Genomic DNA, 144,179 nt, shown 5'->3' with positions numbered 1-144,179 from the left:
TGGTGCGTCTTATTATGTTATATTCATTGACGATGCAACACGACATGTTTGGGTTTATGCCATGAAGTCTAAAGATGAGACTTTTTCTTGTTTCAAAAAGTTCTTATCTAGTATGGAAACTCAATCTGAACATAAGTTGAAATCTTTATGCTCATACAATGGTGGAGAATACGTCTCCAAAGAATTTGCAGACTTCTGTTCAAGTAGGGGAATTAAGCGCGAGTTTACAGGTCCTTATACCCCTGCACAAAATGGTGTTGCCAAACGAATGAATAGGACCATCCAAGAGAGGATTATGTCTATGCTATCACAAGCTAATTTACCGCAAGCGTTTTGGGCTGAAGCATTATACACTGCTGTTTATTTGATCAATAGATCACCACATGCTTCATTATAGTTTCGTGTACCTTTGGAGTTATGGTCAGGACATAAGTTGTCTTATGAAAAACTCCGTACATTTGGCTGCGAAGCTTATGCACATGTACCCAAGGAGTTGCGTGCTAAGCTTGACCCTAAGTCCAAGAAATGCATCTTTATTGGCTATGGTGTAGATGGTCAATTTGGCTATCGTTTATGGGATCCGAAAAGTCGATCAGTAATCCGTAGCAGTGATGTTGTCTTCAATGAGACCAAGATGCATAGGCAGCCAACGAAAGAGGTTGAATTCCGGAAAGTGATGTTTTTCGATGTATCACCTCCTGTACAGATAGCTCCAGAGCCAATTACTACACAGGCTAGTACAAGCTCTCATCAACCAAGGAGATCTCAAAGAGTCTCACATCCGCCAGAACGGTTTGTTCCAGGCGTGGACTTTGTGTTGCTGACAGATAGTGGTGAGCCTTCTTGTTACAAAGAGGCTATACTAGCCAATGATAAAGTTCAGTGGAAACATGCCATGAAGAGGGAGCTATCCAGTATTGCAAAGAACAAAACATGGGAACTTTTTCCATTGCCAAAAGGTAGGAAAGCTTTGCCTTGTAAATGGGTTTACAAGAAGAAGATTGCATCCAATGTTGAGAATTACAAAGCTCGTTTAGTGGCCAAAGGTTTCAAGCAAGAATATGGTGTAGATTTCCAGGAAAATCTTTTCTCCAGTGGTCAAGATGACGACACTAAAAATGTTGCTTGCTTTGGTTGCCACTGAAGATATGGAGCTTGATCAAATGGATGTCATTACAACTTTCTTACATGGTGATCTTAAGGAAGAGATTTATATGTAGCAACCTGAAGGGTTTGTGCTCAAGGGCAAGGAACATTTGGTCTATAAGCTTCTGAAAAGTCTCTATGGCTTGAAGCAATCGTCCAGACAATGGTATCAAAATTTTGATGCATTTATGCGTTCCCTAGGCTATAAGCGCAGTAATGAGGATCCATGTCTTTACATGAAAAGACAACCAAATGGACAGCTTATTATGCTTATCCTTTATGTAGATGACATGCTTATTGCTGGTCATTCTAAGAAGGACATTGCTGACTTGAAAACCAAGCTGAAAAGTCAATTTGACATGAAAGATTTGGGTGAAGCCAATCACATTTTGGGTATGCGCATTACTCGTGATCGTAAGAAGAGGTTGTTGTACCTTTCTCAAAAAGAGTATGTGCACAAGGTTCTTGATCGTTTCAACATGTAGAAGGGGAAGGCCTTGAGTACTCCATTGCCTGCATATTTGAAACTTAGCAAGAACGATTGTCCCAAATCTGCTGAGGAAAAAGCTGCGATGGCTAAAATTCCTTATGCTTCAGCTTGTGGTAGTCTCATGTATGCCATGGTGGCTACAAGACCTGACATTGCACATATAGTGGGAGTTGTCAGCAGATTTATGTCGAACCCTGGTAAAAAGCATTGGGATACTGTCAAGTCGATTCTCAGATACTTGAGTGGCACTGCAGATAGACAGTTATGCTATGGTCGTGGAGAGTCATCCATTCAAGGATTTGTAGACAGTGACTATGCAGGCTGTGTTGACAGTCGTAAATCAACAAACAGGTTGGATTTACACATTTGCTGGTTCTGCTATTTCTTGGAGATCTGTTCTTCAAGATTGTACATCCATTCCTACACCACAGAGGCGGAGTATGTTGCATTGAGTGAAGCATGCAAAGAAGCTATTTGTCTTGCTCGCCTAGTGAAAGATCTTGGATTGGAGCAGTGTACACCAGTTCTTCATTGTGATAGTCAAAGTGCTATTGCCTTGGCTAACAATCCAGTGTTTCATTCCAGAACGAAACACATTGATGTGCGCTATCACTTCAGTCGTGAATGCCTAGCAAACAAGAGCCTTGATTTAGTGAAGATTCCTACGTCAGAGAACACAGCAGATGCACTCACTAAGAGTCTCTCCGGCCATCAGTTTTAACACTGTCGTGAGTTGATGGGTATTGGGTGAAGAGTGGTGCTCTTCCATTTTTATAGTCTCCCACATTGGCCATCAAGTGGGAGAATGTTAGGTTTAATGGCCATGTGGCCGACCGCCCATCACTAACTGCCGCTAGCCCTAAGTGTACAGCTATACACTTGTGTGAGCCACTAACACTAAGTACAATGTGTATTGTGCCTTAGTGCATAAGATAAGAGAAGAAAGAAAGGGGGCATACAGTACGTTGGCTCTCCCCCTTCAACCTGTGTGTGGCTATGGTGGTGTGTGTGTGTGAGTGTGTGTGTGCGTATTCTTCTTCCATTGTGCTCCCAGCTCCTCCCCATCAGCACCTTCCCACATATTTAAAATTTTCTTTCTTCTTTCTCTCCTCTCCCGCCCTCTCTTTCTCCTCCACGTGTTACCGCCTTCTTTTTTTTCCTCAAATCCATAAGAGAATCTGCTTGGGGTACCCTTTAATGCAACCCAAAACAAAACTTGGTTGGACCCATTGGCTCTCAGGGGTTTTCTCCACCTTCTTTTTATAATACCATGGAGGCATTAAGGAAAGTTTGAGGTTAATTTTTTGTGATGTAAGAAATGGGCTTGGTAATGTGTCCCTTTCTAAAAATTCTCCCTCCCAAGTATCGGTTTTTTCCTTTTGGCCCAAATTCCAAATCTCTTCCTGCTCTGTCTTGTCAAGCACCTTTTTTTTAACCATATCCAACCCCATCATCTTCTTCCCCATATCCAAGTTGTGGCCTTGGTATTGTAGTCAAGAATATTGATGGAAGAGGTATCTAACATTTTTGTATTGATCTGGAAGATGTATAATCCCTCCTTTGAAAAAGAAATAGAGTTTATGAAACTCCTCCTTCTACCATTGAAAGAATGATATTAGAGGGAAAGAAGCACATTGACTTATGGACAGATCGTAGATGGTATCCCATAGACCCCATCACCAAAAGCACCCCACCATTTCTCAATTTCTCTTTACTGATGAGATTTGTAGGAGATGGCATAAAAGGGTCATTAGGCTATATGCAATACCTTGCAGGCAGAGAGGGACATTCTTAAGCTAGAGAACCATTTGCTACAATAGTTCAAGAATTATCTTAACCATCAACTTCAAAAAACCAAGGAGAAGGTAAAGAACCTACAATCATTATTAAGTACAACCACAAGAAAGAGGACAAAGCTTGGGCTTAAACAAAGACAAAGGAAGTTGAAGAATATTGAGAGTTTCAAGCGAGGAGGTGGAGGTTACATCAAAAGAATCAAAGCAATGAGGTAAATATCATTTTTTTTAAAAATTGATGTCTTTGTTTTGCAAGTTGGTATCTTTGGTGCTATAGTCTTTGTTTGTGATTACTTCAGGTCCTTAGTTTAGCTAAATTGTTAACAAGGAAGCGTGCGAGGTGCATCACAATCATTTTTGTGAAGTGATTCCACTTGTTCTTGATAGAAACCTATTGGATGAGAGAAGGTTCAAGAGGGCTAAGAAGAAATGCATTTGATGGGTTTTTGTAGAGTTCTACCTTAAACAAAGATGATGTTCAAGGGACTATGGACAAAGTTGAAATCAGTAGGATAGGTTACAGACAACTATTCAAGATCACACAAAAAAATGTGAAGTAGTGAAGAGTAAAGGGCTCCTTACTACCAAAGCAATCATTGTAGGCAAGGTTTAGAATTAATCGGAGGGTCATGGAGATGCTCGGGGAGCCTTTTCACATCAATGCCATATATCTTGGTAAGAAGAAAGGCCTCAGGCTTAACTGTTTCTAGAATATTTTTTTTGACTTGAGAACTTTGCAAAGGGCAATGATAAAATTCTATGATCTTCAGCATATTGAGGTGAATGGGTGGGCCATTTTTATGATTAAATTAGATTAAAGTGAGATTGTGAAGGGAAAAAAATTTGAGAGAATGTCAATAATTCTCATGAATAGAACTCTTGGTACTAGAGATGGGAAAAAGAATTCTATAAATTTCAATGTGCAATTAGAGAAGGACATTTGGTGATTGGGAACTTGTGAGGTTGATAGTGAGGATTTTAATGTGCTAAATTGGATGTTCAACCACACTAGCAACCCTAAAGTAATCAAGGTTTAATAGGCTAGGGAGGAGCTAGATGTTGAGGGTTTTGGTGAGTATAAGGTGGAATTGTGCATGGGTGGAGACCTAAAGACACTAAAGTGTATGTACAATGTGTGAAAGGGCACCAATGCCCAAAGCCCTTACATCTACTGTATGGGTGGAGTAAAGGATTTGAATCCTGCTTATTGAAACAAAGCTCTAGATAGACACTCTAAATATCCAAAATTTCAAGCTCTTTTAAATATTCCCTTCTCAAATATCCACATGTGCGCATTGCATGCACTATGTAGAATAATTGAGAAGATTGTGTACCTTTACATAGGGTTTACATGGAAATCACAACCTTTGTCAGCCGGAGAAAGTTCCATAAAAAGTATTGAAAGGGTATTGTATGATATTGGACTTCATGGGGGGGAATGTGGTGATTGAGACAAAGCCCAAGAGATCATCTAGTGGAAAAAATGTTCCCGGGAAATCTTCTGTTAGTGGGGTGAAAGCAAAGACCTTCTTAGGATTCCATGAAAAATTGGATAGGGGTGCATCTAAAATCCACTACAACCAATGGAAGGCCCTACACAATGCTATGAAAGACCATGGAATTGATGGCACAACAAGAAATTAGAAGGCAAAAGTGTGGAAAGCCTCAAATGCATTCTTTTATTACTGTAATAAATTTATCGGAAAAAGAATGACCTGTCCAAATTCAAGAAATATCTTAACATATTTAAGAAAGCTATGACAAATTCTCATTGCTTGAAGTTCAGAGCACTTTACACACTACATGGTAATAGTTGTGAATTATGATTCCGTTAATTTGCTTGAAACTTTCATAAGTGGTTAAATGAGTTTTCTTTTTTGTGTAGTATATTATTTACAATCAAACTCCTTTGTGTATAAAGAAATACGAAAAATTAGTCAATCTGGTCTAAAGGTATGGAGAAGTCTGACTACAAAGCAAGAATCGAGTTTTTCCAGCACACTAGACATGGTGGAGGATCTCAAAAAGCTAATATCTTGACAAGACCAGAACAAGAAAAAAAAATTAGACAATTTTGATGTTTCCATAGATATTCAAAGGAGTATACAAAAAAAGGAAAGATGCATACAATAGGTCATCTGCAATTGAAAGGGTTTTACAATGGCGTTCCACTAGAGGAAGCAAATGGGAAAAAATACAAGGATCAGTTGTGTGCTGCTTGAGTCAACATCCTGCTTTTTATTTTTGTAATCCACAAAGCCTTTACTATGTTCCATCCACTTTGCCAGAATAGCAAGGTAGTAATCCTCTCTTAGATCAGAATGAGTTTGTATATCATGGAGCAACTCATACTCCTTGTTATTGTTTATCTTACAGGTGGGCAGGGTTATTGTGTATAGCAAGGGATCAAGCTCTTACCCTTGGATATGAGTGAACTCTTCTACCTTTGTGACGTTCTCTACCTTGAACTCTATCACATCCAAAATCTCTTTGCTTTGGATCTTCTCCATTTCTTCATTGAAATCTTCAGGTGCAACATCTATGTCATTCACAGCTACTCTTATTTGCATGGGCTTGGACTCTCCTTCCTCTTCTAGAATAAGACTTAAAAATAACAATAATGCAATGTCTTTCACCACAACTTTACAACCCACTGTTGTCCATGCCACTCACAAGGGTTATGAACCATCTTTTTTGTTTCCAAACTCACAAATCATGAGTGATAAATGTATTAAATACCAAAAAAGTTACAAAGAAATACATACTCTTCCTGAGCCATGGCATGTGCCAACATCCTAAACACGCACCCCCAAATACATTAGCTGATAAAGGGACCACCCTGTGATTGAAAGTAGCAAAAGGGAACTAAGTCTGAGTTGGGATTGTCGCCACTAAGGAACATAATGCCAAGAGGGCGGAGAGCCAAAATCACTTTTTCTTTTTCTTTCATTTAAGCAAACTAACAGTACTAGTCTTAGTACGTGAAATATGAGCTACATGGTTGTTGAGATCAAGCTTAAGCTTCTGAGTTCCACCTGTATTCCAATTAGGCTAAAAAGTATCATTCGGCATCTCTAAAGTGGGATTAACAGGTGACTCTGGTTTATCATGTACCTTAGTTGATGAGCCCACAATGTCTTTTCTTATCTCAGCACTAGAGGGTCCAATTGGCATGACTTGTTTTTCTTGCATCTCCATTGATGGGCCACCTGTCTCTTCAGCCGCCTCTTCTCCAGCTATATCGTGTTCAATGGCCTCATCATTGGGTCTAGGGTCACATTTAGAGAGACTGACCTCTCTGGTAATGGGTATCTAGGTTGTCTTGATCAACAAATTGCAGGCAATTTCCACCTCTTGATAGTCCTACCATAGTGCCCAATTCTACGGCATTTGTAGCAGGCATTTGGAAATGAGGAAAATGCTAACTCTTACCAGAAAGTGCCAAAATTATCCATAGTCAAACCCAAATATTTGGGAATTGGCTCACTTATATTCCAAAAAATGCACACCTTTATATCGAGGCCTGCTCAGACCCACTAGAGTTTCTGACTAAAAAGCACGTGCCTAGCATAGCAGGCACGATCACTTGCATCATGAAGACTCAATTTCAAACCTGTTTCCATGGGAGTGGCAATAGGTTTGCAATCTTCAAGTCCAAACTTACATAGCAATGTCTCTATGTAACTTGTTTGGCATAAGGCAATGCCACCATCACACTGCTTAAACTATATACCCAAGTAATGATGCAACAGCCCCAAATCTTTCATCTTGAAAGTAGCGTTCAAATCAGCCTTAAATTCAACAATATATCTCTCCAGTGATCAACAAATCATCAACATAGAGAACCACAATGAGAAGTACATCACCCTCACACTTTACATATAATGTGCTTTCTGTTGGAGTGTTACAAAAGCTTCATTTTACCAAATGAGTGTTAGCCTTCTCATACCAAGCACGAGGAGATTGCTTCAACCCATATAAAGCTTTCTTACATTTGCACACTTTATCCTCTTGTCCTTTCTTGACAAAACTGCGAGGCTACATTACATAAACTTCCTCAAATATGTCACCATTCATGAAAGTAGTAACAATGTCTGACTAATGTACATCCCAACCAAATGAGCTGCCAATGCACATAGAAAATGCATAGTAGTCATACAACAAGTGGGAGCAAAAGTGTCTTCATAATCTTTGTCTTTTTGTTGTGCATAACCCTTTGCAACAACTTGAGATAGCAATCAATCTCACCATCCGGCTTTTGTTTCAACTTGTAAACCCACTTTGTACCAATGACCTTTTTGCCAGGTTCATGTGTCATTTCTATAAGTGCATCATATTTTGCCATCCAATTTATTGAAATTTTGTGCTTCCTCAAAAGACAAAGGTTCCCCAACATCACATACACTAGACAGAGCCAAAGCATTATAATTTGATGCATAAGATGCATGGCGAGAACCTAAACAAGTACGACAAGACAAAGGTGCATCCAATTTACTATCACGCAAAGTATGCACCAACCATTTTGGCATACCTCTAGCGTGCTCATTCTTAGCCCTTTCCTCGTCAAGTACATCATGTACATCTCCATTGGTAATAGGCTGATCTTTCACATTTTCAGAAACCCCCATAGGCTGTACATTTGCCTCATTGGAATTTACATTCAAATTTTCACCACTAAAAAGAGGCACAAAGTGCCATGAATTTCATGTGATCTTACATTATTGTCTCTAGTACATGACAGCAAGGACTGAACAGAATCTTCCACAAATACAACATTCGTGAAACCAAGATACACTTTTTTTGTGGATGATACAACCTGTAACCTTTGTTTTCAACACTATAACCGACAAAAATACATTTGATAGTCTGATCATCCAATTTTTTGCGTTGCGTTTGTGGCACCAAAGCATATGCCAAACAACCACAAACACGCATGTGCTCAATAGAAGGCTTTCTATCATGCCATGCTTCATATGGAGTCATAGACTGCAAAGCTTTTGTAGGACACCTAGTACATAAGCGGCACACACAATAGCCTCAAGCCAAAACGAATGTGGTAAAGCTTGACTTTTGACCATACATTGTGTCATTTCCAAAAGAGACCTATTTTTCCTCTCAGCAACACCATTTTGATGAGGTGTATACGGCACTGTACATTGGTGTTTTATCCCACGACTTGCCAGAAATGCATTAAATTCATGAGACATATACTTTCCCCCTTGATCTAAACGGAGAGTGCCCCATAGTACGTTTTGAGACATTTTTAGCAATAGCCAAAAATTGATTGAAGCACAAACACACTTCAGACTTCACCTTAAGCAGATACACCCATGTATTCCTGAAGTAATCATCAATGAAATTCATGAAGTAAAGGTAATTGCTCAAGGAAGGAGTTTGCATGGGCCCACAAACATCACTATACACAAGCTGCAACCTGCATGTGGCCCTAACTGAACCATCCTTTGGAAACTTTGAATGCAACATCTTACCCAAAATACAGCCTCCACAAACAAGTTTTACAGGTGCTTCAAGAGGCAACAAAGAAGCAACCATATCAGATTTCTACAAACGCAGCAAGCTGGCAAAATTTAGATGCCCAAAAAGTGCATGCCAAATTTTGCATCTAAAATAGCCTTAGAATCCACAACTGCATTTACAAAATTTTGCCACACTTGTCATACAAAATGAGCTTATACAGTCCACGACATAAAATGCCAGATGTAACAATTTCATCACCAAAACTGAGATTATGGTACTATACATTTTCCATCAAAAAATTTGACTACAAGACCAAGTGTAGCAAGTGCAGATACATACAAAAGATTCTTCTTGATCCCAGGTACATACAATGCATCAATAAATGTGAAAGAACTTCCATTTGCAATAGTAAGCACAACCTTTTCAACTCCCTAAATCGAATAAGAGGCATTGTTGGCACAAGTGATTGAATTCCCATGAGGGACATCCTCGAGAGAGGTAAACAAGACACGATGAGAGGTAATGTGCTTCGTAGCACCACTGTCAAAGTACCACACATGAGCATCTACAACAACTGACAAACGTGAATCAAGGACAGAAGGATCATAAGTGTACTCTGCATCAAAATCCCATTCTGCATCAGCATCAGCATTACAATCTCGTGTCACAAAAGACTCAACAATAGTTGCATTTGTAGTGGAACCAGCCTCTTTCTTCTTAGTATGATCTTTTGCCTTCAACTTAGGTCACTGCTTGATCAAGTGATCATTAGATGTACAATAATGGCAACACATCTTCTTTTTCCCTTTTCACCAGAATTCTCGTACAAATTGTTGTCAGCAGAAGCATTAGGAACGAGTGATTTACCACTCGCAGAAGAACCATGAGAAGTGGCTACATTGCTGTTACCACCTCTTCTTTGAGCAGCAACAAAGGCCTATTCAATTGCATGCTATCTAGTCCTTATTTTTAGTGAGAGTGACTGTTGCAACACTAATGTGCATAATGCATCAAACTTGACAACTTTTGGATTTTCTTGGGTCATAAGTCTCCAAGTACTAGCAAAAGTCTGGTAAGAATCTAGCAAAGCATAAAGAATTGTCTACACAAGGGAACTGTCAGAAATGACTTTGCCTATAGAAATAAGTTTCTCATTTATATCCTTGACATTAGTAAGGAAGTTTCCATGTCATCTTCTTCATGCATAATCTTCGACTCCAGATCTTTACGCTGCAATGTAATTTTAACCTCATTACTGACTTGCATAAAGTCCAGCCAGAATATCCCAAGCGTGTTTTGCAGATTTTACTAAACAAATGTGAGAAGTAATATTGCGCTTCATAGACAATGCAATCAATGTATGAGTCTGTGCATCTTTTACATCCCAACAAGCTTGCTCAACCATAGGCAAAACAGCTATGGCATCAGCAATCCTACCACCAAAACCTCCAACATCCTCAATGTCGCCTACATCCTCAAAACCAGGACATACATCAATGCCCTGCACAATGTTCCAAAGTTCCTTTGTTGACACAAGGACATGTTGTATCATGTAAGCCCACATAAGGTAATTATCCCCATCCAATCTGTCCTCAATAGCAAACATCTTGAACACATCTGTGTTTTTGTCAGCCATGGCGAATGTCTGCCCCTGATGTGAAAACTTTCCACAAAGAGGAGGAATGAAACGGGAACAACACGTGCTATATAACACAAACAATAGAAGACTGTAAGGGACCTATTATGCAGAAAATGACATTGACAAAAACTTTGCACAAAATGACAAAATAGCCTATGCAGTACTGCCTCCAGTGGAAACGGAGGGCGAAATGAGCCCGAATAAAAAATCTGAGCAGACTAAGCTCTATGAGTTCTCCCAAAGTATTTGTTGACCTGCTGATGCTCGTCAAAGCTCAAAAAAATTGGAGAAAGTGACCGGGCATGTGCTGGAGCTGTTGGTGTCTAAGCCCGAGAGGATGCAACTTGCTCTGATACCAGTTGTTGGAATCAGGGTTGCAGGAAAACACACACAACTTGGAAAAGATGAAGGAAGCTCAAGGCACACAACAGAGAGTGTATTGCTTAGTGTGCAATGGAAAGATAAGATAGCCCTAGAGTGATGGGCGTATATACAATGCACGGGGGGGAAAACCTCCTAGTGAGGGAAAAATTGCCTCGGTGGTCCTGAGTGTGTTCACACACATCACTACCATGTGTATATGGTAACAAGAACCATGTATATTTTTGGGGATATTCCTAGCCAATGCATTGCCTTGTAGCCCTAAAGCAAGCCCTTGAAGAAAAACCACTTTGCCATCAGTGGAAGAAGGATGATGACCACTGGAAAAGATACAATGCGGTTAATTAGGCCCTGACATCACTCAAACCAAAGCTTACACCTTTAGAACCCACAAAAATTATATAGAAGATACAATCTCAAATGTAGCAACTAGCCAAAGAGCTCAATAGCCAAGAGTTAAATCTCTATTGGCAAGTTAGATGACTTGGGATGCACAACAATGTTTTGGAATAGTTCATGGATTGTGAAGAAGGGAAATGTTATAGCTCTCAAATGTCAAAAACATGGTACTTTGTAGTGCATGCGTGTGTCTTTTGTAAAATACTATTTTATTTCTATAGCCGATCTACCATCTATTGAGTTGTGGCATAGCTGGCTAGGCCATATGAGCCAGAAGGAAATAAAAACTCTAGTATGTTTTGGTTATTTCTAGTGTTTGATTTATAGTGAATTTTCAAGTTGTGAACATTGTATTTATTGCAAATAAAGTAGGACTACTCATATGCCATTGAATAGAAGGCATGTTGACCCACTAGAGCTTGCACATAGTGACATATGTGGCTCTATGCCGATGAAGTCTCTAGGGGGGCTAGTAAGTTTGTAAATTTTATCGATGACTCTACTCTAAAGGTGCGGGTTTACCCTTTGAAACTATTAGGACGAGGTATTCTCTACATTTCAAAAGTTCCTTGCACTTGTTGAGAATCAGCACAAGCAAAAAGCTTAAGGACTTGAGAATTGATAATGGTGGGGAATATGTCTCAAAATACATGATAGACTTTTGGGCAAAGAGAGGGATTCAATGAAAATTTAGTGCACCATACACATCTACCCAAATTGGAGTAGCTGTGGGTATGAATCACACGATTCAAAAGCGTATTACAGCTATGCTTTCCATTGAAAATTCAACACAAGACTTTGGCCTGAAGCTGTTTTGATATAGGTTCGCATCATTAGCAAATCACCTAGTACACCATTGAACTACAAGATTCCATAGGATTTGTGGTAAAGAAAATAACCACAGTATGATCATCTACGTGTCATTGGTTGCAAGGAATATGCTCATGTGCCAAAGGAGCTTAGAAAGAAGCTTGATCCAAAGTCACACAAGTGCATCTTTGTTGGATATGGTGCATATGGGCTATCATCTCTGACACCAAGAACCTACTAATATTATTCACACTTCACACATGATCTTCAATAAATCAAAGATGCATAAAAATCTTATAATAGAGTTTGAGTACAAAAGAGTCACATTTGTGCCTCAAATTCGATAACAACTTAGAAGTCTTTTAGGGAGCCTTCCACTAGCAATGCTCTAGAGAGAGCAAAGAGCAGTAGTCAAGGTTTGAAATGCTCTAGCAGAGCCTGACATCCACTTGAGCGATTTCAATCTGCTTTGGATTATGTCATGCTGGCTAATTGTAGAGAATTGTTTTGCTCCTACAAAGCCATGTAGTGGATGATAAGCTTCAATGGTAGCAACTATGAAATTAGAATTGAGTTTCAAGACTGAGACTTACACATTACTCAAATTTCATGAGGGAAAGAAAGATTTACCTTGCAAATGGGTTTATAAGTAGAAGTTTATATCGAGAGATCGAGAGCCTAAGTACAAGGCGAGATTAGTTGCTAGAAGTTTCAAGCAATATAAAGGTATAGATTTTGACAAAATCTTCTCACCTATGTTCAAGTTGACTACTTTGTGTATGATGCTTGGATTAGTAGTGACTGAGTATTTTTAGTCTTAATGGATGTGAAGATGACTTTCCTTCATGATGATCTCTGAGAGGATGTATACATGCAACAACTTGAAGGGTTTTTTAAGCCGAGTAGAGAAGAGTGCACTTATAAACTTCACAAAAGTGTTATTATACAACTTGAGGCAAGGATCCAAGCAATGATATTGAAAATTTAATACATATATGCAGTCACATGGATATAAGAGGAGTCAAGAGGATCACTATTTGTACAAAAAGAAACTGAGTGATGGTTCGCTCATTCTTCTTATGTTATATGTTGATGACATGATAATCGTTGAAGAGAACTCTCACAACATTGACCAATTGAATCAAATATTGAGTTACACTTTTGCTATGAAGAATTTGGGAGAATCTAGTCACTTTCTTGGTATTCATATCAAATGTGAGGGAGGCAGTACAAGCTAGTCACTTTCTTGGTATGCATATCAAATGTGAAGGAGGTAGTACAAGTTGCACTTTGTCTTCAAGATTGCATGGCATCTACTTTGTGCACATGTACACAATCTGCAAGTACCTCATGCTACCAATGTAGAAGACATATACAGAGATTAGACGGCTATTATGGTCATGCCCTCTCATTTATGAATGGTGGAAATGGTGCCAAAAGTGTGGTATGACACTTTGAGTATTAAGGTTATTAAGTTTAATATTACTTTTTGCATTGTAGTTAGTGAGGATACATGAATGATTTTGGCTTGACATCATTTAGGATGTGGTTTATTTGGTTAGATAAGAACTATGTTGTCTTTGATCATTAGATTCACTTCCACTCCTCATTTCTCTATCACTTGATTAAAGCAAAGATGGAAGATATCTATGTTATTCCTTACGCTAGACCCAAGGGATCCATCATGGAAAACTTACCAACCCACTTTTTTTTTTCAAAGTCACAAGGGCTCACCTCTTTAAAGATCCTCTCCTTAATCTCTTGGGCATATACTTTTCTATCTTATGGGAGCTAGGATCACCTAGAACCCAAGGGCTTCTTTTTCTTCTAGTTCCAGTAGGTCCATGTCAACAAGCAAGGGATTGAAAACACTATTTGTTTGTCCAATTTCAAAGGAAATTTCAAATTTATTTGTTTGTCCAATTTCAAAGGAAAGAATGGGTAAATTATTGATAAAGTAAATTTTGTTCACAATGGTGGTTTGGGTAGAGAGTAAGATAAAAGTCCAAATCGGTTGAATCTTGATCATTAATAAACTTAAGAGATGGTAGAAAAAGACTCTAAAGCTTGGATGAACAAAGTGGGGTCCTTCCTTGCTAAAGCTAAAAGCTTGGGGGAGCAAAGTGGGGCTGAAGCTAAAGCTTGAGCCAATAATTAAAAGATGCTACATTCAAAGTAGTCTTGCTAATGATAAAATCTTGAGCCAATCATTAACAAATGCTATGGTATTTTATGATTTCTTTTTTGTGGTCAAGGAGTCTCTTATGGAAATACATCCCCTTGAAGCAGGATAATAAGCTATGGGTGTCTATAGGTGGAACATGGATATCTCTTTCCGTAGCATATCTCAGGAAATTCAAGGAGACAATCCACTCGCATTGCAGCCATTCATCAAATCAAAATAAAATTTAAAAAGCTACAGAAGTACTACATATCAATATTCAGAATACGGTGATTGTCCCCTGATAAAAAACAATTAGAAAAAAAATGTGCGTGTTTATGTTTACTATCCCTTCAATAACAAACCATATATTGATTATTGATATTGATAGTAAGACAAAGAGACATTATTTTGACAAGGTAGACAAGTGAAAAGACAATAGATTCTTATTCAACTTTTAGTACAATCGATCTTTGTAGGAGACTGAACGAGCTCCTAGACCATAAGACAATAGACCTATACCTGCCACCATCCAACAGAGATATCAATTTAGAACTTGGGCTACCTCTGTGTTAGGAAATAAGACGTAGCTAAATAGATAATTGAGTAGATTACTTAATGGAGAGAGACAAATTTATATACACGAGATTATAGTGTAGAGAGAGAGAGAGAGAGAGAGAGAGAGTACACACGATATACGTGCTTCACCCAATGTGGGCTACGTCCACGGGAAAGCAGCCACTCAATGGCTTTGGTACTTCAAAACAAGAAGTAGTTTACAAAGGGATTATACCCTTAATGGAGCTCCCGCCTTGCTTCACTCTCACCACCTCACACTCACCTTGTTGCATCAACTTCACACTATGAAATGTGTGTAGAAATGGCCTCCTTTTATAGGCCAAAAGGGCTGCCCTCTCTTATGAGAGACAGCCATGTGTAGCCGCCCTTGTGCGAATAAGTCCAAATCGGACCCTCCAATCCGCCCATGTGTGGCCGCCCTTGAGAAGACAAGTCCGCTTTTGAATTCAGCCACCGGCCATTGACTTCCGACCACCGGCCATTGGCCATTGACTACCGGCCACCGGCCAACCGACCGGTTGTTTTTCGACCACTTTCCGACCGCCGTCCGGCCATAATATTCCGGCGAAAAAAAGTCTCGGGGGCCTCCGCCCCCGAGGCCTTTAAAGTTGCCCCTGATTCTTGTCCGTGAAAATTTTGGTTTCCGGTGAGTGATTTTCCTTCACGCACGATGGCTTCTCCTCATAATGGGGGCCTTACAAATGTGCGCTTTTACCACAGAAAATTACAAGGGTAAATCAGGCTCCATACTTAACAATCTCCCACTTGGAGACTGATCTCCAAACCAAACCTGTGACTCCTTTCCATTCTGGCTTTTTATCCTTGAATGCCGATTGAAGATGAGCAAAAGCTCAACTTCTCCTTGTTGACTACCTTTGTAAACATGTCTGCAGGATTTTCACTTGTATGCACCTTTCCTAGCTTTAGTTGTCCCTCTTCCAAAAGAGTGCGTATGAAGTGATATCTCACCTCAATGTGCTTTGTCCTTGAATGAAAGGCTGAGTTCTTCGCAACATGGATAGCGCTTTGGCTATCACTGTACAAGACACAATTGTCTTGTTTGAATCCAAGCTCTTCTAAGAATCTGTGAAGCCACAGAATTTCTTTGCTTGCCTCCGTCATTGCTACATACTCTGCTTCCGTGGTAGAAAGTGAAACCACTTTCTGCAGCTTTGAAGCCCAGCTTACTGCTGTGCCTCCAACCGTGAACACATAGCCAGTAGTGCTCCTTCGAGTATCTTTGTCACCTGCCATATCTGCATCAGCATACCCTTCTAGAAAAATATCAGTTCCTCCAAAATACAAAGCATTTGTTGTTGTCCCTTTTAGATACCTAAGTATCCACTTCACAGCTTGCCAATGCTCTTTACCTGGGTTGTCCATGAACCTACTCACAACTCCCACTGCATGTGCAATGTGTGGCCTTGTCCAGACCATAGCATACATTAGAGAACCTACCGCTGCAGCATATGGAACTTTAGACATATAGGCTATCTCCTCTTGTGTCTTTGGACACATATCCTTTGTTAGTTTAAAATGACCAGCCAAAGGTGTAGAAACTGGTTTTGCATTTTGCATTGCAAACCTTTCTAGTACCTTCTTGATGTAATCTTCTTGAGATAGCTTTATTGTCTTCTTCGTCCTGTCCCTTGATATTTTCATACCAAGTATCCTCTTTGCAGCACCTAAATCTTTCATTGAAAAAGATTTGGACAGCTCCTCTTTTAGGTCTTTGATGTCCTGCATGTTAGCACTTGCAATCAACATGTCATCAACATACAACATTAGGATGATGAATTTCCCATCTCCCAAATTCTTCGTGTAGACGCAGTGATCCGAGTTGCATCTTGTGAATCCATGATCCAACATCCATCGATCAAACTTCAAGTACCATTGTCTTGATGCTTGCTTTAAACCATACAAGCTCTTCTTTAATCTGCAAACCATTTTCTCCTTACCTTTTACTTCATACCCCTTTGGTTGAAGCATGTAGATTTCCTCCTCTAAGTCACCGTGAGGGAATGCCGTATTTACATCCATTTGCTCGAGATTTAGATCATGAGCAGCCACAAGGCTTAAGACAAGCCTAATTGAGTTCATTTTTACAACAGGAGAAAATATTTCATTGAAGTCAATACCTTTCTTTTGAGAAAAACCTTTTACCACAAGCCTAGATTTGTACCTTTTCTTCCCACCTTCTTCTTCCTTTATCTTGTACACCCATTTGTTTTGAAGTGCCCGCTTACCTTTAGGCAACTCAACCAACTCCCATGTTTGGTTCTGATGTAGTGAGTCCATCTCCACTTGCATGCTCTTCGTCCATTCTTCTTTGGATTCATGTTGCATAGCTTCTTCATATGATTCCGGCTCTCCAGAATCTGAGATCAAGAGATGGTTGAAGGAAGGAACAAACCTTTCTGGAGGTCTACTTGCTCTCGTAGATCTTCGGGGAATAGGTTGAGGCTCCTCATTTGGTTGATGTTGTTGCACATTGTCACCGTTTGCAGTCCTTGAGTCTTCACCGTCCTCAAGCTCCATGTACTCATCACCTGTTTCTTTTGTTTGTTTTCTTTCCAAGTAATCTTTGTAGATATTTTGTTCATTAAAAATTACATCCCTACTCCTTAAGATTTTACCATCTTCAGGATTCCATAGGCGATACCCAAAGTCTCCTTCTCCATAGCCAATGAAGAAACACTTTTTGGACTTTGCATCTAACTTTGATCTTAGGCTTCTATCTATGTGCATGAAAGCCTCACACCCAAACACTTTGAGAAATGCATAATTCACCGGTTTACCTGTCCATGCCTCTTCTGGAACTCCCCCATCCAATGCCGTTGAGGGTGACCGATTGATTAAGTACACAGACGTACTTACAGCTTCCGCCCAAAGTTCAAGCGGTAGGCCTGCATGTAGCCGCATGCTTCGTGCTCGTTCCATAATTGTCCTGTTCATCCTTTCCGAAATCCCATTTTGTTGAGGTGTCCTTGGGGTTGTCCTTTGCCTCCGAATTCCATTGCTAGCACAAAAGCTTTCAAAAGCTTGGCTGCAATATTCACCTCCATTGTCGGATCTGAGGCATTTAACCTTGGTACCTGTTTCATTCTCCACAAAGGCTTTCCACCTTTGAAATATGGAAAATACATCGGATTTATTCTTCATGACATAAACCCATGTTTTTCTAGTCGCATCGTCTATGAATGTTACATAGTACAATGAGCCACCAAGTGATGGTGTACTTGCAGGACCCCAAACATCAGAATGAACCAACTCAAGTTTTTTATTTTTTCTTTCATTTCCTGATTTTTGAAATTTTACCCTCTTTTGTTTACCATAAACACAATCTTCACAGAACTCTAAGTCCACTTCTTTCAAACCTGGTAGAAGCTTCTTTGTTTGAAGGATTTGCATTCCTTTGGCACTCATATGCCCAACTCGGTAGTGCCACACCGCACTGTCAACTTCTGTAGTTGCTGCACAAGCTGAAGGTTGCGTGCTAACAGCACACAAGTAAAGTGTACTGACTTTTTCACCCTTGGCAACCACCAAAGATCCCTTTGAGATCTTCCACCGTTTGTTTCCGAATGCAATGTTGTGACCTTCATCGTCCAATTGTCCTATAGAGATCAAATTTTTGCGAAGAGAAGGAACATGCCTAACATCTTTCAGCTTCCATTCATTTCCGTTAGCAGTTTTGATAGAAACTGTACCTTTGCCGACAATCTCACAAGCTTCATCATCTCCCAAGTATACATACCCAAAATTACCTTTGGTGTAGTCTTGGAAATGTTGCTTGTGTGGTGTCGCATGGAATGAAGCCCCGGAATCTACTATCCAGGAATTAGACACATTGTCTAATGAGAGAATTAGAGCATCTTGCTCTACTTTACCTGCCACATTGGCCTCCGATGTTGGCTTGTTGTCTTGAGACTCTGTCTCCTTCTTCTTCTTGGACCAGCAATCCTTCTTGACGTGGCCCTTCTTGCCGCAGTTCCAACATTCAAGAACTGACTTTGTTCGTGATTTGCTCCGTCTTGAGCGATCACGACCCTTTTGGTTTTTGAACCTCTCCTTAGGCCTTCCTCTTGTTTCCACTGATAGTGCAGCACTTGATGATTCTCCTGTGCTTCTCCTTCGCATTTCCTCGCTTAGAAGAACACCCACAACATCATCAAACTTAAGAGTATTTGTGCCAGAGATAGAATTACTTACAGCCATCACAAGGCTGTCCCAACTATCCGGTAGAGATGATAGTATAAGGAGAGCTCGCACTTCGTCATCGAAATTGATTTTCACTGATCGAAGTTGACTTATGTTTGTGTTAAAGTCATTTAGGTGTTCTGCAACTGAACCATTCTCTGCCATCTTTAGATTGAACAAGCGCTTCATAAGAAATACCTTATTGGATGCCGATGGTTTCTCGTAGAAGTCGTCAAGTGACTTCATCAAGTCCTCCGTGGTCTTCATTTCCGAAACATTGAAGGCCACCGTTGACGCCAAGCTTAAGCGGATTGTTCCCAGTGCCTTTCGATCAAGGACAATCCATGCTTCATCTGCCATTGTTGCGGGCTTCTTCGCAAGACCGCCTAGTGGCAAATAGAGGTCCTTCTGGTAGAGATAGTCTTCAATCTGCATCTTCCAATGTTGGTAGTTTTTGCCGTTGAACTTCTCAATCTTGAGCTTCCCCTCCTCCGCCATAACTCCCACTCAATTCAAGGAATCCTTTCCTTGAGATAATTTAGCTACGAGCAAACCTTGCTCTGATACCAGTTGTTAGGAAATAAGACGTAGCTAAATAGATAATTGAGTAGATTACTTAATGGAGAGAGACAAATTTATATACACGAGATTATAGTGTAGAGAGAGAGAGAGAGAGAGAGTACACACGATATACGTGGTTCACCCAATGTGGGCTACGTCCACGGGAAAGCAGCCACTCAATGGCTTTGGTACTTCAAAACAAGAAGTAGTTTACAAAGGGATTATACCCTTTATGGAGCTCCCGCCTTGCTTCACTCTCACCACCTCACACTCACCTTGTTGCATCAACTTCACACTATGAAATGTGTGTAGAAATGGCCTCCTTTTATAGGCCAAAAGGGCTGCCCTCTCTTATGAGAGACAGCCATGTGTAGCCGCCCTTGTGCGAATAAGTCCAAATCGGACCCTCCAATCCGCCCATGTGTGGCCGCCCTTGAGAAGACAAGTCCGCTTTTGAATTCGGCCACTGGCCATTGACTTCCGACCACCGGCCACCGGCCATTGACTTCCGACCACCGGCCATTGGCCATTGACTACCGGCCACCGGCCAACCGACCGGTTGTTTTCCGACCACTTTCCGACCGCCGTCCGGCCATAATATTCCGACGAAAAGGAATATTCCGGCGAAAAAAAGTCTCGGGGGCCTCCGCCCCCGAGGCCTTTAAAGTTGCCCCTGATTCTTGTCCGTGAAAATTTTGGTTTCCGGTGAGTGATTTTCCTTCACGCACGATGGCTTCTCCTCATAATGGGGGCCTTACAAATGTGCGCTTTTACCACAGAAAATTACAAGGGTAAATCAGGCTCCATACTTAACACTCTGATGGGAAGATATGTATCCAAACATCCTATTTAGCTTGTTAATATTGTCACAACCCCATAACCCCCTCCCTCTCCTTGTACACATTAGGGGACAAGTTTTTGTTTTGAAATGGGGCAACGCGCTCTTAGCAACAACTTTGGCAGGTTTGTACATATATTCTGATTAACATCCTTCTGGAAAATCACGTACAATTGGAGGACAAAGTTTCCTTGAGGGTAGATACTTGAAATGGCTTATTGATTTGAGTTGGTTATTGATATCTCGCATCTTCGAGCAGTAACTAGAGTTTCCTGAAGTATATTTGAACACGCTTAGTTGAGTAGGTCTTATGCAGGTACTAGTGATCATATGCAATTAAATTTGAGAGAGAGAAAGGGAAAGTGATAAAAAAAGATGTACAGAATGGGGGATTTTTTTAATAAAAAGAACACATGATAGAGATATAGATAGAAAGGGGGATATAAAGTAAATGAGAGAGAGAGAGAGAGAGAGAGAGAGAGAGAGAGAGAGAGAGAGAGAGAGAGAGAGAGAGAGAGAGAGAAGTATAGAGAAGAGAGATCCAAAAAGAGAAAGAGAATGCAATATTAAGATCACAATAAAGAGAAAGAGGGAGAGAGAGAAGGAGCGAGAAAAAGATATGGTGAGGGGGAGATGATAGCAACCTGGCCTTGGTGAATTAGTGCTAACAGACTAGATTCATGTGAAGCCGCAATTGTTGTTTCTTTGTTCTACAAGATGGATACAGCGTAACATCATTTGTTTATGTATAAAAACCAAGTGTAGGCATGGCCATATCAATGAAATTAACAACTTATATACTATAACTTGTTATCTAGAATATAGTTTATTGGAATGCATTCATTGCCTATTCCATCCCCTTGTTAGGAAATGCTATGATCATGAGGTTCTAGTCTCATCAATGATGATATGCCATAGTCAATGAATATCTAAATTGTTAGGAAGTATTTTTTATGATTTTTTTATCCAATAAGCTGCATGTAACCTTACAACAAGTTTTTCTAATACTTATCCTACATCAACTATGTAGGAATCACAAAATGTTGAAAAAGTGAGATTAGAATGCTCCTCAAAGGCATCAAATAACCAATGATAGGTTGACACATGGGAAACTCCTCCTATGTCTATCAATAATAATTATCAAGAAGAATGTTTACAAAGATTTTACAATATACAAATTGAGGGCATGTCTATCAAAAGGGGAAACTATGCTTGCTTTTTATTGCATGTGTCATTATGCATGGCCTTGACATGGATAAATGAATCCATGATGACATTATCTATCAAGGGTTATCATGACATTAAGTGTATGTAGAAGACATTGTGTACAAACATTCAGTCCCCTTGTGATCTACAAATATATAAGCCATGGGGCCAACTAATCATTATGTTGATATGGAAGAAAGTGCTTAGAAGCAACAAAAATACCTAAAATTATGATAATTTAGACAATCATTATACGTAACTTCTATTTATTGAATACTCCTTGATAAAGGCAATTAGTTTTAGGTGTCAAAAACCATTTTTAAATTATCAGATCAATATTACACATCTTGCACCTCACTAGGATGAATTGTCTCTATCTGATTGTTTGAAGAGGATGCCATGATCTCCTGCCGGGTTGGTGAGGATGTTGTTGTTTGTGTATATGAAAGGTTGTGCCAAATGCTTCTTAGAGAAACCTCTTTGAGATGGTGTGCCCTTTGAGTAGTGATCCATGGGCTAAGGTGTGTGTGTGAGTTGATGCATAGATGTGTATGTATGTGTCCCTTACTGTGCAAGTGCCATGTGGGCTAGAAGGTAACAAGTTGTGTGTAGATGTATTGGGTTAGAAGGTAATAAGTTGTGTGCAGATGTACTATGCTTTGAAGGCACACAAAGTTGTCAATGTAGGTAGCCATGAGACGGTGATTGTGGAAGAAAGATGGGTGCATGCATAAGGGAAGCGAGATGTGGGCTATTTTTTGCATGCAAAGGGCGAACGTAAGCGTGCAAGATGAGAAAAATTAGTGTGCAAGAGGTTGCAGGCTTGTGAGTGGAAGGCTAATGCAAGTTGTGCAAGCATGGCTGTGGAGAAAGGCTTTTTGTGTGTGTTGCATAAGGAGTAGAATCTGCAATAGACTAAGGTGTTGTAATTAGGGTTGCAGAGAAACGCACATAGCTTGGAGAAGATGAAGGAAGCTCAAGGCACACAATAGAGAGTGTGTTTCTTAGTATGCAATGGAAAGATAGATAGCCCTAGAGTGATGGGCGTATATACAATGCTCGGGGGAAAAAACCTCCTAAAGAGGGAAAAATGCCCCAGCGGTCCTAGTGTTCACACACATCACTACCATATGTATATGGTAACAAATCCCCCTTGGAGTGATGCGGTGAACGAGAGCTGGCACATGAGTAAAGGGAAGTGCCATGCCCTGAGGACATGATCAGTCCACAAAGGGGAGTAAGCCCAAAGCTTTGCGGAAAGCCTCAAGCTTCTCACGAGACAATGCCTTTGTGAAAAGATCTGCAAGGTTGTCTTGTGTTGGCACATAAGCCAAGCTGTCTCTTCTGCTGAGAGCCTCTCCCTGACATAGTGGTAATGCACCTCAGTGTGCTTTGTGCAAGCATGAAAAATAGGGTTCCTCGCAATTGCCAATGCGCTCGGACTGTGAGTGTAGATAGTGTTGGCAGTGTCTTGTCCAACACCCAAATCATCCATAAGGCGTCTGAGCCATACACACTCAACCGTAGTTTTGAAGACTGCCCTGTACTCAGCCTCACAACTTGAAGTCGCCATAGTAGGTTGCTTCTTGCTCAACCATGATATACATGAACTACCAAGCATGAAACAAAAACCACTTGTGGACACTCGTGTGTCAAAACAACTGGCCCAATCTGAGTCTGAAAAAGCATGTAAGTCTGGCGGCAATGAGCCCCCCTTGGGATAAAACAAGCCAAGATGTAAAGTTCCACTAAGGTAGCGGAAAATCCTCTTGACAGCCTGTCAATGCTTAGACCCTGGGCTATGCATAAATCTGCTCTGACCTGTGAGACTGCAAACTGAATATCTGGCCTCGTGTTGCATACATAAATGAGGCAGCCAACAACAGTTTGGTATAGAGTGACATTGGCAGGATCACCAGCATCATGTAGACTCAACTTCAAACCTGTTTCCATGGGAGTGGCAATAGGTTTACAATCCTCAAGTCCAAACTTACATAGTAATGTCTCTATGTAACTTTTCTGACACAAGGCAATACCACCATCACACTGCTTAAACTGTATACCCAAGTAATGATGCAACAGCCCCAAATCTTTCATCTTGAAACTAGAATTCAAATCAGCCTTAAATTCAGCAATATGTCTCTCATTTGGTCCTGTGATCAGCAAATCATCCACATAAAGAACCACGATGAGAAGTACATCACCCTCACGCTTTACATACAATGTGCTTTCTGTTGGAATGTTACAAAAGCCTCGTTTGACCAAATGAGTGTAAGCTTTCTCATACCAAGCACGAGGAGATTGCTTCAACCCATACAAAGCCTTCTTACACCTGCACACTTTGTCCTCTTGTCCTTTTATGACAAAACCGCGAGGTTGCGTTACATAAACTTCCTCCAATGTGTCACCATTCAAGAAAGCAGTAACAATATCTGATTGTGTGTACATCCCAACCAAAATGAGCTGCCAATGCACATAGAAAACACACAGTAGTCATACGATAAGTGGGAGCAAAAGTCTCTTCATAATCTATGCCTTTTTGCTGTGCATAACCCTTTGCAACAAGTCGAGCCTTATGGCGATCAATTTCACCATCCGGCTTGCGTTTCAACTTGTGAACCCACTTCGTACCAATGGCCTTTTTGCCAGGAGGCAAATCACATAAAGTCCATGTGTCATTTTAAATAAGTGCATCATATTCTGATTGCATGGCAGCCATCCAATTTTCTGAATTTTGTGCTTCATCAAAAGACAGAGGCTCCTCAACATCATGTAAGCTAGACACAGCCAAAGCATATTAATCTGAGTCATAAGATGCATGGCAAGAGTCTGAACGAGTACAACTAGACAAAGGTGCATCCAATTTACTGTCACACAAAGTGTGCACTAGCCATTTCGGCATACCTCTAGCCTGCTCATTTTCAGCCCTTTCCTCATCAAGTACATCATGTAGATCTGCATCAGTAATAGGCTGATCTAAAACATTTTTAGAAACCCCCATAGGCTGTACATTTGCCTCATTGGAAATTACATTCGTATTTCCACCACTGAAAAGAGGCAACAAAGTGTCATAAATGTCCTATGAGCTTACATTACTGTCTCTAGTACATGATAGCAAGGGTTGAACAGAATCTTCCACAAACACTACATCCCGTGAAACTAGAATACATTTTTTTTGCGGATGATACAACCTGTAACCTTTGCTTTCAGCACTATAACCAACAAAAATACATTTGATAGCCTTATCATCCAATTTTTTGGGTTGTGTTTGTGGCACCAAAGCATATGCCAAACAACCAAAAACACGCATGTGCTCAATAGAAGGCTTTCTATCATGCCATGCTTCATATGGAGTAATAGACTGCAAAGCTTTAGTGGGACATCTGTTAAGTACATAAGTGGCACACATGATGGCCTCAAGCCAAAAAGAATGCGGCAAAGCTTGACTTTTGACCATACATCGTGCCATTTCCGTTAGTGACCTGTTTTTCCTCTCAACAACACCATTTTGCTGAGGTGTATAAGGCACTGTACATTGGCGTTTTATTCCACGACTAGCCAGAAATGCATTGAATTCATGAGACATATACTCCCCCCCTCGATCGGAATGGAGAGTGCCCATAGTACATTTCGAGACATTTTCAACCATAGCCAGAAATTGTTTGAAGCACATAAAAACTTTGGACTTCGCTTTAAGCGGAAATACCCATGCATGCTTGGAGTAATTATCAATGAAAGTCACGAAGTAAAGGTAATTGCCCAAGGATGGAGTTTGCAGGGGCCACTATCATCACTATGCACAAGCTGCAACCTGCATGTGGCCCGAACTGAACCATCCTTTGGAAACTTAGAACGTTGCATCTTACCCAAAATACAGCCTTCACAAACATGTTTGACAGGTGCTTCAAGAGGCGGCAAAGAAGCAACCATATCAGATTTTTGCAAACGCAGCAAACCGGCAAAATTCAGATGACTAAAACGTGCATGCCAAAGTTTTGCATCTGAAATAGCCCTTGAATCTGCAACAGCATTTGCAAAATTTTGTCCACACTTGTCATACAAAGTGAGCTTATACAGCCCACAACACAAAAGGCTAGATGCAACAATTTCATCACCAAAACTGAGATCATGAACTGTACATCTGTCATCCACAAATTTGACTACAAGTCCAAGTCTAGCAAGTGCGGATACAGACAAGAGATTCTTCTTGATCCCAGGTACATAAAGTGCATCAACAAGTGTGAAGGAACTGCCATCTGCAACAGTAAGCAGAATCTTTCCAACACCTTGAACTGGATAAGAGGCATTGTTGGCACAAGTGACTAAATTCCCATGAGGGACAGACTCGAGAGAGGTAAACAATTCACGATGTGAGGTAATATGCTTTGTAGCACCACTGTCGAAATACCACACATGTGAATTTGCAGCAACTGACAAGCATGCATCATGGACATTAGGATTGTAAGTGCACTCTGCGCTAAAAGCCCATTCTGCATCAACATCAGCATTACAGTCTCCTTTCACAGAAGAATCAACAATGGCGCATTTGTAGTGGAACCAACATTTGCAGTGGAACCACCCTCTTTCTTCTTAGCCTCTTTGGCCTTCGACTTAGGACACGACTTGATCAAGTGATCATTAGCTTTACAATAATGGCAATGCTTCTTCTTTTTGCCCTTATCACCAGAATTGCCAGACGAAGTGCTACCAGTAGAAGCATTAGGAACAGAAGTTTTGCCACTCGCAGCAAAACCATAAGAAGTGGCTGCATTACTGTTACCACCCTTTCTTTGAGAAGCAATAAAAGCCTGTTCAACTGCACGCTGCCTAGTCCTGTTTTTTCTGGAAAGTGACTCTTGCAACAGCAATGTGCATAATGCATCAACCTTGACAACTTCAGGATTTCCTTGGGTCATCAGTCTCCAAGTACTAGCAAAAGTCTGGTAGGAATCTATTAAGGCATCAAGAACAGTCTGCACAAGGGAACTGTCTAAAATGACTTCACCTGCAGAAATAAGTTGCTCATTGATATCCTTGACACTAGCAAGGAAAGTGTCCATATCATCTTCCTCATGCGTAATCTTCGACTCTAGCTCTTTACGCAGCAAAGCAATTTTAGCCTCATTGCGACTTGCATAAAGACCACCAACCAAAATATCCCAAGCTTGTTTTGCAGATTTTGCTGAACGGATGTGAGGAACAATGGTGTGCTTCACAGACAACGCAATCAATGCATGAGCCTACACATCCTTAACATCCCAACGAGATTGTTATGCCATAGGCAAAACAACTCTAACAGCAGCAATCCTTACAGCAAGACCTGCAACACCCTCAACATCGCCTACATCCTCAGAACCAGGACGTACATGAATGCCCTGCACAATATTCCAGACGCCCTTTGACACAAGATCGTGTTGCATCATATAAGCCCACATAGGGTAATTGTCCCCATCCAACCTGTCCTCAGCAGCAAACATCTTGAACACATCTGTGTTGTTGTTGTCAGCCATGGTAAATGGTGCACCTAATGTGAAAACTGCCCGAAAATAGGAGAAACGAAGCGGGAACAACACATGCTATATAGCACAAACCGTAGAAGACTGTAAGGCACCTGTTGTGCAGAAATAGGCACTGACAGAAACTCTGCACAAAATGACGAAATAGCGTGTGCAATACTGCCTGTAGTGGAAACAGAGGCCGAAATGAGCAGGAATCAGAAATTTGAGGAGACTTCCGCGAAATATTTGTCAACCTGCGAACGCTCGCCAAAGCTCACTGAAATCAGAGAAAGTGAGCAGGCGTGTGCTGGAGCAGCTGGCGACTAAGTCCGGGAGGACGCAACCTGCTCTGATACGAATTGTTGGAATTAGGGTTGCAGAGAAACGCACACAGCTTGGAGAAGATGAAGGAAGCTCAAGGCACATAATAGAGAGTGTGTTTCTTAGTATGCAATGGAAAGATAGATAGCCCTAGAGTGATGGGCGTATATACAATGCTCGGGGGAAAAAACCTCGTAAAGAGGGAAAAAATGCCCCGACGGTCCTAGTGTGTTCACACACATCACTACCACATGTATATGGTAACATAAGGAAGAGGCTTGCTTGTCTAAAAAAGAAAGTTATGCTCTAAGTTAGGCAATCAATGGTTGGCACCTCCCTGGGATTTTTAATGCTCGCCATATATTGCTAGCCCTTCACATTACTTAGCTATAGTCTTATCATCAATTATGGCTTGAGATTAAATTTTAGAGATACACACACACATACACACACAGAAATATATATATATATATATATATATATATATATATATATATATATATATATATATATATATATGTATGTATGTATATTAAAACTAAAGAGCACAAAGGGCTAACATGATCCATTACAAGTTTACCAAAACAACACAGTTTATTGCATTAATGTTGCTTGCTTGTTGCAAAACAAAATTTTCTATTGGTGTAGGCCATCTAACTTTTCTCCAAGCTTACATAATTGGTGTCATTGATGAGTGCTTTATTCACTTGCATCATCGTCAAGATGTGTGATTTGAAAAAGACAGTAGGAATTGAGCTTCAGACTTATTATTATGTTGTAGCCATATTGCATGGGTTTCCTTAGCAAAAATTGTAGTGGGAGCTTCAGTTTATGTTTCCATGCGAGATGTGTATGTGAGTGTGTACCAATGTTTCCATGTCAAGATGTGTGTGTGTTTGTGGCCCACCCCCATCCTTGGGGATAAGAACACTTAGTGGAGGAAAATCTACCAAGTGGACTCGTCTCGTACCAATTGCATTTAATCGCGATATAATATTGAATCGTACCCTTGAAAAACTTTCCTTTTGTAAAAACTTAACCACCGATTCTATTTTTGTTCCTATAAACCCATTCAAAGCGAACATATGGACAAGTCTTTTCAAGTCACAGTATGCCATTACTGTGTTTTGGATGCATTATAAATGAGAGGGAGTACTTGAGATACACATACTTTATATGCCATATTTTTATATCAATTAATGGCCACTTGGATAAAGGATACTTGATGGCCAGGTAATACATCCTATTTCCATGTCGTTGAGGTTGTGTAACGCTCGATAATGGTCTGTGAAGTATCAATTTTGTATTAAGGTAAGTAGTACAAAGGTTATCATGGGTGACCCTGACCAAAATGATTTCATGTGAATATATAGTAAAGGGGTCCTCGAGGGACAAGGGTTTTTCATGATCCATGCATGAGGGGGTAAATTTGTTGTTTACAAATAGGAAATCATCCATGTATCTCCATGAGTGTAACAAAGTTTTAAGCATCAATTTTTCTTTAAAACATGACAATTTACGAGTGTATTCCAATTCAAACCATGCTAAATATACATTATAACACAAAGGGGAACAAGAGTATCACATTGGTATACCCATGGTTTGCCTATAAACATGTATCCAAGTTTAGAGAAGTAGTGATCTATTACAAACATATTAATAGATATAAAGTATTCAAAGGTCCATTTTATTCTGGCTTTTTTTTTGCTGAGGAGGATTTTGTTTTGAGAAGGTTTGAATCCATTATATTCCAATCCTATTATAACTTTGATTATGTGTCGAAGAGAATTTATAAGGATATGGTTCCCATGATGGGGGATAGCTTCAAAACATGCTTTTATATTGTAAGTGTGGAGAGTGTTAATGTGTTCACGAAGATTGACTAAAACCTCGTATTGGTTGTTGATGATCCAATACACATTAGTGTGAACATTGAAAAAAGTTTTTGAGTTTCTTATAGAACTGTTTTGTGTATTGCTCAAACCCATGGGTTAACCTAGTAAGCATTTTTGTAATTACATTAGTTGAGCAAGCATGGCTATGTAGAAAGGGGTTCTTTGTGTGTTGCGTAAAGAGTGGAATGTGCAATAGACTAAGGAAGAAACTTGCTTGTTTCAAAAGGAAAGTTATGCTCTAATTTAGGCAATCAATGGTTTTCACCTTCCCATGTGGGGATTTTAATTGCTCACCATATGCTAGCCGGTCACATTACTTAGGTGGAGAAGAGGAAGAGAGAGAGAGAGAGAGAGAGAGAGAGAGAGAGAGAGAGAGAAACTAATGAAAACTTTTACAATCTGCCTTTGAAAAAATACATGTTACAATTGCATAAAAGGTTAACATGATCCATTACGAGTGTCACCATAATGACAGAATTTCTTACATTAATTTTATTTGCATGAAGCAAAAAAAAATTTTCTAATGTTGTAGGCAATCTGATTTTTCTATGAGTTTACGTCGTTGGTGTTGTTGATAATTGCTTCATACGCTTGCATCATTCGCTAGATGCACGACCTGAAAAAGATAGTAGAAATTGAGGTGAAATCTTATTATTATGCTTTAGCCATATGTAATTTCTTAAAAAATTATGGGTTCTGTTAGTAGAAATTGTAGTGGGAACTTTGTGTGTGTGTGGGTGTATGTTTTGTTTTTTTAAAGCTAAAAGAGTGAGCTCTTGATTAGGTAGTTCTTGCCCTGTTGATGTGTTTGGCAATCTATTGGCTTGCCCTAAGACACCTCCAACCGACATTGATATCCCTAAGCACAACGTACCACCAAATCGACATGTAGGAAGAATATGTGGTTATACAAGGCCCATAAAACCTTTTGCCAACAATAGAGTAAAAAGTGTTTGTGCATAGGGAAGCGACTCACATCAAAAGTACTCGAGAGACACGTAGGTGTAACAACCCTCCCTGAGTGAAGAGGGAGATGAAATATCATCCCCTACAAGGTAATAAGCCTAAAGCTTTGAAAAAAGCTTTAGTGAACAGGTTTGCCACATTGTTATGTGTTGGCACGTTCACCAAATCGATATCTCGTGCATGTAGTCTCTCGCTGACATAATGATAATGCACCTTAATATGCTTTGGGCAAGCATGGAGTACTATATTTTTTGCTTTTGCCATGCACTTTGACTGTCAGTGAAAATGGTCGTACACTCATCAATCTTCACGCATAGATTTATCAATAGGCATTTGAGCCACACACACACACACACACACTCACTCAATTGTAGTTGTGAATGCTACCCTTTACTCAGCTTGACAACTTGATGTGGCCATTATTGCGTGCCCAATGGTCATACACTCATCAAGCTTCACGCATAGATTTATCAATAGCCATTTGAGCCACACTCTCTCTCTCTCTCTCTCTCTCACACACACACACACACACACACACACACACACACACACACACACACACACACACACACACACACACTCACTCACTCAATTGTAGCTGTGAATGCTACCCTATACTCAACTTGACAACTTGATGTGGCCATTATTGCGTGCGTCTTACGCAACCATGATATGCATGATCCACCAAGAAGAAAACACTTATTGCTAGTACACTCACGTGTCGTAACAACTAGCCTGATCAAAAGAAAATTCAAGCACAATTGAGCATCTCTACCATAAAAGAGACCCAAAATCACAATTGTGAAATATCTAAAGACAAGATTCACTTCTTGCCAATGATTAGTTCTAGTGTTATGCATACATATGGTAAATTGGAAAATAACATATTATATGTCTAGCCGAGTGTTGCATACATAAATGAAGCATCCCACAAGTTTCATATAAGGAGTAAGTATCAAATGCATCACCAGAATCCTTAATTGAGAACCTAAAGCATGTCTCCACGAGGGTTGAAATAGGCGCATGACAATAACCCCCTCAAGATAACAACCTTTATGTGAAGGTTATAAATCTAGTGTGGCCAATATCAAAAACTCGGTGCAAATTAACCTTTAGTGCCTTAGTTTTCAACTCACAAGACCCAGTCAAGAGCATATCATCAACATAAAGAACAAACGATCAAACCATCTCCATCTTTGCATACATAAAGTGTGCTCTCAATGGGATTACATTGAAAACCAAAAACAATCAAGTGCTTATGAATCTTCTTCAACTCACAAGACCCAATCAAGAGCATATCATTAACATAAAGAACAAGAACAATCAAATCATCTCCATCTTTGCATATGTAAAGTGTCCTCTCAATGGGACTACATTGAAAACCAATAGCAATGAGGTGCTTATGAATCTTCTTCGACTCACAAGACCCAATCAAGAGCATATCATCAACATAAAGAGCAAGAACAATCAAATGATCTCCATCTTTGCATACATAACGTGTCCTCTCAATGGGATTACATTGAAAACTAAGAGCAATAGGTTGCTTATCAATCTTCTTCAACTCACAAGACCCAGTCAAGAGCATATCGTCAACATAAAGAATAAGAACAATCAAATCATGTCCATCTGCATACATAAAGTGTTCTCTCAATGGGATTACATTGAAAACCAAGAGCAATCAGGTGCTTATGAATCTTCTCATACCATGCACAAGGTGCTTGCTTAGTTATATAAAAGAAATTTGCAAGCAACATACCTTATGCTAATCACCTTTAATGGTAAAACGAAGAGGTTGTTTGACATAAACCTCTTCATGTGTTAAAAAAAAAAAAGACATAAACCTCTTCATGTAAGCCACCATTCAAAAAGGCAATTTTCGCAGCCAATTAATCTCTTCATTTACGATATCTCTTTTAGCTCTCATACAGAGTAAACATAGACAACATGGGTTTGCTTCCACCTCCTAGTGTGAACATTGTATCGAAAAGTGTAAACATGAAGAAGTTCTACTACCCATGCTTGTTTAAACCTGGAACCATTTAGGTCCCAACGGAGTTCTTAGGTGCCATTTGTGAGAAAAAAAGTCATCCTCGTGTTCGGCTAAGGGCTAGGTCGCATGACACCCAGTCGGCAACCTCCCATCAAATCATGTTTTTAATGAGCAGCATCCCATGAAAAGTCGCAAACTCCTCTTAGCAGCTTGGAGGCTCTATAGCCGGTTAAAAGACGGCCCCCTCCAAGTAATAATGTTTTTAAAGACACCCGGTCCGCGCTGTCGTTTTTGCTGCACTGCGTCGCTCTTTCATTTGCGCGAAACGGTCCAGCAGAGATCTCCCAATTTCGTGCGCAGTTTCGGTGCCTCTAAACTGGCTCCTCTACCCTAGCGAGCTTTATTTGCTGAAGGCTCGGACAGGGGCTATGGAGATCGGAGACAGAAGCGTGGGCTTCTTGATGCTTTTGTTTAGCGTATCGCTTTTTTCTTACTACACATTCTGGGTCATAATTCTGGTTAGCTCTCTCTCTCTCTCTCTCTCTCTCTCTCTCTCTCTCTCTCGCGCGCGCGCACACACACACACTTTTTTTTAAAAACTGTGCTTTGATTAATTTACAAGTGGAAACCTCAAAGCGAGGAAAACCCACGAAAAGAAAGGGATACAAAACACGGAGCACTATGAGCCTCCGAAGGCTAGAAACAGTCAAAATAAATCCATTAGGTTTCAAGAGTGATGTCTCCAGCGTCATAGGCAAAATGCAATCCTGTAGGTTTCAAGAGTGATGTCTCCAGCGTCATAGGCAAAATGCAGTGCTTGACCAAGAGATAATTTGAAATAGGGAAAGGGGTCAACAAGAGTGCCCTGAAACATTAAGGAGTTCCTCTGATGTGAGATGGCCCACATAGTCCAAAATCTGACCCAGGTGAAGAAAAACCGCAAACTGAGATTGCTATGACCGAAGCACTCCAAAAGCCAAAATCGTTGTGAAAAGAGCCAAAAGGAAAACGCAGCCGAAGAGCAGTCGACACTTGCCGAATGAAGGCTCTGGAGTGATGACAACACCATAGTAAGTGTGGCACGGTCTCGTCAGCTTCAAGGCATCTGGGGCAGCGGGAAGGCGCAATATGCCGAGCATGCAACACACTGCCAATAGGTAGAGCTCCCACCAAGCACCGCCACAAAAAAACACGTTCCTTCAAAGGTAGATGACTCTGCCAAATACGCGACAATGTGTTGCCACCACAAGGATGACTCGGAAAGCGACCATAGCTGATTACCCCGATGCACAATCCATACCTCAGACTGAAGAATGGCATAGACACTGGCAACTGAGATGCAGTCCAATCTAATAGTAGCCAGATTCCAATCAGAGAAGCGAGAGTCTTCATCCGGAGGAGGAATGGGCGAATGAGCAGCAAGCATGTTTTGAATCTCCCGCCAGAGAGGAGAATAGTGAAGACCCAACCGAAAGCGGGAGACGGCATCAGCGAAAGAAAGAACATAACCCTAGTTATCAACCACCTGATGCATGTTAGGTGCAGCGGAATGAATGTTTGCGCTTTGCTCAAGATGAGTGCTCCGAACTGTGCTCAAGGGTTCCTTTTTGTTCTTATGGAAGGTAGAGCCTTCCGTTCTTAGTGAGAAAGTGCTATGATCACGGTTCCATATGAAGCATGTGAGAATGGCCAGTAGTATTATCCGCAAGGTTTGGTGCATTATTAAAATCCCCGCAGAGAAAGGCATTGGAACGCCAACAATAAGAAGAGATAGCACTCCACAACCGTGCTCTATCTGCAGAAGCTGTGTATGCATATAATCCTCCAAATTCGAAAACTTCTCCATTAACAATACATTGGATGACCATCCATCTCCCAGCCGGGTCATTAAAGACCAAGGTTGGGAAGAGTTCATGTCGAACAAGCATAAGCACACCAGAATGGCCAGCTGATCCTGCATAAGCTATCCAGTAGCCCGCAAAGTAAGAAGTCTGTCCTGCAAATTGGTGCTGGTTATGCTCTTGAAGAACCACAATGTTTGCTTTACATGTATGTACATAGTGCCAGGTAAGCCGCCACTTGTCGTGATTGCATAACCCACGCTGTCACGTGACACATCCAACCCTATGTGTCCGTGGACAAGCTACAACATGATCAGGGTTCAGTCAATCTAGATTAGAAGTGATCTGGCACTTTTGTGAGTCTATTCGTAGATCGTGCATGCCCAGTCACTTAGTGTAGCTGCATATCCTCTGGTTGCACACAGCATGATCATCAGTATTCCCTTTAGAATCCATCAGATTCAGTCAAGGGAATTTTCCAGTGCATTTAGCCTATTTTCCCTATTTTTGGTATTTTTCACTTATTATTTTTAAGTGACTTCCCAACAAAAGTAGGTAGGGCAATTTTGCTAAGTTAATATATAAGCAAACCCAAGTTAGCACTTTTTGGCAGAAGAGGCAGTAGGAGCTCCCCGCTCAACAGGCATCTTCTCACCAAGAACCCGTAGTACCCCCCCAACCTTGGCGTTTCCCTCTCCTTGCACCTAGTGTTTTTGGTCTCCATCAGCACCTCCCTCAGGCTTTGGCGTTTTTCAGCTTTGCAGACTTGCTTCATCGCCGCACCTTCTATAGCTCCTAGCGTTTTCAGCTTGCAGGGTCGCCGTCACCCCCAGGAAGGCCAGCGTTTTACTAACGCTACAACAGCCCTCAGCGTTTTTGGTTTTCAGCCCTTGTTGCAACAGATGCAGCAGCATTTTCAGCTTTGAAGATGATAGCAGATTCAGCCCTAGCCACATGCAGAAGACCCCCATTTTCAGCCCTCGAAAACGCATCCAAAACAGTCATTTTCAGCCACCCAAAACAGCCCAAAGATTAGCAGATTCTCAGCGATAAGAAGACCACAGATTTCAGCCCTAAAGTCGTCGTCGTCATCCTCGTCGTCGTCACCGGCATAGTCCCAGGTTGCATTAGTCCATTGCATCGTCATTGTACCACTTTGTGCAATCAATAAGTAGACCACTCTCGCCGACGAGAGTGGGGCCTTCGGAGAAGAGTTTTACAACGTCTCTGGTGTCGAATCTCTCTTCTCTCTCTTTCTCTCAGTCTCATACACTTGCACGCACAGTGTCCATTCACTTTGTTGTGATCATAGCACTTTCCATTAAGAACGGAAGGCTCTCCCTTCCATGAGAACAAAAGAAACCTTGAGCACATTTTGGAGCACTCATCTTGAGCAAAGCGCAAACAATCATTCCGTTGCACCTAACATTGGTATCAGAGCTTTGGCAGTGTTCTGTATCACTCAAGGAAAGAACCACAAGAATCACAAGATTTTTTTTGCTTGTTGAGGTCGCACGAACCAAAGTTCGCTTAGGCGTGTCGATTCCTAATCGTGTTTTTGAAGAGTGACAGGAATCCCAAGAAAGAAGGGCTTGTCCAGCCTTCCCTTGTGTCTCTTTTCACTCATTGAGAGCGGACTGTGCACTTAGCGGCCGGCCAATCGACGTGAGGTGGGAAAAAGCAACCTTGGTGTGAGCGCAAGGCCGCCAAGGGGTGCGCCCGCGGAAAAAAGCAGAACTCGGGTGACGAGAAGATCCTTCTTTAACACAGATTGCAAGCGAAAGAAGAATCTCAAGAACCTCAAGAACCTCAAGACCCACAAGAACCTCAAGAACTCAAGAACCGCAAGAACCAAGACCCCCAAGAATCCAAGTTCCTCGTGAACTTAAGAACCCAAGACCACAAGAACCCACAAGAATTCACGACTTCAGTGGATGGTCATCACTCGAAGCGGAATGGATACTTCGCTTGGAGGTGGTGAGCATGAGAGAGGCGAAGAAGAATTTTCCCCACCAGGAGGTTTTTCTGACCCTCCCCCTTCCCCATCTACGTCAAGGATTGCACTAACTCCTATGGAGGAGTTGGAGTTGATGTTTATGGAACGGAAGTTAGAACGCGAAGCAAGAAATGCAGCAAGAAAAGCTGAAATGGACCGCAAACACAAAGAAAGAATGACAGCCATAGCGTGTGAGTGTGAGCAAGCACGCTTGGAAGCCAAAGAACGAGAAGCCAAATTGGATCGTGAGCGTGCAAAAAGACAAGCAGAGAACAAAGCAAGACAAGCAGAATTTGATCGCGAGAACAAAGCCCTCAAAGACAAGAGCGACCAACACAACAAAGAGTTCTGGCGACTCTTTTCTCAAGTTCAGGCACAGATGCAAGAGATTTGGGGAAAGGAGACTCTCTCAGTCTCTTCTTCTCCAAAGCATGACACACAGGATTTGCATGATTGTCTGAAGCATGATGATGATTTGAACGACAATGATAAGCACAATGATTTGCATGATGATAAGCACAATGATTTGTATGACAAGCATCATGATTTGGATGACACAGATCAGCATGATGATTTGAATGACAATGATAAGCATGATGATTTGGATGATAATGACAAGCATGATGATTTGCATGATCAAGATGTGATTTCTCACAAGCATGATGAGTTGCATGAAGATGATGTGATTGTTCACAAGGATGATGGTGGATGCTTTTTCTAGCGAAACTAACCTCGTTGTAGATTCGATCAATCACGACGAACCGATCTTGGCTTTTGAGTCGAGGTCCAAAGAACCCCCACATGACGATTCGATCATTCAGGAAGAAGCAATCTTGGCTCTCGAGCCTATGTCCAAAGAACCCTCACAGGAAGTATTATGTGTTCGCATGATTGATACGCACACATTGTTCGAATGTTTCATTCGTGATCGTTTCTTGTATTTTAGTTAGCATCCTTATGTGGTCCCTTTTCCTAGGCATAACATATTGTATGTTGAGCACGTTTCTCTCATGGATGAGCACGAATGTATGCGGATTTCTCATGAAAAGCTGAAAAGTATGTATGTAAGGAAGTCACATTCCATGTCTCTTCCTTGGCATGACACAGTTGTAGAAAGAGCACATGAAAGTATGAGCACCAAACATGGGCATTTCCGTTGTGAATTGCCACAGTTGATTGCTCTAGATCAAAAGAGAAAGATTCGGTCTCATTGTTTGCATGTGTTTGATGAACGGGTTGTCACTCCGTCTATTTGTTCATCTACATTGCATGCACAGTCTTTGAGGAAGACTATTTTTTCCATTCACTTTACATGGAATGGGTGTGTTCATGGTTTTGTGTTGGAAATGGTTTCTGGAATTTTCAGCCATGGAGATTCTTGAAGAAGAAAGAAGCATGACTAAAGACGAAGTTGAAGCATCGAAGGAGCCACAAAAGACTTTGTGTCGCTTTCGACGCGGCCCAAAGAAGCAAGCGTTGCGGACCTTTATGAAGTTCAAGTACCGCACGACCCACACATCAGAGTGAGCCGGAGAAGAGTCCCTTTCAGGATTCCGGATGCTGTTGGCGATCTCCCTCGACGCCATACAGTTCGGTACCAGTACCTCACTTTGAAAAGGAGGGGATGTCACGTGACACATCCAACCCTATGTGTCCGTGGACAAGCTACAACATGATCAGGGTTCAGTAAGTCAAGTCAGTCTAGATTAGAAGTGATCTGGTACTTTTGTGAGTCTATTCGTAGATCGTGCATGTCGAGTCACTTAGTGTAGATACATATCCTCTAGTTGCACACAACATGATCATCAATATTCCCTTTAGAATCCATCAGATTCAGTCAGGGGAATTTTCTAGTGCATTTAGCCTATTTTCCCTATTTTTGGTATTTTTCACTTATTATTTTTAAGTGACTTCCCAACAAAAGTAGGTAGGGCAATTTTGCTAAGTTAATATATAAGCAAACCCAAGTTAGCACTTTTTGGCAGAAGAGGCAGTAGGAGCTCCCCGCTCAACAGGCATCTTCTCACCAAGAACCCGTAGTACCTCCCCAACCTTGGTGTTTCCCTCTCCTTGCACCTAGCGTGTTTGGTCTCCATCAGCACCTCCCTGAGGCTTTGGTGTTTTTCAGCTTTGCAGACTTGCTTCATCGCCACACCATCCACGTTTGAAGTGCCACTTCATCAATGGCGATCCTTCTTCCCTCCTATTTTGCTGAGGCTGCTACGTCATCACATTTGTGACATACCCCCCTTTAAAAGAAGAGTAATCGCTTGCAATTATCCCTTCAAAAAGTAAATCCGATTCTTGAGCAGAGTCTAGACATTGTGTCACGTGCGCACTTCACTTGCGCTACGTGGACATGCTTCTGCTACAGTCTAGCATGAGTCATAGTTAGCTTAGGACCTCTAGCTTGGCAAGGACGTGCATGTCCAGGCCGGTCATAGTTGCATACCCTCTCTTGCACAGGACAACATTGCAGCATGTAGGTGTTTTGTCGCATGTGAACCACCTCTTATTATGGCATTTGTTAAATCATTTTCTGCATTTTCTTAGCATGGTCGTGGGGGCTGATTTGACCCTGCTCGACCCAGCCCTTAGTACCTATATAAGGAGCCCTATGGGCGCTTGTAGAAGGCAGAAGACCAAGGGAATGCAGGCCACCAAGCCGTGCCGCAAGAACCAGCAGAAGCCCAACGTTTTCTCAGCATGACCAGCCCTTGATCATCAGTGTTTTCCAGCCTTGCATGATCAACCTTTTTACCAGGACAACTAGCGTTTTCAGCTTTGGCAGACTTCAGCCCTAGCCTCGCCATGGTTGCAGATTCTAGACATTGACATCGCTAGCAGTTCGGCATTTAGCCGTAGCCTCATCGTCGTCGACACAATACCCAAGCACCTAGTACCCCTTGTGTTCGGCTTGGCCCTTGCCTAGCTGAGCATAAGGATCCACAAGACCCATCAGTACCTCGTCGTCGTCGTCATCGTCGTTGACATAGAGCCCATCAGTACCTCGTTGTCGTCGTCATCGTCATTGTCATCGACATAGACCCCTCAGTACCTTGTCATCGACACAGAACCCAACAGTACCTCGTCATTGACATCATTGTCGTCTCGAGATAGAACCCATCAGTACCTGACAATACCGCATCACCCCGCACTACCTCAGTACCCTGCAATACCCAGTAGTACCCATCGTCAGTAGCATCAATAGTAATACCCAGCATCAGTAGCATCAGTACCCATTAGCATCAGCATCTCAACATTTAGTCATTGTATCAGCATTGTGCAAGAATAAAGAAAGTACTTACTTTGGCAACAAAGCAAGGGGGCCCTTGAGGGTTTGGGACCCGACATACCATGTCTCTCTCTCTCTCTCTCTCTCTCTCTCTCTCTCTCTCTCGTGTCTCCCTCTTTCTTTCAATTCAATTCAGTTCTTTCAAGTGAAGTAAAGTGTCCCTTGTGTTTGTGCGGAGTACTAAATCCGAGCTAAATCTTTAAACACTTCCTTTGCACCTGACACAGTGCTATCACACGTGCGAATGACCATTAATAGAAGAGAGTACATGTCACAGAAGCGAAAGTGAGCACCTCAACACTTTCGAAACTATTCAATGTATTGTTTCAGAATTGTTTAAGAATCCACATAGAATAAAACTTAAAAGTGATTTAGTGTTAGGTGCAGCGGAATGAATGTTTGAACTTTGCTCAAGATGAGTGCTCCGAACTGTTCTCAAGGTTCCTTTTATTCTTATGGAAGGGAGAGCCTTCTGTTCTTAATGAGAGAGTGCAATGATCACAAACAAAGTGAAGGGACACTGTGCGTGAAAGTGTATGAGATTGAGAGATAGAGAAGAGAATACGACACTAGAGACGTGTCACAAAGTGATGACGTGGCTACGGACAGCAGAAACCCTAAAATTCCTGCAAACCCTAATTCTGCCAAAAACCCTAATTTTTGAAAATCGTAGAGGCTTAAAAATAAAATAAAAAGATTATATATATATATATATATATATATATATATATATATATATATATATATATATATATATATATATATATATATGTTTTAATTTATAATGATGAGCGACGCGAATCTTGTTTTTTCTCTACGCAATGAGAAAGAGTGAGAGAATGCTTTTGCTTTCAAGTTTTGACTCTCTGTGAGAGAGAGAGAGAGAGCAGTTGCTTTTGATTTGAAGCTTTTGGGGCTCTGCTTTTGGGCATCCCTTGTAACCTTTAAATTAGTGGTGAGGGTCTCACTTCTCAGAGCATCTGGACGCAGAGTCTGAGAGTGAATCCCGACCCACTCTCTTGTACTTTGAATTGATTAATACAAAAAGAAATACCGCAAGGGGCGCCAGTCTTTGGGGCCAATATCTCTAGGCACGGAACTCCGCCGGGCCAGTGCAAATCTATTGTGATCTGTGAGTTGTTTGAAGTGGTTATTTGGTGCTGTCGTGATTGATTCTTGACTTGGAGTGTCCAAGTCTGTTACACGTTGTAAAACCCTCCTCCGAAGGCCCCACTCTCTATGGCGATTCCGGTCTACTTATGATTGCACAAATCTCTACAATGCTTGGACTCTCCGACGATGTCGATGGCGATGAGAACGACGACGAGACGGGCTGAAATCTGAAAATGCTAAGGGCTGAAATGTGCAAATCTTTATCTGCTGAATTCTGACTCTATGTCGATGATGATGGCGATGACGACGATGCAACGACGACGTGCTGAAAATGCAGATGCTGAAATCTGCGTTTTTCGGGCTGAAACTATAAACCTTGCAGAAACTGACCGTGCGGCGAGAAACTACTGCGGGAAGGTGAGATCTGCGAGGTTCGGGGGTTCTTCTGCGATGTCTAAAGGCTGAAAATTGAAAATGCTGATGGTTCTTTGTTAGGTGCAGCGGAATGAATGTTGTATTTTCTCAAGATTAGTGATCTTTATTGCTCAAGGTTCCTTTTAGTTCTTAGGGAAAGAGAGAGCTTTCCGTCTTATGGAGTGCTATGATCACGAAGAAAGTGAGTGGATATTGTGCGTGCAAGTGAATGAGACTAAGAGAAGGAGAGAGAAGAGATACGACACCCGAGAGGTTGTAAAACCCTCCTCCAAAGGCCCCACTCTCGTCGGTGAGAGTGGTCTACTTTGATTGCACAAAGGTGTACAATGCGAATGCAATGGGACTATGCCGATGACGACGACGACGACTCGATGGCTGAATCTGTGATCTTCTTTGGCTGAATTTGTGGACTGTTTTTGGGGTTGAAAATGATTGGTTTCTTGCTGTGGTTATGGCTGAAAATGATGGATCTTGCGGGGGTTCCTGCTGATGGTAAAACGCTGAAGTGCTGCGTCTGGCCAGGCTGCGTTTTTAGGGCTGAAAGCACCTGTTGGAAACGATGCAAAAAACGCTGAGAACACTTGCTAAAAACGCTGAAGAACGCTGATAGGCTGATCTGTTGCTGGGGTTTTTGCTGAGGGTTGAGATCCCAAAACGCTAGGCCTTTGGGGCTGATCTGCCTGGTAACTATCGCTAGAAGGGGGAACTCCAAGACGATGGCTGATGCTGTGGAAAGAAAACGCCAGGTATGGGGAGATGGTGGCGATGCTTACTGCTGGGGGTGCTGAGGGGGTAGTACTGCTGAGAAGTTGCCTGTTGAGCGGGGGGCTCTTGCTGCCTCTTCTGCCAGAAAGTGCTAACTTGGGTTTGCTTATATACTAACTTAGCAAAATTGCCCTACCTACTTTTGTTGGAAAGTCACTTAAAAATAATAAGTGAAAATACCAATAAATAGGAAAATAAGCTAAATGCACTGGAAAATTCCCCTAATTGATGCTAATGGATTCTGATGGGAATTCCGATGATCATGCTGTGTGCAACCGGAGGATATGCATCTATGCTGAGTGACTGGGCATGCACGGTCTACGAGTAGACTCACAAAAGTGCCAGATCACTGCTAACCTAGACTGACTGAACTGACTGAACCCTGCTGTGGTGTAGCTTGTCCACTGACACATAGGGTTGGGATGTGTCACGTGACATCCCCTCCTTTTCAAAGTGAGGTACTCGTACTGAACTGTATGGCGTCGAGGGAAATCGCCAATAGCATCCGGAATCCTGGAAGGGACTCTTCGTCGGCCCACTCTGATGTGTGGGTCGCGCGGTACTTGAACTTCATAAAGGTCTGCATCGCTTGCTTCTTTGGGCCGCGCCCAAAGCGACACAAAGTCTTCTGTGGCTTCGTCCTTGCTTCAACTTCCTCTAGAGTCCTACTTCTTTCGTCTTCAAGAATCTCCATGGCTGAAAATTCCTAAAACCATCTCCAACACAAAACCATGAACATACCCATTCCATGTAAAGTGAAGGAAAAATATATTGTCTTCTCTAAAGACTGTGTATGCAATGTAGATGAACATAGAGACGGAGTGACAACCCGTTCATGAAACGCATGCAAACAATGCGTTCGAATCTTTTCAGGTTGATCGAAATCAATCAATTGTGGCAAATCACAATGGAAATGCCCATCCTTGGTGCTCATACTGTCATGTGCTCTTTCGGAAACTGTGTCATGCCAAGGAAGAGACATGGAATGCGACTTCCTTACATACAAACTTTTCAGCTTTTTATGAACAATCCGCATACCTTCGTGCTCATCCATGATAGAAACATGCCCAACATACAATATGTCATGCCTAAGAAAAGGGATCACTTAACGATGTTGACTAAAATACAGGAAACCTTCACGAATGAAACACTCGAACAATGCGTGTGTATCAATCATGCGAACACATAGTACTTCCTGTGAGGGTTCTTTGGACCAAGGCTCGAGAGCCAAGATCGCTTCTTCGGGATCTATCGAATCTTCTTGTGGGGGATCTGTGGACCTCGACTCGAAAGCCAAGATCGATTCTTGGTGATTGATCGAATCTACAACGAGGTTAGCTTTGCTAGAAAAAGCATCAACTAACACATCATCCTTGTGACCAATCACATCTTCTTCATGCAACTCATCATGCTTGTGAAAAATCACAGCTTGATCATGCAAATCATCATGCTTGTCATTGTCATCCAAATCATCATGCAAATCATTATCCTTCAAATCATCATGCTTCTCATAATCATGCAAATCATGTGTGTCATGCTGTGGAGAAAAAGAGACTGAGAGAGTCTCCTTCTCCTGAATCCTTTCAACCTTGTCTTGCATATTAGCAATGAGAGATGGAGAAGGAACAATGTCCACTCCATGAAAGACAGTAGGAGAATCACTTTTGGCATTGAGAGTTAAAGTGTTAGCCTCCCAATCAACGAGAGGGTTTATTTCACGAAACCATTTCATGCCTAAAATCATATCACATCCTGAGAGAGGAGAAACAACAAATCTTCTAGTGAAGGCAGTCTGTTGAATTGCAAACAACACATCAAGGCACTCCTTCGTGATGAGAGCGTCCATACTAGGACGAAAGCTAGAGACCTTGATAGGAGATCTCGGACTAACTTCGAGGCGGGCTCTCTCAACAAGAGGGGCTGATCACATCATGCATACTACCTGGGTCAAACAATATGACAAAATGGTGCCCTGTGGTACGACCATAACATTTAATGAGAGAATCATCAATGGGAGGGTCCTGAGAAACTTTGGGCACAATCGTGTTATCATTCATTACATTGACAGATGTAGTGGGTGCTGTGGGTTCTTTAGATTCATTCGATTCAAGCTTAGGACATGTTCGTTTTATGTGACCCTTAATGTGACAATGAAAACAACGACCTTCTTTAGAATACGTGCTTTGTTCTTCCGACGTGATGTATCCTCCTACAATTCCTTGTGCTACCTTTTCATATGGAGTAAGCTTAGGTTTAGCAGTTGTGTTAGCCTTACCCTTAGATTCATTGGAAGAATTCTTTGATGAGATACTGTTGGAAGATTGGTTAGAAGAGTTATCATTCTTACCATTCTTACCGTTCTTAGTGTTTTGAGGGTTCTGAGAAGTCTGCGAGGTACTTGTGGAAGTCTTGTTCTCCTTAGGCTTTCCCTTGTTGTGCTTCATCTCCTGTGCGAGAGCAATCGCTACCGCCTTGTTGAGATCGATTGGATCGAATACCTCGACATCGTACTTGATATACTCGTCCAATCCAAAGAGAAAAGCCTCTTTGCACTCATCATCCGACATGCGTAATTGGGTACCTAGCTGCAAAACACGATTAGAAAAAGACATAACCGGCATACCATTTTGCTTGAGAGCTCGCCAATCGTCCTTTAATCGTGCAAGGTACTGAGGTAGCATAAACCGAGCCTTGAGCTTGTCTTGGAAGTCAGCCCAACTAAAAGAGAGGGGGGTGAAATCGTCGGCTGCCTCTAGGTGCGTGGCTAGCTGTGCCTCTTGCCATGCGTGGTACCAATTAATGGCATCACCGGCAAGGTACATAGCTATCGTCAAAACTTTGCTATTTCTTGTCTTCTTAGTTGTCGCAAAATAAGCATTAAATTGATGCAACCAAGAATGAATAATTGTAGCATCCATCTTACCGTCATACTTACTGAAAGTCAACTTTTCTGTAACTGGATGGTTGGAATCCGCTTCGTGGCTTGCGCCACTTGACGAATTTCCACTATCTTTGGGTGGTTCGGTTTTCGAAGCTAGGATGTGGGAAATAAATTCTTGATGACGAATCTCCCTTTGAGCTTCACGTTCATCGCGCTCGTGTTCCAAAGCAAGTCGATTTTCTTCTTGTTTTGCGGCAAGAGCAATGCGCTCACGTTCCTGAGCAAGTCGATTTTCTTCTTATCTATCCATCATGGTCATCATCTGCTTGACCATTTCCTCCATAGGGTTTGGTGCACTTGGTGGCGTAGATGGCGAAGGGGGAGGGTTGAAGAAATCATCTCCGGGTGGGGACGAGTCTTCGTCGCCTCTCTCATGCTCATCACCTGTATGCGAAGTATCCATTCTGCTTCGGGTGACGACCATGCACTATGATCTTGGGTTCTTAAGCTCCCGAGGAACTTGGGTTCTTGAGGGTCTTGAGGTTCTTGAGGTCCTTGATTCATGAGAATCGTGGGTTCTTGAGGTTCTTGAGGTTCTTGCGTCGTGAGGGTCTTGGGTTCTTGAGGTTTTCTTTCGCTTGCAAATCGCGTTGAGAAGGATCTTTAATTCACCCGAGGTCTATCCTTTTCTGCGGGCAAACCCCTTGGCGGCCTTGCGCTCACACTAAGGTTGCTTTTTCCCACCTCACGTCGATTGGCCGGCCGCTAAGTGCACGGTCCGCTCTCCATGAGTGAAAAGAGACACAAGGGGAGGCTGGACAAGCCCTTCTTTCTTGGGATTCCTGTCACTCTTCAACAAAACACGATTAGGAATCGCCACGCCCAAGTAAACTTGGGTTCGTGCGATTGCAACAAGCAAAAAAAATCTTGTGGTTCTTTCCTTGAGTAATGCAAAATACTTCCAAAGCTCTGATACCAATGTTAGGTGCAGCGGAATGAATGTTGTATTTTCTCAAGATTAGTGATCTTTATTGCTCAAGGTTCCTTTTAGTTCTTAGGGAAAGAGAGAGCTTTCCGTCTTATGGAGTGCTATGATCACGAAGAAAGTGAGTGGATATTGTGCGTGCAAGTGAATGAGACTGAGAGAAGGAGAGAGAAGAGATACGACACCCGAGAGGTTGTAAAACCCTCCTCCAAAGGCCCCACTCTCGTCGGTGAGAGTGGTCTACTTTGATTGCACGAAGGTGTACAATGCGAATGCAATGGACTGATGCAATGGGACTATGCCGATGACGACGACGACGACGACGACGACTCGATGGCTGAATCTGTGATCTTCTTTGGCTGAATTTGTGGACTGTTTTCGGGGTTGAAAATGACTGGTTTCTTGCTGTGGTTATGGCTGAAAATGATGGATCTTGCGGGGGTTCCTGCTGATGGTAAAACGTTGAAGTGATGTGTCTGGCCAGGCTGCGTTTTTTGGGCTGAAAGCACCTGCTGGAAACGCTGCAAAAAACGCTGAGAACACCTGCTAAAAACGCTGAAAAACGCTGATAGGCTGATTTGTTGCTGGCGATTTTGCTGAGGGCTGAGATCCCAAAACGCTAGGCCTTTGGGGCTGATCTGCAAGGTAACTATCGCCAAAAGGGGGAACTCCAAGGCGATGGCTGATGCTGTGGAAAGAAAACGACAGGTATGGGGAGATGGTGGCGATGCTTACTGCTGGGGGTGCTGAGGAGGGGTACTGCTGAGAAGTCGCCTGTTGAGCGGGAAGCTCCTGCTGCCTCTTCTGCCAGAAAGTGCTATAACTTGGGTTTGCTTATATATTAACTTACAAAATTGCCCTATCTTCTTTTGTTGGAAAGTCACTTAAAAATAATAAGTGAAAATACCAATAAATAGGAAAATAGGCTAAATGCACTGGAAAATTCTCCTAACTGATGCTAATGGATTCTGATGGGAATTCCGATGATCATGCTGTGTGCAACCGGAGGATATGCATCTATGCTAAGTGACTGGGCATGCACGGTCTACGAGTAGACTCACAAAAGTGCCAGATCACTGCTAACCTAGACTGACTGAATTGATTGAACCTTGCTGTGGTGTCTCTTATCCACGGACACATAGGGTTGGGATGTGTCACGTGACATTCTTGAGGTTCCGTCGCGGAGAATCTGCAAAAGGCTAGGGTGTGATGCAGATGCAAAAACGCTAGGGCTGAAAATCTCTTGCTGTGGCGGTTGTTTTGCAAATGCAAAACGCTAGGCTGATCTGCTGTGTCTTGACGATGCCGGGGCTGATCTGCTGTGCACAAATCGCCAAGGCTGATCTGATGCAAAAATGCTAGGTCTTCTATGGAGAAAACGCCAGAGTAGTCGCGGGGGTTGTTCTTGCTGAGAAGTTGTCTGTTGAGCAAGGTGCTCCTGTTGCCTCTTCTACCAATTAGTGCTACTCTAGGTTTGCTTATATACAAACTTACTCAACCTACTTTCCAACAAAAGTCACTTAAAAATAATAAGTGAAAAATGTCAAAAATAGGTAAAATAGGCTAAACTCACTGTAAAATTCCCTTGCAGGATTTTGATGGGAATGCTTATGATCATGCTCTGTGCAACCAGAGGATATGCATCTAATCTAAGTGACTGGGCATGCATGGTTTGCGAACAGACTCACAAAAGTGCCAGATCACTTCTAATTCTATCCTTGGCGTAGATGGGGAAGGGGAAAGGTCGGAAAAACCTCCTAGTGGGGAAAATTCTTCTTCGCCTCTCTCATGCTCATCACCTCCAAGCGAAGTATCCATTCCGCTTCGAGGGATGACCATCCATTGAAGTCGTGGGTTCTTGTGGTCTTGGGTTCTTAAGTTCACGAGGAACTTGGGTTCTTGTGGTCTTGGGTTCTTAAGTTTACGAGGAACTTGGGTTCTTGTGGTTCTTGGTTCTTGGGGTTCTTGAGTTCTTGCGGGTCTTGAGGTTCTTGAGGTTTTTCTTTGGTTTGCAATCTGTGTTAGAGAAGGATCTTCTCTTCACCCGAGTTCTGCTCTTTTCCGCGGACGCACCCCTTGGCGGCCTTGTGCTCACACCAAGGTTGCTTTTTCCCACCTCACTGCGATTGGCCGGCCGCTAAGTGCACGGTCCGCTCTCAATGAGTGAAAAGAGGCACAAGGGGAGGCTGGACAAGCCCTTCTTTCTTGGGTTTCCTGTCACTCTTCAAAAACACGATTAGGAATCGACACGCCCAAGCGAACTTGGGGTCATGCGACCTCAACAAGCAAAAAAAATTTCTTGTGATTCTTGTGGTTCTTTCCTTGAGTGATACAGAACACTGCCAAAGCTCTGATACCAATGTAAGGTGCAGCGGAATGAATGTTTGAACTTTGCTCAAGATGAGTGCTCCAAACTGTTCTCAAGGTTCTTTTTGTTCTTATGGAAGGGAGAGCCTTCCATTCTTAATGAGAGAGTGCAATGATCACAAACAAAGTGAAGGGACACTGTGCGTGAAAGTGTATGAGACTGAGAGATAGAGAAGAGAATACGACACCAGAGACGACGTAAAACCCTCCTTCGAAGGCCCCACTCTCTATGGCGAGAGCGGTCTACTTATGATTGCACAAGTCTCTACAATGCTTGGACTTGCCGACGATGTCGACGGCGATGAGGACGACGACGAGACGGGCTGAAATCTGAAAATGCTAAGGGCTGAAATCTGCAAATCTTTATTTGCTGAATTCTGACTCTATGTCGATGACGACGGCGATGACGACGATTCAACGACGACGTGCTGAAAACGCAGATGCTGAAATCTACGTTTTATGGGCTGAAATTGTAAACCTTGCGGAAATTGACCGTGTGGCGAGGAACTGCTGCGGGAAGGTGAGATCTGCGAGGTTCGCGGGTTCTTCTGTGATGTCTAAAGGCTGAAAACTGAAAACGCTGATGGTTCTTGAGGTTCCGTCGCGGAGAATCTGCAAAACGCTAGGGTGTGATGCAAATGCAAAAACGCTAGGGTTGAATATCTGCTGCTGTCGCCGGTTGTTCTGCAAATGCAAAACGCTAGGCTGATCTGCTGTGTCTTGACAATGCCGGGGCTGATCTGCTGTGCACAAATTGCCAAGGCTGATCTGATGCAAAAACGCTAGGTCTTCTGTGGAGAAAACGCCAGAGTAGTCGCGGGGGTTGATCTTGCTGAGAAGTTGCCTGTTGAGCAAGGTGCTCCTTCTGCCTCTTCTGCCAATTAGTGCTACTCTAGGTTTGCTTATATACAACTTACTCAATTTGCCCTACCTACTTTCCAACAAAAGTCACTTAAAAATAATAAGTGAAAAATGTCAAAAATAGGTAAAATAGGCTAAATGCACTGGAAAATTCCCTTGCAGGATTTTGATGGGAATGCTTATGATCATGCTGTGTGCAACTAGAGGATATGCATCTAATCTAAGTGACTGGGTATGCACGGTCTGCGAACAGACTCACAAAAGTGCCAGATCACTTCTAAATCTAGACTGGCTGGACTGATTGAACCCTGGTCGTGCTGTAGCTTGTCCACGGACACAAAGGGTTGGATGTGTCACGTGACATTTAGAGGGACACGACACTAGGACCAGAAGAAGGCTGAGAATTGAGAGCTGAGAGAGGAACTGTGTGTGTGTGTGTGTGTGTTCTGTAGGCAGCCCCCCAGATAGGTAAGGCTACCACTCTTATGGCCAAGCGTGTGAGGTTTTTGCTAGATGGCGCGCTAGATGGCGCTACATGTGGGAGAGAGCTCGTAAAAAATTAAAATTTCAAGGTTGGCTTCTTCTCAAAAACTCACGCTACATTTTGTTTTGAGTCTTATTTTTATTTTAGGATTCCTATGTAAAATTGAATAATCTCAAAAGTTTTCAAGTGCACGCTTCCGTTTCTGTGACAATCGAGGTCCTAGGCCATGAGAAATTCAGAGGCCACACTTCGCCCGTGAATACTCCCCCCAAAAACCGAAGTTTGGGCCATGATATTCAGAGGCTATATACAACCAGACACTCCCAAGATCGCAGTCTGCGTCATTCGTGTTAGAGTTCAGCTATCTCTCTAGATTTGTCCATGTAACAGGCTTGGACACTCCAAGTCAAAAATCAATCGCGACAGCACCAAATAACCACTTCAAAACAATTCACAGATCACAATAGATTTGCATTGGCCCGGTGGAGTTCCGTGCCTAGAGATATTGGCCCTAAAGACTGGCGTCCCTTTCGGTATTTCTTTTTGTATTAATCAATCATCAATGTACAAGAGAGCGGTTAGGGTTTCACTCTCAGACTCTGCGTCCAGATGCTCTGAGAAGTGAGGCCCTCACCACTAATTTAAAGATTACAAGGGATGCCCAAAAGCAGAGCCCCAAAAGCTTTTAAAATAAAAAGCATGAGTTCTCTCTCTCTCTCTCTCTTAGAGAGTCTTTTCTCTCTTTTTTTTAAAAAAAAAAGCATAATTCGCGTCGCTCATCATTTTCCAAAATTTTTTTTTTTGTTTTTTTTTAGCCTCCGCAATTTCCGGAAATTAGGGTTTGCAGGAATTTTAGGGTTTCTGGCAGAAATTAGGGTTTCTGCTGTCCACCACGTCATCACTTTGAGACATACCCCCCTCCCGAAAGCATTGTAATCGACCGCGATTATGCTTGCAAAACCGACAAAAGCCATAAACCGTCTTAGCAGACACTGACTGTTAGTACCTACGCACTAGGAACACACATCTAGCACATGTACAAAATCGACAGTCACATCACACATCACAGGACATCACCAGACATCACAGGACATCACATGACATTCAACATTCATTCGGATCTTAGACCATGATTTATCGGCAATGTAGCTAGCAATCACATCTAGGTCCAATCGGAACCTCATCGATGTCCGATTGACTAACCCCTATTGCAACCATGTCTATTCGAGATCAATCAGACCAAAATGCTGCAGTCATTTCGGCTATCAGTTCCTGCACTCACAAGAAGTCAAGAACAAATCAGTATCATTATCAGGAATTCCATTTCATAAAGTCATCCAGCAGAATACTGTCAGCTCTCAGTATCCCTGAAGCTCAGAGAGACATCAGTGACTTTAGTATCAAAATCAAGGCATTTGTTGACAAAGGAGTGGAGTGACTCCCCTCTTATGCATCCCACTGCACCAGATCTCCGGCCAAGCTGAATTCTGGGTTCCGTTTGGAGTAGACTATGCTAAACCAAAACATCGAGGTAAAGTTTCACAATCCGAGGAGTATTTGCTAGGTCCTCCTCCATCCACTTCGCATCAAATGCAGGAAAGTTCTTGAACTTAACCAAGAAGCGCCTTCGGACTTTACCTTTCTTCGTATCATTATGTGCCAAAATCTGTTCAGGAACAAGGATCTCCTCGTTTTCTTCCACTTCGGGTCGCTCATCAAGCTCCCCATCATCAGGCACATCACCCTTAACAGGGTTCAAGAGACTCACATGCAATGCATTATGAATCCTCCAAGTATCTGGCAGTTTCAATCGGAAGGAGACATTATTTATCTTTTCAGTAATCTGGAAAGGTCCGTAGTATCAGATACTAAGCTTTGGAAAAAGCCTCTCCTTTCCCTTTTTCTTTCTTAGGCATGCCTTCTCAAAAGTAAGAGCACCCAATCATTCTCCTTCAGTTTCAAGTCGCGACGATGGCGATCCGTTGCCTTTTTCTGTCGTTCTTGAGACTCCTGTAAAGTCTCGCGAACCTTGGCAAAAGCCGTATCCAAATCTCGCGAATATTCATCTGCTTCCAATATCTAATCTTTCGTGCTCAGGAAGGATGGAACCTTCGCAACACTTTCAACAATCTCACATGGCGTCTTCGCTGTTGAAGAGTGTATCGTGTTACTGTAGGCAAATTCCACCAAAGATAGGTTCTTTTCCCATTGAGTCTTCTGATCCGAGATACAAGACTTCAATAAATCTAAAATCACTGAATTGGCAATCTCAAATTGCCCGTCAGTCTGCAAGTGGAACGATGACGAGAATTGCAACCGCGTGCCAATGTTCTCCCAAATTGCCTTCCAAAACAAACTCATAAATCTGCGGTATCTGTCGGAGACAATCGTCTCAGATGTGCCATGTAATCGGAAAATCATCGTGATCATTCTGTTTTCTTGGGAGATCAAAAATGAAATCCATTTCAATACTTTTCCAAGGGTGGGTGGGTATGGGTAAAGGTTGTAACAATCCCTGTGCCTTATGCCTGTCAAACTTGACCTTCTGGCATACCAAGCAACTGCGCACAAACTCTTCCACATCCTTTTTGAGTCTCGGCACAAAGAAGTATCTCTCTACCCCCTTCATGGTGATAGCAATGCCGCGGTGACTCGTAAAAGGTGGACAGTGGCATTCAGTCATAACCTTTTCCCTCAACGGTTGTGTAACGCACAACATAGTCTTTCTCATCAAGTAGCCTTCCCGAAGGGAGTATCCCGCTACTGTCTCCCCATCCCGTATCCGTGTGAAAATATCTGCAAAATCTGTATCTGTGGCATACTGATCGACCATATCCTCGAAGCTCCTATGATATATCGCGGAAATAGCCAGAACCAACGGTTTCCGAGACAAAGCATCTGCCACCACATTCTTCTGTCCCTGCACATGGACAATGTGGAAGTGGAATTGTAACAAGATGTTCGCCCACCGCATCTGCTTTTTCGAAAGCTGCTTCTATGACAAGAAGTAGCGCAAACTCTGATGGTCTGTAAAGACAATAAAATCCGCTCCGAGTAGGTAATGCCGCCACTGAGTAAGAGCATGGATAACCGCCAAAAGCTCTTTCCCATAGATCTGTGCTGTCATCTCCGGCCTAGAGAACAAACGTCTCTCGTAAGCTATGACATGGCCTTCTTGCATCAAGACCGCACCCAGACTACGACCACAAGCATCACAATATACTTCAAATGACTTCTGCAAGTCCGGCAAAGTCAAAATAGGTCCCGTAGTCAATTTCTCTTCCAATGTCCGAAAGGCAGTCACCTCTGTGGGTCCGCACGAAAAAGGTACTCCTTTCTGTGTCAAGGTATGCAAAGGGGAAGCAACCTCTGCAAACTTTCGTATGAACCGCCTGTAGTACGAACACAGTCCCAAGAAGCTTCTAACTTCATGGACATTCCTCAAATCGGGCCAATCACGGATAGTCTCTATCTTTGGCCGGGTCCATTTGCACTCCTGCTGCTGACACACAGTGTCCCAAAAAGTGTATCTCTGGTAGGAAAAATTCACTTTTCTTTGCATTAATCACTAACATGTGATCTCGTAATGCCTGAAAGACTTGAAGCAGATGATCTCTGTGTTCTGCCTCATTCTTGGAGAAAACAATGATGTCGTCAAAGAAAGTGCCAACAAATAGCCTGTACTCATGTCCATCATCCGGTAAAATGTCGCAGGAGCATTGGTTAAGCCAAAAGGCATCACCAAAAACTCAAATAACCCAAAAGTAGTCCGAAAGGCTGTCTTGTAGACGTCTCCCGGCGCGATTCAGATCTGATGATATCCACTCTTCAAGTCAATCCTGCTAAAGCACGAGGATCCCTGTAACCTGTCGAGTATATCATCGATCCTAGGAATCGGAAATCTGTTCTTGATGGTGATTTTGCTGAGAGCTCTATAATCGATGCACATCCTCCAAGATCCGTCTTTCTTCAAAACCAACAACACTAGAGAGCAATATGGTGAAGTACTAGGCTGCACAAGACCCTTTTCCAAGAGGTCTTTCACTTGGTTCATAATCTCATCATTCTGTGCTCGGCTCACATAGTAAGGTGGCCGGTTCAGTGGTGTGCTTCCAGGTATCAGATCAATGGTATAATCTTCAGGCCCTCTGAAAAGCAATCGGCATGAGTGTGGAGAAAAATCTTGGCGTTCTTTATCAAGTCAAAACATATTCAACCTTTATCCATCGTTCAGTTCTCTCCCAAAAGAATGAGTAAATAAACTGAAGTTCATCAAGTACATTCTCTAAGCCCTTCATTTATCAAAGTCGCTTTCTCGGCCGAGTAGTCAACCACGGCGTAGTTCTTGTGGTACCAAGGGATCCTGAGTAGAACGTCACTCGCGTGCCCTGAACACCCCTGTCATTGCAAACGAAGTTTGCCAATGCTTGGTGTAATGGCAACATCCCATCCGGGTGCCAGTCGAACTACCTCCGCCTGTGGCGTCAGTCTATCGGGTGTAATTCCCAAATCGAGCCGCCAATTCCAAGTGAAAAGAAGTTGGCCTTGGCTCCTTCAAAAGAGCTTCCGATCCTTCATTTTGCCCCAAAAGCGGCAAAGTTTGTACTTTCATTCATTAGATTCGGTGCAGGTTCCACGCCATGTGGTACCAGTTCTGTTTTTCTATCTGCCTTTTCTGCCACGTTCCTCAGTTGCTCTCGAACTCTCAGGCCTGTCGTCGTCTTTATCATTCTGTTCTTTCTAGGGCACTTCGCGGAGATATGTCCATGTTCCCCGCATCCAAAGCACTTCCCCTCTCTGATGAAGCGAGCTCTCTCCTCAGGAGTAAGCTTGGGTCGTGCATCATTTTTCTCTGGGTTGCTCTTTTTCTTTCTACTTTCATTCCCAGAAGTCTGTTCGGCTCGTTGTGTCATGGCCTCATCTGTGGGGTAGGTCAAACTGCCAGAGTGAATGGCAAAGCCCCACTTTGCATGACTCATCAACTCCTAAATAGAAGCTGACTTCTATTCCAAGCAGTGATCTCGGATCTCTGTAGGTAGACCCAAGGTAAACCGCTCAATCTGTTCTCTGAACGAGATCTTCTTGAATGAAGAGGCGGGTAGAAAAGAGTTCTAGAATCTTTCACAGTAAGAATTCACTGTATCGCTCTTGGTCATCCGGAGATGGTTCCAAGCAGCTCGTATATCTCGCTCAAACTCTTGAGTCAACCAAGAAGAAATAAAAAGCCTCTTGAATTTCAGCCATGTAACTGGCACAGTCTTGCTTAATAGAAGCGTGGACCACCAAGTGCAAGCATTCCCCTTAAAATAAGAGGCAGCTCTCCGAATCTTGGAGTGCTCTGAATAGCGTCCTCCCGCGAAAGCGATGTCAAACTGCTGTATAAAAGACAAAGCCTTCGAAGCATCTGAGTATCCTGAAAAAGTATCAAACTTGATCGAGTGGCCACCTTCCTTAAACTCTCGGACTTTCTAGCTTTTATCTTCGAGAAAGTCATACTGGTTGGCTTTGTAAAAATTCTTCTTGTTCGCATAAAACTTTCCGTCATCGGAATCTGAGCTGTCTGTAGACAAGTCCTCAGTAAAACTGTCAATCTTTGGGCGAGATGTAGCCTTCTTTGCCTTTTTCTTGCCCTTTCCGAAGCTTTGTTTCTTGCTTTGCTTTTTACCTTTTCTGTCTTCTTCGCTCGAATCCGAGGAGCTAGAAGAACTATCAGAAGAAGAAGAAGAAGAAGAATTGGGTACTCCTTCAAATGGAACATGCTTCTTCTGTTTCTTTGCCTTGTCAAAAGTCGACTGACGACCCAAATAACCTGGAAAGTCAGTGCTTTTCTTCTGCTTTTTGCCGTGCTTTTTGGCTTTCTTTTGCGCGTCAAAAAGCTGAGCAATCCGTTCATCAACCACGTTCTCCAGTTCCTTCTTCTTGGAGGCAGAAGGTTTCTTGGGAGCGGGGTTCGGGAGTGGTGTTGTGGTTCTTTGCCACTCCATCTGTACCTCTTCCAAAGAGGTCTGGTTCATATATTTTGCCATCTTCAGGTCCTTGGCAAAATTGAGCATCATCTTTGTTGCATCGCCAATCAATTGACGACGCTCCATCTCTTGCCACTCCGCCTAAGTAGGCCAAGGCTGGCCATACTCTCTGCCGAAATCTTCGTTGTGATCCCTGTCCGCATCTCTAGATGCAGAGGGAGTCGACTGATCATTGCCTGAAGCCATAGGTGCCGCGGAAAAAAATTTTCGGGTTCCCCGTAGAAGAGAAATCGGCCGTGCTTTGATACCACTGTAACAGACTTGGACACTCCAAGTCAAAAATCAATCGCGACAGCACCAAATAACCACTTCAAAACAATTCACAGATCACAATAGATTTGCATTGGCCCGGCGGAGTTCCGTGCCTAGAGATATTGGCCCCAAAGACTGGCCCCCCTTTCGGTATTTCTTTTTGTATTAATCAATCATCAAAGTACAAGAGAGCGGTTAGGGTTTCACTCTTAGACTCTGCGTCCAGATGCTCTGAGAAGTGAGGCCCTCACCACTAATTTAAAGATTACAAGGGATGCCCAAAAGCAGAGCCCCAAAAGCTTTTAAAATAAAAAGCATCAGTTCTCTCTCTCTCTTAGAGAGTCTTTTCTCTTTTTTTATTAAAAAAACAAAATTCGCGTCGCTCATCATTTTCCAAAAAAAAAAAAAAGTTTTTTTTTTTAGCCTCCGCGATTTTCGGAAATTAGGGTTTGCAGGAATTTTAGGGTTTTTGGCAGAAATTAGGGTTTTTGCTGTCCGCCACGTCATCACTTTGTGACAGTCCAGTAGGATCAGGGTTTTGACTTTGTTCCATGGCCATTAGGCTACTGCAAGCTGGGGGTAAGTTTTCCATAGCCGTTTTGGGCATCTGATACCTATTTCCTTCTTTCGTGGGGGTTGGTGGACAGTTGGCCGACCTAGACCTCTGGGTATATATATATGTGGGGGCAAGGGCACCTTGGGAGAGTAGTATGTGCGTAGAGCCCTTGGGTGCAGGGCACCCCCAGGGGGCAGCCCTAGGAGGGGTGATGGGCAGAGGATGCATATCAACCTAGCGTTTTGCTACAGATCAGCTCCAATGTTTTCTCATTCAGCTCTAGTGGTTTTCATCCCGAGCAGTAGGACAACACCTCCAGGCTGGCAGGTAGATGATGGGCAGTAGGGGGGATTTCTCCTTGCATTTTTCTTCTCATAGCACCCAGATGGTACTGCATTGTTTACATAAGCTAGTTGTGTGGTCAATGGTCATGCTTTTGATGTCACGTGACACATCCAACCCTATGTTTTCGTGGACAAGCTACCATAGTAACAGGGAATGGCCGTTTTCAGGTCTCCGTTCCCTGTTCCCATTCAAGGTTCCCATTCTGAATCCCCGTTCCGTGTTTCAAACGTGAGTACCCGCAACAGGGAATGGCATTTTGTTCCGCGTTCCCGTTCTGCGTTCCCGTTCCGGTTTCCCGTTCCTGGTAACTATGCAAGCTACAACATGATTAGGGTTCTGTCAGTCCAGTCAGTCTAGATTTAGAAGTGATCTGGCACTTTTGTGAGTCTATTCGTAGACCGTGCATGCCCAATCACTTGGTATAGATGCATATCCTCTGGTTGCACACAGCATGATCATCAGTATTCCCTTCACGATCCATCAGATTCAGTCAGGGGAATTTTCCAGTGCATTTAGCCTATTTTCCCTATTTTTGGTAATTTTCACTTATTATTTTTAAGTAACTTTCCAACAAAAGTAGGTAGGGCAATTTTCTAGTGCATTTAGCCTATTTTCCCTATTTTTGATAATTTTCACTTATTATTTTTAAGTGACTTTCCAACAAAAGTAGGTAGGGCAATTTTGCTAAGTTAATATATAAGCAAACCCAAGTTAGCACAATTGGGCAGATGAGCAAGGAGCATAGCAGGGTTCCAAGCAACAGGTGTTCCCTCCCTCTCTCAGCAAGAACCTCGTCAAGCTCGCTTGGTGAGGCCCCTCACATCAGCCCTAGCGTTTTCTGGATCGCCACCCTCTAGCCATCCTTGGCGTTTTTCCCAACAGCCCATCGCCATCAAGCACCCCTTTCCTGGCGTTTTTACCTAGGACCGGCAACCCGACACCCCTCACAAGCCCTAGCGTTTTCTAGCGCTAGGCCAATTTCCCCTTTCTTGGCGATTTCACCCATTGCATGATCGCCCCCATCATCAGGCAGCCCTAGCATTTTCCAATTTCAGGCATTAGCGTTTTTGGAGTTCCATCAGCAACCCCAGATCAGCACTAGCGTTTTTGCTAGCATCAGCAAGCATCAGCGTTTTTGGTCTTTTAGCCTCAACGACATCAGAACCACAGCATTTTCAGCCTATAGCAGAGCAGCAGATTCATCCCCCATTGGTTGCAGCAGTTCCCCCAAATTCAGCCCATAAAAACGCAGCCAAAACAGTCATTTTCAGCCACCAAAACAGTCCCGAAAATCAGCAGATAGAAAACCACAGATTTCAGCCATCAAGTGGTCGTCGTCGTCATCGGCATAGTCCAAGTTGCATCAGTCCATTGCATACGCATTGTACCACTTTGTGCAATCAAAAAGTAGACCACTCTCGCCGACGAGAGTGGGGCCTTCGGAGGAGGGTTTTACAACCTCTCGGGTGTCGTATCTCTTTTCTCTCCTTCTCTCAGTCTCATTCACTTGCACGCACAATATCCACTCACTTTGTTCGTAATCATAGCACCTTCCATAAGAACAAAAGGAACCTTGAGCACAGTTCGGAGCACTCATCTTGAGCAAAGCGCAAACAATCATTCCGCTGCACCTAACATTTGAGGCAATTGACCAAGCTTGCAATATCTTCCTTATGCTCCATTTGTAATTTGTATAGATCCTTCTTTAAGCTCACTTTGCTCTTCTTTTTCCTAGCTCCAAAGTTTTTTTCTAGTGCTTCCCATGTAGCTGATGAGGTTTCACAATCATCAATAAAGTGTACATAATTGTCATGTAGTGCAGTGATTATGATTCCTAAATGCTTGCTCGTCCTTGGCTTGATTTTGTGCACTCATAGCTGGTGTCAGTACTTGTGCACCAACAATAGATGTCGGATCAGTGAGCGTTGGCTTGACTACTCCCCACAACTGCTTTTTCATTAAGTAGCCTCTCTACTTGGTTTGCCAAGTGTGAAAGCCCTCGTCGTCAAATTTCCTAAGCCCTTTCTCTTCCATTGCGCTAATAGAGGGTCTTAGCTTAGGAGACTCTCCTTGCCAATGTCTACCTCTTACAAGTGCACAACTAAGAGACGATATTTATTTGCAGAAAGCGATTGTGCCTCGTTGCAAAATTTCAGGCTTTATTGCGAGAGAGAGAGAGAGAGAGAGAGAGAGAGAGAGAGAGAGAGAGAGAGAGAGAGAGAGAGAGAGAGAGAAATTTCTCTGATTTTGTGAAGCTCCTCTTCACTTGGAGTGAAGCTCCTCTTCACAAAGTGTCCTCTGCTTTGGATGCTTGAATTGAAAGCTTTCTTTGAATGCTTGTTGAAGCCCTTGAAGTTTTGATTGTGCTTGAAGGCTTTGGAGGGCCTTGGAAAACTCCTATGTAGTTTTGAGGTTTTGTTTTGAATTTTGTTGCTGGTTCGATTGTGGGAGCAAGACCTTCGTAAGCTTTGATACACCTCACTGTGGTGGGAATGCCCCTTTACTGCTTAGGTTCTGCCTTGGTGCAATGGGGCCGTGGGAAAGCAGGTTTAGTATGGATGCCTCTTAAGCTGAGATAGGGCCAGGCCTTCGGGAGGCGAGTAGGTGGTTTGGGGGGTAGCAGCACAGCAGGGCATTGGAAGGGGGGCTCCGTAGGGGCGGATCCGAAATGAGACTCAACTGTGGTTGACCGCCAAGTGATCAAATGGCCGGAGCACTTGGGGGCGAGCACGAGGCGGTCGGGAGCAGAATAGGCGCGGGAGGTCACTGGACGGTGTTGGTAGGGCTTAGGCGGCCGACCACGGTCTACTCGTGAAACCGGCCTGTACTCTCAAAAAGGGCGGTAGACCTTAGACTTAAACCTTATTTGCTTTCACCCATTTAATTTGTCGCCCACTTTACCTGTACTCTCAAGACACAACAAACGGGAAAGGGATACAGGCTGCTAGATTGCACCTGTATGAGAAGACCGACACCAGATTGGCCCCTAACGTAGGCGCCCCTTTCGATATTTCTTTATTGTTTAAAAGAGGGAATAAACGCTGTGGTTCCCTACAAGCTGCCCCGCACAAGCTTGGCTGAATTTCAACTGTTCCGGCCCGATTTTGGCAGCATAACTGTACTAGGACCCTTCACAGTCAGTATTCCCACGCATTGAATGACTTTCCCGACGCATACGGGCACTTTGCAAAACCTGGCGAGAATCTGCAGCACGCTGAATTCTCTGTTTTCAGCCCCGAAAATGCGCCAGATCACCTGTACAGCGGTCCCCTCGCGTCCCCGAACCTCCTGGGGGTATTAAGGTCTGCTTAGGGCCAAAACCCTAAACCTGCAAAAATACACAGCAGGCTGTAATTTACTGTTTCGGGCTCCGTTTCGCATGCCGGCCGCATCCGTAGCAAGTCCTCGATCTCCCGCACCTGTAGGGCTACTTGCCCTTTGAATCGGACGAGATTTTTGGCGTGAAACCTCTCCGAATTCACCTGTATCTGCGGGGGATTAGCCGCTAGCTAATCCAGTACCTGTGCAAGAGGCTCTTGCCTCGGCAATCGTGCATGAACCCACACAACTGTACATTGGTCAATTGAAAAGCCCACTAGAGGGGCATAACATACTGCCATAGGGGAGAGAGAGGGCAGTGCGTAGCGTGCAAGGCATCACTCCTGGCACCGCACTGTACATAAGAGGGAAAGGAAACACTCCATAGCTCTTAACCTGTGGACAGGCACTTGCAAAATGAGCCTCCCAGCTATAAATTCAGCGCTACTTCTTGTTGCATGAGGAAAGTGCACAAAAATGTGCCACTTGGCACATTTACAAGCTATTTCCTGTTTCGGGGTTGTCGCCTAAAATCTCCCGACCGGTTGCCTGGTTGACTTCACTGCAGAGTAATAAAATGTTCCCCTTGTCATTCCGGAGGTAATGAAGCGGACACATTTTCAGGTCCCAAAATAGCAGTTCCCTAAATTTTAGGAGATACTGCCATTGTATCTTTCTAGGTCATCTGACCCCCTTTGTACACTGCAGCCACACCCAGAATTGAAATGTAGCCTCTGTAGCAAAGGATTCCACTTTGGCTAGTCAATGACCCCACTTTGGCTAACCATAGTCCTTGTCAAACCTTAGTGCTCTCTTGCCCTCAGGCCTGGACTCCCTTTGAATAGTTCCACACTAGCTATGCAATGCAGGGCAATTAGATTTCCCGAGGGGTGTTTCCAAAAAGTGAAAGTAAATAAATAATAAGAAAGAAATCAACAAGAAGGATAGATAGTAGTCACATGCTGGTGACATACCCCCCTCTTGAAATCTCAAACATCCTCGTTTGCATCTATGTCGTACATGCTCACAGTCAACACTGATGTATTCAACACCTGTCGACACATGTACGACACATACATGCTCATTGTCAACCCTCGTCTATTCAACACCTTGTCGACACATGTATTGTCTGCGTGTGAACCCTGTCCCAATGACATAGTGGTAGCTTCGCACTCTGCCATTGCTTTGAGTCACTAACTTTCCAATGACAAAATGGTAGCCACACATTTTGCCACTGTCTTATAGTACACGTTGGGCCCAGTAACACTTTCCAGCATACCCAAACCAACAGTTTAAGAATGCAGTTATACATGTACCCTTTAATAGAAGCAATTAATGTATCCTTGACAAACTGACAAGAAATACTCACTTCTATAGCACTAACCAAACTTTTGGACATTCCATAAGAGCAATTGCCAAAGTGACAATCTGTACAGCTCTAACATTCATGTAACATGTACTTGATTTGAGCTCACTTTAAATACCATGTACATGATTTGTTTCAGAAGGCATTGTCACACTGACAATCCATGTAGCTTTGAAACTCAAGGGGTCAAGGTAGGTTGCAAGTCGAAGGCTTCAAGGTAAAGTGATAACACAGTTGGTGACTTTGCAAGTTCACCTTCTTCCATCCACTTAGCATCCATTGGTGGATAGTTTCTGAACTTTACCAAGTAACGCCTAGCAACCTTGCCTTGCACTTTTCTTTCTTTATGTGCCAAAATCTGTTCCGGGACCAAGATCTAGTCAAGTTTCTCGACTTCCGGCTGATCTTCAATTGGCATATCTTCTGGCACATCACCCACATAGGGTCTGAGAAGACTCACATGAACCGCATTGTGAATCTTCCAACTGTCAGGCAATTTCAGCCTATATGCAACATCACTGATTATGTCGCCCACTTGAAAAGGCCCATAGTAACGCATGTTGAGCTTTGGAAACAGTCTTTCCTTGCCCTTCATCTTCTTTAACCTTGCCTTTTCAAAGCGTAGAAGCACCCAATCACCAAGTGAAAATACCACTTCACGACGGTGACGATCAACTGCTTTCTTTTGCTTTGCCTGAGTCTTTTCTAAGGCCACTTTGACCTTCTTGTACATTTTATCCATGTCCTGAACATACTTATCTGCTTCAAATATCTTGTCCTTTGTATGCAGTATGGGAGGAACTTTCTTGCCACCTTCAACTATCTCAAAAGGTGCCTTGCCAGTTGATGAATGCACTGTATTATTGTATGCATACTCCACCAATGGCAAATACTGCTCCCACTTTCCTTTATGCTCTGACACATAGCACTTCAGCAGATCTAGGACAGTAGAATTTGCCTCTTCGGACTGCCCATCTGTTTGAGGATGAAATGACGAAGAGAATTTGAGCGTTGTGCCCATATTCTCAAATAAGCCTCTCCAGAACAAACTTGTCATGCGTGGATCACGGTCGCTAACAATCGACTGTGGCATGCCATGATACTTAAAAATATTGCTCATAAACAAGCGTGCCATCTAATCTGGCTTTATCTTCTTCCTGACAGGAATAAAATGAGCCTGCTTGCTAAATCTGCAAATGATGGTCCAAATACCATCGTTTCCTCTCTGCGTTCTCGGAAGATCAAAGATAAAATCCATAGCAATACTTTCCCATGGTTTATCTGGAATAGGTAGCGGTTGCAATAACCCTGGTGCCTTTTGCTTGTCAAACTTGACCTTCTGGCAAATTAGGCATTCTCGCACAAAGGCATCCACATCTCTTCTCAATGTAGGCCAGTAGAAGAATGTCTCAACCGCTTTAACTGTAGCATTGATACCACGATGCCCTGCATACGGTGGGACATGACTCTCTTCCATAACTTTGCGTCGCAATGGCTTTGTGACACAATCTGCCATGCATCATCATGAACCCATCTTTGAGAAGATAGTGTTCATGACGTTGTCCATCCATTAGCTGCTCGAAGACCCTTGCAAAATCTTCATCATTTGCATACTGTTCCCTCATATCATCAAGTTCATGATGATAAGGAATTGACACAGCTGAAATTAGTGACTTCCTTGACAAGGCATCAGCCACAACGTTCTTCTTGCCTTCCACATGCACAATCTGAAAGTGGAACATGGACAAGATATTTGCCCATTGCATATGCTTCTCAGATAACTTTGCCTGTGTCAAGAAGTATCGCAAGGTCTGATGGTCCGTTTGGACAACAAAGTCTGCACCTAGCAGGTAGTGTTTCCAACTTAAGAGCGCATGAATCATGGCCTGCAGTTCTTTTTCATAGACTTGCATAGTCTTTTCTGGCCCTTGCAAGATTCTACTCTCATAGGCTACTACCCTGCCATCTTGCATTAGCACTGCACCAATGCTACTACCGCAGGCGTCACATTGGACCACAAATGACTTCCTAAGATCTGGCAACACAATGACTGGATCTGAAGTCATCTTTTTCTTTAAGAGATTAAAAGCTGAAATCTCTTTCTGTGTCCATCTAAAGGTGACTGCCTTCTTTTGAAGAGCATGTAAAGGTGAAGCAATTTCAGCGAAATTTCGGATAAACCTTCTGTAATAGGAGCATAGTCCCAAGAAACTTCGGACATCGTGCACCGTCTTCAAACCTGGCCATGACTTGATCGCTTCAACTTTAGCAGGATCCATTTTGACACCATCCTTTGAGAGAATGTGTCCGAGAAAATGAATCTCTTCCAGAAAAAATTCACTTTTCTTTGCATTGATGAGCAACCTATGACTGCATAACTCTTTGAACACAATGGCCAAGTGATGCCTATGCTCCTCTTCATTCTTTGAGTAGACTATCATGTCATCAAAGAATGTACCAACAAACTGTTGGTGTGGACGGAAAATTCTGTCTATTGAACGTAGCAGGAGCATTTGTGAGACCGAAGGGCATCACTAAAAATTCGTAAAGGCCAAACGTTGTTCTAAAAGCAGTCTTGTGCACATCCTCTGATCTAATGCGGATCTGATGGTACCCACTCTTTAGATCTATCCTTCTAAACATAGCTGCTCCTTCTAATTTGTCCAGAATATCATCAATTCTAGGTATAGGGAACCTATTCTTGATGGTATTCTTGTTCAGTGCACGGTAGTCGATGCACATACGCCATGAGCCATCCTTTTTCTGCACCAACAACACTGGAGAACAGAATGGGGATTAACTGGGCTGAACAGCCCCTTTTCTAACAGCTCCTGTACTTGGCCCATTATCTCTTTTTGCCGAGTCGCACTAACCCTGTACGGAGGCTTATTTGGTGGGCTACTGCCTGGCACCAAATCTATCGCATGGTCCTCGGGTTTCTCTGGCGGTAATTGAGACGGTAATGAATCGGAAAAACAGTCACTATACTGTTGTAAAAACATTGACCTTTCTTTATCTAGCACAGATAAATTTGATTCATCACAATCTGACACTTCACGTGCAAAAACCAAGTACGTAGAAAGATGCTTTTTCATTACAGAAGTAATAGCAAAAGCTGATACAGTGGGAATAGACTCCCCTTTAAGCTTTACATCCAGAATGTGAGTCTTTCCTTTGCTCTGTACAGTGATCTTTTTGCTGTAGGCATCCATGATTCCCTGTACACGAAATAACCAAGGAATACGTAACAACACATCACATCCGTCCAGTGGCATGATGTAAAATTCTTCAGCATCTACATAGGACTGGATATGTAGGCGCAACTTTCCGATGATGGGTGTCACAGCCTCTGTATGGCCAGGACATGCCAAACCTGCCTCTGCTGTATACCCCATCTCTGCAGGTCTGATTCCCAACTTTGAAGCCAATTATGGGGAAATGAAGTTGGCTTTGGCACCTGGATCAAAGAAGATAAGCACTGTTTGATCCCTGACCTTTCCCCATGCTTTGCAAAGCTCACTTGCATTTGAATTTGGCTTGTCGCCCACCATATCTGGCACTAGACCAGCCATGGGCTTCTTTCCTTTTTTGTCCTCCTTGTCTTCAGAATCAGCTGGCCTTTTCTTTGTAGGACAATTGTAAGCAATGTGGCCAGGTTTCTCACAGATGAAGCATTTGTTCTCTGACCTCACGACCTTCTTTTGCTCTTCCGACTTGCGAGGAAAACGTCTTTTCCATTTCTTTGCTGGTCCCTTTTCCGATTCAGCCGTAGCTGTGCCTTTCCCTGTGTTGGTTGGCTCCTGAGTCCCTTTAGGAACCTCATTGGGAACGTGCTTCTTCGCTGAATTTTTCTTGGATGATCCTTCCTTGACGCCAGTATTGAATTCACAATCTTCTCCCTTGAGTAAACCATTGCTAGTGTTTGCTACCTCGATGAGCTGCGTCAAAGTAGTGACTTTGGTCTTCGTGCAGTACTTTCTCAATCCTTTGGGTAGGCCACAACAGTATTTTTCAATCTGTTCTGTCAATGGCACAAACCTATAGGAAGTTACTGGAAGTAGAGCTTTCCAAAACTTCCGATTGTAGTCATCGAGATTCTTGCAAGTCGCAGCATTAAGCTGGTGCCATTCTGTCATGACATCTGCTTCAAAGTCATCAGATAACCATGCTGCTACAAAAATCTGCTTGAAGTAAATCCATGTGGACGGAGCTTGCCCTTGCAGCAATAAAGTTGTCCACCATTGTCCCGCATTCCCTGTCAAGAAAGTGGCTGCCTTGCGGACCTTTGAAGACTTTGTAAAGTTTCCCCCTGCATAGGCCTTGTCAAACTGTTGGAGGAATGAGAGAGCCTTCTTCCTGTCATCAAACCCTGTAAAGGTCGTGAATGTCACACCTTTGCCACCTTCTTTGTACGGAGTTGGCCTCTCCAGCGGCGTTAAGTTGTCATATGGAAGTGACTGAAACATGGGAACACTGTTAGGGTTCATTTGTGTTCCCTGACCGCAATTCAGTTGACCTGGAAATGCCATATTTTGCTGCTGATTTGTAATTCCAGCCATACCAAAATTTGCCTGTGGCATCCCAAATTGGCCCCGAGTGCTTTGAAACCCTGGTAGCATGCCCGTGACACCATACATGGGGTTAGGCATCATCGTTTGAGCACCCCCGAACACTGTTCCTGGCGTGTAAAACTTGATTTCCAGGTGCATGACCAGCCATGCTCCCGAATACCGATCCACCTCCAAAATAGCCAGGGTGTACTGAAGGTGGTGGGAAGACTTGTTGCATAGCTTGTAGGTTGCTTCCCTGCCCATTAGAACCAGCTATAGGCTGCTGAAAAGTGGCTGGCTGAACTGGTACAACTTGAAAGACTGGCATCTCAGCCACCTGTTCTTGCACCTTAGGCACAGGTTGTGGAGACTGCATGTTCTTCGTCAAGTGTACAGGTGTTTCCATTGACTCTGCAGTATGAATCACCTGTGTTCGAGCCTTAACAGGCTATTGAATATGATCCAGTGACCCAACTTGCTGAGACGGAAGAGAAGGTTGCAGAAAGGCTAAAAACCTCGGGTTCTGCATTACTTGTGTGAACATAGCCACAGCAGTAGCCAACTGGGTCCTGAATATATCATCATCCGTCTGTGGTGGTCTTGAAGACTCACCCACTTCATGTGTCTGTTGACGCTGCGAAGAGGAAACCTCTTCAGTCACATCATCTGGTCTGTCAGCCATAATTGCAATTTCCTGTGTCTGGTCTATGATCCCCTGTGTCTTCAAGCCCAAACTAACCAAGGCTCACTTCTATGGGAAAAAGTGATTTAATCCCGGCGATGGAACCATGAAACCGGCCTGTACTCTCAAAAAGAGCGGTAGACCTTAGACTTAAACCTTATTTGCTTTCACCCATTTAATTTGTCGCCCACTTTACCTGTACTTTCAAGACACAACAAAGGGGAAAGGGATACAAGCTGCTAGATTGCACCTGTATGAGAAGACTGACACCAGATTGGCCCCTAACGTAGGCGCCCCTTTCGGTATTTCTTTATTGTTTAAAAGAGGGAATAAACGTTGTGGTTCCCTACAAGCTGCCCCGCACAAGCTTGGCTGAATTTCAACTGTTACGGCCCGATTTTGGCAGCATAACTGTACTAGGACCTTTCACAGTCAGTATTCCCACGCATTGAATGACTTTCCCGACGCATACGGGCACTTTGCAAAACCTGGCGAGAATTTGCAGCACTCTGAATTCTCTGTTTTCAGCCCCGAAAATGCGCCAGATCACCTGTACAGCGGTCCCCTCGCGTCCCCGAACTTCCTCGGGGTATTAGGGTCCGTTTAGGGCCAAAACCCTAAACCTGCAAAAATACACAACAGGCTGTAATTTACTGTTTCGGGCTCTGTTTCGCGTGCCGGTCGCATCCGTAGCAAGTCCTTGAGCTCCCGCACGTGTAGGGCTACTTGCCCTTTGAATCGGACGAGATTTTTGGCGTGAAACCTCTCCGAATTCACCTGTACCTGCGGGGGATTAGCCGCTAGCTAATCCAGTACCTGTGCAAGAGGCTCTTGCCTTGGCAATCGCGCATGAACCCACACAACTGTACATTGGTCAATTAAAAAGCCCACTAGAGGGGCATAACATAGTGCCATAGAGGAGAGAGAGGGCAGTGCGTAGCGTACAGGGCATCACTCCTGGCACCGCACTGTACATCAGAGGGAAAGGAAGCACTCCATAGCTCTTAATCTGTGTGACAGGCACTTGCAAAATGAGCCTCCCAGCTATAAATTCAGCGCCACTTCTTGTTGCATGAGGAAAGTGCACAAAAATGTGCCACTTGGCGCATTTACAAGCTATTTCCCGTTTCGGGGTTGCTGCCTAAAAATCTCCCGACCGGTTGCTTGGTTGACTTCACTGCAGAGTAATAAAATGTTCCCCTTGTCATTCCGGAGGTAATGACGCGGACACATTTTCAGGTCCCAAAATAGCAGTTCCCTAAATTTTAGGAGATGCTGCCATTGTATCTTTCTAGTCATCTGACCCCCTTTGTACACTGCAGCCACACCCAGAATTGAAATGTAGCCTCTGTAGCAAAGGATTCCTCTTTGGCTAGTCAATGACCCCACTTTGGCTAACCATAGTCCTTGTCCAACCTTAGTGCTCTCTTGCCCTCAGGTCTGGACTCCCTCTGAACAGTTCCACACTAGCTATGCAATGCAGGGCAGTTAGATTTCCCGAGGGGTGTTTCCAAAAAGTGAAAGTAAATAAATAATAAGAAAGAAATCAACAAAAAGGATAGATAGTAGTCACATGTTGGTGACAACTCCGACCTGAAAGTCCTATGAAATGCGCTTCACCGCGTTGTTGAGGAGAGAAGACTTTGGAAAGGGGGACACCTTCCCACGTGGGCTTTAAGAGAAAAGAAAATAGTCCCAAAAGAGATTCAAACGTCCTCTGAGCATTAAATGCACAAGGTTTCATACACACACACACACACACACACACACACACACACACACACACACACACACAAACTTCTTCAGCTGCAGGTCTGCAGAAAACCAGAATTTAAGCAACGAGGTTGCCAAGCTAATTGAACATGCCAATGTACACCGATTTTAATAATTTTTTGTTCTACAGAATGCTGTTGAGAAATGTGTAGCACAGACATAAATTGCACTATGCAATGATGCTTGCAATGAGAGTAATCATGTCATCAAGAAAGCTGAAATAGAACACAAAATATGCAACTAATTGAAAAATTACGTACTCACATAATTTTTTGACGATTACTAATTACCAGTCACTTAGTTAAGGAGGGTAGTGGTTCATTGGTATTGCCAAGAACATGCCCAAGCTTAATTAGTGACGCTAGTGATTAAGGGGAGAGAAACCTAATAGAAATGCTAATCGTACTAACACACAAATGCATAACAACAATCCTAGCTTAGCATGCCATGGCTGTGATACCACCTGGTAGGAATGGGATCATGCTAGCTAGGGTAGATGCGAGAGAAACATCGTGCACACAAGTGAGTGTGTGTTTGTAAGGTGCAACGGAATGAATGTTTGCGCTTTGCTCAAGATGAGTGCTCCGAATTGTGCTCAAGGTTCCTTTTGTTCTTATGGAAGGGAGAGCTTTCTGTTCTTAATGAGAGAGTGCAATGATCACAAACAAAGTGAGTGGACACTGTGCGTGCAAGTGTATGAGACTGAGAGATAGAGAGAGAAGAGAGATACAACACCAGAGACGTAAAACCCTCCTCCGAAGGGCCCACTCGTCGGCGAGAGTGGTCTACTTATGATTGCACAATCTGGTACAAACGGTATGCATGAGACTGATGCAAGTCTAGGCTATGTCGGCGATGATGACACCGACCTAAGGGCTGAAATCTGCAATCTTTTATCTGCTATCCAAAAACGCTATGGGCTGAAATCTGCGACTAGTCCAAAAACGCTGATTCTGGGGCTGTTTCTGTAGGTCTTTGAGGCTGAAAATCTGCAGGTTTTAGGGCTGAAAACTGAGGTTCTTCAAGGCTGAAAACTGCTGGTCTTTCCGGGCTGAATTTGCTACTCTTTAAGGCTGAATTTGCAGCTTCTTCATTGCTGAAAACGCTGCATTGCTGTGGCTGAAAACGTTGCAAATCTGCAAAAACGCTAGGTTGATGTGTCTGTCAAAAACGCTAGGTTGCTAGGTCTCCAAAACGCTAGGGCAAGGGTTTCCAAAAACGCTAGTTGATGGGGGTCTGTTGGCGATGATGCTGATGCAAAACGCTAGGCCTGAGCTTGCTTCTGGCGATGATCTCCTTGATGAGAAAATGCTAGGGGGAGAGATGGTCTTGCTTGGAGGGAAAGTCCACCAAGGTCTTGCTTGAGAAGTTGCCTGCTGAGCTTGGCTCCTGTTGCCTCTTCTGCCAAATAGTGCTAGTCTTATATACAAACTTACTCAATTTGCCCTACCTACTTCCAACAAAAGTCACTTAAAAATAATAAGTGAAAAATGTCAAAAATAGGTAAAATAGGCTAAAATCACTGGAAAATTCCCCTGACTGATTCTGATGGATTCTGATGGGAATGCTTATGATCATGCTGTGTGCAACCAGAGGATATGCATCTACACTAAGTGATTGGGCATGCACGGTCTACGAATAGACTCACAAAAGAGCTAGATCACTTCTAAATCTAGACTGACTGGACTGACTGAACCCTGATCATGCTGTAGCTTGTCCACGGACACATAGGGTTGGATGTGTCACGTGATAGTGTTGGCTAGATTATCACTGAAGCGAATTAGGTTCCAAGATCAATTAACTTGGACTCATAAACACGATTGTTAGATGCAGCAGAATGAATGTTTGAACTTTGCTCAAGATGAGTGCTCCGAACTGTGCTCAAGGGTTCCTTTTACTTACGGAAGGGAGAGCCTTCCGTTCCTTTAGTGAGAGAGTGCAATGGACACAAACAAAGTGGATGAACATTGTGAATGAAGGTGCATGAGATTGAGAGATAGAGAGAGAAAAGAATGCGACACCATAGATGTTGTCAAACCCTCCTCCAAAGGCCCCACTCTCTATGGCGAGAGCGGTGTACTTATGATTGCACAAACCTCTACAATGCTTGGACTTGCCAACGATGTCGACAACGATGAGGACGATGACGAGATGGGCTGAAATCTGGAAACTCTAAGGGCTGAAATCTGCAAATCTTCTATCTGTTGAATTTTGACTCTATGTCGGTGACGATGTCGATGGCGATGATGCGACGACGGCGCGCTGAAAACGTAGATGCTGAAATCTACGTTTTCCGGGTTGAAACTGCAAACTTTGATGGATCCCACCGTGTAGCGAGGAACTACTGCGGGAAGGTGAGATCTGCGAGGTTCGGGACTTCTTCTGCGAGTGCTAAAGGCTGAAAACTGAAAACGTTGGTCCTATGGCGGATTCTGTCGCGATGATCTGCAAAAACGCTAGGGCTGAAAATTGACCTTGCGGGGAAATCTGCTAACGCTAGAAAATCTGCTATGTTGCTGTGGGAATCTACTAACGCTAGGGCTGATCTCCTGTCTAATGTCACTGGGAATTTGCAAGTGCAAAAACGTTGGCTGATCTGGTGCAAAAACGCTAGGCTTTCTGTTGAGAGAGAACGCCAGAGTTGTCGCGGGGGTTGGTCTTGCTGAGAAGTTACCTGTTGAGCAAGTTGATCCTGTTGCCTCTTCTGCCAGAAAGTGCTAGTGCTAGGTTTGCTTATATACAAACTTAGCAAAATTGCCCTACCTACTTTCCAACAAAGTCACTTAAAAATAATAAGTGAAAAATGTCAAAAAATAGGGAAAAATAGGCTAAATGCACTGGAAAATTCCCTTGAAGGATTCTGATGGATTCTCATGGGAATGCTTATGATCATGCTGTGTGCAACTAGAGGATATGCATCTACACTAAGCGCTTGGGCATGCACGGTCTGCGAGCAGACTCACAAAAGTGCCAGAACACTTCTAAATCTAGACTGACTAGATTGAACTGAACCCTGGTCATGCTGTAGCTTGTCCACGGACACATAGGGTTGGATGTGTCACGTGACATCCCCTCCTTTTCAAAGTGAGGTACTGGTACCGGACTGTATGGCGTCGAAGGAGATCGCCAATAGCGTCCGGAATCTTGGAAGGGACTCTTCGCCAGCCCACTCTGATGTGTGGGTCGTGCGGTACTTGAACTTCATAAGGTCTGCAACGCTTGCTTCTTTGGGCCGCGCCGAAAGCGACAAAAAGTCTTCTGTGGCTCCTTCAATGCTTCAACTTTTTCGAGAGTCATGCTTCTTTCTTCTTCAAGAATCTCCACGGCTGAAAATTCCTGAAACCATTTCCAACACAAAACCATGAACATACTAAAGTCTTCTGTGGCTCCTTCAATGCTTCAACTTTTTCGAGAGTCATGCTTCTTTCTTCTTCAAGAATCTCCACGGCTGAAAATTCCTGAAACCATTTCCAACACAAAACCATGAACATACTTATTCCATGTAAAGTGAGTGGAAAAAATCTAGTCTTCCTCAAAGACTGTGCATGCAATGTAGATGAACAAAGAGACAGAGTGCCAAAGCGTTCACCACACACACGCAAACAATGAGATCGAATCTTGTCGTGCGGATCTAAATCAATCAACTGTGGCAATTCACAACAGAAATGCCCATGCTTGGTGCTCATACTTTCATGTGCTCTTTCTACAACTGTGTCGTGCCAAGGAAGAGACATGGAATGTGACTTCCTTACATGCATACTTTCAGCTTTTCATGAATAATCCGCATACATCTGTGCTTATTCATGAGTGAAACGTGCTCAACGTACAATATGTCATGCTTAGGAAAAGGGATCACATAAAGATGTTGACTAAAATACAGGAAACGATTACGAATGAAACACTCGAACAATGCGTGCTGACGAATCATTTGAACACATAGTACTTCCTGTGAGGGTTCTTTGGACCTAGGCTCAAAAGCCAAGATCGGTTCTTCCTGTTTGATCGAATCTGCAATGAGGTTAGCTTCACTAGAGAAAGTATCAACTAACACATCATTCTTGTGAACAATCGCATCATCTTCATGCAAATCATCATGCTCGTGAGAAATCACATCTTGATCGTCATGCAAATCATCATGCTTGTGAGAAATCACATCGTGATCATCATGCAAATCATTGTCATTCAAATCATCATGCTTATCATCATGCAAATCCTGTGTGTCATGCTTGGGAGAAGAAGAGACTAAGAGAGTCTCCTTTTCCCGAATCTCTTCAATCTTCGCCTGCACATTAGAAATCAGAGAGGAAGAATGAACAACGTTCTTGCGACCCAAATCTGTTTTCCTTTCTGCGTACTTGCGATCAAATTCTTTGGCCTCCAAGCGTAGTTGCTCGCGCTCACGCTCCATGGTTGCCATTCTTGCTTTGTGCCACGTTGTCATCATATCTATCATCGTCTTGCACCAAGCCTCCATAGGATCTGGTGCAATCCTTGGCGTAGATGGGAAAGGGTGAGGGTCGGAAAAACCTCCCGGTGGGGAAAATTCTTCTTCGCCTCTCTCATGCTCATCACCTCCAAGCGAAGTATCCATTCCGCTTCTAGTGATGACCATCCATTGAAGTCTTGGGTTCTTGTGGGTCTTGGTTCTTGGGTTCTTGAGGGTCTTGAGGTTCTTGAGAGTCTTGAGGTCTTGAGGTTCTTGAGGGTCTTCTTTTGCTTGCAATCTGTGTTAGAGAAGGATCTTCTCTTCACCCGAGTTCTGCTCTTTTCTTGAGTGCTACAAAACACTCCAAAGCTTTGATACCAATATAAGGTGCAACGGAATGAATGTTTGAACTTTGCTCAAGATGAGTGCTCCGAACTGTGCTCAAGGTTCCTTTTACTTTCGGAAGGGAGAGCCTTCCGTTCCTTTAGTGAGAGAGTGCAATGGACACAAACAAAGTGGATGAACATTGTGAATGAAGGTGCATGAGACTGAGAGATAGAGAGAGAAAAGAATACGGCACCAGAGATGTTGTCAAACCCTCCTCCGAAGGCCCCACTCTCTATGGCGAGAGCGGTCTAGTTATGATTGCACAAATCTCTACAATGCTTGGACTTGCCGACGATGTCGACGACGATGAGGACGATGACGAGACGGGCTGAAATCTGGAAACTCTAAGGGCTGAAATCTGCAAATCTTCTATCTGCTGAATTTTGACTCTCTGTCGGTGACGATGTCGATGGCGACGATGTGACGACGATGCGCTGAAAACGCAGATGCTGAAATCTGCATTTTCCGGGCTGAAACTGCAAACTTCGATGGATCCCACCGTGCGGCGAGGAACTGCTACGGAAGGTGAGATCTGCGAGGTTCGGGACTTCTTCTGCGAGTGCTTCAAACAAGGGGTTGTCTCAGGCGCTCCTCCGTGCAAGTAGACTAATGTTGCTCCAAGCCTCTCCGCAGTTGCTCCCAGGAACGGAGCAGACTCATAACAAAACGGTTCTCCAGTCTCCTGCTCAGGCCAACTCTACGCATCTCTGTGAAAATCCATCTGATCGAAGGTCACCAAGGGCCTCCATCGTGAAGTACTCTAGCACTAAGCCGCTGAAGCAAAAGATCCTTCCAGGACTCCTCCCATGGAAGTGATCCTCTGACAACAAACTTCCCAAGAAGGGCTCTACTCTGATGTACTAGGTCTATGATCCCCAACCCTCCCTGAGAACAAGGAAGAATGATGACCTGCCAGGCCACTTTGGCCCGGGTTATTTGAGCTATTTGAGTGTCATGCCCAGACGAAAGGAAGTTTCTGATCAGCCTCTCTACCTGGCTGATGCAGGAACTCGAAAAGGTCCAACAAGAAGTGATGTACCACATAGTAGCCAACAACGCCTGGTTGGCCACTACCACTTTGTCTGCCAGAGAGAGTCGTGCGGAACTCCAATGTAACAACTTCCTCTTGATGGACAAGAGAAGGGGATCAATCTGCTGCTTAGGAGACAAGTCTAAGCCAACCTGACAGCCCAAGTACCGAATTGCAGTACCTGGGGGAATCCATCTGAAACCCTCACTTGGCAGCCAATCAGGCATAGGAGCACTACCAACCGAGAAAGCCACTGTCTTTCTCGAGTTGGTCAGTGCGCCTGATGCACAAGAAAAGGTCTCAAGAGCCTGCTCACACCTGTGAAGGTTGGCCTCATGGCCCTCCAAGTACAAGCCTGAGTCGTCTGCAAACTCAGCATCCAATAGCTCATCTTCCCGAATAGGGAGCGCTAAGCCACGTAGACCAACCTGCCGTGAAACCAAAAACCTGCTCATCGCCTCGGCATAGAACAAAAAGAGGAAGGGGGCTAGAGGGCAGCCCTGATTGACTGAACGTGTGAGCATAAAGTGATCTCCTCTACCACCTGACAAAAGCACCTGATTGTGTGCCCGTCTGTAAAGAGCTGACACACCTCTGATCCATGCATCTGAGAAGCCCACCGTGCGTAGAGTGCCCTCCAAAAAGTCCCAGTCAACTCTATCGTAGGCCTTCTCAAAATCGAGAAGAAGTATCACCCGATCCTCACCACGGAGGCGCGCGAGGGCAGATGCCTCCCAGAAAGTGAAGATGTTGTCAAGGATACTACACTCCTTGACAAAACCTGTCTGTGTCCCATGTATGATGCTCTCTAGAAGTGGCTAAATCCTCAAACTCAGAGCCTTGGTGAGAATTTTGTAGGTTGAGTTGAGCATGGTGATGGGCCGTCACTGTCGAATGTCATCCAAGGAGCCACCCTCCTTGGGGATGAGGTAAATCTGGCTCTCACTCATACTGTCAGGCATCTCTCCTGTGTGTAGGATGTACTGAAAAGCGCTGCAGAGATTTGAGCCACCCAGTACTCTAAGAAAAAGCTGGGAGTCAAACCATCCTCACCTGGATAGCTACCACGGGGAAGTGCTCTGAGGGTTGCGTGGAGCTCCTCTAGCTGAAGAGGCCGCTCGAGCCTCTGGTGCATCTCCTCAATCACAAGACAAGGCATCTGTGCCCACACCTGCTCTGTGCATGCATCCTCACGCTCTGACTGAGGCTCTGCAGATAGCAGGTCACGGTAAAAGTCGGTGGCAACTGCACGCATGTCCTTTGGCTCTGAAGAAACTGACCCGTCAAGCCTCCTCAACTGGCTGACCCTAGCATGCGCATGTCAAGGCCCCACTGTCTCAAAGAAAGCCCCTGTCACTCTGTCACCCACATGGGTCCACTGAGATGCCTGTCGATGAAAAGAAAACTCCTGGTGTCTCTCCTTTGTGCTAGGAAGCTCCTGGCAAGCCTGCTGCAAATCCTCCTCCAACCAAGGGCTGTCTTGATGCTGGTCCTGCATCCTCTGCAAGGAAGCAACGCCCCGACGGAGACGTTGCTCCTCCTCTCTTGCTGTAGCCAGGCGGGTTGGAGAAATAGTCGACTAAGCTAAGCAAGTCCAAAGGCCACTCTGTCAACAGGAGAGTCCTGCAAGTCTAAGCCCTCTGTCCAAAGAGCCACCACTTGCTCTCTGAGCGCAGAGTCCAGCAAGACTCTCTTAGGGATGCGAAGCATCGTGCTCCCCCTCCTCTGTCTATTTGTCACTGTGAGGATCACTGGTGCATGGTCCGAAAAAGAAGTCCTAGCCATAATGCCAACTGACCCACCCAAGTCACAGAAATGGTCACTAGTGTAGAAGCGATCGATCCGAGATAAATTCACTCCTCCCACTCTGCAATCCGAACGAGAAAAGGCCAGGCTGTCTGGAGGCCTCACAAAGCTAGAATGCTGCCACACATCTGAAACTCGCAGAGTCATACATAGCCTCTCAAAAGTTGCCAACTCAACTCCATGCACAGTAGTATGGCTATCGCCAATCCTGTCAAGAGGGGTCCTCCAACATGTTGAAGTCACCCTCAATGCACCATTGCTCTGCCTGCGGCAGAGTATGCGACCAATACTGTGCATGTGCACTCGCCACATTGCGCGCGTAGATAGCAAAAACACTACCAAGAGATCGCCTCGCGCGGCAGATGCGTGTCCAGTCCCTTGCGTCTAAAGAGGAGTGGTGGAGGGGTCGAGAGATGAGGCTGTGGGCCCCACCGGGGAGAGAGGAGGGATGGGAGGCGAAGGTGGAGGTGTGGGAGGGGGGGGAGGCGGAGCGGCAACGTCTGAGGGAGGAGGGGTTGGAGGTGAAGAAACTGAAGTAGACGGGGCTTCCTGAGGCGGGTCCTGCTGAAGGGGGTCAAAACGGTTCCCAGTCAGAACCCAGTGCTACTAAGCTGCAGAAGGTCTGCCACCAGGGGGAGCGGTGGGGCGAGCTCGCCCTTGTCGGCTATGGCCAAGCACCTGTTGCCAACCGTCAGCTGTCTGATCGCTGGTCTCAATCGAGGTACCAGCCTGTGTGTCCTGTGTGTCTAGCTGCTAGGCTTGCTTAGCCTTGGGAGGTTGCGCATGCGTTGTGGGTCGAGGTCTCCTGCGAGGACAAGCCTTTGCCAAATGGTCCATCTGTCTGCAAATGAAACACTGATTCGGGAGGCCCAAATAGTCCACGCTTTGACGGAACCAACCCCCACTCACCCGAGGTAGTAGGATGACCTTTGGGAGAGTCGGTGTGTCCCGAACTAAAACACGTACTGAGGGGATGCTGGCCACCTTGGGAGCTGCGGAGGTTGTCGTGCGAGGTGTCTCCTGGATAGTCCCAATCTCTGAGCCTATCCTGGACAAGAGTGGCTGGTACTCCCTCTTCAAACTAGGAAAGAAGACGGAGATGGGAAGGTCTGCCTCCTCTATCAAAACATTTGTAGCTGAATCAAAACTATTCCGCCACTGTCGAAAGTGGCTCGAACTGCTCATATGGCCAAGGGGCTCATCGCGATGACCTTGGACGCCATCTTGGAAGTCTCGAACTCTATCTGATAGTAGCTGCGTCCGAGGAGCTGAACATCCAAGATCTTGCCCACCTCTACGAGAAGGCGGGCCTGGAGAAGATCACGCACCTCTCCTCTGTTGGGTCTGGTGCCGAGAATCTTGCAGATGATGGAAGTTGCTTGAAGGCGTTCCACCTCTGCGGCTAGGCTCGCTTGCTCTCTTGGTGTGAGAGCAAGTCGAATGGTGGGCTCAGCGGGGTTGGGCGAGGGGACTTCATCGGAGACCCTCTGTGGCGGAGCTGAGCCTCCATCTGTGTCTGTTGCTACGGTCGAAGAAGGGGGGGGGGGGGGGGGGGAAGGGGGGGGGGGACGATGTCGAGGCAGGTACCCGAAGACGAAGAGAAACCCTCAGCTTGCAGAGGGGGATGGGGTGCGATTGAGACAGCCTGAATGAGGCAATGTGTGAATGTGAGTGTGTGTGTGTGTTTGTGCGGGGGGGAAGGGGATAGGCGTTAAAATTTAGGGGTTTTTTAAATGTGCTCGGTGATGGCGGGTTGCAACAACAACGGTGTGAGAGTGGGAGTGCTGGCGAAAGAGGTGCAAAGGCGGGTAGCGCGAAGGGAGAGGGATGCCGGGGGGGGGGGGGGGGCAGGGCAGCGCGGGGGGTTGGGAGGCGAGCAGTGCGAGGGGGCAATGCTGCGCGGGGGAGGGCTATACGGCAACGTGTAGGGGTGGGGCGAAGAGAGGGCAGCGCGTGCAAGCAAGAGGGGAAGGGAGTGGAAGCTAGGCGATGGCAAAGGAGGCGAGGGGGATGCGCAGCAACAGCGAGACCTTCACCTTAACATGTTCGAGAAGTTCGTGTTCGAAAGCGAATAATACCTCCAGCTTGCGAGCGTGTTGGTCAAAACCTTGAGCTAACCATGGCTAAACACAGACTGACATGAGAAAACATCTCACACTTGCCGCACACAACCACAAAATAGCCCTCACTCCCTAACAGTTGTCCCTGGGAGGAACTGGGATTGATTGGACGAATCCACAGAGATGCCTGAACTCTAATACCCCCTCTCAGCTCCTGGAAAGGAAGACGGACCAGGAAGTTGGAGCGAGCAATGTGCAACTCTAAAGAGAGGGTTTCGTGGACGGGGATATCTGCAAGAAACTCCGTAGTAGAAAGGTATCCTGCTGTACACAATCTAACTGCTACCCACAAAAGACATCCAAGAAGTAAAATGTTGTCTGCTGAAAGTAAATCCAACTCTAACAAGAATCCCCTCAACTCAACTAACTCGCAAGTCGCACAACCATCATTTGCAGAAGATACTGTTGCGGATCGCCCCAAGAGAATGCATCAAAAATGAGGGTAAAGGCATTAAATTACTGGTATTCGAATCATTAAAAATGAGGGTAAAGGCATTAAATTACTGGTATTCGAATCATTTCCCCTAAAGTGCTCCACCCTTGAGAAAAGAGTCAGAAACCTGCACCTCCGGCCATATACCACATACACGGGAAGTCCAAAGAATGGGACAACCATAGCTACTGAGAAATCAATTGTCCAATGACGAAGAACCAAGGAACTGTACCAACCACTTATACAATGATGAGCTACAAACTATAGGTGAAGGAACTTCATCGGAACTGAGAGTGAAAAACGCTATTGATCTTCATCTATCTGGAATACACCCCAAGGAATGTCACCCCACTCTCATAGTGAATCGGAAACAAACATCCAACAGAAAGGAACACACATCAATACTGGGACTGCGATCAATATGGCAAGATCAAGAGACCTTGCACCCACGCTTTGCAAGAGAAGAACAAGGTGCTATAGAAAGCCACCAATAGACTCTTGATCTTGTCTGTCCGGTGCACATCTAATCACTAGAAATGTCAGGAAGTAGTCTACGCAAACTGACTCCTAAAATGGCTCCACATCCCCCTCTTAAGGGAGAGCACCCAAACCATGGATAACTGCCACAACTCTCCAATAGTCTCTACTTGTGTAACTAGGTAAATCCGAAATAAAATAGACTTGTAGAGCCTAAACTGGCTCCACATCCCCCTCTTAAGGGAGAACCCAAACCATGGATAACTGCCACAACTCTCCAGTAGTCTCTTTTTGTGTAACTAGGTGAATCTGAAATAAAATAGACTTGTAGAGCCTGGAACCAAATCTGGGAGAATCGAGAAGAGCATCTCCCCACTATGAAGCCACATGGATGTTGCTAAATGGACTATTTTCTTGGACTTCAAAAGATTATTCGATTGATGCTGGCTCTTGTTGAATAGCACCCGCCCCCTTCCCGTGCGTTGCCCTTGCTCCCTCCCTACGCGCTGACCCTCCAGCTCACCCCGCCGCTGTCCTTTGAAGTTTCCCCGCCCTCTCGCCTCTCCCTCCTCGTTATGGTGTCTTCAGCAGCGGACACAAATGGAAGATTGCTCCATCCCAAAGGGACTTGCCTGAAGTCCCCTCGCTGTCACAAGATGGACACCACGTGCCAATAGAAAAGAACAGACTGAACAGACTTTTAGCACTTCAATAACAAATGATCTGAGAGAGAGAGACGACACGCGACACGGAGTGGCGGATTTCCACCCCAGAGAGTATCGGTCCCAAACCTTGGCACCCCTTTCGGTATTTCTTTATATTGCATCAACATAGTACAAGCCGGTACTCCAAACTCTGTACCATCTCCAAGAAGCATGCTAGAGAATGAGCCCTAACCTCATATTTAAAGGCCCTTGGCCTAAAAAGCAGTTACAGTGAAAAGCTTCAAAACTCAAAAGCTTCTGGTCTGAAAGCAATGCCAAAAAGCTGCAAGCGTAAATCACAGAAATCCGTAGAGTCTGTGGAATCAGGGCTCATTTTCAACAATGGCGCCATGGTTTCGATCCAACTACCAATGTTCTTGTCGAGGAGGCAAACGTGCCCATTTCGGTCTGCTTCCCGGGCTTGAGAAGAGAATACTCCCACTACTTTCCAGGATAGGTTTCGAGATTAGGATCGGTTTGGAGACACCACGCACAATAGCTTCGATCGCTACCAAGGCAGCAGGCATACCTATGGATCATGGTACTTGTTCTAGTTTGAGACAAGCACACCCTCCCGAAGGTAGTCCCTCGGCGGTTGGCTTTTGCCAAGAGTGGAGTTTCATCGTTCAAAGCTCCTGAATCAATGTTTCATTTGCAGGCTGATGGGCCATCTTGTGAAGGCCTGGCCACAGAGGAGGACCCAACCCTCGACATAGACCCAATGTCACAAATTGCTGACGTGTCAAGCAATTGAAGAACGGAGCCGACTTGCAAATCTCGGCCGAGGGGCCTAAACCCTAAGAGAAGCAACAAAAGCAGCAGAAGAAGATCCAACCAACTTAAGGTTCCCGTTCGATGGGGCCTAAAGTAAAGCAACCCACTCACCCCCCCCCAAAAAAAGCGTAGAAGCTGATGACGTGGCATCTTGTATGGAATTCCGGATTTTACGTTGGCTAGTGACACGGCAGATTGTACAGAATTCCGGATTTTACCATTCCGGATTTTACGATGGCTGGTGACGTGGCAGATTGTACGGATTTCCGCGTTCTACACTGGCTGTTGACATGGCAGAGCTGTACGGATTGTCTCGCTTTTGCGCTAGCAGAAGTTGGATTGCTTTTCATGTAACTGCTTTTGAGAGCCAAGGGCCTTTAAATATGTGCAAAGGGCTCAGTCTTTGGCACTCTTTTAGGTGAAAGTGCAGAGCGTGAGCACCGACATTGTACTAAGTTCAAGAAATATAAAGAAATATCGAAAGGGGCGCCAAGGTTTGGGGCCAGTACTCTCTGGGGTGGAATTCCGCCACTCCGTGTCGCGTGTGCTCTCTCTTTCAATTCAGTTGCTATTGAAGTGCTAAAAGTTTGTTCAGATTGTTCTTTTCTATTGGCACGTGGATTTCGTTATGTGACACCCAACCTACCAACATGTGTATAGCTCTTCTGAGATAGGTGCCTAGGCAAATGAGGGCTTACAGTAAGTTCGTGGCCGTCGTCGTCACGGACAAGCGCGCTAGATTGGTGCCCCTGGTGCTCGGCTTGCGCCAGGCTAGGCTCCAGTATTAGTGGGTTCCCACAGGGAATCGTTTTGACCCTCTACAGCAGGATGGGCCGGCGGCTACCCCTGTCATCTCAGCTTCGTCACCGATAGCCCTTCCCCACACCCCTGACTTCTCCGCCTCCACCTTCATCTCCTCCATCCGCCCCCTCCACCTCTACCATCCCTCCCGCTAGGCCTTCCGCCCCATCTCCTGACCTCTCCTATGCCTCACGGCCGGTGCAAGGAACTCCACTCTTCGACAACTCGAAGGTCTCTTGGCACTTCATTTGCAACGAGCCGCCCGGCGCGAGAGCAGTCCTACCTGCGGACGGCCCTCTTGGTGCGGGCATCGCCCTTTGCGGCAGTCCCTAGCGAGTTGGCGAGTTTTGACATCCGCCGCCGCTACTTTGACTACGACTTTACACGTTTTCTCGACGACTCTTCTCCTGTCTCGAGGCGGCTTGTTTCAGAGTACATGTTTTGTTTCTGGCAGCCAAAGCGGTAGAGGCCCTAGACATAACGGTTGGTTTTTCCTTCCCATTGTGTGGCAGGGATCAGACAGAGTGGACCATGCACACAGTGGTGGATTGGCTCCATGTTTAGGCTCTCGAGTTCTATCACCATATGGGAGGCTTGGGGGTGACAGACTTGATACAGACTCAATGGCCGTTGGCCAAGTTCTCTGTGACACCACCAGATGCAGCAGGATGTAGACACATTGTGGTATACTTCTTTGCAGACATTCAGAGCGCACCCTATTATGTATATGTTCACGAGGACTCTTGGACAGAAGATATAGCTTTACACACTGCATGCCCCGCTTGGGTATGGGTCACACAAACACTCCAAACACGGCTATCTCGAGGTCGCTCGAATGCAGATTACTCCCCATCCAAGCCTGCCTCGAGATTGGTTGTTGTGGCAGTATCGGTTTTCTCTCATTGACTCCATGAGGATTGTCTCATGGAATGTGCGAGGGCTAGGTGGACCTCAATTTCTACGTCCAAGGGGTCCACTTAGACAGGAGCTCTAGAGATGCCTTGTGGGTGGAGCAATAAATATGCTTATGCTCCAGGAGCATCATTTGTGTGAGAGCCGTATCAGGCGATGTGGACAGTGAGACCTTTTGGTCAGCTTCTTTTGGGCTTGGTGGCATTCAAGGACGTGTATGTATGACTATTGCGGATTCATGGCAACAGGCCATTGTGGGCCGCATCAGTGTGCCATGCAAGGCCCAATGGGTCACTATGTAGGTCCATGGTTGCCTTGTGGGTTTTCTGAACATTTATGGCGCCCCACCATGAGTGTACATGCTAAGTTTTGGTCACATTTTGTAAAGTCCTTACCTCATGCAAAGTATTGGTGCATTGGGGTCTTTTCAACATGCTTGAGGACCCTTCCGACAGGATTGGGGGCCAGCCATTCTACTGTACATGGGGCTGAGTGTTGCTAAATGAACTATTTTTCGAGTAATATCTATTTCTTGAAATTAAGATATTTAAATGTGTACACTTGAAGTGTAAAGGGGTAGGAACTATAGAACTACTGGAATTGATAAAAGCCATCAGGAATAGACAGCTCTTATGCGTCATTTTATGGGTGACAGAAGTTGTACCGGTAGTTCGGTGGGAGAGTCCGGGAAGTGCGTATTCCTGATGCGTCACATGATGGGTGACGGGAGCATCTGAAAGAGAATATTCCATTGGTTTCGGAGGAAATCCACACTGGAAAAAGGAATATGCTTAAAGACGCGGACAAAAGTATAAAGATGGGTTCTAAGAAGCTTTTTCTAAAAAGCGGAATATTTTTAAGTGCTTTGCAGAGGAATCTGTGTCTACATTGCATCTATGCCTGAGAATCGCATCAAAGGATGCCTGGGAAGTGTTGTGTAGCATTGGTTTTCAGATCACTGAGTTTTTATTGAGTTCTCAACAGGTTTCACATATGTTATTAAGTGGCCGGTCGCCCACTTAATAAGTGGGCAGACACTTAGTTAAATTAGAGGCCAAACTTATAAAAAAAGACCAGCAAGCAATCTCTTTCTCTCTCCTCTCTCTAAATCAACGCCAGCTCTCTCTCTATCGCCCTCATCATTGGTCAGATGCATGATTTTTCGGTTCTTAGTTGAGCTCCGATGTGTGAATTTGTGGTTGTCAGTGATCTTTCTGCAAGTTGAATGAATTTACACATTGTCACATGGAATGTCAATGGTTTGCAGTAGTAAGATGTATGAGTTTGTGGTTCTCAATTGAGTTTCGATGTATGAATTTGTGGTTGTCAGTAATCTTTCTACATAAATTTACACATTGTCATGTGGAATGTCAATGGTTTGCATCATACCACTGTTTAGTGGCCTGAGACTGCCTGGGGCCAAGCGACGACCTCATTGGTTAAATGTATGACTTTGTGGCTCTCAATTGAGTTCCGATGTATGAATTTGCGGTTGTCATTGATCTTTCTGCAAGCTGACATGAATTTACATATTGGTCAGATGGAGTGTCAATGGTTTACATCACGCCAATGTTAGTGGCTCGAGACTGCCTAGGGCCAAGCAACCTCGTCATTGGTCAGACATATGACTGTGGTTCTCAGTTGAGCTCTGATATATGAATTTGTTGACTTGAATTTACATATTGATCAGATGAAATATCAATGGTGTGCATCACAGCAGTGTTAGTGGCCCAAGGCAGTTTGCTTAGACCGGCTTTGTGCACTCCATACAGAGAGATGCTTCTTGTGCTGGAGCACAAGCTGTGCGCTGATAACTATGCTGATGTGGCAAGCTCTTACTTGGTGCCTCTCATACATTCTGGGTGACTACAGTTCGTGATAGTCAGTCCAGTGGTAGCATATGTATACCTGTGGGATTGCTATGGCGACATTGTTTGTGTGATGGTTGCAGGCACAGCTATGTGGATGTCTTTGCATGTTGAGAATGCTTAGTGGGAATTATGTGTGTATGCTCCTGCTACGGCTCGTGCTAGGGCTTGGTTTTGGCAGTAGAATGTGGATGTATTGCCTGTTGTGGACTCTTGGATTGTTGGGTGATTTCAACAATGTAGAGACTGCAGGGGCATTTGTGTCTCTTGCACTACTCGCTTGAGAAATGCTTGGGACAGATTTCTCGTTGCGCTTTGTGGTGCATGGATGCATGGCATGTATCTTCCTTGCTTCGTACTCTGCAGTGAGTGCAGTTTTCATGGGGGTTCGGAGACAGTCGAGATGGCTATTGGGGGCTATTTCAACAATGTAGAGGCTGCAGAGAATTGGCGGGCAATTGTGTTTCCTGCCCTGCCTTAAACGTCTCGCTTGAGAGATGCTTGGGACAGATTTCTCTTTGCAGTTTCTGGTGTATGGATGCATGGCGTCTATCTTCCTTTCCTCGTACTCTGCAGTCACTGCAGTTTTCATGGGGTTTTCGGAGAGAGTCAGGACGGTTATTAGAGTGATTAGATATATTCTATGTTGTCCCCAGGCATCCCTTATGGGGGGACCGTTACGATCTGGCCTGCGACAGTGCTGTCTGACCATGCACCAGTTTCTCTGCAATTGAGGTTCCATGTATCCTCTGGGCCTAGCTGAGGATCACACATTCCTGATTCAGTGCTGCAGGATGCCTCATTGTGTTAGACTCTACAGGAGATTGGTCGCATATCAGTCCCTCTTCCATGGATCCAGCTCTTTGCCACGCCACCTGTATTGTAGTGTCATCTGAGGCATGCAGACATGTATCTGAGATGAGACGACGCAATCTGTTTTGTAGAGAGAGGGAGTTACAGGGCATATTAGGATGTATTTACAGACGCCTTGAGGATTTTCCAGGTGATGCTTTTTTGGGTGAGCGCGAGGCTAACACTAAAGGGAGACTCTTAGTCATATACAGTTGGGAGAAATCTGAATTTCCTCACACTTGCGGTATTGACGTTCATTGCAACCTTAAGCATTGGGCCCCTCCTTTGCGATGGACACAGATCGCCCTCCATTGCGGGTCATCACTCCCCTGTGCCCACTCTGGCTGTGCCTCCACTTCCTAGACCCGCACCTACTCGATGTGATCCTGGCCTTTTACCTCTGCTAATCCCTCCCCGCTGCCACTCATACCTGCCGCTGCTCCGCTTTTCTTGACCCCCTCCTCCATGCCAATATCATGCCTGTTTATGAATTGCAACCCTTTGACCTGAGACTTCCATCACCCAGAGATGAGTGGTGATGGTCTTGCCTCACTCGAGGCGATGGTCTCGCCTCTCCCTTCTTGCAGTCATAGACGGAATACACCATGCTTTGTTGCTTCAACACATAAATTCCCTAACTGATGGCAAATGAATTGATTTTTCCTAACAAATGGTAGTTTCCATTAATGGTCTCGTCCTTGCCGTCATAGACCATTTAGAACATACACATGCTTTGTTGCGTCAACACGTGTTCCTTCAGTGTGTAGGATGAATTTCAAAGTCTGCAATTCGCTTTGCTTTTTTCAAAGGGCCATTTTTAAACGGATGGATTGCTGTTCCTACGATTGTGTACACGTCCTTTAAATAAAAAGGTAATTCTATTTTTGAGAGTTACTAGCTTATTAAATTCAAATATATAAGGTCAAAGTTGTGGAAGGTATGCATTTCATCAAACTCATTCAAGGATGTTGACAAAGAGAGAAAGGATCACTTTGGAAAAAAACCAAGTTCAATTTAGGTACCACAAATGTGGGCAGGCATGCACAGACATGGTGTGTGTTACACAGGGTTTGATTAAAATGCATTAAGCCAAGATGCATAGTTGATTAACCCTATATATTCTGTAACTTGCAGCCTTTTGTTGCTGAGGACCATTTTGTAATGCACATAGCCGTGCATATGCATAGTTAGGCCATGTATATGCATCGTTGTTTAACCCTTCGATTGTTTGACTTGCAGCCTTTTGTCGATGAGGACCATTTTGTTCACAAGTACTTTCTTCCTCAACAATATGCCATCATTGTGCCGACCTTTGCTGGTGTCACTCTTTTATGTTTCTTGACAGTCTTTGTGGGGATAGTTATGTTGAAAGGAAGAAATCGAAAGACGCACATGAACTGAGATGAGCATAGACAGTTCAACTTTTGTTCAAGAGGTCTCTCTTGCTACTGGCTGTGCTGAGTTGGAAGTGCAATTTTTGGCCCTCAAGTTCATTTACCATCTTTCAATGTTCTAGTCTCAAAGACAATCTAGATCGATTTCTGGTTCTCGTATGAAGTCACCAAATGTCGTGGTTGTTTTAACTTCATATGAAGTATTTTTAATGCAGACAAATTAGGCGTCTCACTTGAAAGTTAAATTTTTCTGCTTTTTAAAAACTACCTTGGATTTAAATTCAATGATTTGTTGGATATTATTGAACCATTTTTATGCTCATCTCACATACACGTCCTCCACACTATCTTACATGGACATATTTCAAATGGTATCTACAATGGGAGCATGCGGCTGTCCAATGCGCATGTGTAATTTCGGGTATAAAAGCGAATTTGGGGGTTGGTAAATTCATGATATTTCGCACCCCACCATTTTGAAGCCACGATCTCCCCCTAGCAAGCCGTGTGCTCTAACCACTACGCCTGCATGCGATCATTGAAATGTAGGGGATATGGGTGTGACAGCGGGCGGATTTGTAAATCCAGGGCAATTTTGTAAATTAAGGTCTCTGGATCGGACGGCCAGGATCTATGCACACCATGATTTTCAACCCTTGATCCCATTTGAACATGCTCGTGTGATATAGTGTTGAGGCATACACGAGGTACTCTAAAATGTTGGAAGATAGCTTCGGTAGGAAAATGGTGAGGTCACTTGATTGCTACAAAGTGATGCTTTTATTATATTTGCATTTCGAATGTCATTTAAACAAATAGAGAAATACTACACACCTAGGCTACAGCTATGAAGAATGAAAGAGTTGAAGAAAAAGCTTGATAGTGAATCGTACACCTAAGCCATATATCAATGAGGGGCCCACCATCTCTCATATCAAATGGTGCAATCGGCAAGGGTCTCTTGGGTTGTCCCGCATCTTCAATGAGATGATTCCTTTGTAAAGGAGGAATATTGGATGCCAATTCTTGAGGAATGACTTACCTAAGCTTTTGCCCCTTATCAAAAGTCCATGTCATATTTGTCTATTTGGTATGGGGGACAGAAAATAAGCAAATGACGTGTTTGCATCACATAGTTTTTGCCCTCAAAACGTTCATGCCCTCGAGATGTAGGACAAAACTAGATTTCTTTGCTACTAATCCTCCTCAAACAAATCCCATGGTGCCTAGAAAATATGGGTAAAAAAAACTTGTGCCATGTGATTAGCTTTAAGTGTCTTGCAAACCGAAAGGAAATGTGCTCGTTTGCTTGATTTGTCAGTGATAGTCTAGTTGATATCATTCCCATTGGAGGTCGGGGGAGATCCATACTAAAATCCTTAGTTATGCTTATCCAAGGTTCTTTCGGAAAAAGTAGGAGCTCAAACAAATATAGTCTCATAATATCAAATGCCAAAGCTTCACATATGTATTGTTGTTGTAGTGAGGGTAAGATGGACAAGACTATTCAAAATAATCACGTAGCCTTCTTTGCATGGCAATATCCATATTTGAATAGCTATGACCATATGGTATCTGGCGTGTGGCCAAGATTTTGAACAGACCCCAGTCATGTGCACATGGCTCTGTGGCCAAGACAATTTTCTAGCAGGTCATGAACTCTTTATTTGTTCATGTTATCTTGAAGAGTGGGTAAAGAAATATCTTTATTATGCTTGTGTTGTTGCACTGATGCTTCTGTAGCCTGTATAAAAGGAAGCATGGGCTTCGTTCATTACTTAAATTTTCTATCTAAGTGGTCTAGCCACACATATTGCCTGATAAAAATAGAGATACCCATTCTTGATAGAGTAGGGGAGAAAGTCACTACTAATTTCTAGCTCTTGCCATATTTGCTTAAAATTGGGTGCATGGCGGAGCGATATTTCATTTCTTAGTGCTAAATAGTGGCAATTTCATTCACTTTTGCTTATTAAGAGAGCATTTTCCTTTCAAAAGTATGCAATACCTAGAAAACATAAAGAGAAAAGTGGACCATGTCATCTGCTTCTTAGACAACATTTCTTGAGAGAGAAAGCATCTAAGACTCACAAAGTTTGCTTAGAAGAGAATGTTTCGATATGGAGACGTTTTGTATTATAGCCATAAGCTCTTTTTCATGAATTGAACATGGAGTTTTGTTTCTTCTAATCGATTGCTTTTGAAAGCTACTAATTACCCTTTTTGGTTTAGAATAGAACCAATGCAATCTCTTCAAGCATCACATTGATCTTCAAGTTTTCTTGTAAATCTGGAATAGTTAGTATGGGTTTATGACTCAAAAGGAACTTATGATTTTCAAAAGCTTCCTTTTATGGGGTTCCTGATGTAAAAGTTGTTGCTTTTTTAGTTAGATAATGTAAAGGAGTAGTTACGAGGGGAATAACAAACGAAGCGCCTACAATAGGAACATAACCTTAGGAAGTTTTGTACATTATGTATTGCAATGGGCTCATGCCATTTTACAATGGCTTGAATTTTTTTTGGAACGATCCTCACTTGATTGTGAGATGCAATGTGATGTAAGTAGTTGATTTCACAGACCAAAATTTTACTCTTCACAGAATCGACTTAAAGCTTTAAAAACAACTTGTAAGTGTCGTTTATGTTCTGCTTCTTTTGGAGAGACTATTGGATGTCTTCAAAGAAGAATCTTGTGATTTTTGGTATGATTTTGGAATTTGAACATAATCTGATTGAAAGTTATTGGAGTGTTAGTTAGGACAAACGACATCACTACAAACTCATACAACCAAAAGTTATTGAAGAATCTTGTCAAAAGCATCTTCTAGAGCAATGCGTATTTGTGATAGCCACTCTTAAGATATATGCAACTGAAAATTTGTCCTTTGTGTATTTTATTTAAATATCATCAATTTGAGGGATTGGCAATCTATCCTTAATTGTGATCTTGTTTAAGGATCAATACTGCACATTTGAAAAGTGCCATCCTTCGCTTGAACAAGTAATAATGGTTAATAATATGGAGAAGCCTAATACGATCCTTCTCAAAACAATTGAAAGAGTGTTTAAGCTAGAGCGGCCCCTCTTTTAGGTCTCTCAATCACATATCGCTATCGAAGTGACCTCCAGGGTTCTTTCTCATTCTTCCATTGTATGGGCACTGGTGCTTGAGTTATTCAATTATTGCTCTTTGGTCATTCTCTCTCATTACCTCCCTCTCTTGTTTTGGTTGTCTCCTCTCATGCGTTTCCATTTCATCATTCATTATGGGAAGTTTGATGTGTTTTTTTTTGCCTTTGAACGTTGTGTGTGTGTGTGTGTGTGTGTGTGTGTGTGTGTGAGAGAGAGAGAGAGAGAGAGAGAGAGAGAGAGAGAGAGAGAGAGAGAGAGAGAGAGAGAGAGAGAGAGAGAGAGAGAGAGAGAGAGAGAGTGCTCTAAGCTAAAGGAGGGATTTTGTCATGAAACGTTCATTTAAAAAATTGATTTTGAATTTCTAAAATGAATTTTTCTTGAAGACAATTTGAGGTAGTTTTCCATTACATGGTCCTTTTAACTCAAGACGATTTCTTTCATGGACCACAAAGTATAACCTTCTCACGGCCTTCTTTTCCCTCGTATTCCCAGCTCTCTCCTTGTTCCACCCCCTTCTTCTCCCTCCTCTTCTTATTTCCCTCTCTTCACCTTGATCTTTTGTGTGTCATCTTCCTCAAGCAATGGAGTCCACCCAATCGAAACCATCACCACATATGGCACATTAAACGAGCACGAACAGTCAATCCCTATATCCATAACCAAGGGTAGTTAGACTATAATGAAAAGAAAAGCCTCTTCAAAAAAATCAATTCTTGTCATGTTGGAAAGGAAGAGAGATATATTTTAGGCTCTTTGCAATCAAGAAAATGATGAAGGGAAGTTTTAGTGTAGCATGTTTACGTGCACAAGGAGCTCCATGTTCGTCTTTTGAGGTCCCATCTTCCTCTTCTCTGAGCTAACTGTGAGTGATTATTGACTATTATTTCCACTTTTCTTTGGCTTGTTTGTGGTACTATGATCTTATGATTGTTATATTTTTTGTGCTTCTTTTGTGCTTCTAGGCTTCTCTCACAGACCTTTTATCTCTTTAGCATAGAGGAATGGCAACCGATGGAGTGTCTTTTGGATGTTTTTCATGGTTCCATTGTGGAGGAGCTTTACAAAGGGAGAATTGTGGGTCTTTGGCAAAGAAGGTATATTCTTTTATGATCATTTCTATGTTCCATCAAAATCCATGAAGGATTGGGGTACTGTCTCCAAGCTTGATTTGCCTGATTCGAGGAGTGGAGAGTGACCACTACCAAGCTCAACAACAAGTGGAAGCTACAACTACAAGATCTTCTATGAAATCTAGAAATGCTTGCAAGCAAACATAACAAAGTTTTCATTTCTATGCCCATCATTGTTTTTGTGGATTTCTTTGCAAAAGTATATAAAAGTGTTTAAAATAATGATGTGAGCTAAGTGATTAAATGGAGCTAAGTGATTAAAATAATGATGTGAGCTAAGTGATTAAATGGAGAAGATGTATTGGAAATTGTGGATGAAGATTGGACTAAGAGCTAGTGAATGGATTCATTTACAAAGTGCAACATGGCTCCATTACTTGTAAACACATGATCCATACCCAAAACTTCATTATATCATTTTTTTTATAGTCAGTGGTACCATGTGGGGTGTGTATTGATCCCTTTAGACCAAAACATGGATGATGATGATGAGAATCCCATCGAGGATATTGGTGTGGGGATAAACACTGAGCAATTTGGCCACCTTGAAGATAAGATCCATGTGCACATTGCACCAAGTGAGGTAGGATCTACACAATGAAGAGATATATTTCCTTGTAGCTTTTTCTTTTCAAATAGATGGAAAGAAATTGTGCAGATAATTATTTCTTTCTTTTTTCCATTCTTTGCTTAAGCGAGTCGTAGTCTTACTTTCCCTTTTATGATATGGCATGCAGACCCCAAAAAGGATTGAAAAGAAATTTCTATGCCATAGAGTGCAAGAGGGAATTGTGCATCTACTTTCAAGCTAAGGCCTACTCTCTATTTAGAGCCCTGTTCTAGTTATAGTCTATTGGCCATTTGTATCAATTGTTGCCTACATTGGTATATTGTACAAAATATTTTGATATCAATGACAATTATTTGCTTGGTGAAAATGTCTCATTTTATTGGTTTCCCTTTTGTAAGGCTTTTCTTTGAAAAGGTATACCAAGGTCATGCCCTCAAAATTGTATGGCTTTTGTTTGTTCAAAAAAACGAATTGCTATTATACCAGAGTTTTGTCATCCCCTTGCTAACATAATAAATAGCTCATCCGGTTCTCCAAAGTCTTCCATTCATACCGTCACCCATTCACAATTACAATGAGCAATAGAGATAGAGAGATGGGCAAGGAGATAACTCACTTCTTGTGAGCAAAAAGAAGTAGAAAAAAAGAGAGAAGAGGAGGATAATATACATGAGGTAGTAGAAGAGAAAGGAAAGGCAAACTTTAAGTTTTTATTATCTCAACTTACTTTAACCAACTCTCACCATGGTTGGCTAAATATTTAGTCCCTTCAAGCGTAGGGCCACAAGATGACATGGCCTATGCTTTGGGGCTTGGCATGCTACTTTCAACACAATTAAATTGGACTAAACATGTAGAAACAAATCCAAAGGCTGTCAGAACTGCATCAAAAGTTGAAAGACTACTATGAGCCACATGACATGGACTATAATTTGGGGCTTGACATGATACTTTCAACACAATTAAATTGGACTATGCTTTGGGGATTTCCATGCTACTTTCAACACAATTAAATTGGACCAACCATGCAAATCCAAAGGCAACTGCATCAAAAATTGAAAGACTATACTATGAGCGACATGACATGGACTATGATTTGGGGCTTGACATGATACTTTCAACACAATTAAATTGGACTATGATTTGGGGCTTGACATGCTACTTTTAACACAATTAAATTGGACTAAACATGTAAAAACAAATCCAAAGGCTGTCACAATTGCATCAAAAGTTGAAAGACTATACTATGAGCTACATGAGAGCTTGCTAATGAAATCGTACTAGTGGAAGCTTAATTTACTTATGTCTCCTCTATTTTCTCAATTTATAATTATTATATGTTTTTAATACAAGGGATGCTGCTTCTCAAGAAGAGAATATGTAATGTACCCTTTACAAAATGTATATTCTCTGTAAAATGTGTTGTGCTCTTTACAAAATGCTGGTTCTCTACACAATGTGTTGTACTTCTTACAAAATGTTCCTAGGAATCTTAAGGCTCTTCCTTGTGGTAGCCTCCTCTGTTCTCCTTGGGCTCTTTTTGAACCAACAAGAGTGTTAATCTCCTCCCTCTGATCTTCTTCCTCCTTTTCTCCTGCATATTCTTGGGCTTTGTCTCATCTGGTGCCTTCTTCTCCTTCTCCTTAGTTTCTGTCTCTTTCTTGTCCCGTGTTTGGGTTTTTCTAGGGCTCTTTCTAGTGGTAACATGGTCCTTTGCCTTCTTATCTTCCTTTGGAGTCACATGGTCCTCCTTTGCCTTGGCCTTCTCCCTCTTCCCTTCCTACCCCTTTGCTCTTTTCTATGGGTTTTCCTTGCTACCATATATGGTGCTTGGCCTCTTCCTTTGGCTTCTTTGGTCCTTCACATTTGCCTTTGCTTACTTTGATGCTTGCATATGTGGATTTGGTGCTAGTGTAAGTATTTGCATTTGGACACTTACCATATATCTAACCATCTTGTCCTAACCCATCGAACATGCTTGTGAGTGTTCCTATTAATCTAGGCAAGAATGATAAGTGTGCTAACTCTCAACAAGAGGACTTCAAGTAACAAATATATAGATATGGTCACTTGCTCCCCCTAATATTCTTTTTTTTGTTGCACACGTAGTCGACCACTAGCTTTGCATTTGTGAACACTCCCCATCCATAGGAGAAAGATTCCTCTTGCAAGGAGGGCTACACAAACACAAGGGGGGCACTTTACAAATGTGTATTTACTTTACAACCTGGCAACACCATCTCTTCACATTCAGGAGTTGTATGTCATCCATAAGATTTGGGATGGGAGTACATTGCTCAATTGCATCTACTAGCCTTCACACAACCCAATTCACAAAGATCTAGAGATTATGTAGCATTGGCTTAACTATAGGACAAAAATACAAAAAGTGGAGGAAGAGTACACATGGCCTAGACATTCCATGGTGACCCTCCATGGAATTCAATATGAAACATGTCTTATCAATGACGTCAATTACTATAAGACTCCAGTGTGAGCTATGACAAGAGAAAAGGACTTTGTGAAAAGCCTCAAAGATTAAACCCTTAAATTCAACTAGGCTTTGCAAAAAACATACCTCTCATGATAGGGGAAAATGAGATGCTCAAAAGTCTCAAAGTCTATATTGGCTAACCAATTTTTTATCTTTGTAAAATGTGTGTCACTTCTCAAAATTTGAGATGGTTGGATCGACCTCATCCACTTTCTACTAGACATGTAAATTTTAATCATGCATGAATAATCTATAAAAAAGATACAAATATTAGTTATTAATTGCTAATAAGACTCCTCAATGCAAGGAGTTAGGTGGGAGGACAAACCTCAAAGATATTAGGACAATAAAATCATTGATCTCTCTTTGCCTATCTTTAAGAATGTTAACACTCTCATCATTCAAAACCACATATTATTTCCTTTGTAGAAGGCCATCATTTAAAAAGGCAGCCACCCTAAAGGTTTTGGGATTTACACTTCTCAACAATGATGGGAGTTCAGATTGAATCTCCCTAAGCTAATTTGTATCTAGCTCTTCCATATCAATATCCACCTCTTCGCTTATTTCACATCCTCCTCTTCCTATGTGATCTCCTCAATTACCACCTTAGGTTCTTTAGGTTTCCTTGATGGAGGAATGTTGAGGATGCTGAAGGTTTTCATCCTAAAGAGGTCCTAGTTCATGAATTTTGATAAATGTGTACTTTAATCTCCTCAAGATAATCATATCATTTTCCATTAGTGTAACCCTATGAGAGTGGGCTGCACAAATGTATGCATTTTGGAAAAGATCAATTAGGAAGACTTTAAGCCTCTATCATATAGTCCAAGGCACCTCTTGTCCACCTCTTGGAAAGGTAGTTTATGTATTGCAATTGTAAGCGCATTTTGTGTCTACTAATACCTCTCAAACATTCAACTTTCTGAGAAAAAATCTTATTTTCAAGTGGGGATGATTGCTTTTTAGATTCATCAGTTTCCCCTTGCTTCGAACTCTCTCCTTTCTCTGGCTTATCAAGTGATACTTCTTTATTGATATCTTGTTTGCTGGGGACCTTCCTTGTAGTTTGTTTTGTCCTTGCAAAATCTAAATGTCAATCCTACATTATCAGCCAAAATATAAGAGAAAAATACTAAGTTATAATGATTGTCCTCCTTATATAAAAAGAGAGTATGCAGAGTCTGGTGTTGGGGGATATGGGTTTGAGAGGCGAGCTGAGAAGGCATGGGGCCTCTGGCTGTGAGAGGTGGAGGAGAGAGAAAACAATAGACATAGATAGTCGAATGCCAAGATGAACCCAAATGAGTACTATATCATTAGAACTAGACTAAATTGTACATGATGTGGTCTAATCGGCCTCTTACAATCACCTAGATGATCAAAAACCTTGGGTTAATTCATTAGTTCCAGCATTGACAGTCAACCTTGAGCCACTGCTTCACTATCAATCAAATCATAATCTTGGAGTCTTCCACATATCAACCAAGGTATTGCCAAGCACAAAATTTGACTTGCATATTTATCAAAGAATTTCCAACCATTGTCGAGTACCACATCTTTGTCAATGCCATGAAACTAGTCAATGATAAGCATACATATTGATCAAAGGTTTTCCGTCGACATACATATCAACCAAAACATCAATAATCAAAACATCTTTCCCCAATAGCCTACACCCAAGTCAATAATAGACGCCATTTAAAATTCTTAAGTGGTGATAATATCAAAAACCATGTATCCTGCTTGAGTTTTCCCTTCTTTGATGCAAAGCGTCCTGACATTCACCCCCTCTGAACTTGCACATCCTCTAACACGTGCCAAGCGTCATCCAAAATAACAAGCATACACATAGCTTCACTCAATCATTTCCTCACTATAAGCATGCTTTAAAAAAGTTCCAATTTGTGGCTTCATTTTGGCTTAATGAGAGCATGCCCATCTAGGATAAAAGAAAATTTAATTAGCAGAACATACCCCAATGAGTCCCCTATATCGTCATGGCACATAGAAATGCCCTGCCCTTAGCCATAGTCATCATGATACCCTCTTGGATCATACGGAATAAGAAGGAATTGCCCCAACACGAGAGCAACATAATATTCACATGAGCATACATTACCTGTATCGATCAACATCAAAATCTTTTGGTGCACGTATGCTATTCCTGGATGCAACAACAAGCAACCACAATGTGTGTTTACACTCTTTGGAGTACCCATGATGATTTAGCATCATACCCCCTTTGGCTTCATAGCTATCATGAAGAACCTTGGAACAATCCATTAGAAAGAGAATGGGGTCTAGGAGGACCTCTTTATTTGGCAGTTTAAGGAAGTCAAACCTTTAGTATTAAGAAAGTAATCAAGGGAAAACTTTTGAAGTCAAAGAGACAAAATGGCTAGTTTATTTGAATTCAAAGTTTCTTCCCAAAATGGAATTTAAAATATAGCGGGTAAAACTATATCATGTAGCATATCTATGGAAAGAATTCGACGCGTAGATTGCAAACTCTGTGATCTCTGTTCAAATTGGAGATCATATGTGGGAGTTATAGAAGGCCAAAAATAAAAAAAATCATCCACCTCCTTTTTAGGGGGGAAAAGTGCATTCTTTGACCACTCTTACACATATCTTACACACCCACCATTCTTGCACACATAGCATGCACCTATTCCTCCAATGGTTAGTCACCTCCATAAGCTCATGGTAAATAAAGAGGCCCTCGTACACCCCATCCACTTCCTAATGTGGACTTGTAGCATTAGAGGAATTTTTACTTGTGATTCTAGCTTGATCATGGAAATTATCTTTAACCTTGTAAATCTTCATCCATAATACCCTCCGCTGGACTATTTGTAGAGCCTTGAAAATCTTTATCATCCGTCCAAGAGCTAGAAACTGCTTCATCTTGCAACTCATGAGACAACATACAAGGAAAAACTTGTTGGATATCCTGCACTTTAGTCATTTCAAAAATTTCAAACACATTAAAGACTTCATCCTCCAGGTATTGTTCATATGTTTCTTTGTCATCTTCTACTTTAAATGCATCTATGTGACCCTGGATTTCCTTGACACCATGTAAAGGTTCTTCTTGCACCCCCTCTGGATAGGTACATACAATAGAAAGTCCTTCCACATTGTTAAGTTTATCTTCATTAGGCCCTACTCGGAAATCATCAATAATGGCATCCTCTTCTTGCTATGTGACATCAACATCTGTAAACATGCTGCCAGCAATAAACATAAACTCACTTGTGTTTTCATGTACATTCTGTTTTATATCCACAATTTCTTGCATTTCATTAAGTATCTCAGACACAAATTTAAGCAAACATGTTGTTCTCTTTGGCCTCACATGCTTCCATGGTGTTGAAAGCTCCACTGATAATCTGTAAAGGTTCATCTAGAATTGCTTGAGAATAACCCATGCAAAGATCACTAGCCTGTGAACCATTGAAAAACAATATTGGAGAAAATGAGTATCCTCATGCAAAAATAGTGTAGTCGAAGGCTTGTCCAAATACACTAAACTCGTGTAGGGGGGGGACAATTTAAAAAAAAAACCTTCAAAACAATATTGGAGCAAATGCGTGTCCTCCTTATGTAAAAACAATGTACCAAATACTTTTCCCAAATACTTTTCCGAGTATACTAAACTTGAGTAGAGGGGATACAGTTGAAAATAACTCAAAAAATGATACTGAGAGATCGAGTGTCCTCCTTATATGTGAAAATAGTCGGGGGTAGGGGACGGGGGGGGGGGGGGGGGGGGGGGGGGGGGGGGGGGTCACTTAAAAACTATGCGACTATCATGTGAGTGCAGCAAATGGGATTAGTAAATATAATTTTTTCTCACATTTTTACATGCAAAAGGGTATCATAAAATGAAATTGAAAAAAAAGGTTTACAAATTGAATAAAAAAGGAGTGTATTTTATTTGGCACAAATTCACAAATAAGGAATTTTCAAAATAGTCCTTAAATGCACGCTACATACACATTTTTTACATTTGTTTTTTTGGCTAGTGTCCTCCTTACACAAATCTACAAAGCAGCCCAGGCACCCTCCGAACATGTTGAATTTGTGTGTGAAAGACACTCCTACACAATGTCACAAAATACTTCTTATATCCTCTTTCATTTGAGTGTGTCCTCCATACACAAATTCAGTGTACCCAAAGGCCTATCTGATTATACTAAAATCGTGTATGAAAGACACACTCTTTTAAGTATGTTATATTAAATAAATTTTCCTTAACATAAAGTGTACCCTCCTTATGTGAACATAGTGTAAAAGCTACTTTCTAAATGCTTTGATGTGAACTCTCCCGACCTCAAGAATGTCCTCTCTACATGAATCTAGTATAATTGGATAGACCTCTACTTAAACTTAAAATCACTTGAGGGGGACACGTTTCAGAGAATTGTAAGTGGTTGGATTTGGTGAATATTGTGGATGGTTCAAGTGACCTTTTTTGTTCCTTTTTCTAGGAAAGCCTTTTGGCAAGAGGAGTCTAGAAGGTACGGTCATTGAGGAGGTTGAAGAGACATTTGATAATAGATTGATGAACACATTGAATCAATTCAAGCAGATGTCCAAGTTTTGCCAATGTCAAGGAAATATTCATTGTTCCCTGAAACCTGGAGAGTTTCCTTGAAGGGTTTAGCAATGATATCTCAAGCCTTCAGAAGGTTTTTGCTCACCTTAAAAAGGAACAAAAGGTGACAACTATGTTGAGTTTTACAATATTTGCAAAGCAAGGACCTTAACAGAGAGCACATGGGCCAAGCAATTTACAATACTCCAAGATGAATGGAAGATAGTTCACAAGCTTGTGGTTTGGGGAGGTATGAGGGTTGCAATGGAGGTCTAAGGGTTGCAATGAACATTTGAAGGATTTGCAGTCTATGGGGGTCTGAAAACTTTGCAGATGGTGGGGGTCTTAAACCTAGGAGTTGAGTGATTGATCTAAAGCTAAGGGCTTCTGAGCTGGAGACTGCACGGATGGGATACGGGCTTCACCTGGCATTTTCTTTGCATAGCCCGCTCTCCCATTAGATTGTGGCTTCTGTGCTATCAAACTATCATCATTAAGCGGGCACTCCCGTGCTATCTCAAGTGTGGGTGAGTATCCCCCTACACAGATCGCAATCCATCCCATGGATTGCGATCGGTCATAACCGATCCCAATCCGTCCCATGGATTATGATCGGTCATAGCCCTTTTGATTAGCATTGGGTCAGGCGGGCAAACATTTGGGAATAGTTTTGAGCTGCGGGTTGTGGCCTCGAAAAGAGAAGCATGGGTTGAATCGTGATCTTCATATTGTGGAGTTGGATCGACCGTGATCCGTTCCAAATATTTTTTCTCTCATAATTTTTTAATATTTACCTTGGGTGCCTTAGGCTAGGGTGGCTGGGTCACATGTGAGCATCTAGTGAGGATTCCCTCCTAAACCTCAAAATCTTAACAACAAGCATTTAGAGGGGGGCTATCACCTCTCCCTCCTTGGATCATCACTGGTGATGCCTGAAGTACATGACGGTGTTGAGGGGGGGGGGGGGGGGGGGGGGGGGTCAACAAATCCCTCTTAGCAGGGCGCATAATTTGTTTTCACTATGAAAGGGAGGATGTAGAACCCAGGGGAGACTGAATGCTGGATTCTCCTCCCAGCCAACCTATTATAGGAGAGCCGATGGCCCTTTTCCCTAACTGGATCCCCTGTCCACACCTTCAGTCCGGCCCTTGGCCTAAGTCCTTGACTCCCCTAGGTCGGGCCCTGCCCTCTAGCCCTTGGCCTCACATTACTCCCCCGTCGGAGAAGTGTTTTCATCGTAAAAAACAAAAGTGGGAAATTTCTTCTTAAGAGCACTAATGTTTTCCCAAGTGGTGCCTTCTTCAGGTCAATCTTTCCACTTAATTAAAGCTTGTCGATGTACATGATGACGCATACGTAAATCATGATAGTCAAGAATCCGCTCAGGTTCATGCGGTGGGATAGGAGGTTCAACGAATTGACTAGAATCTGTTGGTCAATGACATTGTTGTCCACATGTAATCGTTTACGTAAACGGCTTACATGAAATACCGGATGGACACGAGAGTGTGTTGGTAGCGAGAGTTTGTATCAACTCGCTTGAGTATCTTGAAAGGTCCACAATATCTTGGAGATAATTTAGGTGTTGGCCCAGTCTTCAGACTTTTCGAATGCTCTGGCACACGTAAAAAAACTTCTTCCCCTTCTTCAAAGGTAACTTGCCGACGTTTCTCATCAGCATACTTCTTATACCGATCTTGCGCTTGCCGGACATTCTGACGAGCGAGTTTCAACATATCCATATAGTCTTGGAGAAAATCCTTAACCTGCTGGAGTTTTTCGGTTGCCAATCCCACAGTAATGGGTGACCTAGGTTGAAAACCATACATGAGCATGAAAGGACTAAACCCAGTCGTGACATGTTTAGCACTATTGTAAGCAAACTCAAGAAGAGGTAGATACTCTTCCTAGTCTATTTTTTTCTTGCTAACATATGCGCGTAGCATATCCTCTAGCACTTGGTTAACTCGTTTAGTTTGACCGTCCGTTTCGGGATGATCGGCTATACTAAGGTTGAGTTGTGTACCCAATCGTTTAAACACAGCCCTCCAAAAATGAGTGTTAAACTTGGGATCATGATCACTCACAATGTTATTTGGCAAGCCATACAATTTGTACAAATTATCCACAAATAACTTAGCTAATTCTGGAGTCTTTATGGTCGACTTAGTTGGAATAAACCTGCATAGTTTAGTCAACCGGTCTACGACCATCCATATTGAGTCATGACCGCATACAGTGGTTGGTAAACCCACAATAAAGCCATAGAGATACTTTTCCATCTCTCGTGGGGAATCTCCAAAGGATGTAAGAGTCCTCCTGCCTTCAGGCATTCTGCTTTGTTAACTTGACATTTTTGGCAATGCAAGACATAGTCTTAAACAAAGCCATGTAAACCAACCCAATAAAATTGTCATCGTACAAGAGCATAAGTCTTTTTAATACCCGGGTGCCCTGCACTTGGACTACATTCATAAAGAATTTGGCACCGAATGTCCGTGTCCGTCGGAACACAAACACTCCCCTTGTGGAGTAGGTACCCATTGTCGATGGAAAAATTATTCCATCGCTGCAGTTCATCACTCGACGGAGGAGAACTGTGTGTGGAGGTTAACGACACACTACCAACATTGGAGTGAGAAGGATCCCTCATTTGCACATGGCTCCACACTTTGGAGTATGCGGCATCGTGCTCATATGTGCCCTTCAGAGACTTCAAAAATTCACTGCGAAGTTTTGTGAACAAAAGTGAATTGGTGTCAGGCATACGGCTAAGAGCATCAACCACCACATTGTATCGCCCTTACGATACCGAAGCTTTGCGTCATACTCCTAAAGGATCTCAACCCACCTAGCCTTTCTACCCTTCAAGTCGGTTTGTTGTGTGAACCATTTTATGCTTTCATGGTCAAACACAATCTCAAACTGAGCTCCATACAAATAATGTTGCCATGTCTTGAAGGCAGACATTGTTGCATAGAGTTCGCGTTCATAAGCATAATAATTTTGTTGCACTAAATCAAGCTTCTTGCTTTCAAATGCAATCGACCTCCCCCTCTTCTAGAAGGAGTGCTCCAATAGCACAGTTACTGGCATCCATTTCCAAAACAAATGGTTTCAAAGGATCGACAATAACTAGAATAGGAGCTGTAGCTAATGCATCCTTGAGTGTATCAAAACTATGCTGTTGAGCGGCCCCCCATTGAAAGGTCTTTCCTTTGCCTTTCAGTTGGTCTGTCATGGGAAGAACAATATTAGCATAGTTTTTAACAAACCTTTGATAAAAACTTGCAAATTGCAAAAAAATCTGTAACTCTTTCAGATTTTTAGGAGAAGGCTACCTCCGAATGGCATCCACTTTGATTGATCCATGTGCAACCCAGTAGCTCAGATAACATGCCCAAGATAGTGAATTTCCTCCTTGAGAAAATCACACTTGGATTCTTTGGCATATAATTTATTTATTCGTAACAATTCAAACACTTGCCTTAGATGTTGCAAGTGTTCTTCCTTAGAAGTACTATATACAAGAATGTCATCGAGAAAAACAATAACAAATTTGCCCAAGTACGGTCTCAAGACACTATCCATAAGTGTCATGAATGTTGTGCGCACATTGGTTAACCCAAAAGGCATAACCAAAAGCTTGTAATGTCCAAACCTTGTTCGGAATGCAATTCTGGGAATACGAGCAAGTCGAATACATACTTGGTGATAGCCCGACCGAAAATCAATCTTCGTAAAGATATGAGCATGAGTGAGCTTGTCGAACAACTCATCCATGCATGGTAATGGGTACTTGTTCTTAGTAATGATCGCATTTAATCCATGGTAGTCTACACACATGCACATACTACCATCCTTTTTCTTTACTAATAGGATAGGAGAAGCCCATGGTGAAGAACTCGGTTGGATAAACCGAGTTCTTTACCATGGGATAGGAGAAGCCCATGGTTAAGAACTTGGTTGGATAAACCCTCTGCTAAGATAGCCAACAAGCCGACGTTCCACCTCAACAGCTTTAGAATGACTCATTATGTAAGGTGGTTTACTAATTGGTTTACTGTCTGCAACCACGTCGATGCCATGTTGCACAGATCGTGTCGGTGGTAACCCTGATGGCAGATCACTAGGAAAAATATCATGAAATTCCTTTAATTAAAATTTTAATTCACTAGCAAACCTTTGCTTGTTGATAAGTAGCCATTGCTGGAAGAGATGGGAGAGAACCATGCGGCATTGAGGAATGTTCAACAGATTCAACATTGGAAAGAAAATGACACAATGAGTAACACAAGAAAACTTCGTCTATTTCATTATCTAAAACGAGCTTTATATGCTCTGCTGTATATATCAGTGGTGAGGAAGGCACATCCTTATCTCCTAACAACAACACATGTGGGCCATGGGATTCAAACATTAGGCTGTTATGCTCGTAGCTACGCTTCAATGATGGTCCTAGGCTATGCAACCATTCCCTACCAAGTAACACATCTGCCCTCTCCATATTTATAACCTAAAAATCCAAGGATGTGGAATAGCCTTGTATTTCCAACGGTACAACTCTGACTTGAGTATCCCATATTTTGGCATCATAACCATTCATCATTACCTTGTAGTGGTGGGAACTCGGAGTTTGGGGCAATTTGAGTTTTTTCACTAATGCATAGTTAATGAAATTGTGAGTAGCACCGTCATCTACCAAGATCCGCACCTTGTACCCTTGAAGAGATCCATGCATACGCACTAACTCATGTGGACCAAAGGTCTATTGCCACATGGAAGCTGTGATACAACATTCATGCACCACCTTGGTGTGTGTTACCTCCACCATGGAGAAATATGAGGAAGACTCAAGAGGCAGCAGCTGCACCGTGTGCACTGCTTTCTCCTTGCTCTGAGCAATAGATTTCCCCTTGGGACAATACTTTTTTCAATGATGGTCCTAGGCTATGCAACCATTCCCTACCAAGTAACACATCTGCCCTCTCCATATTTATAACCTAAAAATCCAAGGATGTGGAATAGCCTTGTATTTCCAACGGTACAACTCTGACTTGAGTATCCCATATTTTGGCGTCATAACCATTCATCATTACCTTGTAGTGGTGGGAACTCGGAGTTTGGGGCAATTTGAGTTTTTTCACTAATGCATAGTTAATGAAATTGTGAGTAGCACCGTCATCTACCAAGATCCGCACCTTGTACCCTTGAAGAGATCCATGCATACGCACTAACTCATGTGGACCAAAGGTCTATTGCCACATGGAAGCTGTGATACAACATTCATGCACCACCTTGGTGTGTGTTACCTCCACCATGGAGAAATATGAGGAAGACTCAAGAGGCAGCAGTTGCACCGTGTGCACTGCTTTCTCCTTGCTCTGAGCAATAGATTTCCCCTTGGGACAATACTTTTTTCCATGGCCGCTTCCCAAGCATTGAAAGCATAACTTCTCTTTTTTAGCCTTCTCAAATTCCTCAAGAGAGAGAGGACCACAAGAACCCTTGGGGTTTTTAGCTGCTTCGGAATTAGCTACTAGAAATTTCCTTTTATTGTGCCCATACTGTGTGCGTGTATTACCAGGTGTACTAGCAGGCATGTGATTATTATGTGATTTCTTTTCATTTGGATCATCATGAATGTGTGCTTTCACTATGGTGTCCTCAAGTGTTTTAGGGTCCTGTGTCTTGACGTGCTTCTTAAGCTCTGGCGTCAGACCATGGATAAACCCACGAACTTGCTGAAAGCTGTCTAGCCCTTCCAACTTGAGGATAACATCCCAATAGTGAGAGATATATTCAAGCAATGATGAGTGCTGGTGCATGGAACACGTGTCCCAAGCTGTCCAATTTCTATCTGCCTCATTCGTGGTCAGAAAATCTTTTCGAAACATAGCCTCAAAGGCTGCCCAACTCTGTGGTATGATATTCTTCTCCTTGAGAGACATCCACCATTTGTAAGCCTTGCCTTCTAGAGTTAGAATTGTCTGCAGTGCTCTAACTGCATCCGGAGTACGCCGTAAGGCGTGAATGACATCCCACTTGCTGAGAAAGATATTCACTGCATCCTTATTGCGATCTCGATCCTCTCCCTTAAAAGTTGGTGGCTTGGTGTTTGCCAACAACTTGTCCACCTCCTTTGCAGTGAGAGGGTGCAGAGAATCCGAAGGAGATGGACCTTGTCCATGACCAGAAGGGCCTTGCCCCTGATTGGCAACATGCTTATGCATGTGTGTGTCAGCAAGGCCCTTGGCCTGCTGCTGCATAAATTGTATCACTAAAGTGGAAATTTAGTGACATTCTCATTTAGGGATGCAAAATTTGTTTCCATTACTTAGATGAGTGCTTGAAGTGCCCGAAATTCTTGGATGTCGAGCAATTCATAAGCGTCATCTCCTCTCGTAGAGTCGTGGGCACCCTTCGTGAGAGTATTCGGCCGCGAGCCATCATGGGAAGGATCAGGCGTATATTGCTCGAAATCAAAGGTCATGTTGATATCTAAATCCATGGCAACACTGTGCAGTGAGAGAGAGAGAAAGAAGAATACCTTGATTTGAAAAACAATCTCATAGCCGTAGTATGTACCGCAAACGGTGACAATTAGCCGTGCTAATTACGCGGTTCGTCAAAGCTTTGCCAATTCGTAATTTCACGTGTTCAAATACACCACTTGAACGTAATCGTCTCCTTGAAAATGTCACAGTTGACTTGATCTTCCGAAGAAATAAGTGGTGATGGATACTTGTTTGAAAATCTCAAAGCCGTCGTAAGTTAAGTTGGACTCACTTTTGCAATTTCTGCAATTTTGGAGAATTTGCAGGAAATCGATGGCCTGTCGAAGAATTTCCCGGCCCTTGTCGGCGAGCTTATGTCGCACTTTGGCCGACTACAAAATTGATGTTCAATCAGAAAATATTACCGTACAATAGTTTCGTGCAAAAGTCTGCAACTTCAATGACTGATGGCTTGCCGAAAGATGCGCCAAGAAGCAAGGCTTGCCAAATTGTATATGCTGAGAGTTTATGTTTTGCTTGTATGGGGTGTATGCTGGGGTGGGCACCCTATCTTAAATAATTTTCCCAAGGCCAAAGGCCTTAGGGCACTGCAGTATGAAAACAAGGCCAAGCTTGGTGAAGTCGCGTTGCTGCAGAGCTGCTGAGAGAGAGAAAGGGAGACCCTGTTGCATGCGTTGCAGTGAGGACGAGTTATGTGCAGCCGGGCCTCGCGCTCTTGTAGAGCTTCATAGTGCAGGATTTGGAGCAGGTTGGCCCCTCTCCTCCCTTCACCTCAAGAGGCCATGCACACTTGGTTCTTTTTCCCTCGGCTTCTTCCCTGCTTGGCAAGAGAGGATCTCCACGGTCTTGCATGCACATGCAACATGCAAAAAGACCATGCCCTCTGTCCCCCAAAAATAGAACCAGCTTTGATACCAATGTAGAACCCAGGGGAGACTGAATGCCGAATCCTCCTCCCAGCCAACCTAAGGAGAGCCCATGGCCCTTTGCCCTAACTGAATCCCCTCTCCACACCTTCAGTCCGGCCCTTCGCCTAAGTCCTTGACTCCCCTAGGTAGGGCCCTGCCCTCTAGCCCTTTGCCTGACATAGGAAAAGGGCGTCAAAATCGGATGCAAATTCTACCAATCAGAAAAATATTTTGAAGCCCTCTCACTTTGATACTCGCACAATGGCAGAAGAAATCTTGCTTGGGGCAATCAGACAAAGTCAGAATAAAGTTGAAGCTAGATATGTGTTGCAGGCAGCCAGTAGCTTGGAGGTGGCTCTCTAGACCCTTCATACTTGCTATGATCATTTGATTGTGCATTATTTTATGGGTCGTCAAATGTCGGCTCAAGGCTTGTGGGAATGGGCAACATCGACATCAAAGAACATAAATGCAATATGCCAGTTCAAGTTGTGCCACCAAGCAAATTGTTCAAGAGCTGGTTATGAGAGGAGGAATTTGGGGAGCTTCTTATTTTGCCTATGCTATGCCTTGGACACCCAATTGCAGTCCTAAAACAAAGAGTTTATGGAATGCTTCCCAGTGTGGGCTACATGAATATGTTGACTCCATATAACTGCTATGCTAGGCAGGTGCTTTTTAGTCAGAAACTCTAGTGGGTATGAGCGGGCCTGTATATAAAGGTGTGCAATTTTTGGAATATGAGTGAGCCAATTCCCAAGTATTTGGATTCGATTATGGATTATTTTGGAACTTTTTGGCAAGAGTTAGCATTTTCCTCATTTCCAAATGCCTGCTACAAATGCCGTAGAATTGGGCACTATGGTAGGACTATCATGAGGTGGAAATTTCCAACAACTTGTTCATCATGACAACCTAGACACCCATTACCAGAGAAGTCAGTATCTTTGAATGTGACCCAAGAACCAATGATAAGGACATTGAACACAATATAGCTGGAGAAGAGGCGGATGAAGAGATAGGTGTCCCATCAATGGAGATGCAAGAAAAACAAGTCATGCCAAATTGGACCATCTAGTGGTGAGATAAGCAAAGACACTGTGGGCTCATCAGCTAAGGTACATAATAAACTAGAGTCACCTATTAATCCCACTTTAGAGATGCCGAATGATACTTTTTAGCCGAATTGAAATATAGGTGGAACTCAAAACCTTAAGCGTGATCTCATCAACCATGTAGCTCATATTTTGCGTACTAAGACTAGTACTGTTTGTTACCATATACATGTGGTAGTGATGTGTGTGAACACATTAGGACCGCCGGGGCATTTTTTCCCTCTTTAGGAGGTTTTTTCCCCGTGCATTGTATATACACCCATCACTCTAGGGCCTTGAGCTTCCTTCGTCTTCTCCAAGCTGTGTGAGTTTCTCTGCAACCCTAATTCCAAAAATTTGTATCAGAGCAGGTCACGTCCTCCTGGGCTTAGTCGCCAGCTACTCGAGCACACGCTTGCTCACTTTATCCAATTTCAATGAGCTTTGGCGAGCGTTCGCAGGTCGACAAATTTTTTGGTTTGGGCTCATTTCGGCCTCCGTTTCCACTACAGGCAGTACCGCACAAGCTATTTCGTCATTTTGTGCAAAATTTCTGTCAGTGTCGTTTTCTGCATAACAGGTGCCTTATAGTCTTCTACGGTTTGTGCTATATAGCACACGTTGTTCCCGCTCCGTTTCTCCTATTTTTGGGCAGTTTTCACATCAGGTGCAACATTTACCATGGCTGACAACAACAACACAGATGTGTTCAAGATGTTTGCTGCTAAGGACAGGTTGGATGGGGACAACTACCCTATGTGGGCTTATATGATGCAACATGTTCTTGTGTCAAAGGGTGTTCTGGAACATTGTGCAGGGCATTGATGTACGTCCTGGTTCTGAGGATGTAGGCAATGTTGAGGATGTTGCAGGTCTTGCTGCAAGGATTGTAGCTGTTAGAGTTGTTTTGCCTACGGCAGAACAAGCTCGTTGGGATGTTAAGGATGCACAGGCTCATGCATTGATTGCGTTGTCTGTGAAGCGCACCATTGTTCCTCACATCCATTCAGCAAAATCTGCAAACAGGCTTGAGATATTCTAGCAGGTCTTTATGCAAGCCGCAATGAGGCTAAAATTGCTTTGCTACGTAAAGAGCTGGAGTCGAAGATTATGCATGAGGAAGATGATATGGACACTTTCCTTGCTAGTGTCAAGGATATCAATGAGCAACTTATTTCTGCAGGTGAAGTTATTTCAGACAGTTCCCTTGTGCAGATTGTTCTTGATGCCTTACCAGATTCTTACCAGACTTTTGCTAGTACTTGGAGACTTATGACCCAAGGAAATCTGGAAGTTGTCAAGTTTGATGCATTATGCACATTGCTGTTGCAAGAGTCACTTTCCAGAAAAAACAGGACTAGACAGCGTGCAGTTGAACATGCTTTTATTGCTTCTCAAAGAAACGGTGGTAACAGAAATGCAACCACTTCTTATGGTTCTACTGCGAGTGGCAAAACTTCTGTTCCTAATGCTTCTGCTGGCAACACTTCGTCTGTCAATTCTGGTGATAAGGGAAAAAAGAAGATGCGTTGCCATTATTGTAAAGCTAATGATCACTTGATCAAGCAGTGTCCTAAGTTGAAGGCAAAAGAGGCTAAGAAGAAAGAGGGTGGTTCCACTACAAATGCAGCCATTGTTGAGTCTTCTATAAAAGGAGACTGTAATGTTGATGTTGATCCAGAATGGGCTTTTACTGCAGAGTGCACTTACAATCCTGCTGTCCATGATGAATGCTTGTCAGTTGCTGCAGATTCACATGTGTGGTATTTTGATAGTGGTGCTACAAAGCACATTACCTCACATTGTGAATTGTTTACCTCTCTCGAGTCTGTCCCTCATGGGAATTCAGTCACTTGTGCCAACAATGCCTCTTATCCAGTTCAGGGAGTTAGAATGATTGTGCTTACTGCTGCTAATGGCAGTTCTTTCATACTTGTTGATGCAATTTATGTACCTGGGATCAAGAAGAATCTCTTGTCTGTATCCGCACTTGCTAGACTTGGACTTGTAGTAAAATTTGTGGATGACAGATGTACACTTCATGATCTCAGTTTTAGTGATGAAATTGTTGCATCTCGGCTTTTGTGTCGTGGGCTGTATAAGCTCACTTTGTATGACAAGTGTGGAAAAAATTTTGCAAATGCTGTTGCAGATTCAAGGGCTATTTTAGATGCAAAAATTTGGCATGCACGTTTTGGTCATCTGAATTTTGCCAGTTTGCTGCGTTTGCAGAAATTTGATATGGTTGCTTCTTTGCTGCCTCTTGAAGCACCTATCAAACATGTTTGTGAAGGCTGTATTTTGGGTGAGATGCAACGTTCTAAGTTTCCAAAGGATGGTTCAGTTCGGGCCACATGCAGGTTGCAGCTTGTGCATAGTGATGTTTGTGGACCCATGCAAACGCATGGGTATTTCCACTTAAAGCGAAGTCTGAAGTTTTATGTGCTTCAAACAATTTATGGCTATGGCTGAAAATGTCTCAAAATGTACTATGGGCACCCTCCATTCCGGTCGAGGGGGGGAGTATATGTCTCATGAATTTAATACATTTTTGGCTAGTCGTGGGATAAAACACCAATCATTACAGTGCCTTATACACCTCAGCAAAATGGTGTTGCTGAGAGGAAAAATAGGTCACTGACGAAAATGGCATGATGTATGGTCAAAAGTCAAGCTTTGCCGCATTCTTTTTAGCTTGAGGCCATCATGTGCCACTTATGTACTTAACAAGTGTCCTACGAAAGCTTTGTAGTCTATTACTCCATATGAAGCATGGCATGATAGAAAGCCTTCTATTGAGCACATGCGTGTTTTGGTTGTTTGGCATATGCTTTGGTGCCACAAGTGCAACGCAGAAAATTGGATGATAAGGTTGTCAAATGTATTTTTGTTGGTTATAGTGCTGAAAGCAAAGGTTACAGGTTGTATCATCGGCAAACAAAACGTATTCTGGTTTCACGGGATGTAGTGTTTGTGGAAGATTCTGTTCAGCCCTTACTGTCATGTACTAGAGACAGTTATGTAAGCTCACATAACATTTATGGCACTTTGTTGCCTCTTTTCAGTGGTGGAAATACGAATGTAAGTTCCAATGAGGCAAATGTACAGCCTATGGGGGTTTTTGAAAATGTTTTAGATCAGCCTATTACTGATGCAGATGTACATGATGTACTTGATGAGGAAAGGGCTGAAAATGAGCAGGCTAGAGATATGCCAAAATGGCTGGTGCACACTTTGCGTGATAGTAAATTGGATGCACCTTTGTCTAGTCGTACTTGTTCAGGCTCTCTCCATGCATCTTATGCATCAGATTGTTATGCTTTGGCTGTGTCTAGTTTACATGATGTTGAGGAGCCTCTATCTTTTGATGAAGCACAGAATTCAGAAAATTGGATGGTTGCCATGCAATCAGAATATGATGCACTTATAGAAAATGACACATGGACTTTATGTGATTTGCCTCCTGGGAAAAAGGCCATTGGTATGAAGTGGGTTTACAAGTTGAAACGCAAGCCGGATGGTGAGATTGATCGCCATAAGGCTCGACTTGTTGCAAAGGGTTATGCACAACAAAAGGGCATTGATTAAGAAGAGACTTTTGCTCCCACTTGTCGTATGACTACTGTGCGTTTTCTATGTGCATTGGCAGCTCATTTTGGTTGGGATGTACATCAATCAGACATTGTTACTGCTTTCTTGAATGGTGACATATTTGAGGAAGTTTATGTAATGTAGCCTCACGGTTTTGTCATAAAAGGACAAGAGGACAAAGTGTGCAGATGTAAGAAGTCTTTGTATGGGTTGAAGCAATCTCCTCGTGCTTAGTATGAGAAAGCTGACACTCATTTGGTGAAATGAGGCTTTCGTAATAGTCCAACAGAAAGCACATTGTATGTAAAGCATGAGGATGATGTACTTTTCATTGTGGTTCTTTACGTCGATGATTTGCTGATCACTGGACTAAATGAGAGACATATTGCTGAATTTAAGGCTGATTTGAATGCTACTTTCAAGATGAAAGATTTGGGGCTGTTGCATCATTACTTGGGTATACAGTTTAAGCAGTGTGATGGTGGTATTGCTTTGTGTCAGAAAAGTTACATAGAAACATTTCTATGTAAGTTTGGACTTGAGGATTGCAAACCTATTGCCACTCCCATGGAAACACGTTTGAAGTTGAGTCTATATGATGATGGCGATCCTGCTGATGTCACTCTTTACCAAACTGCTGCTGGCTGCTTCATTTATGTATGCAACACGAGGCCAGATATTCAGTTTGCAGTCTCACAGGTCAGCAGATTTATGCATAGCCTAGGGTCTAAGCATTGGTAGGCTGTCAAGAGGATTTTCCACTACCTTAGTGGCACTTTACATCTTGGCTTGTTTTATCCCAAGGGGGGATCATTGCCGCCAGACTTACGTGCTTTTTCGGACTCAGATTGGGCTGGTTGTTTTGACACGCGAGTGTCCACAATTGGTTTTTGTTTCATGCTTGGCAGTTCATGTATATCATGGTTGATCAAGAAGCAACCTACTGTGGCCACTTCGAGTTGTGAGTCTAAGTACAGGGCAGTCTTCACAGCTACGGTTGAGTGTGTATGGCTCAGACGCCTTATGGCTGATTTGGGTGTTGGACAGGACACTGCCAACACTATCTACACTGGTAGTAAGAGCGCATTGGTAGTTGTGAGGAACCCAGTTTTTCATGCTCGCACAAAGCACATTGAGGTGCATTACCACTATGTCAAGGAGAGGCTCTCAGTAGGAGAGATCAGCTTGGCTTATGTGCCAACACAGGACAACCTTGCAGATCTTTTCACAAAAGCATTGTCTCGTGAGAAGCTTGAAGCTTTCCGCAAAGCTTTGGGCTTACTCCCCTTTGTGGACTGATCATGTCCTTAGGGCATGGCACTTCCCTTTACTCATGTGCCAGCTCTCATTCACCGCATCACTCCAGGGGGGATTTGTTACCATATACATGTGGTAGTGATGTGTGTGAACACATTAGGACCGCCGGGGCATTTTTTCCCTCTTTAGGAGGTTTTGTCCCTCGTGCATTGTATATATGCCCATCACTCTAGAGCTATCTATCCTTCCATTGCATACTAAGAAACACACTCTCTATTGTGTGCCTTGAGCTTCCTTCGTCTTCTCCAAGCTGTGTGCGTTTCTCTGCAACCCTAACTCCAACACTGTTAGTTTGCTTAAATGAAAGAAAAAGAAAAAGTGATTTTGGCTCTCCTCCCTCTTGGCATTATGTTCCTTAGGCACTGGCCCTGGCGGTCAAGGATTGTGCCATGTCAGGGCTGTCTCCTTGGTGGCGACAATCCCAACTTAGACTTAGTTCCCTTTCGCTACTTTTGATCACAGGGTGGTCCCTTTATCAGCTGTTGTTGAAGAGACACCCGAAGATCCATGAAGAAATGGAGAAGATCCAAAGCAAAGAGATTTTGGATGTGGCAGAGTTCAAGGCAAGGAACGTCACAAAGGTAGAAGAGTCCACTCATATCCAAGGGTAAGAGCTTGATCCCTTGCTATGAACAATAACCCTGCCCACCTACAAGATAAACAATAACAAGGAGTATGAGTTGCTCCATGATATACAAACTCATTCTGATCTAAGAGAGGATTATTTCCTTGCTATTCTAGCAAAGTGGATGGAACATAGTAAAGGCTTTGTGGACTACAAAATAAAAATTAGGATGTTGCAGACTTAAGCAGCCACAACTGATCCTTGTAATTTTTTCCCATTTGCTTCCTCTAGTGGAACGCCATTGTAAAACCCTTTCACTTGCAGATGACCTATTGTATGCATCTTTCCTTTTTTTGTATACTCCTTTGAATATCTATAGAAATATCAAAATTGTCTAATAAATTTCTGTCTTTTTGTGGTCTTTTTTAAGATTTTTGACATTCTCCACCATGTCTAGTGTGTTGGGAAAACTTGGTTCTTGCTTTGTAGTTGGACTTCTCCATACCTTTAGACCAGATTGACTAATTTTTCATATTTCTTTATAATCCAAGGAGTGTGATTGTAAATAATATACTACACAAAAAAGAGAACTCATTTAACCACTTATAAAGGTTTGAAGCAAATTAGCAGAACATAATTCACAACTATTACCATGTAGTGTGTAAAGTGCTCTGAACTTCAAGCAATGAGCGTTTGTCATAGCTTTCTTAAATGTGTTAAGATCTTTCTTGAATTTGGAGAGGCCATTATTTGTCCAATGAATTTATTACAATAATAAAATACTACATTTGAGGATTTCCACACTTTTGGCTTCTAATTTCTTGCTCTGCCATCAATTCCATGGTCTTTCATAGCATTGTGTAGGGCCTTCCATTGGTTGTAGTGGACTTTAGATGCACCCCTATCTAATTTTCCATGGAATCATAAGAAGGTCTTTGCTTTCATCCCACTAACATAAGATTTCCTCGGCACATTTTTTCCACTAGATGATCTCTTGGGGTCTGTCTCAATCATCACATTCCCCCCATGAAGTCCAATATAATACAATACCCTTTCAATACTTTTTATGGAACTTTCTCTGGCTGACAAAGGTTGTGATTTTCATGATAACCCTATGTAAAGGTGCACAATGTTCTCAATTATTCTACACAGTGCATGCAACGCACACATGTGGATATTTGAGAGGGGAATATATTTAAAAGAGGTTGAAAGTTTGGATCTTTAGAGTGTCTATCTAGAGTTTTGTTTCAATTAGCAAGATTCAACTCCTTTACTGCACCCATACAATAGATGTAAGGGCTTTGGGCATTGGTACCCTTTCACACATTGTACATACACTTTAGTGTCTTTAGGTCTCCACCCATGCACCATTCCACCTTGTACTCACCAAAACCCTCAACATCTAGCTCCTCCCTATCTTGTTGAACCTTGATTACTTCAGGGATGCTAGTGTGGTTGAACATCCAATTTGGCACATTAAAATCCTCACTATCAACCTCAAAAGCGCCCAATCATCAAATGGCCCTCCCATTCACCTCAATATGCTGAAGATCATAGAATTCTATCATTGCCCTTTGCAAAGTTCTCAAGTCAAAGAAAAAATTCTTGAAACAATTAAGCCTTAGGTCTTTCTTCTTACTAGGATATATGGAATGGATGTGAAAAGGCTCCCCAAGCATCTCCATGACCCTCCGATTAATTCTAAACCTTGTTTACAATGATGGCTTTGGTAGTAAGGAGCCCTTTACTCTTCACTACTTCAGATTTTTCTTCATGATAATGAATTGCTGTCGTTGGTAACCTACCCTACTGATTTCAACTTTGTCCATAGTCTCTTGAACATCATCTTTGTTTAAGGCAGAACTCTAAAAAAATCCATCAATGCATTTCTTCTTAGCCTTCTTGAACCTTCTCTCATCCAATAGGTTTCTATCAAGAACAAGTGGAATCACTTCACAAAAATGATTGTGATGCACCTCTCGTGTTTCCTTGTTAACAATTTAGCTAAACTAGGGACTTGAAGCAATCACAAACAAAGACTATAGCACCCAAAGATACCAACTTGCAAAACAAAAGACACCAACTTAAAAAACAAACACGGTTTACCTCACTGCTTTGATTCTTTTGATGTAACCTCCACCTCCTCGTTTGAAACTCTCAATATTCTTCAACTTCCTTTGTCTTTGTTTAAGCCCAATCTTTGTCGTCTTTCTCGTGGTTGTACTTAGTAATGATTATAGGTTCTTTACCTTCTCCTTGGCCTTTTGAAGTTGATGGTTAAGATAATACTTGAACTATTGTAGAAAATGGTTCTCCAGCTTAAGAATGTCCCTCTCTATTACAAGGTATTGCATATAGCCTAATGGCCCTTTTATGCCATCTCCTACAAATCTCCTCAGTGAAGAGCAGTTGAGAAATGGTGGGGTGCTTTTGGTGATGAGATCTATGGGATACCATCTACAATCCATCTATAAGTCAATGTGCTTCTTTCCCTCTAATCTCATTCTTTCAATGGTAGAAGGAAGAGTTTCATAAACTCTATTTGTTTTTCAAAGGAGGGATTATACATCTTCCAGATCAATACGAAAATGAGATATCCCTTCCAACAACATTCATGATTGCAATACCAAGGTCACAACTTGGATATATGGAAGAAGATGATGGGGTTGGGTATGGTTAAAAAGAAGGTGCTTGACAAGACAGAGCATGAAGAAATTTGAAATTTGGTCCAAAAGAAAAAAACCGATACTTGGGAGGCAGAATTTTTGAAAAAGGGACACATTACCAAGCCCATTTCGTACAACACAAAAAATTAACCTCAAACTTTCGTTAATGCCTCCATGGTATTAGAAAAAGAAGGTGGAGAAAACCTTGGAGATCCAATAGGCTACAAAGGCTTTTGCAAGAGATTTCATTAGGATGGTTCTTGTTTATAATTAGCTTCATTTTACATCAGCCCCATCAATTTTGAGGCATTTCATAACAAAAATCCCTCTGTGGTGAATGCATTTGTAGAAAATTGTACCCCTATAGGAGGTTATTCCCCTATAAGAAGCCTTCTTCATTAAAGACTCCTCTGGAAGAGATTTCTCAAGGCAAAAAGATGCATTATTATGCACCTACCTTCACCGTTGTATTTTTAATCTCTTGTTTCCCTTACCTCCCTCCCTATTGTGTTAATTCTCTATAACGGTGGCTCTATCCTCAAGCCACAAAACTAGTCTTGCTTGGTGGGCATTGCTATAGAACTCAATAGGACATACACAGACTGAGATCAAGCATCTAGCAACGAAGTAAACAAAGTAGAGAGTGCATTGACAAAATTTTTAAAAAATGATTGCATGTATGATAACCAATCTGCTCTATAGCTGTCTATGAAATGGTCCAATTTCACGCCATTGACGAACTTTTAAAAATGAAATACATGTGTATTTATTCTCCAAATCAAGCGTAGTCAATTTTTTCTTATTTCTCACAGAACCACACACACACACACACACACACACACACACACAGAGAGAGAGAGAGAGAGAGAGAGAGAGAGAGAGAGAGAGAGAGAGAGAGAGAGAGAGAGAGAGAGAGAGAGAGAGAGAGAGAGGTACATGTGGTCGCGCAGTCGGAGGGCGCAAAGAGTCTTGGCTATCGATCACACAACCTACTAGCAAAACATATTTGAGAAGGAAAACGCTAGGACAAAGGGTTGTACTAGTGCTACAAAAAGGTTATGCAAAGGAGAGTGTTGGGCTGCAATATATAAAATACATTGCCAAACAAGAACATATGTAGATTCACATCAACCACCAAGGAATAAAGTAAACATGTGCAGAGTGCATTGAGTATTGTAGTACATAACTTGAAATACCAAACTGTGAGAAAAGAAGTGCGTGCCTATTTGATATATAGATTCAATGATCGAAATTGAGCATGCACTAGTGAGAAGAACATGTGGCTAAACTAAACTTAACGAAGCATTGACAAACTCAAAAAATAAAGAAAGCATCAATATACTAAAAATTAAAATGCACTACTGACCTGGTAATTGTGTACGGGTGTCGTCTAATTGTGCAAGCCAGAGGAACCCAAGCTACATAAAAGCAATGTGAATAGTTAAACATTTTGTTTTTCAATTAGACACAAAGTGAAAATGCTAAATATACAGTGCACGTCATGCAAAAGTGCAATACAAAAGTATGGTGGAGAGTTGGCATTGTGGTCTCTCCGAAAATTATAAGAAATGGAAGACGTGCCTTGCCCCGTAGCATTTATGTGTTGCGCCAAGCAAACATATAGTCATAGGGAATTGGATACAGATAACATACCTTGTAATGTTGTCGACCTGGAGCCGTGCTTGTGCAGCCAAAATGTCCACTTTGTGAATATATGTCCTCTCTGTCAGACACAAAAAAGGAGTCAAGACAAATACAAAAGATGCAAGTTATTCATTAAGCTTAAAGAGAAGGGCTTTCATATGTTGCACCAGTTGCCTCTGTTGGCAGTCAGATCATGTGGAGAGCCATCAGATGGCCATGGTTGTGTAAGGGAGCTGCTGCTTACCAGAGCAAACTCATCAATGGCGAGGGCACAAACATCGGTCGCATGCTGGTGTTGCTTGTGCTTCTTCTTTTCCGCCTTGTGGTCCACGCTGTCGGCTTTCGAGGTGTGCACAAGATTGTGCAGATCGGTTCCATATTTGTGGGAGTACAAGTGGAGAAACAAGAAATCTGTGAGACTCTGTGAACGCATCAAGCCTTCTTCCTGACCAATAGGAATCCCATCCTAGGAGGGTAGCCAAGCATATGATGCAAAGAGCCCAAGACGAACTCTAGGTGATATACGGAAAGGTTCAAAGGCCCAATCGGAAGGTGGGAGGACACATCACGCACAACGTGCGACCCAAATTGTTGTACGTCTGGAATCCACTTTAGAAAATGCTACATGCCCAAGACTGCACAAGGCATACAAAAAGTCTACCACCCTCACCATGTGACGCCTGCCTTCTCAAAAGTCATATCCATCTCCTTCAAGGGTACAACAAGGCACTTGCATCCATGTTGCTTCGCTACTGATATCACATACTTTACTAACTCGTGGTTATCTAGGAGAGTTAGAAAAGTAGTTCCCTTGCGGAATGGGTAAAAACAGGAGGAGGAGATCAAAGAAAACACATTGGCCGAGCTACACAAAAGCTAATTGCACAGATCCATATAATCTCAAAAGGTAGAAATCCCCCACACGACATTTTGTAATGTCATGCCAAATGCAGAACTTGGTCGTACAACAAAAATTATATACTACTTATCCTAGGATCAAAATAGACAATTTGAGGCAATTGATGCACGTACACATATACAAACATTGCGCAAACGTCGCACACACAAAACTTGCACCTGTGAATTGAACATCATCACAAAAACGCCTCATTTTAACCATCGCAAGGTGAGCGTCCAACACACCTCGAATTGTGAAAAAAGAGCAAAGTTGGCATAGTCTAAGTAAACTAGACGCTGCACGTCGAGCTTGGGTAATGTTCCTTACAAATGTTATCAACATGAAGATACTCAAAATAGTCCTCAAAGTCTTCTAAGAACTTTTCTTCCTCATCTTCATAGCAAGGTCGTATATTGAGGACCTCATCAGAGGAGCCTTTTGAAGAAACCCATTGGTTAGGAGATGATGCGTTCTATGTTGTTTTGGCATATGATGCAAACCCATATGAGGGTACATGCCTTGTCTCGAAAGAAAATCGATTGCTGCTTTGGCTGTTTTTGGGAGCTGTCTTTGCTTGTTGTGTGCGGGTTGTCCGCGACCACCAAAAAGCAAGGTAGAGAGCTATCGCTGTTGTGCGCGATTAGAAAAAAAGCAAAGAACTATCGTTGCTATGCGAATCTTGCGATAGGCTACTTGGGAGCTTTCGTTGTTTTGGCATATGATGCAAACCCATCTTGTTTTGGCATATGATGCAAACCCATCTGAGGGTACATGCCTTGTCTCGAAAGAAAATCGACTGCTGCTTTGGCTATTTTTGGGAGCTGTCTTTGCTTGTTGTGTGCGGGTTGTCTGCGACCACCAAAAAGCAAGGTAGAGAGCTATCGTTGTTGTGCGCGATTAAAAAAAAAAAAGCAAAGAGCTATCGTTGCTATGCGAATCTTGCGATAGGCTACTTGGGAGCTTTCGTTGCTATGCGAATCTTGCGATAGGCTGCTTGGGAGATGTGCTTGCCGTACGATTCGGGTAAAAGCGAAGGTCTTAGATCATGCCAAGCAGTCTCTTATGGGCTCAAGAATCCGCAAAACCATGTTAGCTCATCAAGAAAAAACTAGAGTGCTTCGTCAGCCTGCATAATCGGAAGTGGTAGAAGCATCGAGGCATTGAAGAAGAGTATATATTAGTGAAAAGGACATAGAAGTGAAAGCTGAGAGAGAGAGAGAGAGAGAGAGAGAGAGAGAGAGAGAGAGAGAGAGAGTTTGTTATTTTTTTTTCTGACAAATCATTTTGGCGTAAGGGAGTAGAAGTCACTCGAACGTGCAGAAATGTATATACTGTTTTCATCTCATGCAAGCACTGAACAAGAGTATACATCCGTAAAGTAGAATGAATAAATGAAAGGTGAGAGAGAGAGAGAGAGAGAGAGAGAGAGAGAGAGAGAGAGAGAGAGAGAGAGAGAGAGAGAGAGAGAGAGAAAGAGCACTTATTATTTGTTTTGCAGAAATGTTGTTACGCTAAGTGAGTGTAAGTCACTGAAACGATTTGATGTAAATAGCATGCCAAGAAGTTGATGCATTAAGAATGGAACTAAGAAAATGAGAGTTGAGAAGGCTTTGAATGTAGCATGCAATAACTTCTTTAAAATGAAATGGACAGAAGTTCTGTGGAGAAGAGGAGCAGGACTAGGTAACAACACATATCAGTGGGAGTTTTTGATGCAGGAAGAAAGGGCTATATCGGTAAGATGCTCTTCAGAGTTGCGTGTGTGGGAAACTGGTTCACAGAGAAATAACGCGAAACAAATTGTTTAGCTGACTGAAGGTGGCTGGGGACCACATTAGAGTAATTTAATTCTATAGTCTCGAGTAGGCCGAACACGTCCACAATCTGAACGAACAACATACAATGGTGTTTTGTGGAGCAACCAGATAGCATGGCGATGTCGATGGTGATTTGTCGACCGAGTGTATTCCAAGTGATGTAATGTGGATGCCATGGGGTAGGTGGCTGAACTGGCCATGGAACGAACTCACTCCATTTATGCATGTAGTGTCTGAGGACCCGCTCTTGCAAATGTGGGTGCAGACAGTATTGCAACATGTATATTGCAATCTGAAATTCTGACTCTGCTGCTCAATCAGATCAACTGGAATCGGCCTACCCATTCTAAACTGAAAAGAAAAAGCATTTCAACCAAAGAAGTTGATAAGTTGTCATGTCTGCCATAGTTTGAATGAAAAAAAAAAGACATTGTTGTAGCCAATGACCAACGCTATATGACAAAGATAGTGAACAAAACAATGAAATGAAGATGGCAGAAGTTCACACCTATACCTTCTTGTTTTTTTTCAAAAAATAATATTTGCTCAACCTTGGTGGATGTCCAGAACAAACGTTATAACCTAATGCAGTTGTTGTTTTGTGTTGTTTAATATAGAAATGTTCTAAGTTTCTAGCTTTATGTATATTGGTATTGGTTGCTACAGTGGTAATTTCAAAATTGTCCTCGAAAGGACTATGTGCCTGCATGTCCGCTTGCATTCTCCTCGAAGGATTGCACTTGTGCTGGCTAACGCATTTATGGACGTTATTTGTGACTCCGATGTATCTCCTATCGTTTTTCGTGCAGCGTATACTGTAGACTATGTATTCTTCCCGTGACGCTGCTTTTTCTGGGGTGGAAGGCCGATGCTTGTCTCTGGTTGTTGATGAGTGTCTGAATCTGCAGTCCATGCAGATTGGTTAGGCCAATAAAAAAATGACGGTGCTGTGGAGAAATGAATGAAAGCTAGTGATACTTGTTATCCATACTTGCCTTGGTCTATCGCAACTGGCTTGTATGGAGAGGCTGGTTGTCCGTAATTTACTGCCTTGTGTTCACTGTAGTGCCATGCTACCTTCTAGATTGTGATAGGTGGATTAGTTGCATCGTGCATGTGGTTTGCCGAAGTCATGAAATTTATCAAGATAGCGGCACAGTTTTCTTGACTAGCTTTTGAAAGTTCAGCTAAATCAATGATGTAACCAAACCGAAGCTGCTCCATCGTGTACAGTGTAACTCCTTCAGTTTTTGTGTCGAGGAGTTGTTGTGCTTCAACATTACGCAACATATTGTCATCATCCTCGTACTGGATGTCAAGCTCTTCAAGTATTTGCTTCATGAGACCTGCAGGATGTAGGAGCAAGCTGGTTAGCGTAATAGACAGAAGGCATTATATTTTTCTTTTCTAATAGTACCTGTTGTCATTCTGTCTGTGCTTGGTGTGGCCATCGTTTGGTTTAGAGCTTTATATCTTGTGTCGCACTTATTCATGAAGTTGCGACGCTCTTGAAAAGTATGGAACCCCTCAATATACGCATGGGGTTTCTCGCCTGCTGAGTTAGCCAGTCTCATCTGCTTAGTCGTGAGGTAAAATCTCTTAGGTTGTATCGCTGGTTGCGTTTCCTTTGCATTGTTCGTGTATTGCTTGAAGAGCTGCACAGTAAGATGAGTGATTGATTCACATGTGTATACATAGGCAGATGCAAGATCAGAGAAGCATGCAAAATGTACCTTGTTGTGATCCATTGTTTGATTCAGTTTCCTGCATGAAAAAATAATTATTTTGACGATCTGTTGCAGTATTTCTGAAGCATAAGATCAGACAAATGTTCAAACTCAAATGAATGAATTGAAAGAGGGAAGAGCAGTAAATTTACAAAAGGTGGATCAGAGTGAGTAGGGGTGATAGGGAAGATGTCTTAGCAATGCAACATATTGAACATGAAAAGTCCACGGAAGAGAAGATAAGTAGTTAAACAAATATTCTTGGTTTATATACAATGCAGTTACAAGGTGATTTCATCAGTTTAATAGAAAGAGGAATTGAGACTGGAGAGGGCGTAGGAAACATTCCTGGCTAGAAGTTCAAAAATCTAGATGGTGTCAACATCTCTGGCATAGGGAGCTGTAGTAAATGTAGCCGGGTTCGCTCAGTGACGCATGATAGCATCACGTATAGAAGGCCACGGGCGAAAACTTCTTTTACAATGAGAAAGACGTTGGTGTTGATTGTTGCGCCTTGGGACTTGTGTCCAGTCATAGCGTAGGCGAGAGCTAGTGGGAATGTGGATTTATGGTACCAGTGCCCATTGAATGTCCGTCTGCTATGCGTTGACGGTCGAAGTGTAAGTTCCTGTTTGAATGTGTTGAGTGTGACTTTGATTGCTTTGATGCCTCCTTCTTCATCTTGGAGGATTTCGTCAACGCGACATAGTGAGCCATTGGCTGCTCCAATTGTTAAGTCTATGTTCTCTGTTATTAGCGCTTTGCTCCTTCTGCTATTCTGTCAATTGCGTGGAAGTCGGGATCTTCAAGACATGCTTAGAGCTCAGGGACGTTGTGTGCATTTGTCTTGAGGCCAATTTGGATGATGTGAGTATGCTGATGGAAGCGTTCCAAGAGAAGTTATTATAATATCGAACGTCACTCTTGTGTGTGCAAATGATTGTCATATTCATATCCATGTGTTGCTCTATTTGATCCTGCGTTATGATGCAGTCACCGAGCGCATCGTGGATCTCTTTCTTTGTGGGGAGCCTGACTCTTATTGTATTGAGGAACTCTATGAAAGAGATATCTTTTGCATGGCGCACTGAGCAAGACATAATGTATGTAGTAGCAGTGGACCAATAAGTGGAGCTTGTGATGTGGCATGAGTAGCAATGATCACTTTGATGCCTACATACCGGCGGCAAATGTGCCAAATCACCGAACAAGAAGAGCTTTTTATCTTTGAATGGGTCTAGCAGTGTGCCGTTGGTGACATTCACAATTTGTCGTACTATGAGATCAAAAGTTTGCTTTGTCAACATAGAAATCTGCTTCTATGATAATCGTGTCTGCTTCTTTGATACTGACGTATCTGTCATCAGTTTCAGAGATTGACAGGGGATACTGTTGTGTGCGCACCGGTATCTTGAATTCGTAATGGACAGTTGTTGCGATGCTGCTTAACCTCGTGGCCGTTGCACCAGTTGAAGCAGCGAGTGTGACAGTTTTCCCTTGCATTATGAGTTGGCTTGTGATATATCTTATGAGGAAGCTTTTGCCACTGCTAGGAGTGCCTGTGTGACCACATGCAGACCACCCTTTGCTGCTGTGAGCTTCTTGTAGATCTCTGCTTGTTCAGATGTCAGTGACACGTTCTGGACGTTTTGAAGCTCGTTTAGAAGGGCAGAGATACGAGAAGTCGTGTCCTGTTGCTCGTAGTCTGTTTGCACATCTGGAGATTGAAATGAGGCAGCCTTTGTTGAGGATGTCTTCTGTAGTATCATGTTGTGAAATTGGTGTGTTTGATCTGTTGTGAGCATATTTTGTTGTGTATACTCTGTGATGTACATCTCAAGGTCCTCATCTGTCAGTATCAAATTTTTAAGTTTGCATTCAAGATAGTATGACCTGGACGTGTTCTCCGGTGAGAGCAGCTAGGATTCATTTTTGAAGGTGATGCTCTTTAGCAGCACGTTGTAAAAGAAAGCCTCCGGATGATGCCCTGGGTGGAAGTCTGTGAAATGGACCAGTTGGTGTTGCCGCTCCAACAATTGGCCATAGGTGTTCGCCTCTGAAATATTTTTTTTCCCTTTTTTTCCCTTCGTCACACTATGTAATTCTTGTGGAAGTCGTAGAACGTAAGATTCTTCAGACTTTGTGGTCGTGCACAATATAGATCGACAGGGTGCAACATGACATCATTGTTGTGAGAAATGATTTGTTGTTGTAGTGTCGGGGGTGATGAGTCGACGTATTGGACGGTGTCACTCTTTGAAATGATTGGGATTTGCAAACAATTTAATGCCACTTCTGTTGCTCAGATAGGCTTCGACAGTAAAGAGGCTGAGATCCGCTTCAATTTCACAATGTCAAGGCCACCTAGGCCTAAGCGCTCTGCATCTTCTGAGCGGATGTTGAGATGGCCCATTGGTTCAGTTTTGAGTGCATACTTCAGAAGGTAGTAGGACAACGATGAATTGGTGACCTGTTGCATATTCATATGTGCACCCCATAGCAGAAGCAGTGTGGGGTGGTACGGTATGACATTTCTGTCTTCATGTCGGGGCCTGAAGTATTGCCATCTACGATTTTGTTCGTTGAAGACTGGGTTTGGATTTGGCTGCGCATGAAATGGAAACCGTGTTTACATACTCCATCTCTTTGACCGTGGTAACAACTTGTACGGAACTTGTGAAGTTGTTTCCTGAGTACGAGTTGTCGGAGGCGGCTCACTTCTGGCAAAACCACAGTGGTAGTTTTTGGCGGGATGTATGCAGTTATCTCAGCAGATAGTTTCTCTTTGTCTTCTTCATGCATCCAGAGTATGACATGAGCATGCAGTGATCCTCTATTTTGGACCTCATATCTAACCAAGTGGTGTTACACACGGCCCAACACACCTTTCACAAGTATATATTTGGACATAAGCATTTGGAACTTAGTGTGGAAGGTGAGGGCGCATTCAACTGGGCAGTCTGTCGAAGTCAAGGAGGCGTTCAAATGACGTGCAATTAGCTCGATCATGTCAATCTCAGGCCATCTTGTGTCTGTGACCTCATCGGTAGTGAAAGTCAAGAAGAAATCAAGCATTCCCCATTCGTCCACCATTGCTATCAAGTCCTTTAGGTTCTTGCAGTGCCACGAGCAGGAGCCTGGCATGCTGGAAGGGGTGCTGTACCGAAGCACATGTCTCACAGTGTCCTCGTCAGTTGCTGTACGATTGGCCTTCTTGTAGTTATCAATGTCCCTTTGCAACAAGCTAGTGTGTGTATTGTTAGCCAACATAAGATCCTTCTTTAGTTGGTACATTATGAGCAGGTATGGCTTGTACACGGTGTAAACGGAGAACAGAGTCGATGCACGTATCTTTACATATATACTGAAGTTGATTTTACCATCATACTGGCCTTTCCCAAAAGGGAACAGGAATGGAAATGCTGCTGTCTATATTGTGATGTCGTTCACAGAGCTTGATGCGGCAGGCATGCCGTTGGGCTTGAAAGTAACTGTTCTCTCTAGCAATTGTTGACGGCCATGGAGCTGCAGAGAAGCAAATTCGTAAGTATCGCTAGCAGTGAATGCTCTTCTCCTGGTTGGTTCAACGATGTTTTCAATGATACCAAACATCAAACTCGTGTCCAGTTGCGCCATCAGTGCAAAAGGTGCGTTGTCTTGTTGTTGTTGAATGATCTTGCTCACACTATCTTGACTTAGTATGCAGAGGCCAAGCTTCTTATTCGGCTGTTCAGCCATCGACATGTACTTCTGTAGTACGAAGTTTTTCTCAAGATTGAATGCAAATATGTCTGCCACTTGTGATGTAGCTAGATCTTGCTCTGTGAAGGTTGTTCTATGCTCTTTACTCCATGATAGCAGAGGGTTATCTAATATTGAACGTCTGACTAGTGTACCTCGTTCAATTGTTGTCACTGTTGAGATGGCATTGACAGATATGTCGATGACGCTCAGTAGCTGTATGTGAAGTCGATTTCCGGTCAATATTCTTTTGGTGTAGTCTGGAAGTAAGGGCACACAATATCTGCGATGTGTGCTTGAGTTCTCACAAGCGGAGCACTGCACCCATTGTGTTCCTATTTGTGTAGCCTCTAAGTTGGATACCAGTAGACTGCTAGCAAACATTGCAATCGATGCCTCGTCTGGAGCTCGAGTACAATGAAAAGAGGCACTTCTTTGGATGAAAACTACACCAAAACAAAGCATATGCTTAAAGGTTTGAATGTCGTTGCTATTTCTCAACTCCATCGGTGTACTAAATTGACGGTACTAAATTGACGATATCAATCCATGATTGTGAACATGGTAGAAATCTAGCCTTCTTCTTGATTGAAGTGCGATGTCTCGCTTTCGATCTGCTGAGGTGTATCCTATGCTTTCGGTGATGGTCCATTGAAGGCTTCAGTCGGACTCAATCTTAATGGTTCAATGCGATCAGAACCTTGTGATATTTAGTTACTAGTCACGGGCGGCTAAGCAACGAACAGTTCAAGCGTTTGAAACAACTATGTACCTGGTGCTGGATTGTGCTGTTGTGGGGTTTCAGACTGAGAAGAGGCAAGCGATAGCTGATTTCTTGAATGTCCCTTGCAAAGAATAAGTACGAAGAGTTAGAAAAGTGATCGCATAATGCTGAAGATTCTAAGATTAATCTCATTATTTGTATGTGTTCTTTATCTCTTATGTTATAGAAAAAAAAGAAAACGTGCCGGTGTCCTTGCACGGGGGAATTTGCACAGTCCTCCCCAATTTTTATAATACGAGGGAACGTGCCATTCCCACGGCAGCATGCAATTTTCAGTGTTCCTTTTTACTGTGTCCTCAGTGTTTCAGATTAAAATGTGGCACTTCTTACTCACCGCACATTGGAGTATGTTGCTGTTGCAAATGTAGAGGAGTTGTGTCCAAGATTCTCTTGATCTGTCTGCAGTGAAACATGGTAGAGTTAGGCCATAAGTAGTTGCGCCTACAGAAACAAGCTGAGTAAGGTAATTGAAGGTGGACATACACACATAGCTGCTATGATTGCTACGCCGGGAAGGCGCAGAGGCTTTACTGTAGATGAAGGTCAATTAGAATATGGCGACGAGGCAAACAATGACATTGTTGACCTTCTACTGTTGGAATGAATAGGAAGGAGCTTGGCCTACAGAATCTATGGTATTGAAGAATGCTCTCGCTATGTAGACGAGGTAGGCTTTTTTCTACGAGCGAGAAGGCCTAGCTATTATCGTGAACACTACTGCCATTTGTTCCAGTGAGACCCCTTTATCGTCAACATGCACACGCCCTGCTCGTGCAGAATAACTCTCCCCCCCTAGACGCTGCACAAGGTAGACATGGTCTGAAATCATCAAATAAGTTATCCAAGCAAGATGCACTAGCAAGCAATGAAGATCTACAGGACAATTGGCAGCATTGTGAAACACGTAATCACCAAGCAAACAATTAGAGCTGATAAGAGGGAATTGCTAGTAGTGTTGTGCGCAATGACTAGCCCTGGTCCGCTAACGCTATCTGCGTACTCGATGGCCCTCGAGGTCCTCCAACTACTCTTACCGATAGCATGCAGTAGATCGTATTTCATCAACGCTAGTACCATATCGTGCAGCATCGCCAGAAACTCTGGAGCATGAATAAAAAACTTTGCAATTTTCTTCATGTTTCTGTCTAAGATGTTGTGAAAAAATCTTGGAAATGGGAAAATTTTGGGGGTTTCAGCTTGTTTGTCAAAACCATTTGTTTTGTTTTGAGGCTTGAAGATTTCAGGGCTAAGAGGTGGGGTTTTCTGTAATTACATTTAGAAGACTTGTGGTATCATTCAGACTTGGTCTCATGAGGCTCTAGTTGTCATCTCTTACCTTGAGTGATCAGTATCCGGGAGGTTTCAACTTGTTTGCCAAAACCATTTGTTTTGTTTTGAGGCTTGAAGATTTCAGGGCTAAGAGGTGGGGTTTTCTGTAATTACATTTAGAAGACTTGTGGTATCAGTCAGACTTGGTCTCATGAGGATCTAGTTGTCATCTCTTACCTTGAGTGATCAGTATCTGGGAGGTCGAATGTATAAGCTGTCTTAATATGTTTCCCGTTTTGATTGTTTACAAATTTATGATTGATATCAACAGCGTGTCTCCGGAGGTATCATACTTGCTAGTGAAGGCATCAATGGAAGCATTTGTGGGACTCGAAATACAGTCAAAAAGGTTTTGAAGCACATAGAGTCCGATGAACGATTGATGAAGTTGAGGCGGACTGAGTCGCTTGCTAACCGATGAAGAAGAGGAGCTTCATCATGGTCATACCGTTGGGGTCATGTCAGGGATAAGCTTAAACATGAGGTGTGTAAACTACCTTTGTGGAGTCTCTTGCTCTTTTAAAATTCCAGACTGTTCGTTGTTTAACACAAGGTCTATAGGCTATATTGGCAGGAAGAGTATGCAAAGGCATATTATGCTGCTTTGATGCAAAGGCAACAAGCATGACCGGCTCTTTGGCCAACAGTGACGTCAAGTAAAGGTTAAAAAGGTTTTGAAGCACATAGAGTCCAATGAACGATTGATGAAGTTGAGGCGAACTGAGTCGCCTGCTACCAATGAAGAAGAGGAGCTTCACATGGTCATACCGTTGGGGTCATGTCAGGGATAAGCTTAAAAATGAGGTGTGTAAACTACCTCTGTGGAGTCTCCTGCTCTTTTGAAAATTCCAGACTGTTCGTTGTTTAACACAAGGTCTATAGGCTATATTGGCAGGAAGAGTATGCAAAGGCATATTAGGCAACAGTGACGTCAAGCAAAGGTCGGTGTTGGAGAGAGAGAGAGAGAGAGAGAGAGAGAGAGAGAGAGAGAGAGAGAGAGAGAGAGAGAGAGAGAGAGAGAGAGAGAGAGAGAGAGAGAGAGAGAGAGAGAACCTGATGGTCACTGGTCTTCGTCTTGCCAAGAGTCGCCGTGAGTTGGGAGAGGAGAAGGCAATAGCGTGAGTTGGGAGAGGCAATAGGCTCCAGATGTCAACGTGCCGTGAGTTGGGAGAGGAGTAGGCTCCGGATGTCAACCTGCCGTGAGTTGGGAGAGGCAATAGGCTCCGGATGTCAACCTGCCCCTGTTTACTTCGTTTTTCTTGATGGCGCTGTTTGTTTTAGAGCTTTACAGAGCGCGGCGCAGCTTTTTACTTCGCAGCTTTTTATTTTGCTTGACGACGCTATTTTTATTAGAGCTTCACAGCGCTGACTTTTTTAGAGCTTTAGAGGGAGATCAGGTCAAGCCACGTGGGCTGCTGAGGGGCCAAGAAGTGAAAATCTGCCACTTCGCTAACGAAGTAAACACCACAAACCTCAGTAAAAGGTTACGACCCATAGGATGCTTTTTTTATGCATTCTATCTATCCTATCCAGTCGCTAGATTTTGAGGAGAACTTTCAAATGTAGCCCTCCTAATCAAAATTTACACCCCATGGGTGGTATTTTTGGAGTTAAACGTTCAAGTATCATCCCTTGCATTGTTGTAGAAAACATTTGTGTTTATTTTTTAGGGCTCTTGAGATCTACGCTTTGGCAACCCCATAACATAAAACTTCTTGTGTTTTCCATAGGTACTTCATCCTTGAAAATCAGCCCTAGATATGCTTTGCCATCAAAATATGTACCTCAAATTTTGCAAGCAGGTCTCATTAGACAGAATCTACTAAGATGCTCAAGTAGCTTGGAGGGAAAAAAAGGGGCAGCTATCACGTGGAGGAGAGAAGATTGGCACACACAGAGAGAGAGAGAGAGAGAGAGAGAGAGAGAGAGAGAGAGAGGGGGTTGTTGCTGTGCGTCAGGACTCCACTGAGGGAGGGATAGATTTTTGGTGAAGACGATGCGCGAGATACATAGGAGGCCTTGAGACAACGCGCGAGGTTCATGCAATTTTGCAAACCTGCGGTCAGACTCATACTCTCTCTCTCTCTCTCTCTCTCTCTCTCATGCTGTCTTGGATAGCTGAACCGTCTTAGGACTGAGGGACGCTCGCACCACATCCCCGTAGCATGCGACGTTTGTCCGTCTGTCTATCTCACTGACGTTTGTCCGTCTGTCTATCTCTCAGTGTTGTCTGCCCATCTCTCAAGCACAGCTCCACATCTGCAGATCGTTTACCTGGTGCCTGTTCTCAATGACACAGCAAGCCCAGTGTTTTTGTGCATATCTGTCTCTCTACGTGATGATCTGCTACAGAGAAACGTTTGCGTTGCAGGTGTGGAAGATACGCTGGCTGCGCTTCAATTTTGCTCCACACCAAGCCTGCGCAGACGTGGCCAGTCTGCAGCGCAACGTGGGAACGATCGACCAGGGAACTTTTCCTTTTGTGCGACGTAGCCAGAACAAATCTTCTCCCTTAACTAATTAATGAAATTGCGAATGGAGCCAGTGTATGTAGTATGTAGTTTGTTGCACTTTTGTTGGACGTTTTTTGATACCATTTTTATAGTGCACAAAGCATCAAGAATTGGTGGAGCAAGTTGTAGAGTGTAGCACCTTTATGTGATCTCTATAATCTTTGGATAATAAGTGATGAATGAGTACCACATGTTAAAGGAGTAAATGTGGGAAAATCATTATATGGGTTGACAGCCAAAAAGTCCAAGGTCTTTATCTCAATGCTTTGAATTCTACACAAGATTAAAGGAATGGATTATGAACTTATTTCACATACTCATTGGCATCTATACTATATATAATGGGAAGGGATTCCGGCCCCTCTCCCCTGACACGTGGCATTTTCTCCTCAATCCGGTGCCTTCGGGCTGTGAACTGTGCACAAAGACAGAGAGAAAGAGCCCATTAGCCAAGGTGTGGTATATACAATGTGGATTGTGTGAGAGTCATGGATTGTGTGTGCATGTTGAAGAAACCTTTAGCCACCGACAATGGGGAGGCACCATTGGACATGGCCTACGACGGTCAAGAGGTGCGCTCATTGAGGTGAATTGGAGGTCCCTGCATTGAGAGAGAGAGAGTACCCTACCAGTGTCGTCTACGTGCATATGAGAGAGAGAGAGAGAGAGAGAGAGAGAGAGAGAGAGAGAGAGAGAGAGAGAGAGAGAGAGAGAGAGAGAGAGAGAGAGAGAGAGAGAGAGAGACCCGTTACCCATGTGCTTTTGCATGCGAGCATCTCTGTGTGTGTGTGTGTATGTGTACAAAGCCGTTTATTGGTGACAAAAGTGAGTTGCTAAGATGGAGCTAGAGCTACTGAGAAGCTTGAGATGGGTTTTTGCGCAAGAGTGCTACTCAAGGTGGTTGATTTGGGGTGCAAGGGTGTTGCTGCAAATTGCTGAGATGGAGACGAAGTTGGTTTGAAGCTTGAGATGGAGGCAGAGATAAGGGTTTTTCGAGACAAGTACACACGACTGCATGTCAAGTGGATGCTATTTAGGAGACGAAGGAGGTGGCTTCCCTGATGGACGGGTGTACTGATGAAGACCTTGAGATGGAGGTGGAGATGAGGGTTTGTCAAGACAAGTACGCACAACTGCATGTCAAGTGGAGGTTATTTCAGAGATGGAGAAGGTGGATTCACTGATGGATGGGTGTACTAATTACGAGAGAGAGAGAGAGAGAGAGAGAGAGAGAGAGAGAGAGAGAGAGAGAGAGAGAGAGAGAGAGAGAGAGAGAGAGAGAGAGAGAGAGAGAGAGAGAGAATGAAATGAAATGTTATATTAACGTCTTCAAAAGGCCAGAATGACCTATGAGACCAAATTGATACAAAACTGGTGAATCTGTTACAATGTCTGGGTACCTTAGTACTAAAGTACTAAGTGTGAAAAGTGTGAAAGTAAATGTGAAAAACTAAATACAAGTATTAAATAAACTTCTTCGGAGCATTCTGGGTGTCTGGCTAAAATGCTTCTAATCCTTTGTTGTCGAGAGTGTCTAAACCCAGGTGCTACTTTTTCAGCCTCTCGATTTCCTAAGCTCAATCGCCCTGTCAATGAGGGTGCCTTTGGTATGAATGTGGGTACTCCTTTGTGCTGGCTGTTGGCCTCTTGCTTCTCCTTCCACTCCTGCTTCTCTCGATCCTAAGAAATCTGTGATTTGCCTCTGAGGCTGTAGTGCTCTTTGTCTTCTCATTAGATTATCCCTGTGCCAATGTAGTTCCAGTAGGTACAAGCCTAAGCATCTTTGATCTTGGTATTGCATGACTCTATCTAAAGGTCCAAAGCCTTCTTTAAATAGGCAATGGAAACGCCCACGTATCTCATAGTATATGGTGCAATGGCATATGTAGTGTAATTCTATCTCCGGCTCCATTCCGCATAACTTGCAAATTCTGCTCTCATGTGGGATTCCCCTAAATCTTCCAAATTCAATTTCCAGCTGGTGTGAGGATGTACGAATCTGACCAATAGCACATCTCAAACCATGAGACAGGTGGGTATCCATGTATCTCGGGCGAATCACAAATCTATCTTCAGATAGCTGTAGGAAGTTTTCTTTGTAGTCGGCCATCTTCGTGCCCAATTCTTGTGTAGGGTCTACCCATGTCCTCTTAGTATCCAACTGTATAAGATCCTGACGGATGATTTTATTAATCTCCGTTCGTGTAATTGCCAGTGATGGAGCCTCAAGAGAGTATTGGAAGGGGGGTAATCTTTCCATACTGAACCCCTGTCTCTGAAACCACGAGGACAGTTGCGCATGCCAACATGATGTATCCCCTTTCATTTCTAATTGTCGAGAGGATTCGAGGGCTAGTCTAGTATATCGGCTATTATTTGTATCCCACAAACCATGTATAAAGGACACTGATCTGGTAAGAGCTTCAATTTCTATCGGAGGGGCAACTAGTTCCGCTTGGGTAATCGCATGTGGTACGGAGGCCTTGGCTCTAATCATTCGGGAGATCATAGATACCAAAGGTCTCTCCATTGACTTCCAATAATCCTGATCCACAGATGGTCCCCAAATCTAGACCCCATAAAGCATAGCCGAAGCCACCACAGTATCAAAGAGCCAAAGTTTTGTTCGTGGTTCCTGAAACTGCACTTGTGAACACATCCTCTCCAACCCTCCCAAGGCCACAGAGGCTCTGGACAATCTAGCATCCACTGCTTTCTTAAGAGTAAACTTCGGTCCTGCAAATACCACACCAAGGTATGTGTATGCATCTGTGTACTCTATTGTATCCTAGCCATATGCAAATGTAGGTGCCGATCTCTTAACCCACTGCGGTGTGGTGTTACACACCATAACTTTGGTTTTACCCAAGTTTACCGACAGTCCACTGTCCTCCACGAATTTATGTAACGCATCTAGCTGCCTCTGCATTCCATCTGGTGATTCTGCTATCAATACTATATCATCTGCATACAACAACAAAGGGATCCATGACCCTGCAAGTTGAGCACCTCTGTCACCCTCTCTATCAATGTAATCTGATACCTCATCTATGTACATACCAAATAAAGTAGGGGACAGTGGGCATCCCTGCTTTACTCCAACGGTGGAATGAACAATGTCGGAATCCCCTTCTAGAGTACGTACATAACCAGTTAATGACCCGTATAAGGCCATGATCCCCATAATCTCTTTGGGGACCCCTAACTCTTGCATCCTGCGCATCAATCTGGCCCTTGGTACTGTATCAAAAGCTTTCCTAAAATCCACAAAGCAACAATACATCCTTCTCCTGCTTACTCTTCCTTCCTCAATAATGGCTCCGAGCGTAAGAATATGATCTAAAGTGGAATAACCCCTCCTAAATCCAGCTTGTCCCGTTGCCCTTATGCCCTCATTCTCTGCCCATCTACTCAATTTTTGTTCAAGAATGGATGCGTACAGTCGGGTCAATGTGTGACCTACCATAATGGTACGGTAGTTCCCGAGTATCATAGGATCCCTTGATTTGAAAATAGGTACGATAGTAGATAATTTCCAAGATTCAGGTAATCCTTTACACATGACCCGATTAAATAGACGAGCAAAGACTTCTGAAAGTAGATCCCTGGCATGGATCAGATGTTCTGCTACTAAACCATCATGATCGTATGCTCTTCTTGTCTTCATCTTATCAATGGATTTTTCACCATTTTCGTAGTAAAGAAAGTACTAGTAGCAGGGCATGGCTCTAGCGGATCTGGTAATGGAGGCTATCCAGATACCATATATAATGATGTTACATATTGACCCCAAATCTCAGGACAAGTAATCGTCGGAGGCGGTGAGTGCTCGTGAAATAAACGCCAGGCCTCATGTGAGTCCTGACTCAAGAAGAGCTGATATAAATCCTTCTGAGTTTGGCTAAGAATGCCCTTTTCTTGTGACGTACTATACGCGGAAGAGCAATCCGAGACTGCTTATATGTGATGATCCCAAGTGTAAGCTCTTTCTGGACCTGGGTTCTAGTCTCTCTGCATTCCTCGTCATACCAACTATTTTGAGGCATGTTCCCAGATCCTCTCTTCTGATCAGGTTGAGTATGTGGGTATGCCTCTTGTGCTGCTCCATGTAGTATCTCTATTAACTGAGAAGTAATCTCCTCTATAGTATATACTGGCTCGGCTGCCCACATCCTATTATAGATCTTTTCCACATAGACTGAATCAGTCTCTAGAGTGAAAGTATATCTTGTGTGTGTCTTCTTCCTTTGTGCTTGAGAGGCATTGTATTGGAAGGAGATTGATAGGGGGAGAGAGAGAGAGAGAGAGAGAGAGAGAGAGAGAGAGAGAGAGAGAGAGAGAGAGAGAGAGAGGTCCCATGCAATTGTGAGTTTTTTGGGCAAGACAATTGCATAAAGAGATCTATTGGGGGTGCTGGTGCGAGGAGCTGCTGGGATGGAGACAGAGCTATCGAGAATCTTGAGATGGATTTTCGAGAAAGCGTGTGCTACTTAGAGCGGTTGAAGCGAGGTCCTATGCAATCGTGGGTTTTTTGGGCAAGACAATTTCTCAAAGCAGTTTATTGGGGACACGAGGGAACTGCTAGGATGGTGACATAGCTATGGAGAAGCATGTGATGGGTTTTGGGTAAGAGTGTTTCTCATAGTGGTTGATTTGGGATGCAAGGGAGATGCTCCAAATTGCTGTGATGCAGGAGACGTAGCTACTTTGAAGCTTGAGATGGAGACAGAGATGGGGTTTTTTCGCAAGTACGCACGATAGCATGTCAAGTGGAGGTTATATAGGAGATGGAGGAGGTGGCTTCACCGAGGAACGGGTGTGTTGATGACATGAGAGAGAGAGAGAGAGAGAGAGAGAGAGAGAGAGAGAGAGAGAGAGAGAGAGAGAGAGAGAGAGAGAGAGAGAGAGAGAGAGAGAGAGAGAGAAGTTCCACGCAATTGTGGGTTTTTTGGGCAAGACAATTGCTCAAAGTGGTTTAGTGGGGGTGTGAGGAGCTGTTGGGATGGAGACAGAGCTTTCCGGAATCATGAGATGGATTTTCGGCAAGAGTGCTACTTAGCGCGGTTGATTTGGGGAGCAAGGGTGTTGCTTTAAATTGCTGAGTTGGTGTTAGCAACAAGCTAGCTCGGATATCATTTTTCGGAGCTCTCATTGTAAAAACACTTATTATTTTGATAAATTGGGAATATTGTAACTTATTTTTTGGATAAATCTTTATAATTGATAAGCCGGGGCTACAAGCTTCCAGATTGTATCAACCAGTCTTTACCCATCTTTAGTTAAAGCTCCCAGATTATTAGTTTTGACCACCAAAAACCTTGGCTAAGGTATAAAAGCCAATTTTTGTAAGTTAATTAAATTTTTTTGGATAATGAAATACATAGCGTGAGCTAACGGCGCTCACTTCTCTCCTTCTCGCGCTTCCTACTCCCTCCCCGGTTGTCACATTGCAGTGATGTCCGTTGCGTTGCAACCGCAGGTAAGAGGTCTACGCGTTGACGTAAGCATTTCACGGTATTTGATAGCTTTTGGCATCGTGAACCCATGGCCTAATCTCATCATAAGTAGGAATTTACACTTCAAAATAAAAAACTAAGTGTAGGCGGGGTATTTGGGTATCATTGCTTAGCATTTAGATGCATTTTGGGTCGAAAACGAGTAGGCCAAAAATCCACTGCCGTTAATAATGGTGATTTTTGCACTTGACCTAAAGTGGGATTTGAGACCATAAGCATGTGTGCTTAGGTCTTATAAACTTATCCTAGAAATTTTGTTACGCTTGGATGTCATTTGATACTGTAACGGATGTGATTTGTTTTTCGATGAGCGATTGGCTTTTGGTGATTTCAGTCACTTGAGTGTAGCTTGAGTTAGATGCGCGTTGTTTGTTTTTTTTCGAGCGATTGACAACCTCTTGTAGCCTCTATGCACTAGTCGGGTCAGCTTCGTCCCATGGATTGACAATTTAATCGTGGTTCTCGCTAAATCTGCAATAAGATAGGAGTGATGTTAGACACCCGTCCCACATTTGGCGCCGGTATCGGGGATCGAAGAGACCTAAACTAGGGAAAAACATGAGCGTCTTGTGAAGTTATCCTTTAACTTCCTCTAGGATCTCCTAGAGCAGAAACTTTTGTTTTAGAAACTGCATAGCTTAAGATTTTCGTCTTTTGTTGTGTAGAGGTGGCTTGGAAGTAATCGTACTTGCTGAGTGCCTTTAGGATTGTAGGATTGTAGAAGTAGATTAGGATTGTAGAAGTAGATTAAGATTTTAAGACGAGACAAGTCTTAAGATTAATGCTCAAAAAACCATAAAAAACACAAAAACGAGTGTTAGTGGACACTTTCCACAACCCCATATAACCTAGGAGTAGGGTAAGTAGAATCCGAAGTGGATTTCAAAACATTGCTATCTCTGAAGGAGTCATTGTGAGTTGTTATTTGAAGTTGCAGAATTTTAGGTCTACGGTTATAAATAGCACAAAAAGACTATCAATCATTCAATCTGACTAGAGAGTATGGCTAAAGTTTGTATGAACCAATGGGTAAGCTCAAGGACACATTGAGGTAAAAATTTCAAGAGTTTGCAAAAACTCAGGTTATTTACTTTTTCTTGATATTTTATGCCAAATTAAGTTTAGACTTGATTCATAGGCTTAAAATAGCTCATGAAAAGACTATCCATTGAAAAAGTGCAAAAACAAATTCATTTTAGGCCTGAAGTAAATAATCGCGATTATTTACTTTCAGCTCAAAACTGACCAAGCTTGATACCAATGACTCATTGCATGTGCACAAACAGCTTTTGTAAAGGCACATAGGATTTGGATCACCAAACTGACAATAAACTGGTAAAAACTAAAGTCTGTACTGACTTTCGAGAACTTGAGTGTAAATTGGGAGAAAAATTGTCTAAACTCAATGAAATTTGATTCATAAGCTTATATTGATGTGATAAACATGTGTACATGCTCACTTGACCAAAAAGATGCAAAAAGTTGCCAGAAGTAAATAATGACGATTATTTATATTTGTCTCATTTTTCACCTTTTTTTGACCAAGTTAGCGTACCACTAGTTTTACCATGTTGTAATAAGCCCATAAACCAAATTTCGTAAGATTTGGATCATTGGATTGAAAATTGTGACCAAATTTGCAAAGTCATTCTACGGACACAAAACTGATGACCATTTGAACAAAAATTGTCCCAACTTGATAAAACTTGGGTAGAGACCTTAAGTTGAGGTGCTTAACAGATCTGTGTCAAGATTGGGACAAAAACTTACAAAAAATTAGTTGAAGTAAATAATCACGATTATTTACATCTGCTTCAAAAATTAACAAGCTTGCACATTTGAGTATACCACAAGGTCAAGCATATCAAGTAGACCACACAAATCAATTTTGGTGAAATTTGGATCACAAAAGTGAGACTTAAGCCAGATTCTTGAAAACAGAGTCTGTGGACACGAGACAATTGCTAAACTTGAACAGATTTTGTCCAAACTTAGTGAAACTTGTCCAAGGACCTTAACAGGTTGTATACTTGGCAAACCAAGCCAAAAAGTGTAAAAAACTGACAAAAGTAAATAATTGCGATTATTTACTACTGCTGCAAAGAGGCGTCAATTTTGACTTTTGAACTTGTACAATGTTAGACCAACATAATACAAGGCCACTGGGAAATTTTGGGTTCAATCGGATCCAAATTGGTACATGTTCACTCAGTTTTTAGGTTGCAAATTAATCCTTTGATGTTTTGCAAAGTCGAATCTGGAAGTCTCAACTGTTGACTCAATAACATCAAATTGAAGTGATACACATAGACCAATCACAATAGTTAGCAAAAACTACACAGTCTTTGTGAAAGAATAACTAACTCGATCAAAATTGATACAGGAATCAGGTTGCAGACAAGGAATTGGTAGTTTGACGGAAGTCACGCAATCAAGTCCAGTGGAGAAAGTTGACAAAAAGTAAATCCAAAGGTAAGTACTCTATCTAGGGCTTCACAAGTCTTTATGAACCTTAGATCTGGTCGTGTACTAGGAAACCAAGGCATATTTGGAGAAACCTCCAGTAAAGTATCCACCGAAGAGAGTGTGAACCAAGGCAATTCCTTGCATACTATCCTTGAAGAAGTCTCAGACACTTTCTCAGATTCAACATCTGAAATGTCTTCTTACTTGACTCACTCAGAAACCGGAACGACAGTGCGCTACAAGCATATAGTCTCGTTTTATGAAACTAATCGCCATGGAGCTCAAGTTTACCTAGATCCTAATGAAGTGTATGCTGTTCGCATTGATGAACATGGTATTGAGTTCAAAGAAGAGATCAGGGCAAAACAAACATGGAAAAATGTACATGGATAGAAACGGAACTCAGTATTTACAAGTCTAAAACTTTGACGTAATAGAAGAATGGGGGTTAGAAGTAAACACCATAATTCCAGATATGGCAGCTAAGAGGGATACGATCAAGTTGATTTGAAGCCTTTGAAACGGCTTAGTACGGATAACCCTAGAACCGGAGTCTATTGTTGGGAGGATAGAAATGTAAAAGATTCTCTATGGACTTTGCATGCCAAACCAGGACAATTAACACCCATGAAGATCATCTATATCTTCAAGATCAAGGATAAGGGTTCAACAGACCTACCAACCTACCTGTTTAGGGATTTTATAACAACAACTTTGTTATGATGACTCCTGAGGAGGTGGAACAAACCAAATACCAAGGGTATTCCATAAGGGATTGTATATTGGACCACGGATTCCAAGAGATGAACACCGTGAGAGATCTTCTAAGAGTAACGTTAAGAAACCAGAAACCACCTCATCACAAAGAAAACCGGGTGACACTAAAGCCAGTCCAAGGCTACATGAGTCACTATTTTCAACAGACTGGTTTTAAGGACTCGGAACACGACCAACTGCCAGAAGACCGAGAGTTGAATCAAATAGACGTCTCAGAATAGCTGATTTTCAAAAATGGGGGATCCATACAACCACTTAGAAAGCTTTAAGCAAGTGCTAAGAGCAGAATGCATATTCGATTTTCATACTCAATTCGAGGGGTTTGGAATGACATTAGAAGGAAAAGCATTGACATGGTTCCAAAACATTTCACCAAGGTCAATCATGGACTTGAACACATTAGCTCAAGGATTTCTAGCTGCTTGTTCCAAAACGGGGATCAAACACAATACGGTGGCTCAAATCTACAGCTTTAAATAGAAACAAGGTGAGTCTCTTAGGGATTTTGCAACTTGAATGAAACAATACATTGCCAGATGCCTAGAGCTAAAGATACCTGCAGAAGAATGACTAGTACCATTGTTTCTAAAGGGACTGCTAAACAACGAACTTCATGCTATACTGTATAGAAAGAAGCATACAACCCTAGAAGAGTGTGTGTCAGATGCTATTGATTTAGGAGACAATTATGATATTTTCAACGAAGAAGATGTACCTAAGGATAAAAAAAGTGAGAAATATCATCCACTAAACCAGCACGTGGGAACGACTGCTGCAGCACCACTTCAATCATAGAAGAAATGCTCAAAAGGATGAATGACATGATGAATAATATGCAAAAAGCACCTATGAGAGGACCAGGGACAACCAGTTAGGCCGCAAAAAAGGCGTACAATTGAGGGTAAATGGACCAACCATGAGACCAATGAGTGCTATTACTAACCAAAGTATGATGGGAATGTTTAGTACGTGCCTATGAGGCCACAGGGACAACCCATGTACAGATATCAACCTAACATGGCCCCAGCTCAAAGACCACCGATGGGTATGGAAAGACCTCAACCCATGTTGGGTCAACAACCTCCATATCCAGGACATAATGTAGAGCTTATAAAGTACATGCATCTAGAGGGAGTCATAGATGAACAAGCACTAGTGCCTGTTACACCCTATGCTGAGCCTAGTCCATCTACAATCATGGTAGAAGGAGATTGGTATAATTCACATCCACCACCAATGGAAGAACATGTGGCTTATGCTACACCAGAGCTTGCACCAATGTACTATGTGGCTAATCAAGGTGCTAGACCTCCTATTGTGAGACCCATGATTAAGCCAAGAACTGAAAACTGTCATAACTCTGGTGTAGATGATCATTGGAAAAATGAATGCCCAGAGCCTGACAAGAACCTCAAGCCAGTTGAAGCTTATTGCATACAATGTTGCAAAAAGGGAGGACACTTCCCGGAAGATTGTCCTAAAAATCCTTTAAACAAGGACAAAATAGTAGTGAATATAGTCCAAGTGATACCTAGTAGATCATCTAAGAGTGAACCGATTGTTCTAATCAAGGTAATCACCAGAGCGTAGGCTAAGAAAAAGAAACATAACTCCTCTAACGATTTGGAGAATACAAAAATTGCCTCTCAAAAGACCAAAAGAAGCAGAAGCAAAAGGTATGAGATGAAAAACAGAAACAAAAGGCTGAAATCGAGAAGAAAGCAAAGAAGCTATTCCAAGAGAAGGTGAGAGAAACTGGAAGCGAAATCAAGGAAACCACCATGAAATGTGGAGGATCAATTCTGGTTGATAAAATTTTTGAGCCTATTAATGCATCCTTGGAAGCCTACCAAGCAAGACTTAATGCAGACCAAAACATGAAAAACAAATGGAAAAACTATCCTTCTCCAGACATGGAAGCGGCTAAGCTTGAAGCTTATCAAAATTTGGTAAGAATCACATAAGAGATGCTAGAAAAAACAAAAACCCAAGCTCAAAAGTATGACAAAACCTGAGGAGCTTATGGCAAGAGACAATAAAGAAAAATCAAAAGTGGTGGTAGAACCCCACCTTGAAACAAAAGAGCTAGAACTTATAGTGCTGGACGTCGAAGAGCCTTAGATGGAATTCCATTCGTAGAAGAAGACTGGCCAGAACACTTATGGAAAAAAGTTAGAGAGATCAATAATGGGAGCTTAACTCTGAAGTCAGCTCCTATAGAGGAAGTATGGTTAGACAATCTACCTCCTGATATGGACATGGATGTACAATCCTTGTATGGGGATTGTGGATCTGAAGCTTCAAGAATGTCTAAACCATTGATCTTGAAAACACTACCCTCTTATTTGGGAGAAAACAAAGATGAATCCATAGTGTGTAAAACCACTCAAGTAAAAAGAGCGGAGAAGTAGACAACATTCATTCAATCATGTGTACACCCATCCAATGCACTCTTACTTTAGGAGAACTATTGAAAATCAGGTGATACCTATGGAATAATGGGGCTAATCGCAAAAAATTTGAAAAAATTGAAACACGAAATGGATACAAAGAGATTTGATCTATTCCAATGAACAAAGTTGGAGAATACTACGGAGGGGAAGAAGGAAACACAACCATTCCAGTGAAGTATAATGACATTGAGACCATGGCAATACTGGATAGTGGGGCAAGCATAGCCATAGCCATGAAAGCAGTATGGGAATCCTGGGGACAGCCAGCCATTAGACAAACTCGAATGAAATTGCAATTGGATGATGGACACATTGAAAGACCATTAAGACTACTTGAAAAAGTGATAGTTAACTCCTGTGGGATTGAATATCAACACACTTTTTCCATAGTAGACTTTAGGAAGAAACTCAATTACGAAATCATATTGGGAAGACCTTTCATGCGACAAGTACAACTCATCCAAGATTGGGGAAACAATTATCTATACTTGAAGCAACTGGGATCAATAACAAGGTCTATTCTAAAAGATCACACTTATAGAGATGTCATGAAAACACCCATACAAGAGTTCGATTCAGTCTCTCCGGCTAAAACTAAGCTTCCATCTTGGTTGAACAAAGACACTCCTATTTGGATGTGCGGAGCTTCATAAAACGGGAGCTTAAAACAAGAAGAATGTATCTTAGAAAGGGATTGCACAGATGAAGCCTATGTACCTGAACCCTTTCTAGAGCATTTGTTTCAGCCATTTGAGTGGACTCAAATTTTAGCAACAATGGATGTATGTGTAAATACGTCTATGCCCACTCAATTTTGCAATGAGGACAGCTATGACATAATTCCCATACAACTGATCTCAACCCTCCACATTGAAGAAAAAGTTCACGAACCCAAGGACTTAATGAAAGCTCAACAAGTTTTTTCAGACCTCTACTATGATGCAATAGATGAGTTAGAAGAACACTCAGTTACCTCAGATGATTCGAGGTCGGAAAAAGAACATGTGAGAGCTAAGCTACTCATAAAAGGAGGGGAGGAAAAGTTTTTTGACTTTCCTAACCAGAAAACAAGAAGACCCGAAATGGTATAGACGAACAAGAGACACTAGAAATCTGATGTCATCAGTCTCCAGTAGAACACAATTCCTGATGTAGACAGATGCACATGATTGTGTCAAGGACAAAATCAATGGCAGATATCCTTCAAACAAAAATCCAGAAATCTCAAAAATGTTGAGAAAAACGAGGAAGGAAACTCAAGCAAAGCTAAGAAAACAGGACAAGAAGTCAACCATGACACGAGTTGAGCGAAAAAAGAAATATCAAGAGTTGAAAAAAGCTCTAAAGGAGCTATATACAACTAAAATGGAAATCACAGAAGAGTATGGTAAAGATGTAATGAGTGTTCCATCCCATTACAAAAAATATACTCTCCAAGATTAAAAAAATCATAATTGAACAAACAGGCGAGTTTGACGAAGGGCCTGAAAACGCAAAAAAGAGAGATCTAGCTGAACCAGGAGAAGAGCATAGACCTGTCTACATTACAAATGACCTAACAGAAGAAGAAGAAGAAGAGCTTTTGTTAAGCTTGCTAAAAGAATACCGAGATATCTTTGCTTGGTCTTACAAAGATCTCAAGGGTGTTGATTAAGAAATCTGTCAACATACCATACCCATGAGAGATTATGTGAAACCAAGTAGACAAAGACCATACACCTACAATGAAACATTTTCTAGGAAGATCAAAGAAGAGATTGAAGGAAGCCGAATAGAACACACAGATAGGGTGTCTCCAATTGGGTGTCTCCAATTGTGGTAGTACCCAAGAAAAATGGAAAATTACGAGTGTGTATCAATCTCAAGAAAGTGAACACAGCTACCATTAGAGACAAATTTCTTCTTCCAATCATTGAGCATGTTTTAGAAAGAGTTGCACGAAAAGAAACTTACAGCTTCTAAGATGGCTTTTTCAACTTTTGGTTGACCCAAAAGATTAGCATAAAACTACTTTTGCAATGGAATGGGGTATTTTTGTCTATCGGGTTATGCCTTTTGGGTTAACTAATGCTCCTACCACCTTTCAAAGATTGATGAGCCATGCATTTAAATAATATCTAAGGAAATTCTTGGAAGTATATATGGACGATCTATGCGTACATTCATCAATCTGGGCTGATCATTTTGAACACCTCAAAAAGGTATTTGAAAAGTGCAGACTTTATAGGATTTTCTTGAATCCTAAAAAGTGCACATTTATGGGTAGACAAGGAAAAATTCTTGGACATATAGTGTCTAAAAATGGCATAGCTACTGATATAGATAAAATTCATGTCATTGCTGATTTGCCTAGATCGACAACAGTCAAGGGGGTTCAAGCCTTCATGGGGCATTGTGGATATTACAGACGGTTCATTTACATGTACGCTATAATTGCAAAACCCATGTATAGCTTTGATCACACACTTTGAATGGACTGAGGCGTGTGAAGAATCCTTCATGAAGCTTAAGAAAGATCTCACTTCAGCTCCAATATTGAAAGCACCAAATTGGAATAAGATATTCCACATACATGTAGATGCTTCCAATTTTGCCATCAGGTGTATATTTGCTCAACCAGGAGATGGAAAATTTTATTTTCCTATTTCTTATGCTAGCCAGCAGTTGAATATGGAAAAAAAGAATTATACCACCAAGAAAGGGAAGGATTAGGAATGATCTATACTGTAAAATAGTATAGACATTACCTATTAGCAAACAAATTTGTGTTCTTTGTGGACCACCAAGCCTTATTGTACTTGGTCAACAAGCCATGCAGCACATGAAGAATAGTGAGATGGTTCATCATTTCACTGTTGTTGTAAAAAAGGGCACTACTTATCAAAGAGCATATCATTTATCAAGGATTGTTTCGGGGGAACCACCTAAAGGAGTAGACGATGATCTACCATATGCATATCTATTCTTCGTGGAAATGATACCTCGATGGTCGGAAAATATGGTATCATTGATGACCATAGCTCAAGTGGATTCGCAAATACCACTTCCTATTACAATCGGATTAATTGAGCAATTGGATATGTATCAATTACTAGCTGGGAGACTATACAAAAAAAATCAAGATGGGATATTTCTCTTATGCATCAATCCTGAGGAGAAAACCCAATACCTAAGTCAAGCGCATACTACCATAGTAGGACTTCACTTTGCGGAAGATCAAACTATGCAAGGAATTTTGAGACTTGGAGTATTTTGGCCAACTATGAGGAGTGATGTTTGCTCTTTTGTAAAGGATTGTCCTCGATGTAAAAAACAAACACCCATACCTCATCTAACATTGTTCCAAATGTTGCATGTTCCTAAGTGGAGTAACTATTTAGTTACTTACTTATCAAGCCGAACGTTTCCTGAGGATATGAGTAAATGCCATCAAAGAGCAATTGAAACTGAAACCAGAGACTATGGTCTTATAGGAAACCATTGTATCGGAGAGGTAAGGACCAAAATCTGCGTCTTTGTGCAAATGAAGATAAGTATATTCCAATTATAAAACAAGCACATGTTGGATTAGTTGGAGGTCATTCTAGTGAGACCATTGCAAGAGCAATTTTAATGGTAGGCATATGGTGGCCAACACTTTTTGCAGATGCCAAAGAATATGTTCGAAGGTGTGATGCTTGTTAACGAGCAAAA

The 144,179-nt window shown here is 42.8% G+C and overlaps 1 protein-coding gene across 1 annotated transcript; it reads left to right on the top strand.

The window, feature by feature from the left end:
- Nucleotides 1–32,608: 32,608 nt before the first annotated feature.
- Nucleotides 32,609–86,526, top strand: DPMS2 (dolichol phosphate-mannose biosynthesis regulatory protein-like protein). Its single transcript, XM_086498871.1, has 2 exons — nt 32,609–32,872; nt 86,075–86,526. The coding sequence occupies exons 1-2, from the start codon at nt 32,783–32,785 to the stop codon at nt 86,234–86,236; spliced, it is 252 nt and encodes an 83-aa protein (XP_086354997.1). The 5' UTR covers nt 32,609–32,782; the 3' UTR covers nt 86,237–86,526.
- Nucleotides 86,527–144,179: the final 57,653 nt, after the last annotated feature.

This window comes from Adiantum capillus-veneris, chromosome 24, assembly GCF_014529385.1.
Source record: "Adiantum capillus-veneris isolate H3 chromosome 24, ASM1452938v2, whole genome shotgun sequence".
NCBI classification, from domain to species: Eukaryota; Viridiplantae; Streptophyta; class Polypodiopsida; order Polypodiales; family Pteridaceae; genus Adiantum; species Adiantum capillus-veneris.
The sequence above is the reverse complement of the archived record's forward strand: the minus strand, read 5'-3'. Positions and strand labels throughout refer to the sequence as shown.

Coding starts and splice junctions, on each gene's coding strand:
- DPMS2 (XM_086498871.1), top strand. CDS start 32,783: ATGGAGATCGGAGACAGAAGCGTGGGCTTCTTGATGCTTTTGTTTAGC. Junction 32,873..86,074: donor CATTCTGGGTCATAATTCTG/GTTAGCTCTCTC, acceptor TTTGACTTGCAG/CCTTTTGTCGATGAGGACCA.